Source organism: Neomonachus schauinslandi, chromosome 4 (genome assembly GCF_002201575.2).
Source record: "Neomonachus schauinslandi chromosome 4, ASM220157v2, whole genome shotgun sequence".
In the NCBI taxonomy this organism is placed as follows: Eukaryota; Metazoa; Chordata; class Mammalia; order Carnivora; family Phocidae; genus Neomonachus; species Neomonachus schauinslandi.
The window spans coordinates 146,831,399-146,975,577 of NC_058406.1; the positions used below are offsets into that span (position 1 = coordinate 146,831,399).

The following is a 144,179-nucleotide window of genomic DNA, read 5'->3' on the forward strand; positions in this document are numbered from 1 at the left end:
GGGGGAAAAAGACGTAAAGGAGAAACTTTATTTACTTATTTTTATTTTTATTTTTCTTAAAATTTTTTGAAGATTTTATTTATTTACTTGTCAGAGAGAGAGCACAAGCAGGGGGAGCGGCAGGCAGGGGGAGAAGCAGGCTCCCCGCTGAGCAAGGAGGCAGGGAGGGAGCTCCTCTACTGGGAGGGAGCAGGGAGCCCGATGCGGGGCTTGATCCCAGGACCCTGGGACCATGACCTGAGCTGAAGGCAGATGCTTAACCAACTGAGCCACCCAGGAGTTCCAAGGGGAAACTTTAAGTTTGAAAGAACTGAAAGACATATTATACAAAAAACAAAACCTATTGTGTTTAAGGATGTGTAGTTGGACAATAAAACTGCAAATAAAAAGAGGTAACAATGAACATAAAAGTCAGGACACTGGTTATTCTTTGTGGTGAGGGTCAGGATTTGTGTTTGAGAAGGGCCTAGGAATGGCGTCTGGAATGGCTGGCAAGGTACTGCCTGTTTTCATGGAGGGTGGTTACTGGGGTGTTTATCTTATAATCATGTATTAATCTGTATATTAGTTTTATGCTTTTTAAAAATATTTGTTATAATTAAAAAATATTGTAGGTTCCAGGTGGTGCAGTGAAGGTGCTCCATCCCCATCTCCTAGAACAAGAACATTAAGAGAAACACACCCATGTGATCTGAATTTTCCCAGCAGTGATCTATAGGGGGCACTAAAAACATCACTGGGATAAATTTTGAAATATTGTACCAGTTAACTTGGGATTTCACCCGACTCTTTACAGAACAGATGAAAAGCACATAGCATTTTTTTTGAGAAATAGAAAGTCATGCTTTGCTAGAACTGACCAATCTGGAGTGTCTAACTTTGTGAGTTGATTGTGCAACTTGTGCTTTACAACTAAAAGATGAGCCTCCAGCTCCAAGACCTTCCAGCTGACAGTTTCCTGGAGTCTGATGGTCCTAACCGATGAACTTCTCATACTGAGAAAAGTATAGTGTAGGACTAGTCACTGAGGGTGAGTTATTTCGTTATCTAAATTTTATAGGTTTATACGTCTCCTAAAATGTAAAGTGACACAACCACCTTGGAAAACGCAGTTTCTAGTAAACTCAAATATATGCCCTATGACTCAGCGAATTCTAAGTAATTTCCCAAGAAAAATTAAAACATACATCCATGAAAAGTTGTACACAAATAGTGGCTTTATTCACAACAGCCTGAAAAGATCTGGGAACAGTCTAAACATCCATCAGTAGGAGAATGGATAAACAAAGTATGCTATATCCATACAATGGAATTCTATTCAGCTATAAAAAGAACTATTATGTGCAGTAACATGGATAAATGTCGAAAACATGCTGAATGAGGGGCGCCTGGGTGGCTCAGTCTGTTAAGTGTTTGACTCTTGACTTTGGCTCAGGTCATGATCTCAGGGTTATGAGATTGAGCCCTACATGGGGCTCCAGGCTGGGTGTGGAGCCTGCTTAAGGATTCTCTTTCCCTCTCCCTCTGCCCCTCTCCCCCGCTCTCTCTCTCTTAAAAAACAACAACAGGGGCGCCTGGGTGGCTCAGTTGTTAAGCATCTGCCTTCAGCTCAGGTCATGATCCCAGGGTCCTGGGATCGAGCCCCGCATCAGGCTCCCTGCTCCGCGGGAAGCCTGCTTCTCTTTCTCCCACTCCTCCTGCTTGTGTTCCTGCTCTCGCTATCTCTCTCTCTGTGTCAAATAAATAAATAAAATCTTTAAAACAACAACAACAACAAAAACCCAAAACGTATGCTGAATGAGGGGCACTTGACTGGCTCAGTCGGTGCAGTGTGTGACTCTTGATCTCGGGGTTGTAGGTTCAAGCCCCACGTTGGGTGTAGAGATTACAAAAAAAAAAAAATGCTGAATGAAAGAAGCCAGACCCCACCCCCATACATATTGTATAATTCCATATATTTGAAGATCAACAACAGGCAAATCTAATCTATGGTAATAGTCAAAATTGTGGTTATTGCTGGAGCATGAAGAAAATTATCCTTCCCAGGATGTTTACTGGTTTAGGAAATTACATGTTATAAATCCCTTAGTTTGAGTAATTTTTATTAATAGAAAACTAGTTTCTCTCTACCCTAAATAAATGTTGAACACTTACAAAATACCCTTTAATTTGAAGGGTTACCAAATTCTCATGCCAGCCCTGAGACTTCCCTGTCGTGAACAAGGGACATGGAGGAAAAAAGGGAACGTACCATTGCTGGGGTGATGGGGAAAGTGTGACTTGAATTCAGAAATATCTTGACCATCCCCATGCTACAGAGAGAGCCAGTTTTCCTGAACCCCCTTTGAGTAGAGAGATTCTCCAGCACGTGGGTCCTTCTGGGAATGGAAGCTAGCTGCTCTAGAAAGAGCTCTGTGGTTTGGATCAGAGGTGTGGTTCCAGCGTCAGCTACTAGGGGGCAGGATTGCAGCAGCAGTAATGGTGGAATGTTTCCAGAAATGGAGAAGCTGGAGGCAAAATTAGGCATCTAGCCAGTAAAAAGGCAAGCAAAGGTATAGGCCAGAAAAGGCACAGGAAATATGGGCTCAGCAGAGCTGGTAGGCAAGAATGAGGGTGTGGACGGACCAGGAGCGGAACGCTGAGGTGGCAGTAGGCTACAGAAAACTGCTGAGATGCAGGGTGAACAAGGCTCACTCGACCCCGGAACCTGACAAGAGTAGCCAAGGTGTAGCTACTGCAAACAAGACTCTGTAAGCCCAGATGTTCAAACATTTATTAAGGTTGGGGGTGGGGGGTCGATTCAACTAGGGAAGAACAGATTTCTGAGGGAAGCTCCCAGGAAATTTGGAGGGGATCCAGAAGCAAGTACAGACAGAAAATGGAGGTGGCCTATAAAAATAGAGGTATGATTTTTCAGGGGAGTGGTGAAGAAATTCTCCTCGGTCAGTAAATTGATGATTAAAATCTTTCCAGCGTGCTTTTTCCTGATCTTAAAGCTTTGATCCCAGTTAAAATGTAATGCCCAAGAAAAATGCAATACTTGGAGTACCTGTCAGTCATTTACATTATGGTGTGAATAAGTGATTTACTAGGCAAATGTTAATTGAACATCTACTCTGTGGAACTAGAGCTTGCATTCCAATGCAGCTGGACCAGCAATAAACAAGCAAACAAACACAAATAAAAATTGCAGATAGTGAAAGGGCAATGGGAGAAAAGATGTCAGGTAACAACAAAGAGAAAGATGGGGCAGGTTGAGAATCCTCCGAAAAGTGTCTCTAAGGGTGATATTCAAGCCAAGACCTAAATGCTGAGGAGTCCCCATTGCAAAGATCTGTGGGAAGAACCTTCTCAGTAGAGGGGACAGCAGTACAAGGAGGGTTCAGGACTGTGTTGTTTAGACTTTGTAAGTTCCAAAATAAGGAGTTGGATTTTATTCTATTTGCAATGAAAAATCATTAGAGGGGCGCCTGAGTGGCTCAGATGGTTAAGCGTCTGCCTTCAAGTCCCGCATTGGGCTCCCTGCTAGGTGGGGAGCCTGCTTCTCCCTCTGCCTCTGCCTCTCTCTCTCTCTGACTCTCATGAATAAATAAATAAAACATTTAAAAAAAAAAAGAAAGAAAAGTCATTAGAGAGTTTTAAACAGGAGAATGGTCTGACCTCATTTACATTTTTTTTTTTTAAGATTGTATTTATTTGTCAGAGAGAGAGAGCACAAGCAGGGGGAGTGGCAGGCAGAGGGAGAAGTAGGGTCCCCGCTGAGCAAGGAGCCCCGACGACTCCATCCCAGGACCCTGGGATCACGACCTGAGCCTGAGCCGAAGGCAGACACTTACCCAACTGAGCCTGTCATTTACATTTGTAATAGTGTTCAGTGGCGCCTCAACTCGAGGGAGGCAAGAATGGAAGCAGACCAATTCGGGAGCCATTGCAATCATTTCTGATGAGAGAGATCATGGTGGCATGGTCAGAGAAGTAGCTGAGAGACAGTAAGAAGTGGAGAGATTCTGAAGGTGTTTTTTAGGTGAATGAGGAGGTGAGCGGAAGCACAGATGACTGCTAGATGTTTCGCTTGAGCAACTGCATGGATGGTGGGGCTGGAACATAAAATGAGGAAGGCTGCAGAACCAGCTGGTGGCATAGGGGGTGGTCAAGAGTTCTATTTTGGACACGTTAAGGTTCAGATGCCTAGTAAATATCCAGTGGAGGTGTTGAGTAGGCAGTTCTGGAAGAAAGTCAGATGTGGAGCTGTAAATGCCATTAGCATGTGGGTAGTATCTGTGCTGCAAAGTGAACACAACATATGAGTGGTAGGGACAGAATGTAGACCAGACAGAGAAGGGAGCCCAGCAGGAGCTCCAGGAAAGGGATCTTAAAGAGTGAGGCACGAGAGGTGGAGCCTACAAAGAAGCTGAGTTGGAAGAATGTGAGAGGTAGGACAGCCCAACATTGCAGAAATCAAGAGTTGAAAGTATTTCAAGCCAAGAGGGTGTGCCACCAAGACTAAAGCTGCTGAGTTGTTGAGTAAGAGAGATAAGTGACAATGACCTTGACGAAGGTAGTTCCAGTGAGTGAGGTTGAAAACCCACCAAAAACCAGCTTTTGATAAAAAGGAAAACTTTTGTGAGGACAGATCTTCCAGGAGAGAGGAATAGTCAGAGATGTCAGAAAAAGTCCATCAAGGGCTCTAGAAATAGAAGAAGTTCCCAACCTGGCTGAATGTCAGAATCACCTAGGAACTTAAAAAAATAGAACAAGTTTTTGGTCCCCTCCCAGATTTACTGAATTCGTAGATGTGGGAATTGGAATACATATATATGTAAACTATTATTTTTTAATTGTCATTAGTTTTGAATTTAGTTTTTACTAATGGAATCTACATATTTTATTTAAGGTATAATTGACAATGGAATCTATATTTTTAAAAAGCTCCTTCAGTAATTTGATTTAGCTAATTAGACTAGAAGCTGAGCTGGGCAGGAATAGTCCCACCAAAACAGAAGAAATACCTTCTCCTGGTTTTGGGGAGGGGGCCAGGGGGAGGTGGTTAATAGGCAAAACTTTCTCAAGTTTTACGTTTATCTCCCCTAAATGTTTTTGTCAGCCTTTAGAGCTTGCTACCACTTGTCTTCTGCTGAACTTCAGTAGAACACAAAATGAGTATTTTTTTTAAAGATTTTATTTATTCATTTGAGACAGAGAGAGGGAGTGCACAGAGGGAGAGTGAGAGGGAGAAGCCGACTCCCCACTGAGTGGAGAGCCCAATGTGGCACTCGATCCCAGGACCCCAAGACCATGACCCAAGCGGAAGGCAGACACTTAACCAACTGAGCCACCCAGGAGCCCCACAAAATGAATATTAACAGAAAAACTCAGAAACAGACTTCCAAGCTTAGACATCCTCTCTTCTTCACAGATAGGAGGGCTATGACTGTGATTAGAAGTATTTTTTTCTGACATTGAAATTGGGTTCTGTACCGGATAGTGGAGTTGTTTTTAGCAATGTTGACAGTGTTATGTAAATTGCAAGTAGACTTATAGGTACTTACTCTACCATCAGAACAAGTTTGAAAATGCTTGAGAAGAGCCCTGAAAGCTTCATGCACTTTTCCTGTCCCTCTTCCTCTCTCACTAAACCTCTCTCTCTGTCCTTCCTCTTCCCTCCTGTCTCTCTCTCCCCCTAGCTCTCTCCCCACCCCACCTCCCTCCCTCTCTGCTCAGGTTATTAATTTCAAGGGAGCCCTGAAAGTTAAACTTGAGTCCCCCTTGAGTTCAGCTGGCAGGAAGAAAATCCCAAAATGGGAGTAATCTGATATGTCTGGAAGCAGGAAAAACAAAATTTAATATAGAAGCTTCCTTCCAAGAGGCAATTATAATAATGTCTTCTGACTGTATACGTCACTTTACAGTTCATAATACGTTGTTATGTTTATTACTTCATTTGATCTTTATATCAGTCCTGGGAGAAACTATGCTCTTACCAACTTCCCACAATTAAGAAAAAACAAAACGGGGTGCCCAGGTGGCTCAGTCGGTTAAGCATCTGCCTTCAGCTCAGGTCATGATCCCAGGGTCCTGGGATCGAGCACTGCATCATCGGGCTCCCTGCTCCGCAGGAAGCCTGCTTCTCCCTCTCCCACTCCCCCTGCTTGTGTTCCCTCTCTCTTTGTGTCTCTCTCTGTCAAATAAATAAATAAAATCTAAAAAAAAAAAAAGAAAAAACAAAACAGATGAATAAATGAGGGCTTAGAAGGATTAAGACCATTTCCAAGGTCCTTCAGGTAGAAAAATACAAACTTCTAAGTGACTTGTTCACAATCACAGAGTAAAAAAGTCAATGAACTCAGCAATGAAAAGGAACAAGCTACTCATACTTGCAACAGTTGGGATGACTCCCCAGGGAAATATGCTGGGTGAAAAAAGCCAACCCCTAAAGTTTACATACCCTATGATTTCATTTATATAACATTTTTGAAATGACAAAGTTTTAGAAACACAATAGTCGTTGCCAGGGGTTAGGTATGGTGGAAGGAGGTAGGCTGGGTGTGGTTATAATAAAGCAACACAAGGGATCTTTATGGTGACAAAATTGTTCAATATCTACACTGTGGTGGTGGATATGGGAAACTTCATGTGTGAGAAAAGTGCATAGACCTAAATACACAAATGAGTACAAGTGAAGCAGGAGAAATCTAAATAAATGGACTCAATCACTGTCAACATCCTGGTTATGATGTTTTACTATACTTTTGCAAAATGTTACCACTGGGAGAAACTAGGTAAAGGGTAGACAGGATCTCTCTGTTTAATTTCTTACAACTGCATATGAATCTATAATTATCTCAGTAAAAACTTCCATTTAAAAACGTGAGTGAGTCGGGGTGTGTTCTGTTTTTGCCTGTGCATTATTTACCTCCCCAAAGCGTAATGGAATGACAGATGACCTTGTTTTTGGAATCCCCAGTTTGATTCAATACTCTCTGAGTGAGTGAGTTGGAGATGGGGGTATATCCAAATTTGACCCTGATTATTAAATCAGGCAAGGAAATCGTTTCCCCAGAATGATTAAACTCCCAGAGTGTTTCCTACATCGAGAACCAGGGCAAAATAAATTCTATACCAAGCACTGCAATGTTTTAATCTATCTGAGCCAGCTATTCCAATGCACACACTCTTGAGTTTTCCCTGACTTTTTGGGCTCAGCTGCTGATGGAGAACAGCGTTAAAGGTAGAAAAAGGAGGGACCGGTGACAGAGCCTCAGATCTGTGGGGTGGGGCAGTTGGGGTTGATGGTGGGGATGGTGATGTTCTCTCGGTGATTTCATGTACAACAGAACCAGAAGCTGAGGGTGGACCTCTGATGTCTACCCATTCCAAGCCTCAGATTTTATCTACCCTTTCTTTCTCCTGTTCTCTTCCTGTCACTTAATTTTAGCTGTTTCTCTCTATCCTACTGCCACCCCTGCTGTCTTTTATCTCTTTTCCTTGATTTTTTCTTTTTCTTCTTTTTTGCTATTTTTTTTTTTTATTCATGAGAGACAGTGAGAGAGAAAGGCAGAGGGAGAAGCAGTCTCCCAAGGATCAGGGAGCCCGATGTGGGACTCATCCCAGGACCCTGGGATCATGACCTGAGCCGAAGGCAGATGCTTAACCATCTGAGCCACCCAGGCGCCCACTATATTTTTCTATGACCACATTTTAATACACAGTTCTATTTTTTTAAGATTTTTTTTTTAAGATTTTATTTATTTATTTGAAGAGAGAAAGAACACAAGCAGGGGGAGTTGGAGAGAGAGAAGCAGGCTTCCCACGGAGCAGGGAGCCCGATGCGGGGCTGGATCCCAGGACCCTGGGATCATGACCCGAGCCGAAGGCAGACGCTTAACAGTTGAGCCACCCAGTGCCCCTATTTATTTATTTTAGAGAGAGAGTGTGTGCTCACAAGCAGGGGGAAGGGCAGAGGGAGAGAGAATCTTCACGCAGACTCCCCGCTGAGTGCGGATCCTGACGTGGGGCTTGATCTCATGACCCTGAGATCAGGACCTGAGCCGAAATCAAGAGTCGGAGGCTTAATCAACTGAGCCACCCAGGCGCCCCAATACACAATTTTAAAATATTAACCAAAAAATGGCAAGAAAGACCCTGACACCTAGTACACGTCTTGCTGTAAGGTCACATGAATTTAACTCTAGTCCGCAAGAGTCTCCACCATGAAATGGCTTCCCAGTGCAGGAGTGTTTTGTTGGGGGTAAGAAAACCCAGGTTGCAGTCTGGGCTCCACCACTGACTTACCACCTGACCTACAGCACTTTGTCTCCTAAGCTACAAAACAAAAGGGACCGACTCAGAATTCCCTCTCTAAATCCCTCAACGTTTTGTCTGAGTTTAGAGAAACAAGCCTTCCTGGCCAGGTGTGGTGGAACGCTGAAAAAAGACTGGTGAATCTAGATGGAGAGTGAGGCTTTAGAAGGTTGCTTCACTTGAAGCCCTTCCCAGAGGCTGGGTATTCCTATGGGGCGGGAAGTCATGACCCAACCATGTGCCACCAACCCCAACGCTGGGTAATTTCACTCAGCCTTAGCAGCAGGCAAGGCGTGTAAGCATTGGACCACAGAGAGGGGGCGGTTAATCAGGAGAAGAGGAGGGATCTGACATGAGCTGGATGACTGTCAAATGAGAAAGGGAGGTGATTTGTTTCATGCATCTGTCTGGGCAAAGGTTTGGGCAGGGTGATTCAAACAGTGGCAGGGAGAAGAAAGAATTGGCTCTCATTAAGGACAGAGGGAAGACTAGAAAATGTAAATAGTCAAGCAGTGGAAAATATTGAAGAAAGAGAAACTGCTGTTCCCAAGGCTGATTCCCATGGCAACCCCAGGATATACATTTATTGTGCTCTTAGTATGTGCCAGCCACTTTCATGGGTGCTACCTCGTTTAATCTTCACCGCAACTGGACAAAGTATTAATATCTCCATTTTATACCTGAGGAAACACACTCAGGGAGGTTAAGTCACAACGTGGGATCTTGGGCAGAGGCAGCATGAAAGCCGGGTTTGTCTGAGTCCTAAACCTAAACGCCCAGGATTGTTGAATGCTTCTTTTTTTTAAAGATTTTATTTATTCATTTGAGGCACAACGATAGAGAGAGAGAGAGCTCGTGAGCAGGGGGAGTGGCAGGCAGAGGGAGAGGGAGAAGCAGGATCCCCGCCGAGCCAGGAGCCCGACAAGGGGCTCGACTAAGCTGCTACCTATTCAGAAGTCCCTAATCTCCCCTTGCCAGCGGCCATACTTGCCCGTATGCTAACAAGAATGCTGTGTTATCAGGCTGGGGGCAGGGAGCTATGGCCGGGATTTTGAGTGTCAGAAAACCCTGGATGTGAATCCTGACTCCACTGACTTGGTGCCTGTGGGCAAGATGAAAACTTCACTAAGCTCAATATTCATTTCTTTAAAGCGGGAGTAATCATACTAACGTTCTAGAGTTGTGAGGATTATATGTAAATGTAAATAAATGAGAAGCGCAATGCTCGGCACATTATAGATGCTTCATAAATGCTAGCTATTAAATTATATTAGCGTGAGCCTACGCGGTGGCTCTCCAGCTTGGTTGCACATTGGAACCACCTGGGGAGCTCCAAAAACACTGAGCCCTGGGCTGGCTCCACCCACAGAGATTCTGGTTTAATAGGTGTGAGGTGCAGTCTGGGCATGGGAGTTTACAAACTCTCCAGGTGATCCTAATGTGGTTTGCAAGACTTTAGCACATGCCTCAGAATCACCTGAAGGGTGTGTTACAACAGTTTCCTGGGCCCCATCCCCACTGAAATCTTAAATCTTTCAGACAACCTTCAAACTTTCCAGCTGGGTTAATGAAAATGACATTTTTATTGAATACCTACCATGTCCTGGACATTAATATGAACTGCTTTACGGGTAGTGTGTCTCGTGGCCTCCCCACAACAACCCTATGATTATTTCTCATTTTACAGATGAAGAGTCTGAGGATCAGAGGTTAAGTGACTTGTTCCAAGTCCCACAGCTGCTAAGTGGACAGAGCCAGTTTGGGCTCCCAAGTGCATTCTTTTAATCAAGACCCTCCAGGGTCTCTTTTTCTCCTAAAGCAATTGTTCTTTGATTTTACAGAGACCTCCAGGCCTTAGCTTCTTTTTTCTCCCAGTCTCTCAGCTATCATCCTTCCTTCCTTCTCTATCTTCCAGCCATGCCAAGGTTACAGTCTGAGAATTTGCTTTTCTAACAAGTTCTAAAGGTAATGATGATGCTACTGAACTGGGGACCGCACTTTAAGACCCACTAGCCTAGAAGTGAGGAGGGGATTAAAGGTGAAAGACTACTTGTTTTAAAATCCCACACCCAGGGCGCCTGGGTGGCTCAGATGGTTAAGCGTCTGCCTTCGGCTCAGGTCATGATCTCAGGGTCCTGGGATCGAGTCCCGCATCGGGCTCCCTGCTCCTTGGGAGCCTGCTTCTCCCTCTGCCTTTCTCTCTCGCTCTCTCATGAATAAAAAATAAATAAATAAATAAATAAAATCCCACACCCAGAAATCACAGTAGGTCTTAAGTGACTCACAAGTCATTTGCTTCTAAGAGCAGAACAGGGTTCCAAGCTTGGGTTTCATCACCTGATAAATGTGTTGGTCATAGTTGTTGGGAGATGTGATTCAAGTGCCTAGGATCTGGTAGGTCCAATCAGGAAATACAAGGTTCTTACAAATTCTTCACACACTGCTAGACAAAAACTCCTGCCCTCGGCAGAGCTTTTCTTCAGTGGCCCCATTCAGGGAGTCCTACACAATGGCTTTTCTCTAACTCTGCACAACAGACATCGTGGGTTTGCTTCTCTTATCCCTTCCTGGAATGTCTGCAATTTAAAAGAGATTGATAGGGAGTATGAAGTTAATCAGAAAGAATTGAATTACTATTAGATGCAACTACCTAGAACTAATAAAAGTGCCTTTCGTTGAGAGCTGAGCAAGAAGTCTTCAGACTCTACCACCGGGGTAGGGCCTTCCCTTTGCTCAGTTTCCTTGTTAACTCAGAAGCACGGTGGGATTTATTTATTTATTTATTTATTTATTTATTTTTTTTAAATTTTTAAGATTTTATTTATTTATTTGAGAGAGAGAGTGAGAGAGAGAGCGAGAGAGAGAGCACATGAGAGGGGGGAGGGTCAGAGGGAGAAGCAGACCCCCCGCCGAGCAGGGAGCCCGACGCGGGACTCGATCCAGGGACTCCAGGATCACGACCTGAGCCGAAGGCAGTCGCCCAACCAACTGAGCCACCCAGGCGCCCGCACGGTGGGATTTAGAGACGAGCTGGCCCAGAGTGGTGTTTTAGGGAGGTCACTGGAGGGGAGTGGAAGAGGGATTTAAGAGGGCAAACATGGAGCCCCTGAGGTCAGCCCAGAGGCACCTGGAGTAGTTGAGATGAGCACCCAGAAGGCCTGAACGAGGCAAGAGGAAGCAGAGATAAAGAGGGGGGGCTGGACAGATTTTGAGGAACAAGAATCTGCAGGGCCCTGTGATACATTGAATGAGAGAGGTGACAGGGAAGGAGAAAAGGCTAGCATGGTGCAGGATTCTAACTAGCGGGGCCCAGCAGGGAGTTTAGAAAGATGAGTGGCTTTGTAGGTAGAGAAAATAATCAGTTTAGTTTGGAACATATGGAATTTTTGTTCATGTATTTGGAATAGCTGAATGGAGATGCCGAGTAGCTAACACGGATTGACCAAATATGCTAGATACCGTGTGAAGTGCTTTACAAACCTTATTTCTCAACTCTTTTGGAGAGGTGCTCTTGTTTTCAGATGAGACAAAGAATTAATAGATTAAATAAATGGTCTAAGGTAGGTGGTAGAGTTAGGACTGAAGCCCAGCCTCTGAACTACAGGATATTGCGAGGAGAGTTCTGCATGGAAGACCAGAGACTTGGCAGCCATCAACAAATATAGGGACGCCTGGGTGGCTCAGTCGGTTAAGCGTCTGCCTTCGGCTAAGGTCATGATCCCAGGGTTCTGGGATCGAGTCCCACATCTGGCTCCTTGCTCAGCAGGGAGCCTGCTTCTCCCTCTGCCTGCCGCTCCCCCTGCTTGTGCTCGCTCTCCCTTTCTCTCTGACAAATAAATAAACGAAATCTTTAAAACAAACAAACAAGGGCGCCTGGGTGGCTAGTTGGTTAAGCGACTGCCTTCGGCTCAGGTCATGATCCTGGAGTCCCGGGATCGAGTCCCGCATCGGGCTCCCTGCTCGGCGGGGAGTCTGCTTCTCCCTCTGACCCTCCCCCATCTCATGCTCTCTCTCTCTGTCTCATTCTCTCTCTCAAATAAATAAATAAATAAATAAATTCTTCACACACCCAGGGTTTGTTTAAAAAACAAACAAACAAACAAACAAATAGACTATAGCTAGAGCCATGGCAGTGGAGGGAAGTGGTGTTCAGAGGAGAAGAAATCCACACAGGCCATCGCGATGGCCTGGTCAGAGAGCCGGGAGGAAAATCAGCATCTGCTGTTTCCTGAGAAACCAAGCAGAAGGCAGTGATGCACGTGTGAGAGACGTGTAGGCAGGGACAAAACAGTGGCCCTGGAATTGAACAACTTCTCATTGGTGACCTTTGCCAGGGTAAGTTTCAGCAACGTGTGGGTACCTAAAGCTACAAGATGATTGCTAGGTTGAAAGAGGGAGTGGGGGGCGCCTGGGTGGCTCAGTCGGTTGAGCGACTGCCTTCGGCTCAGGCCATGATCCCAGGGTCCTGGGATCGAGCCCCGCATCGGGCTCCCTGCTCTGGGGGGAGCCTGCTTCTCCCTCTCCCACTCCCCCTGCTTGTGTTCCCTCTCTCGCTGTCTCTCTCTCTGTCAAATAAATAAAATCTTTAAAAAAAAAAAAAAAGAAAGAGGGAGTGGGAAAGGAGGAGGAAGATACTATTTTTTTTGAGGTAGTGGCTTAGAAGAGCGGGAAAATGCCAAGGCTTCACCTTGAGGAGAGCCCAAGAAGAGGTTTCCTTAATGAGAGGGAAGGTTTGAAAATACAATTAAAAAATATATATATATATATAATTTTAGTCATCTAATCTTTTGTATCTTGAAATCACTTAAGCATGCTGAGAAGTGTAATGATGTAATGAATGTCAGTTCATTCTCCACCCACCTTTGTCATATCTTAATATTTTGCCACACTTTATATACATATGTACTTTTTATGTTAAGAAAAAATAACCACATCATGCTTAAGTTTTCAAATGGTGAATACTGTTACCTGCCTTCTTAGAGTTCACTGAGAGGATGACCTGATTTACTTTTACTCCTTAAGTGCAGCGGCCCTTTGCATTCTGTGATGCCGGCGGTACAAAGCTGCTGAGCAAGGCTGGGGAGGGCTTGGTTATGTCCGTGTAGCCGAGTTGGGTTACGCCCACATTCAAAAACAGGATTAACCTGTAAATTTTTTCTTTCTGCTTATTCTTCTCAAGCTTTTATTAGCATTAAAACCACATAAGCCTCATACTGACCAAAGGGTACAGACTTTCAGTTATAAGATGAACAATTTATAGCATGGTAAGTGTAGTAATAATAATATACTATATACTTGAAATTTACTAAGAGTAGATCTCAAGTGTTTTCACGACACACATACACACACAATGGTAACCATGTGAGGTTGGGTTATTAACTTGATTGTGGTATCATTTCACAATGTATATGCATATCAAAACATCACATTGTATACCTTAAATATATATAGTTTTTATTTACCGGGCATACCTCACTATAACCAGAAAAAATAAACACATTAATCTCATAAAATAAGCAAAACTGTAAAACATATCCCTATCTCTTTTTTTTTTAAAAAAAGATAGTAATATAATCTAATGTAATATGGGGGTTGTACAGTTTTGAAAGTTTGCAAAAGTCTTCTAAGAATATTTCAAGTGACCACTTTTCCCCAAACAGAAATATCTCCATTGATTTTACCAATTTTAGTCACTGTAAAAAAAAATCAATTAGAAATGTTTTAAGTAAAAGGGAAGATTTCATTCTTACTTTATCCACTAGAGAGAAATACTGTTAAAGTTTCATATACATCTCCCCAGCCTTTTTTTTCTTTTTAAATTGGATTACACATACATACATTCCATAAGCTGCATTTTTCTTTTATCAATAGATTTTGGCCATCATTTATGTCATACATAGAAAATTATACTGTTTCTATGCCACATCAAATTTAGATAGTTTCTAAATTTTTATTCTTAAAAATATTCTGTGGTGAGGGGCACCTGCGTGGCTCAGGCAGTTGAGCGACCGACTCTTGGTTTCGGCTGGGGTCATGGTCTCTGAGTCGTGGGATGGAGCCTTGTGTCAGGCTGTGCACTGAGCAGGGAGTCTGCTTGAAATTCTCCCTCCCTCTGCCCCCCCCCCACCACCACATGCACTCTCTCTCTCTCTGTAATGAATAAATAAATCAAATCTTTAAAAAATATATTTTGTGGTGAGGGGCACCTGGCTGGCTCAGTCGATGGAGCATGTGAATCTTGATCTTGGAGTTGTGAGTTCGAGCCCCATGTTGGCTGTAGAGAGATTTTTAAAAACAAAATATTTTAAAAAATAAAAAATAAAAGTAATCTGTGGTGAACAATCTCTCACTTTTGGAACATTCATATTTAAGCACTTCTTTAGGGGCGCCTGGGTGCCTAAGTTGGTTAAGTGTTGGACTCTTGGTTTCAGCTCAGGTCATGATCTCAAGGTCGTGAGATTGAGCCCTGCATTGGGCTCCATGCTTAGCAGGGAGTCGGCTTGAGATTCTCTCTCCCTCTCCCTCTGCCCCTCCCTCCATTCATGAGCTCTTTTTCTCTCTCTCTAAAATAAATAAGTAATTTAAAAAATTAAACACCTCTTTAGTAAAAATATCTAAAGTACAATGCTGGGTCAAATGGTAGCCACAAAAAACCCTTGATATTTCTAAATGGCACTCCAGAAAATAATTCTACTACTTTACACTCCCAGCAATAGTGCATGAAATGGTCACTTTCTTTGTTGTTCTATTAATCATTTGTTAAGTACCTATTTATTTCTCTGCTGTATATATCTTCATGGTTTCTCTTTTTGGCTACCTTGAGTTTGGTATCCTTACACTATCATAAGCAGGTCTTCTCTTCTACTTCTTTAGCACAGTTTATAAGCTCGTGGCTTAATATAATATTCCTGTCATTAAAAAACATGTTCAAGGGGCGCCTGGGTGGCTCAGTTGGTTAAGCGACTGCCTTCGGCTCAGGTCATGATCCTGGAGTCCCGGGATCGAGTCCCGCATCGGGCTCCCTGCTTGGCAGGGAGTCTGCTTCTCCCTCTGACCCTCCTCCCTCTCATGCTCTCTGTCTCAAATAAATAAATAAAATCTTAAAAAAAAAAAAAAAACATGTTCAAGTTATGTTACCTTTCTTCTGTCTATGACTCTGTTAATTTGAATATTTCTTCCATTAACTAAGCTAGTGGCTTCTCAATTTTTTCCCAAGGCAAACTGTTGATTTGTCATCAGTTATAGATTTTATTTATTTATTTACTTATTTACTTACTTACTTAGAGAAGGAGTAGGGGGAGGGAGAGGGAATCTGAAGCAGACTCCTGGCTGAGCACAGAGCCCAATGTGGGGCTTGATCTAATAGCCAGGAAATCATGACCTGAGCTAAAACCAAGAGTCAGATGCTTAACCAACTGAGCCACCCAGGCACTTTGATATGTCATCAGTTATGAAATAAAGACAAGGGGCACCTGGCTGGCTCAGTTGCTGGGGCATGTAACTCTTGATTTCAGAGTTGTGAGTTCGAGCCCCACCTTGGGTGTAGAGATTACTTAAAAATAAAATCTTTAAAATAAAATAAAGACAAAAATAGAATTGATAAGAAAACCAATATAGTTGTTTAAAAACTAACAGAACTGATTTTTCAAATCTCTAATTTTATATAAAATATGGCAAAATAGGGCGCCTGGGTGGCTCAGTTGGTTAAGCGACTGCCTTCAGCTCAGGTCATGATCCTGGAGTCCCGGGATCGAGTCCCGCATCGGGCTCCCTGCTCGGCGGGGAGTCTGCTTCTCCCTCTGACGCTCCTCCCTCTCATGCTCTCTGTCTCTCATTCTCTCTCTCTCAAATAAATAAATAAAATCTTTAAAAAAATTTTTCTTTAAATAAAATATGGCAAAACATTAAGAATGACAGAACTAGGCTGTAAAAGAAATACTTTCTTTCTTTTCATAATCCTTAGACAGAGACTTAATTTAACATGCCACTTTCTTAAAATTTTTATACACTATAAGCATTTAAGAGCAAAGAGGTTTTCCTCTAAATACTGACTTAATAGCATCTGATATGTGTATTTTAATTTTTGTTGTTTAGAAAACCGATGATGGGGCGCCTGGGTGGCTCAGTTGGTTAAGCCTCCAACTTTTGATTTCTGCTCAGGTCATGATCTCAGGATTATGAAATTGAGCCCTGTCAAGCCTGCTTAAGATTCTCCCTCTCAGGGGCGCCTGGGTGGCTCAGTCGTTGGGCGTCTGCCTTCGGCTCGGGTCATGATCTCAGGGTCCTGGGATCGAGCCCCGCGTCGGGCTCCCTGCTCAGCGGGAAGCCTGCTTCTCCCTCTCCCACTCCCCGTGCTTGTGTTCCCTCTCTCGCTGTGCCTCTCTCTGTCAAATAAATAAATAAAATAAAAAAATAAAAAAAAAAAAAGATTCTCCCTCTCCCTCTCCCTCTGCCCCTCCCCCACACCATTCACACACACATGGGCTCTCTCTCTTTCCCTAAATAAAAAAATTTTTTAAAAAGAAAAAAGAAAACTGATGATATTGTGAGCTGGATTTGCTTTATTTTACAAAAAATTTTTAAAAGATTTTATTTACTTATATGAGAGAGAGAGTATGAGCAGGGGGAGGGGTAGAGGAAGAGGGAGAAGGTCAAGTGGACTCCCTGCTGAGTGGGAAGCCCAAAACAGGGCTCCATCCCAGGACCCTGAGATCATGACCTGAGCTGAAGGCAGATGCTTAACCGATTGAGACACCCAGGAACCCCATGGATTTGCTTTATTTATATTATTTATTATATATATACATATATTTTTAAAATATTTTATTTTTTATTTTGTTTTATTTTTTAAAGATTTTATTTATTTGACAGAGAGAGACACAGCAAGAAAGAGAACACAAGCAGGGGGAGTGGGAGAGGGAGAAGCAGGCTTCCCACCAAGCAGGGAGCCCGATGCGGGGCTCGATCCCAGGACCCTGAGACCATGACCTGAGCCGAAGGCAGACGCTTAACCAACTGAGCCACCCAGGTGCCCCTTAAAGATTTTATTTATTTGACAGAGAGAGACACAGTGAGAGAGGAACACAAGCAGGGGGAGGGGGAGAGGGAGAAGCAGGCTTCCTGCCGAGCAGGGAGCCCGATACTGGGCTCCATCCCAGGATTCTGGGATCATGACCTGAGCCAAAGGCAGACGCTTAACGACTGAGCCACTCAGGCGCCCCTATATATATATTTTTTAGAGAGCATGCACAAGTGGGGTGGGGGTGGAGGGGCAGGGGGAGAGGGAGAGAGAGAATCCCAAACAGGCTCCATGCTCAGTGGGGGGCTCCACACAGGGCTCCATCTCAGGACCCTGAGACCATGACCTGAGCTAAAATCAAGAGTTGGAGGCTTAACTGACTGAGCCACCCAGGCATCCCTGGATTTGCTTTATGATTTAGGTTTTATTTTATTTTATTTTTTTAAGATTTTATTTATTTATCTGATAGGGATAGAGAGAGGGAGAGCACAAGCAGGGGGAGTGGCAGGCAGAGGGTGAGGAAGGGGCAGGCTCCCCGCTGAGGAAGGAGCCCGATGCGGGGCTCGATCCCAGGACCCTGAGATCATGACCTGAGCCAAAGGCAGCCGTTCAACTGACTGAGCCACTCAGGCGCCCCTATGATTTAGGTTTTATTTAAGAGTATGTGTGGCATGCCTGGCTGGCTCAGTTAGTAGAGCATGTGACTCTTGATCTCTTGGTCATGGGGTCATGAGTTTGAGCCCCATTTTAGGGGTAGAGATTACTTAAAAAAAAAAAAAAAGGTTAAAAGAGTATATGTGGGGCGCCTGGGTGGCTCAGTCATTAAGTGTCTGCCTTCAGCTCAGGTCATGATCCCAGGTAATGATCCCAGGGTCCTGGGATCCAGCCCTGCATTGGGCTCCTGCTCCGCGGGAAGCCTGCTTCCCCCTCTCCCACTCCCCCTGCTTGTGTTCCCTCTCTCGCTGTGTCTCTCTCTGTCAAATAAATAAATAAAAATCTTTTAAAAAAATAAAATAAAAGAGTATATGTGTGGTACATATATATACACACATATGTTCATATATTTATTTTTAAAAATATTACATTAAGATTGTATTTAAAATTTTGTTTTGTCATTGTCAAAGAATGCCATATATAGAAATAATATCTTGAGGTATTAATTATGTGTATCTTTGTCCTATAATACAGGATCAATTAAGTGAATCTTACAACTACACTTGAACAGTGTGTTCCCCAAATTCTACCAGTAAGATCTTTTCATGTATAAAGTCTACCACGAATTTTCTAGTTTTATAATTTCCTTAATTCTCTTGGTATTATGGGAGTGATGTATTAACTTTTCAAATATACTTTACTGTTATGGTTCCTCTTCATCTTCCACTCTGTCATATTTCAAAATGGGTTTGGTGGCTCTGTGATTTGGCTCAGCCAGGCAATGGGAACAATGTGTACAAAGGAAAAGAAGTGCATGGCTGGAGGATAGGGAGTAAAGAAAGGAAAAGTGATAGCCAGGAAATGGGGAGAAAAAGGAAACCAAGGCTTCTGAGATCTCAGTAAGATCAAAGAACAGTCATTTTTGGAGGAAAAGAGGCTCTATAGGGTCTTGATTAAGAGGATGCACTTGGGAGCCCAAACTGGCTCTACCCACTTACCCGCTGTGGGACCTGGAATGAGTCACTTGACCTCTCTGAGTCTTAGATTCCCCATGTGTAAAATGAAAAATAATCACACGGTTCTTGTGAGGATTAAATGAGATATACTACCTATAAAGCAGCCCAGTGTTCACTACATAATAGCTAGTCAATAAAAATATTATTGTCATTAAGAGAGCTGGAAAGCTTGGAGGTTGTCAGAAAGATTTAAGATTTCAATGTAGAATTATTTTTAAGTAGAATTGTTTCCTAACTTTGTTTCTTAAGAAAACGTCCATATCATTACAGCACTTGCCCATTATGGCATGTATTTACATTGTGTTCTAATTATTTGTTTCCCTAACATAGACAAGGGGCTCTGAAAGCTGGGGTGGGGCCTCATTCCTGATTATATTCTCAGTGCACCAGGCACTTTGTCACTCCCGTAACATTTGTTGAATTGACTTTGGAAATTATTCCCAAAGAGGCTAACAGTTGGGGTAAATAGAAAGATCTTCAAGAGAGGATTTTGGGTCAGGAACTATACACTTAGCTAGGATTTGATTTCTGTTCTCATTAATTATGCACTTATAAGTCTTACAGAAACATATTTTCACAAGGTGTACATCTGCTTCTTGATGGCTTCCTGTTTATAAAATTGACAATAAGTACAGTGATAGTTTATTAAAAATTTAAAAAGAGGGGTGCCTGGCTGGCTCAGTCGGAATAGCATGCAGTTCTTGATCTTGGGGTCATGAGCTAAAGCCCCACACTGGGTATAGAGATTACTTAAATGAATAAACTTTAAAAAAAATTTGAAAAGCGCAAACAGAACAGTTCTCTGCTGCCTTATTTACACAGAGTGAGAGAGCTGCCTCCTAAGAAGTCAGACCTTCCTGTCTCGGCAAGGGGTAATAGAAAAAGCAACCAATCGGAAGGAAGAGTTGAGTTCCTAAGCCAATTTTGCTGCTTACTAGCTGTGTGAACTTGAAGGAATCGTCTAACCTACCCAAATCTCATTTATCTCATCTGCAAAATGAAGATAATATTTGCCCTACCCTTTTTTCTTTTTAATAGATTTGGGTATCAAATGGAATATTGCATGCGAAATCCTTGAATACCGTCTAGTTCTATTCAAATGCAAGATAGTATTATAGTATCCTCACATTCACTAGAACCTGGTTTTTAAGCTTTCTAAAAAGTTGCTACTAACAGTCCAATAGAAATGCTTCAACCCAACATTGGATGCTATGACATATATTAAGAGCATAGTTTACTTATTTGTTGCTATAACCATACCTGGCAAAAAGTAAGTGCTTGATTAATATTTGCTGAATGAAGGAATGAAAGAAGGAAGGAAGGAAAGGAAGGAAGTTGGGCAGATAGGTGTGAACAGTAGGTTTTTGGCTTTAGAACTGTGTGACAGTAGAGTGGAGTAACTGTGTGAATGAAACATGATGATCACCTTGGGCTTTCAAAGCAGGATTTCCAGAGTGGGCAGAGCTGGTTGTAGCAGCCAAAGATGAAAATGTTTTCCCCCTCTGTTTTGTTCCAATTGGAGCACCCTCCCTTGTAGCTTTTGCGTAAACTACTGGGGTAGAAAAAGACATAGGGAACAACTAAATGAGACCTAAGAACTGGCCTTTGGTTTTAAATATCTAACTTGTTTCTATAAACCTTGTTATTAAAAATAGTTAACCAAAAAGAAAGAAAGAAAGAAAAAAGGAAAGGAAGGAAAGAGAAAAGAAAGGAAAGGAAGGAAAAAGAAAAGGCATAAGGGAGAGAGGTTGAATCAGCATTTTGTCCAATAATACTTTCAGTTAGCAAAACACCATCAATTAACCAAAATATTTAATGACAATTAAAAATGGCACACATTTAGTAGGGAGTACCACCCTTACCTCCCATCTCTGGACTGCTTTCTCTTCTCTGTCTCCTAGCCAGATGGGAATTGCAGGTTGCTCAAACCCAGTGCTTTTCCTTGTCCATGCCTCTGCTCAGCCACCAATAATCTTTCATTCCAACTGCCTGTCAAGGTCTTTAACTTCTTTTTTTTTTTTTTTTAAAGATTTTATTTATTTATTTGAGAGAGAGAAGTGAGAGTATTCAAACTATTTTCTTCTTCTTCAAGATTGTTTTAACTATTATGGGTTCCTTGGCCTTCCAGATGAACTGTAGAATCAGCCTGTTATTTTCGGCAAAAAAAGGCCACTGGAATTCTGATAAGGATTGAATCCATAAATCAATTTGAGGAGTACTACCGACTGAGTCACCCAGGTACCCCAATTTGCTTTATTTTCTATATTCATCAGGGATATTGGTCTGTAGTTTTCTTGTGATGTCTTTGTCTGGTTTGGTACTGAGGTGATACTGGCCTCAGAGAATGAGTTGGGAAAGTGTTCCTTCCTCTGCTTTTTGGAAGTTTGTGAAGGATTAGTATCAATTCTCCTTTAAATATTTGGTAGAATCACTATGAAGCCATCTGGGCAGATAGGTTCTTTATTTTTTTTTTTTTTTAAAGATTTTATTTATTTAAGACAGAGAGAATGAGATACAGAGAGCATGAGAGGGAGGAGGGTCAGAGGGAGAAGCAGACTCCCTGCTGAGCAGGGAGCCCGATGTGGGACTCGATCCCGGGACTCCAGGATCATGACCTGAGCCGAAGGCAGTCGCTTAACCAACTGAGCCACCCAGGCGCCCAAGATAGGTTCTTTAAATACTGTATACGGGGTGGCTCAGTCGTTAAGTGTTGCTCAGTTGCTGCTATCATTTTGACAATAGGGAAGATAGGAAGGGCATTATGCCAAAGAAGAATAGAGCCACTGACCAAACCATGGGAGGAATTTTGCTAGCCAACTGTCAGTCAGTAAAGATGACACTTCATGGTGAAGAATGTAGCTGAAGCCCATGTGTCCAATAAGGAAGATGGAGAGCTGATGAAATAGGTACAACAAGTTTGAGGAGGTAACAAAGTAAGCATAGAAAATGGGCTAGCCATATTGATGACCCAGGGGTTTAGAAAAGCATCCTAAATGCTTTTAAATTAAATTCTAAAAGCTCCTGGGGGAGCGCCTGGGTGGCTCAGTCAGTTAAGCGTCCAACATTGATTTCGGTTCAAGTCATGATATCAGGGTCCTGAGATCGAGCTCCAAGTCAGGCTCCCTGGGGAGTCCGCTGGAGATTCTCTCCCTCTGACACTCCCCCCTGCTCTTTCTCTCTCTCTCTCTCTCTCAAAGTAATTAATTAATTATTTATTTTAAAAAAGGAAAGAAAAGCATTCCTGGGGTGCCTGGCTCGCTCAGTTGGAAGAGCATGCGGCTCTTGATCTTGGGGTTGTTAAGTTCGAGCCCCACGTTGGGGGTAGAGATTACTTAAAAATAAAATCTTTAAAAAGAAAAAGGAAAAGAAAAACGTTCCTGTGTAGACCATCTGCTGTATCATCCTTCTTATGTTTGCTCTGGGCAAAAGCCATGCTCTTAAGGGGTCCACACCATACCAGTCAGCTGAGCTGTTTGAGCTTTGCCTCTGTCATCACATTTCAAGCTCCTTTTTTGTTTTTTTTGTTTTTTTTTTTTTTAAGATTTTATTTATTTATTTGAGAGAGAAAGAATGAGAGATAAAGAGCATGAGAGGGAGGAGGAGGAGAGGGAGAAGCAGACTCCCTGCTGAGCAAGGAGCCCGATGTGGGACTCGATCCCGGGACTCCAGGATCGTGGCCTGAGCCGAAGGCAGACGCTTAACCATCTGAGCCACTCAGGCGCCCTTTTGTTTTTTTTTTTAAGATTTTATTTATTCATTTGCCAGAGAGAGAGCTCAGGAGAGAGAGAGGGTACAAGCAGGGAGAGCGGCAGGCTGAGGGAGAAGCAGGCTCCCCGCTGAGCAAGGAGCCCGACACGGGACTCGATCCCAGAACCCTGGGATCATGATCGAGCTGAAGGCAGACACTTAACCGACTGAGCCACCCAGGCGTCCCCCATTTCAAACTCCTTGACAGCAGAGATCATGTCCTGTATATCTGTATCTTCTACAGAGAGATTTACCAATATCAAAAGCATGCCTCCATTGAAATTTCTTTGGACAGTTTGAAGAACGGCTCATCCAAATTCCACCCCCCACCTGCTGCCTCTATAACAAAACTCTTCTAAATTCTCAATGTGTCAGGCAGTAGCTGTGGAGTCAGACTCCAGGATAGCAAGAAGAAATGGGTCGGCATCAGAGGCGGACACTCAAGTCCTCTTTCTGTTCTGAACGTTGCAGTGAGGATCTCTCAACCAGGATGTCTTTCCCCTACTGAAACCTTAACAAGAGAGGTCATTTTCAACAAAACCAGCTACCCAGACATCTGTGAGGCCCATCTAGAAAGCCTGTCATACTCTCCAAGGAAGCACACTTTCTGGGTAGTCATGGATGCGACAGGGAAAGAGCCCTGGGGCAGGAGCCAGGAGACTTGAGCTCTGAGAAAGCCCTGCTACTCATTAGCCAGGGCACCTTAGCTGGGCAAGTCACTTATGTCTTTGGCCTCTTGTGAAAAGAAGGAGCTGGAATAAAATGTACAAAAGTCTCTGCCAAATATGAAAGTCATAAGCTTTGATGACAGATTTAATGCTTATTTTGACTACCATGTTATTTATAACCGTTGTAGAATGTTATATCCTTCATGGGTCTCAAGTATACTTCATAATTCATGGTTATCTTGTAAGCAAGCTGCGGTATAAAATGCAGGTTACTTGATAAAATTTAAGGTGTGCTATTACTAAAACTTTTTTTTTTTTAAAGATTTTATTTATTTGACAGAGAGAGACAGCAAGAGAGGGAACAGTAGCAGAGGGAGTGGGAGAGGGAGAAGCAGGCTTCCCGCTGAGCAGGGAGCCCGACACGGAGCTCGATCCCAGGACCCTGGGATTATGACCTGAGCCAAAGGCAGACGCTTAACAACTGAGCCACCCAGGCGCCCCTACTAAAACTATTAAATCAGCTTACTGTAGCTTTGCTTTTGTGGCTTATTTTTGGCCACATGTATACGTTGCAACTCAGCTTTCACTGGGAGATAGGTTTTACTTTGTGACAGTCTGCCCTATTTTAGCTTATTAATAAGATTTCTAGAGTATAAATGTGGTTCATGTTAAGTACAGTGCAGTGCCCAAATGCAGTCTCTGGAGTCAGTCTCCCTAGGTATAAAGCCCAGCTCTGCCAGGGCCTCCCATGCTATTTTCGCCAAGTTATTCTTAGCCTCTGCTTTCATCAGTTGTAAAGTGGGGGTTAAAAAACAGTACTTTTAGGGGCACCTGGGTGGCTCAGTTGGTTAAGCATCTGCCTTAGGCTTGGGTCATGATCCCAGGGTCCTGGGATCAATCCCCACATCAGGCTCCTTGCTCAGCAGGGAGTGTTTCTCCCTTTCCCTCTGCCCCTCCTGCTTGTGCCCTCTCTCTCTCTCTGACAAATAAATAAATTTAAAAAGTCTTAAAAAAACCCACAATACTTTTGCCTTATTTGGTTGTTGTGAGAATCACATGAGATAATATATATAGTGTCGATTTAATAAATAAAAGCTATTTTACTGTAGTTATTTATGTTTATAAAGAAAGATCTCCCTTCTGCTCTCTTTCCCATCAACCTGATGGACCACCCCTTACAGTAAGTGCTAATGGTTTTTTGTGGTTGCCTTTCAGAGTGATTATCTGATTCAAAATATTGTTTGCAGAAATGGATGCCGATTCAAATAGAGTCTAAAGCAGGGATACAGATTTGAACAGGAAAGGTATGTCCTATTACTGGGAGCAATTCTTCTATTTTGGAAATGTTATTCTTCCTCTAAGGTCAGCATAATTGATGGATACCCTCACCAAACCTCTTTCCCAAGTTCTAAGCATGAGCTAGTACTACTGGTTGTTAAAGTTCATATAGGGGTGACTGACTGGCTCCGTTGGAAGATCATGTGATTCTTGATCTTGGGGTCATAAGTTTGAGTCCCACATTGGGTATAGAGATTACTGCAAGAAATAAACTTAAAAAAAAATAAAGTGCACATAAAGAGAAGAGTTTAATAAAAGCAGTGGCCATAAAGTGGCCATTAATTGAGAGTCTAGAATTTTAAGAAAGCTTTTGCCTACTTGAAATAAATAATACAGGGCAGGATTTTAAGTACATAGTCTATAGTGGTAATCACTGAGGGCTCTGGGAAGCATCATAGATGGATTTGAGATTTCAGCTAAAGAATATATAATTTATTCCATCCTTCCAATTCAATTTGAAAAAAGGAACAAGATTGAAGTAGGCTTGGACCTTTCTGAGTCATTGGCTGTGCGAGTTGGGGCAGCCTTAGCTGGTGGTGCTGCACTGAGATGCTTCAAAGCCTTATTAAAAATGTTTGGATCCCCACCAAGTTTAGCAGGAGATTTGGGTAGGAATGGGGTTGATGGGCTTCATGGTTTATAAAATCCGGAGTGCTGATAAAAAAGGTAAAGCTTTGGGGCGCCTGGGTGGCTCAGTCATTAAGCGTCTGTCATCGGCTCAGGTCATGATCCCAGGGTCCTGGGATCGAGCCCCGCATTGGGTCCCTGCTCGGCGGGAAGCCTGCTTCTACCTCTCCCACTCCCCCCGCTTGTGTTCCCTCTCTCGCTGTGTCTCTCTCTGTCAAATAAATAAATAAAATCTTAAAAAAAAAAAAAAAAGGTAAAGCTTTGAAAGCTTCGAGTCCTGCACCTGCGCATGGTTATCTTTAACCAGCTTTATTTGGAGTACACATCAGATGGAATGTCAGTCTGGCTGTAAATTTCAGCAAGCTCTGTTGGATGGGAACATGGAGCATCGCTGTAGCCTTGTAGAAGTGTTGTTTCCTTTGTGGCATGAATATATGTACCTGTGAGATGCACTGTCACAGAAGAAAAAAGACTGAGGTAGGCAATATTAGTAAATGCGTGTTAGTGGAAAATGAGGAGGTTACAAGAACAGAAAATAGCTGAAAGTGGGTAGGTGCCTCTGGGAAGCAGGAGTCAGAATTCAGGGGAGAGACAGGTAACTGCAGTTTTTTATTATAAACCATGTAGCATGATTAGACTTATGACACGCTTGGGGGCGCCTGGGTGGCTCAGTCGTTAAGCGTCTGCCTTCGGCTCGGGTCATGGTCCCAGGGTCCTGGGATTGAGCCCCGCATCGGGCTCCCTGCTCAGCGGGAAGCCTGCTTCTCCCTCTCCCACTCCCCCTGAGCAGACTCATCTGCTTGTGTTCCTGCTCTCACTGTGTCTCTCTCTGTCAAATAAATAAATAAAATCTTAAAAAAAAAAAAAAAAGATGACACGCTTGTACTACTTTTATTTTTTAATTTTCATTTTTTAAAGATTTATTTATTTGAGAGAGCATGCACAGAGCATGAGCGAGGAGAGCAGCAGAGGGAGAGAATCTCAGGCAGACTCCCTGCTGAGAGCAGAGCCCAGTCCCATGACCCATGAGATCATGACCTAAGCTGAAATCCTGAGTCAGTGGCCCAACCGATGGAGCGACCCATGCACCCCAATATATATTAATTTTAAAAACACAAGTGAGTCTTTTTTTTTTTTTTAAGATTTTTTATTTATTTATTTGAGAGAGAGAATGAGAGAGAGCATGAGAGGGGTGAGGGTCAGAGGGAGAAGCAGACTCCCTGCTGAGCAGGGAGCCCGATGCGGGACTCGATCCCGGGACTCCAGGATCATGACCTGAGCCGAAGGCAGTCACTTAACCAACTGAGCCACCCAGGCGCCCCAAAACACAAGTGAGTCTTAAAAAAATAAAAGGGGTGCCTGGGTGGCTCAGTCGTTAAAAACACAAGTGAGTCTTAGGAAAATCAATTTGTTGATAATTTTTGGAAGGGATCAAGGCAGTGGCTTCAAAATTCTGACATAGTAATTTTTTCCAATGGGAGACTGAATGAGACAAAAAAGGACAATGTGGAGGGGTGCCTGGCTGGCTCAGTTGGTGGATGTGTGACTCTTGAATCTCAGGGTTTTAAGTTCAAGCCCCATGTTGGGTGTAGAGATTACCAAAAAATAAAATCTTTAAACACCCACTCCTGTCAACCCACCTTGACTTAAAAGATAAGGTTTGCTGCTGTGCTTCCCTAACTAGATTTTGGGAGAGGCAGGGTTGTACCCCTGGGCAAAGGGCATGAGGCCAGGAATAAGGAGGGAGGAATTCTCTGAGTGGAATCATTTCCCTGTATGCCAAGTGAAGTACATCTGTGGTTCCCAAGGAGAAAGTGCATTTTGTACAGATTCATGGAGCATTTCCCTATATGTAATTTTTCTGTGTATCTCCCTATGACATGACAGTCAGTAAAGTCTTGTTTAAATGTTTCAGCCTGCCTTGATGGTGTCTTTAGTCTAAGCTAACAAAGGTCAGGGGGTTAAGGCCTTTGTGGTTGTCTGAAGAGACCCCCCTCCCCACCTGGAGATTGCTCTTGAATAGTAAACTTACTAGTTCTCAGGTTTGTTTTCTTTAAGGAAGATACTTCTTTATACATTTCTTCTCCCCTGAAAACCTATGACATATACATTGTCATCATCCCCATTTTTACAGGTGAAAAACTGAATCCTTGTGAAGCTAAGGGACACATTCAAGGCCATGAGGGAGAAAATGGCAGGGCCAATTAATAAACCCATACTTTTTCCATACAGACCATCCATAATAATTGCTATAATAAAGGTTCAGACCAGTAATTTGTTTAAATATGTGATGCACAGAGTAATCCACAGAAAATTATAATGTATTTAGTTATCCTGACCATCACTTCCCCTTACCTTCAGAGAGGTTGGATTTGTCCAGGGAGTATAAAATGCGATCTCTTTGACAACTGCATCTAAAACAAATAACTAAGAAATATCAGTGGCTTGTGGTAGCCTCAGAACACAGGCTTTTACATTGATTTGCCTTTTTTTTTTTTTTTAAGATTTTATTTATTTATTTGACAGAGAGAGACATAGCGAGAGAGGGAACACAAGCAGGGGGAGTGGGAGAGGGAGAAGCAGGCTTCCCACCAAGCAGGGAGCCTGATGCAGGGCTCGATCCCAGGACCCTGGGATCATGACCTGAGCCGAAGGCAGACGCTTAACGACTAAGCCACCCAGGCGCCCCTACATTGATTTGCTTTTTAAAAACCTGAGATATAGGGCGCCTGGGTGGCTCAGTTGGTTAAGCGACTGCCTTCGGCTCAGGTCATGATCCTGGAGTCCCTGGATCGAGTCCCGCATCGGGCTCCCTGCTCGGCGAGGAGCCTGCTTCTCCCTCTGACCCTCCCCCCTCTCATGTGCTCTCTCTCTCAGATAAATAAATAAAATCTTTAAAAATAAATAAAAATAAAAAATAAAAAACTGAGATATAATTCACATTCACCCTTTTCAAGTATACAATTCAGTGGTTTTTAGCATATTCACCACCAACCATCACTACTCTACTTCAAGAACATTCGATTCACTTTTATTATTACAGAAGTTGATTTAACAAAAAAGTTCAATATAAAAATGTACATGACCCGATTTTTATTTTGTAGGAAAACAGATGCTATGGAGAGGGGACATGTGGCAGCAGTTGATTTCTTCCGGTGAATACACCCCTCGTTTATACTTGTTCCAAGGCTTCTAATACGATGATATCATTTCTTTGTTATTACCACCATTCCAATATTCTTGTTTCCCATGAGTTGCCATCTCCACACATTAATCTATCACAAGATTTATAAAGGGATTGAACCCCTACAATATTCCCTGGACATGTCTGCCACCATTTAATCTCAATGACAATTTCTTGTCCATAAATTTTTTCAACTCAGGAGGGTGAGCTTTGCTCATGGTGTCTATTCAGAGAGTTCAAAGATCCATAGTTTGATTTACTTTTGAAGGCTCTTTTAAAAAAAAAAATTTTTTTTTTTAAGATTTTATTTATTATTTGTCAAAGAGAGAGAGAGCACAAGCAGAGGTTGGGGGGGACAGCAGGCAGAGGGAGAAGCAGGCTCCCTGCTGAGCAGGGAGCTTGACATGGGGCTTGATCCCAGGACCTTGGGATCATGACCTGAGCCAAAGGCAGACGCTTAGTCAACTGAGCCACCCAGGTGTCCCCTGAAGACTGTTTCCTTACAGGTACAAGAGAATAGCTAGGTATGTGCAATCGAGAACTCCAAGAAAGATCTAGAGATCTCAAACAAAACTGGAGCCAGCAAATGTATTGCTATCACTATAGTCTTTAGGGAGAAATGGGAGGGGGAGATGAACCATGAGAGACGATGGGACTCTGAGAAACAAACTGAGGGTACTAGACGGGAGAGGGGTGGGGGGATGGGTTAGCCCAGTGATGGGTATTAAAGAGGGCACGTATTGAACGGAGCACTGGGTGTTATACACAAACAATGAATCATGGAACACTACATCAAAAACTAATGATGTAATGTATGGTAATTAACATAACATAATAAGATAAAATTTAAAAAAATAAAGGCACATACTGTGACAAAAAAAATGGGGAACTGCATTACAAGTTATAAGAAAATGACAGAGCAGTGCCTGGGTGCTCTGTTGGTTAGGCGTCTGAATCTTGGTTTCAGCTGAGGTCATGATCTCATCGTTGTGAGATCAAGCCCCACTTTGGGCTCCACACTTGGCACGGAGTCTGCTTCAGATTCTCTCTCCCTCTCCCTCTGCTTCTCTCCCCACTTGTGCACGATCTCTCTCTAAAACAAATAAACAAACAAATATCTTAAAAAAAAAAAAGAATGACATAGAGATACCACTGTGTTAATGGTCACTGACCATGGTAGAGACATTTGAATTTTGTCCAGTTCAAGAGCTGCTCTCTAAAAGTGATAAAAAGGGTCCAAGGAGTGTAATGAAGATAATTAAAAGTAGAAAAGATTCACAACGAAAGCTTCAAAAGCTTGTAGTAATTTAGTCTAGGAAAGTTATTTAAGAACAACCTTAAAGGATTTAAGAGGATTGTTATACAAAAAAATGTGATGACCTTTATTTCCTTCTTCTTTCACCAAGGAAAAGACAAAGAAAATGGATTCATTCTATAGGAAGAAGGATTAGGTTAGCATAGAAAGTCATCATCAGACAGAGCCTTGTTAAACACCAAATGGTGGTGGTAGCAAAAACATCCTCTAAAATTTTTTTAAAAAGCTTTTAAAAGTTGCAAAGAATAGAATAAAAAATTCCTTCACTCAGATTCACCAATGTTAATATTTTGCCACATTTGGTTTATCATTTTCTCTCTCCTATATATATACATCTGGAATCGTTTGAGAGTAAAATTATATACATTATTCCCTTTATCCCTAAATAGTGGGTATTTCCTTTTTTGTTTTTAAGATTTTATTTATTTATTTGACAGAGAGAGACACAGCGAGAGAGGGAACACAAGCAGGGGGAGAGCGAGGGAGAAGCAGGCTTCCTGCCAAGCAGGGAGACCGATGTCAGGCTTGATCCCAGGACCCTGGGATCATGACCTGCGCTGAAGGCAGACACTTAACAACTGAGCCACCCAGGCGCCCCAATAGTGGGTATTTCCTAACACAAAGGATATTCTCCTGCCAAACCACAGTAAGATAAAAATCAGGAAATTAACACTGATACAATGCTATTATTTAATCTACAGACCCTACTCAAAATTTTCCTATTATCTCAATTATATCCATTATTATTATTTTTAACATTTTATTTATTTGAGGGAGACAGAGCACTAGGGACGTGAGGGACAGAGGGAGAAGCAGACTCCCCACTGAGCAGGGAGTCCGATTATAGGCTCCATCCCGGCGCTCTGCGATCATGACCTGAGCCAAAGGCAGAGGTTTAACCTACTGAGCCACCCAGGCACCCCTCAATAATGTCCATTAAAGTGGGGGGGGGGGGAAGAAGGTTCCGGGTCCATGATCCATGCTGCATTTAGTGGTCATGTTTCCTGAAGTCCTTTCATATAGAACAGTTCTTCAGTCTTTGTCCTTCATAACTTTAATATTTTCATGAATACAGGCAAGATGTTGTGTAGCCTGTCTCACAATTGGGTCTCTGCTGCTAAACACACACACACACACACACCACAAAAACAGATTCTCATTTGTTTTGGGAGTTTTAAGTGTGGTCTTGAGTGAAGACCACCGGGAGAGTGATCCACCCTTCAAGGTCCCTCCCAGCCACCTCCTACTGATTATTCTTAGTATATTAGAATTATTCTAGATGGTGGGATAGACATTTTTGTATTCAGAACTGCAGTGTTGCACAGATTTCTTTTTTCTCGGCATTCCTGCATTTTACAAGAGTTTAACTTATTTAACAAAAGTAGGTTTGTCCGTCCAAGAATTAGCACATACTCTTTTTAAACACTTGAGACTTAAATTACCTGTAGACTCCCATTTTCAGAATTTCTCCTTCTCAGTGATGAACTATGCCCTCGCTAGGAAACAAGAGCTGCAAAAATGGGTGGGTGTTACTCATTAAAATCTTTCAACAAATATTTGTTGAGTGCCTAGTGTACATCCGGCTCTGTTCCAACCCTCGGAATACATTAGAGGAAAAACAAAACAAAATCCCTGTCCTTGTAACCTAGTTGTACAAATTCGAATTTAAATTAAAAACAGGAGAACCCAGGGATCGGACTTCCTTAAACAGGAAGAAGACAAGTCTCTGAAAAGGAGCAGCTCTGAGATTCGATTCTAATATGGATAGCGCCGCGGAATCCCTGACAAAGGCGCCGATAATAAAGTTCTCGGTTTATCCAAACGCGCTACACAAATGATTAATCCGAATACCAGAGGCCCCAGACGACCGGCGGGGCAGGACTTCCTGAGCGGTCGTAACCACTTTCTCGGCCACTGTCGGCCGCCCGGCGTTGACCCTCCTCGAGGTGGTCGCACGCACTCGGGTCCGTCCGGCGTGGGCCAGCACGCACCGAGTCCCGCGTCCCCGCCAGACAGGGCCAAGCACCTGGGAACCGCGCACCGCGCGGGGCGGCGGCTCAGGGGAACCGGCTCCTCCGGGCGGCCTCGCCCACTGCAATGCAATCTGGGTGGTTTTTCCAGGTCCCTCCCTGCCTCGCTCCGCACCCAGTCCCAGCCCCCGCGGCGCCCGCGGGCCGGGGGCTCTGCACCGGGACCGGGGGTGGGGGGCGAGGCGGCCGCCGCACGCCAGCGGAAGACTGCGGGGGCCCAGTTTCCACCCCGCATCCTGAAGTCCAGGCGCGGAAAGCACGCGTCGCTGGAACTCGAGCCGCGGACGAGGACGGTACCGAGCACCCTCGTGGTACCTTGAAGCGCTGCCTGGCCCCGGCGGAGCCCAGCCTCCGCCCGCTCTCCCCCGACGCGAGCTGCTACTTGGGCCACCGGCGGCAGCGCCTCCGCCCGCACGGACCTGCCAGGAAGCGCGGCGGCTCGGCCCTGGGCTCCTCAAACTCCACCCCCCCTCCCGCCACTGGAATCCTCAGCCGCCCCCCAACGTTGTCCGCGCTTCCTCCCGGTGGAGGACGCGCGATCTTCAGCCTCCCCAGACACGCATCCTGACAGGTTCTCAGATTTGTACCCGGAGTGGGTTACTGCGGTGCGTGTATGCTTGCCTGATTTCACACCATGAATATAATACCTGGGGCCCAACTAGTAATGCTTCAGACGGATTTCGGTTTACAAGAGTAGATTAAGTTTGAAATAAAAAACTCGAGGAAACGTCACCTCTGGCGCTTTTCTCTCACGTGTCAAAAGGCCCCGACCTGGAGGCCAGGTGGTAATGGTGGGCGCCTAAGCCTCTGTGCAGAGCTAGCCTAGCTAGAGGTGGGAGATTGCTCGCAAGGTTGGCCAAATCGACACCTAAGTACAAAGGCAAAGGTATGAGTAGGGGGCGGGGGCTCAGAGGGGGGAACTGAGGAAAAAATTTGCTTTGGCCTGATTTAGGAAAACATTAGTGTATGTTTTCTTTAGAGCCCAGGGCAAACCAAAGAAAGTGGGCCCAGCCATGGAGAAGGTTCTAGTCTCCAACTAGCAGCCAGGACCGAACAAGACCTAGCAATTAAGGGAGTAGTTAAGAGACAAGGAAGTAGGGTCCATTGTGCCTAAATTTCCTCGAGGGGGCCTGCGGCTGCGTAGCGCGCTGCATCTGCGTCTTTGGGCGAAGCTTGGTGGCTGAGTGTGCTCCCCCGGCGTCTGGCTGTCTCCAGAAGGTGGGCAGCGTCCCGGGTTCAGAGCAGCTTGTGCCTGGGCTCCGGCTCGGAGCGGGGGAAGGCCCACGGGGTTTCGCCTACAGTTTGCACTTAAAGGTGTGTTGGGCTCGGGAGGGGTTTTTCCGGTGTTTGGCAGCTGCCCCCGCCACCTCCCGGCTACCGTTGGCCGGCACCTCCCTCCGCGGGTCGCCCTCTTCGGGCGCCGCGCCCTGAGTAGCTCCGCACCCAGGGCTTCACCTCTGGCCTCCTTTCGCTTCCCGGCGCCAGGCCTTTTCTCTTGACCCTTTAAAAGAACCTCCGGCGTCGCTCCCCACAGTCGGCATTTTTCCATGCCCCCCATCCCTCTCCGTTACCTTCAAAGAAGGGGTGACCTCCCCCCACAAGTGACTCCGGCACTCCCCTCCGCGCCTTTCACCCCTCACCCCTTTCCCGTCTGGCCTGGGCTACCCTTTAGGTGGCAACCGCCTCTTCCCCGCCCCTCACGTCTCCCCCTCCTTCTTTCTCGCCCTCTCCTCTCCATTCATCCAGCCATTGTCTCCCGCCCCCTCCTTCCCTTTCCCCAGGCGGCCTCCTCCCCCACCGCTGCCACGTCGTGGTTTGAAGGAGCCAATGGGCCGGCGCCGCCAGGTGTCTCTTACCTGCACCACGTGGGGGAGGGGGAAGGGGCGGGCAGGTAGAGCCACATCCCAAAACAGAAAAGCTTTCAGCCATTGCGCGCTCCACCCGGGGTGCAGCCCTGCTCCTAGCTTTTTGCATAGACGCACGGGCAATTGAATACAAAAAGGGCAGGCCTCCTGCGCCTTCCTTCCCACCCCCCTTCCTGCCCAGGGTGTGGAGCACCGGCCAGGTGTGGGCTTGGGTGGTTGGTTACCGCCTTTTGCACCAGCGGCGGAGAGGAGGGGGGGTGGGCGCTCTTTCTTTTTCTCTTAGAAGAGGTTTCAGCACAGGTTTTCTCGTTCTCACTTCCACCCCACTTCACCGCCTCCCAACCCCCCTCTCCCCCTCCCCACCTATCGTCATGACGGCGTCTCCGGATTACTTGGTGGTGCTTTTTGGGATCACTGCTGGGGCCACGGGGGCCAAGCTGGGCTCGGATGAGAAGGAGCTGATCCTGCTGTTATGGAAAGTCGTGGATCTGGCCAACAAGAAGGTATTTCTCCAGGTTTCTGTCCAAATGATAGGAATGGGGCAAGAAGTTTGTTGTAGAAGTTTGGGGAGTCGGTAAACAAGTGTTCTTGTTTGGCCACTTATGAGGCTGGACCCGAGGCCTACAGAATCCGGAGTAAAACCGAACGCTTTGGAACCGTTTCACTAATCCGAAATCTGGCTCAGGTGGGGAGGCCGGGCGCAGCCGAGCCGGGTTCTCTGCCCGTCGGGGGACGCCCCGCGGAGCCGGGGTGGGATCCCTGGGGCCCGGGTTCCCACTTCCAGGGCCTTTCCGACCTGATCCGGGTGGGGGTGGGGCCGGAGGCAGGGCCGTGCCGACCTCGCTGCCACTGGAGCCGCTCGCGACAAGTGAGCTTTGATTCTGCGGCCAGACCCCACGAGAGGCGCCGGCCGCCCGGGCAGGGGAGCGAGGGAGGAGGGTGAATATGGAGGCTTCCAAATTGAGGAAGGGGAAAACTGACCCCAGCTTCTTTCCCCTCTGGAGGTGGGACAGTTGCATGAAGTACTAGTTAGACCGGATCAGTTGGAGCTGACGGAGGATTGTAAAGAAGAAACTAAGATCGACGCGGAAAGTCTGTCCTCCGCGCCGCAGCTGGACCAAGCCCTCCGACAGGTGACAGCCCTGGGCCGCGCCGCCCACCCTTATCCAAGCCGCGCAGGCGTCCCCCCTCCCCAAGGCAGCCATACCAGGTCCCACGCCCTCGCCCGCGGGTCCACTCGCATCCCCGGGCAGGGTGGCGAGACGCCCGGCCGCGTGGGTGGAAGCCCGGCCTGGAGGCCCGGGTGGACTTTTTGGGAGGAGGTCGCTACTCCTCCAAGCCTCCCAGCCCCTAGGCTCATGGGCCAAAAGTCGCTAGTTTTCGAGATACTCCTGGGGCTTCGGAATCAGTCGGGCTTTACCAATTGAATGATGAGCGGAGTTTGAATCCTAGCGCCCCAATCCCCAGGTCCAGACCCCAGACGCGCCTGTTCTCTGCGGGGGTTTGGGTCTGTGGCTCAGCCCTAGGACAGAGGGCGCTGTGGCTGTGGGTAGAGGAGCGGGTGGCCCCCACGCGGCGTGCTAGAGGTGGCCCCGGTGTTGTGGGAACCTGAGGGTGCCTGCTCGGTTTCAGGCTTCTGGACTCCGACAGGTTCGGTTCTGGTTGCCTTATCACTTCTTCAGTGGCCTTAGTCCTAGCGCCGGGGAGGGTTTGCAGGCCGGAGCATGTAGGGCTGCTCGTTGGGTCACTGAGACTGGTGGAATCCCCTTAATGGAATTGAGGTGACACCGGCTGCTTCGTGGTTCTGTTGGGTACTGGATCAGGGATAGGGCGGGGCGCTACACACCTGTGCACAGGTGAGGGTCAGATCTCTCACGGCCCCTGCCCTAGCACACAGGTGTGAATTAATAGGGGTAAGTTATCATCTTGGGGTTCTGTTCCAGGAAACGTGTGGCCAGACCTTCCAGAGGTCCTTATACCCATTAACCACATTTGTTTATCACAAACGGCATCTTTCTTAATCTCGGAACATCCAAACGTAAAACAAAGTAACACCAGGGAATGATGTAATCTGAAGGCAACCTGCTGATGAAATGAGACCCGGCTTAAAAGTCTTGAATGTGGATTTATTGCAAAAATAGGAGGGAATGGAAGGAAGAATGTATATACTAAATTGACCTGTCTCTGAAATGTGGGTTGATTGGAAAGCTTTCCTATCTAAAGGAATCTAGATAGTTTGTGGGAATGAAGCCTTTCTAACGTTGCCCCAGCACTGGTGTCCCCTCATATGGCAGTGTGGTTTTCCTTGGTTATGAACACGTGGGGCCACTTTGCCTAGAGTTTGGAAATCCTGCATCAGTTGCATCCCTGTGTCTTGTTTTCAGTTTAACCAGTCAGTAAGCAATGAACTGAATATTGGGGTTGGAACCTCCTTCTGCCTCTGTACTGATGGGCAGCTGCATGTCAGGCAAATCCTGCATCCTGAGGCTTCCAAGAAGGTAAGTGCGCTGGCTTCTCAGAGAATGATTAGACCTTTGGGGGGTCACTGGAAGCTGCTTTTTTTTTTTATGGTTTATCCAAGTTTCTCCGTTTAAAAAAAAAAATGCATGTTGGGAGTTACTGTTTGATGGCAGAATTTCAGCTTCAGAAGATGACAAAGGAATGGTGGTGATGGTTTCACAACAATGTGAATGTATTTAATGCACTGAACTGTACACTTACATGTTAAAATGGTAAATACTGGGTTATGTGTGTTTTACCACAAAAAATTCATGACCCTTCAATAGAGCTATTTGAGATGGCAGTAATTTTATAGATATTCTCTGGTGACTTAATGAAAGTTTCTCTTTTTGTTTATGTTAAGTTTTTGAGATGGTTGACATTCTCCCTTTTCCAGAGTATATGAGCTGAATTTTTGACTTTTAACAGCAAGTAGGCAAGAGAAAACATTTACTTTTAAATTTTAAGACACTGTAACATTCTCATCTGTGTGGAAAATGCTTTATCTTAGAAAGGAAGGAGCAAAGAAAAAGGTTGAATTAAACCTTTTTAATTGTAACTAATTTCATTTAAGAGCTTTGTACTGTGTAAAGACAGCCATATAACTAGTGAAACATTAATTATAGCATACTGCACTTTGACTTAAATGTTCAAAACTGATCAAACACTGTGTCAAAACAGTAGGTCCAGCCTCATCTTTTACCTTTGCTGGTCTTTCTGATATGGAAAAGAAAATAGTGAGAAAAATACAACCTGACTGTAGATAATGTGATTTCTCTCCCTGGGAAGAATACTGAGGGGCTGAGAGAAAATGGAGAGTGTAGAGGGCAGACCCAATGTAGCCAATCATTGCTAATATAGTTGATCTTATCAACTTAATTAGTTTGAGCTGTAACTTTTTATTGTGGTAGGCAAATACTGAACTTGAAAAGATGAAGGAAAATATTTTTAAGGAAACTGGATGACGCAAGTCTTCAAGGAAAGATTTAGACTGACATTTGATGTCGTTAGTGGCTAGTCAGTGCAGATTTTTCTTTTTACCTCACTAGGGAAGAAATGGAAAGATACAAGTTATATAATGACAGTTTCAAAAGTCTGAAAGAGAAATTCAAGTCCCTATATCTTAAGAGTTGAGAAAACCACTCCTTTTATAGCAACCTTAGTAATTATTCGATTAAAGGGGGGGTGTTTTTCATTAATTAGATGCTAGACCAATTGCTATACCCTCGATCCAGAAATAGATATATGAGGATATTTTTCTTCCCCTCAAACTCCTATGGAGAGGGATGAAACAATCCTTTCCCTGTTGGATTGAAGGAAAACAGCTGTTTTTATTTTAGATGGACTGCTTTAAATGTGGGAAAACCTCCAGAGAATAATTGAGACATTTTCCTGAGTCATTTCTATTAGGATTTTGATAAAGAAACCTGAAACAATTAATTCAGTATCCTAAAACAAGAAACTAACTTAGTATCGTAAGGTAGTTCTATTCATTTAAAAAAAAAAAGAGAAAATCATAAAACAAAATAATCTTGCCATTCAGAAAACCATATTAAAGTGTTTTTCTCTAATATGAACATATTTGAAAATATTCTTCCAGGTGTTTATAGAAAAATATTTTTACAAGGAGCATTCATATTATACACTTTTTAGCCTACTTTATAATTTAGTATAACATCTTTTAAGAATTAAATGTTCAGTATTTTAAGTGGATACAGCTATTTAAACTAATCTTTTATTGTTGAACATGCAAGTTATTCTCATTATCAACAGCTTTTAAATGAGCATTCTAGTAGGTAGTCTTGAAGAGTCACCATTTTCTTAGTAACTGTTTTGAAAACGGACCATGGTACAATGATATCTGTTTTATTTTTTTAAAAGATTTTTTTTTTTTTTTTTTTTTAGTAATCCCTACACCCAATATGGGGCTGGAACTCACAACCCTGAGATCAAGAGTCACATGCTTTAATGACTGAGCCAGCCAGGTGCCACGATATCTATTTTAAATATAGCAGGAGCAGGTCTACATCTAATAGAATCCAGTTAGGAAATCTGGATAGAAAGACACATCATTGCATAAATGTTATAGGTTGCAAACATTAAAAAGTCTTTATTTCCTTGACTTTCTAATGTGTAAATGGGTAGAAATTCCCAGTGAGTAAAGAGAAACTATTTTGAGATTGTAAGAAAAATGTAAATTCAGTTTTAAAAAATTCATCTTTGCAAGTTATTCAATGTGGGTTCTTCCCCCCCACACACACACTAGGGGAAACAAAAAGATAATAGTATAATATTTGCCCAGACAGTTGAACTAGCTTAATAACCACAAGAGTGGTGCTAGTAGCTAAGAACAGCAGGTAACTGTTTCTCCTTTGCTCTTGAGATTTTTGGTATCTTTTTCTTTCTTTCTGTCTCTTTCTTTCTTTCCTTCTTTCCTTCCTTCCATCCATCCACCCATCCATCCATCCAATTCGAGTTCTCAGGTATAGCCAGATCTTGGTCAGGAAAACTAATGTGGGACTATAACTTGGCACAAAAATCATCCTTTTTAGGTAATCATGAATTTACTATCTTACTCTGAATTCAGTACAGAAAATATGTATTATACGAAACCAGTATTTAAAAATACTGTTTTGTAACTGAATCCTATGTCTAGGTAGACACTGTAAACATAGGCCTCTTTATGAGAACTAAAAGAGCTAATATTGCTGCCTGAAAATACAGATGGTCTGAAATGATTATGACTGAAAAGAGTGTAGTTTTATCAATCAGAAAATACATGACAGCCCAAATGTATTATAGCTTCAAAAGTGTTTTGAATGGAATGTATGATGGAACACAAATGTAATCTGTTACCTTAAAATAAGGTATTTTTTCCATGACACTTGTGTATAGGATGTAATACTGTACTAGATAATAAAGTCACTCTTATATTTGATTAAAAAATTTAATTGTGGTAAAATATATTTCTGTTCAATTCTTAGGTTTCTAATTATTAGAGAAGCGTTGAACTAAGTTCATCTAGTTAACAGTGTCTACTTTTGTCATTCCTCAGAATGTATTATTGCCTGAATGCTTCTATTCCTTTTTTGACCTTCGAAAAGAATTCAAGAAGTGTTGCCCTGGTTCACCTGATATTGATAAACTGGATGTTGCAGCAATGACAGAGTGTATCCTTTAAGTGATTACCCAAGAATCATTTGAAAAGGTAGCTCCAGATAAAATGGCAACTCAAGAAAGTTTAAAATATTTTTTAAAAGATTTATTTATTTGAGGGGTACCTGGGTGGCTCAGATGGTTAAGTGTCTGCCTTCGGCTCAGGTCATGATCCTCAGGGTCCTGGGATCGAGTTCCACATCTCTCCCTCTGCCTGCCACTCCCCCTGCTTGTACTCTCCCTCTCTCTCTCTCTCTCTCTCTCTGGCAAATAAATAAAATCTTTAAAAAAAAAAAATTTATTTGAGAGAGCATGCGAGCATGAGAGTGGGGGGAGGGGCAGAGGGAGGGAATCTTCAAGCAGACTTCCTACTGAGCAGGGAGCCTACACAAGGCTTGATCCCATGACCCATGAGCTCATGAACTGAACCAAAACCAAGAGTTGGAGGCTCAACCAATTGAGCCACGCAGGCAGGCCTAAATTTTTTTTAAAAAATATTTATTTTAATAAAAAGACATTTATTTATTTTAGAGAGAAAGCGTGAGCTGGGGAAGGGGCAGAGAAAACGGGCAAGAGAGGATCTCAAGCAGACTCCTCACTGAGTGCAGAGCCAGGTGTAGGGCTCAGTCTAACGACCCTGAGATCATGACCTAAGCGGAGTTCAAGAGTCAGTCTATTAACTGACTGAACCAGCCAGGCACCCCACCCCTAAAATATTTTTAACTTTGTTAGTGTATGAATGAAATTGCCCTGTCCAAAATAAATAAAATCTTAAAAAAAAAAAAATTGCCCTGTCCAAAATTTGTCTATTGTATTAGGAAGAACTAACAGTACAATTACAGGCATCTTTAAAAGTAGTTACATGATTTACTGAATTTGAATACTGATTTAGTTAGATGGATTTAGAGTTGGACTTTTTGAGCACGTCTAAAATAGAATTCAAGTTCACATTATGGGACTGTCTGGATTTTTTTGATAAAGAATGTGAAGTCTACCTTCTTTGATACTGATTCTGTTCTTGATTATCTTGGTTTTAGGACTTTGACATCTTTTGAATGGATAAGAATTTTTTTTTAAGTAGTGGGTATTTCCTCTTTACAAACATTCCATTCTTTTTCTTTTTTTAAAGATTTTATTTATTTATTTGACAAAGAGTGTGTTTAAGAGAGAGCACAAGCAGGGGGGAGGGATAGAGGAAAAAGCCGACTCCATGCTGAGCAGGGACCCCGATGCGGGCAGCACTCAATCCCAGGACCCTGAGATCATGACCTGAGCCAAAGGCAGATGCTTAACTGACCGAGCCACCCAGGTACCCCTTTTAATGGTGATTATAATAAGTCATCTTTTGAGATGATAAAATGAGGTTGGGACTTTACCCCCAAATTCTTTCATTACCAAGATCGTATATTTGATGCACTATGTATTGTAAAAGTAAATTTTATCATCACAAGTCTTGTAGTCATGACTGACCCATCTTTCATCCAGTAAGTCTTTAAAGTGCTAGCTAATAAGTAGTCATGTGCTAACACCAGATGTGAAATTGAGTAATAGAAGAGTTGGGCAACTCACCTAAAGCCACTGAGAACCAGCCTGAAGTCGGATTTAAATTACTTTCAGGAACTTGTGGGTTATAGATGTTTATTCTTAAACTTTCTCATTCTTTTCAGGAGCTAAAGCCTGATTCTTGTTTTATTTCAAAACTTCTTTTCCTGATTGGAAAATGTTTGCACGTTTTTCCTAACCCCTTGTACCCACTGTATCTGCCTTCTTTCTGGAAGTAGTTAGCTGGAAATTTGCTTTAGCATCACCACTAGTGCTGGGGGTGGCGGGTGCAGTAAGCTCATTTTGAGGGAATTCTTATAAGAATTAAAAGGTTGGGACAGCAGAAAAATTCTCACTAATTGTTTTGTTGGTTTGAATGCAGTATTGGTCTGCTAGGGCTACCATAACAAATACTATTAGACTATGTGGCTTAAACAACAGAAATATTATTTGCTCACAGACCTGGAGTCTGGGAAGTCTAGACAAAATAGAGAAACAAATCCAGAAAAAAAAATAGATGGAGGTAGTCTAATAAGTTATCTAATTTAGAAAAAGACAATTTTAGAACTATCTGATTTAGAAAAAGACAATATTAAGAACTGTTTATCTTTGACTATTCAGTATCCTCTTTTGGCAAAGACAATCTTCCCCTAGTGATTGTAGGTCACATGCTAGTAAAAATTTCCTAGCTACAAGCAAGAGGTTGTTATATTTGGGTTTTTCAGTTTTCTCAATGTTTTGACAGTTCAGGGAAAACTTACTAGAAGTTAATCTGTTTTTTTTTCTCCTTGGTTTCTTCTTGAGACCTTCATGTATATAAAATTTGGGCTTATTAGTAAACATTTTCAGTGTGGTAATCTGGACTTTTTACCTCCTCTGTGCTTCATTATCTACACACCAGTATATAGTACTTTTTAAAATAGAAAACTGAACTATCTGACATTTAAGTGAAGAGATAACAGTGCTTTGCCGATTATTTTTTGTCATTCACTTTAATCCTAGCTCTAAAATTATTTGTTGGTGGTTCTTTTTTCAAGCACCATGAAGATGAACATCAGAAATATTTGACTATAGTAAATAAATGAATTGTGAATAATGCTAACTTGGGCTCCATTTTAGACACATGACACTTGAAATATGAAGGAGCTCATGGCCATTTAGTAATGCATTCATTGGAAAAACTAGGGTATTTTCTATTTCTTAAATATCTTTATTCTACTTTCTTTAGGCTTACATTGGAAGAGTCTTAGATTTATAGTTTTATTCCCAATTAGAAAATAGAATTTTAATCTTAACTGTTCTTATTAATGTTCTATCTGCATATTTCTTTCCCATTTAATAGGTAAGAAATCTTAAGCTTTCCTGACAGTGGTTTTTTACATTGCAGCTGTGATTAATTATTTTATGACTCCTATTCAAAAGAAACATTATTGCCTTGACCGGGCCACCAAAGTCCCCAGGTCAAAAACAATCATACCAAATTGACTATGCACGGGTCCTTATCTATGCAGAGGATTTCCACAATGTCTGGACTGAAGAGTTGTATTCTTTCAGATCACTAACTATTTACCTTTCTCATATGGAAATGACACTGAATTTGGAAACCTAAAGATGGTCATTACACATCCTTGATGGTTTTGCAAAGTAGATGGGGAGTCAGTTGCTCCTGAGGGATTACCTGGCCAACCAGGTAAACCAGGGGAGGGAGAGGCTCTTGCCAGCCCTCGGAAAGGAACAAGTAAAGTATACAGCTTCCCTTTCCTGGGAAAGTTACTTGTCTTCTCCAAGCCTCACTTTTATCTCAGGTATTCCCAAACAAAAGCTTTGTAAACTACCAGGAACTGTGTAAATGAAAAAGTAGGACTACTTTGATAAAATAAAGGGTTTAAGAATTTCTTGAATGCAGTGCTGGTCCTTATTTTAGCACTTATTTCCTTGTGTTGGTTCTGAGACCACTTCTGGTATTAGTGTTGGACCTCTCTGAGTTCTTCAAGTTGCAGTTTTGTCACCTGCCTTTTAAAGTATGCGGTCTCAGGAGAGAGGACCTCATTTAGCAGGTAAAATGTGGGTAGCATTTTGTAAGCTTTTTATTGAATCAGGTGAGGTGGTAAAGGTGTGAAAATAGGAATTGAGGCCTCTGATTTTTTGGGGGGGGATTATCTTAGATAATTTGAGGATTTAATACTAGTTTTCTCCTGTGAAAAAAACATTTCAATTATGGGATTGTTTGTATGACTTTTATCCATTTTAAAAAAAGAGCAACCCTATTTTTTCCCCAGTGGTGGATGGAATTACTTCCTCCTGGTTTCTTGACCTATGTTTTCTTAGTTTTGTTATTCATGAACTAATTTATTCTCATTAATCAAGACCTCTTCCATTGTGTTTATTTTACTTTGCCAAGCCTTTAATAAGAACTTTTTAATAAAGTCTGGCCTTGTAAGGAGAGCAGGTAAAAGAAAGCTTGTGAGTTAAGTGCTTACCATGTATACCACTAGCAGCCTCCCCACAACCAGTGGAGTGTCACCCCCTTTTTACAGCTGGCGAAACTGAGACTTAGCGGTTTTAGCTAGAAGTGCTAGCCCTTGAGCCAGAGGCACTCTGATGTAAAAATCGTGCTCCTTAACTAGGAGGTAATATTCTAGAATTTATAAAGCTCATTTGAGGGTGGGGTTGGCTATTTAAATAGATGATGTCCCTTCTAGGTTTATGTTCTGTGTTTCCTGAGCACATACTGAACTGTTGAGCAAGAAAGAGAAGTTCATTTTGTAAAACTTCTATCCAGTTGCATCCATATGTGCTGTTTATTATTAGCAAATACCATTTCACTAGCACAGTTTTCCACTGTCAGGATGGGGGAAAAAAAAAAATCACTGAACCATTCTTGTCTGCCCATCCAAGGGTTAGTAGGGGTGTATGTGTGTCTGTCTCACCTCTTCTTGATGGGGTGAGGGATTTGTGTGTGTGCGTGTGCTAATACAGTGACATTGGCCTATTTTTCCCATATATTAAAGATGGAGATGGGCACCTGGGTGGCTCAGTCAGTTAAGCATCTGCCTCAGGCTCAGGTCATGATCCCAGGGTCCTGGGATCGAGCCCTGCCTCTGCAGGGAGCCTGCTTCTCCCTCTGCCTCTCTCTGTCTCTCTGTCTCTGCCTCTCATGAATAAATAAAATCTTAAGGCTTTTCTCTCCATCTTTTTTTTTTTTTTTTAACAGCAGAATGCTTAAGAACACGAGCTTTGGAGTCAGATTTATTGGGGGTGAATTTAGTGTACCCCTCAGCTTCAGTTTCCCCATCTTAAAATGGGCATGCCTATTGTAAGGAATAATAAGATACTATATACAACCACTTAGTCAGTGCCTGGCCTGCCACACACTTTACAATGTTGACTATGATCCTTTGAACCTCACCAGGTTGTTGGGGGATCTCAGATGAAGAAAAACATCTTCCAAGGACTTAAAAAAGGACTTGCTTACTGATTTAAGGCCTTATTTAAACTATTTTACAGTTAGGGGCGCCTGGGTGGCTCAGTCATTAAGCGTCTGCCTTCGGCTCAGGTCATGATCCCAGGGTCCTGGGATCGAGCCCCTCATCCGGCTCCCTGCTCAGCAGGAGGCCTGCTTCTCCCTCTCCCGCTCCCCTTGCTTGTGTTCCCTCTCTCGCTGTGTGTGTCTGTCAAATAAATAAAATCTTAAAAAAAAAAAACCAAACTATTTTACACTTAAAAAATTTTTTTTTGACTTTGTGTGAGATTGGATATAGACCTTTTTAAAACATCAAGTATGTGTTAGTACAGCTAATCTTCAAGGTTAATTTTATTTCTCCATTTGTAAAATTGTTTGTGTGGTTAATGCTGCACTTCTGTGCTTATTCTGATAAACTGAACTGGGCCTTTACAATTGCATAAACCTTCATTGCCCTGCTTAAAAAGGGGAGGGACATGCTGAATCCTCCTTGGTACCTTTCTGCGTATGAAAAGGATTTTAAGTATCTTCAAGTGTACAGTTAAGCTAGGTTAGTAGTTGACCTTGTTAGATAGAGGGGGGAAGAAATCTTTGGCATCACGTCGGCATGATATAAGCCAAATCCGCAAATACTCTGGTTTGTGGTCTATAATAAGTGACTAGAAATACTTTTTTTCTTGGCCAGCACTCAGAGTTATGTTAATTTTGTGTGGTTTATTTTAATTATAAAATAATTTACTTTTAAAATGTGAGTTTGGGAATTTCAGGATAATTTTTTGGTTTGTTTTAGAAGGCCTTAGAAGACTTGTTTTCATAGTCTCCCTTTCCTAATTTGTTTATCCCACATAAGTGTCTTTTTCTAAAGTAAAAATGTTCACTCTTTTGTTTCTTTTCTATCTTATTTCTTTGAGGGTGTAATTGAGTTGTCAGTTCTGTGTTTTGTTACAATAATATCTCCTGAAGTAATACTTGTTAGGATGGGTCTTACAGTTTTCCCTCTGGGAAGGAGTAAGCCCTCTTGGAATAGAGTTAAAACTATGGTTTTAGATTTTTTTTTTCCCCAGCATTTTATGAAAAGGTTTTTATTGCCTTGATTCCTAGTTATATTTTATAGTAGCATTCTTGATTTGCTTCTTTCAGAGCTCACTTTAAAATATAGAAGGTTATTTATAGAACCTTCTATTTTTTAAATTACACAACTCATTTAAGGGTAATTTATCACTCCTTTCCTTCACATAATTGTAGGAAATTCAGTTCTTCCACGGGTACTAATTCGACTTTTCTCTTTCCATATTCTGTTGGCTATTCCTTTGTTCATTAGCATAGGTATTTTATTGTAATATGTCTGGCCATTAAGCCATTGTGTTTTAAATAAAAGAGCAGAGTAGAAGGGGAGGAAACAGACTTGTCTTCTGAAGGGTCTATGGCAGGGAAAAACGGCTTGGTTAGAATTTTTAATTGGGATGCTGTTATAATGTAGCTTAAACTTAATCATTCCACAATGTATTTGTTTTATATATGTGATTCTCCTAGTATAAACTGAAAATTTAGTTTGAAAAAGATGTTACTTAACAAGCGAAAATTTATAACCAAATGTGTCCATTTTTAGGCAGTCAGAAAAGGTAACTTTTTTGAGTGGATGACCTGGGAGTGGCGAGCTTTGTTTAAAGGTGGTTTTTGATTTTGCTTTTTGAGATGGTGAGGTAATATTGATGGACTTTGTAAATTCTTGCTCTCTGAATTTCACCTTCAGCTAGTGTAAGTTTGGGTTGAATCCTGAAATTCGTTTCACTGAAGGTAGCACTAAGGAAAACGTTCCTCCTATTCAAATAAAGGCAAAGTCTGGACTTCTGTGAGCTTGGTATAAATGTTGCACTCTGCTCAATTGTAACCTGAAATGTTAGTGTTGTTCCCACCATGTCTGGCTTTACCCTTTCTCATTTCCTCATGGCATTTCTCATTGTAAAGCTGGCTAAGCCTGTTCTTGCTGTCGTGGCCGCCTCGAGGGCAGAATGAGTAAGTTGCATGATGAGCCATAAATCAGGAGGCATAGGCTCATCTTTCCTTTCCTCAAGATCAGACGTGCAGCAAGTCATTCAATATATAATTATAAATTGATACGGGAAAGAATTGGTACTAAAACTTTTTTTTTAACTCTCCTTTATTTGTTATTTATGTTAAATTCTGGTAAGGATTAAGAATTGAACGAGCCTTCTGAAGAGAGGGTGTGTGTGTGTAAGTTTTGGTTTTGGTTTGGGCATGCAGGAGGTTGGGTGACTTTTAAAAGTTGTCAGGAGCTTAGAACTGCTGATCCTTGGTGTGTGATGTCTTGAAGGGAAACATGTTGAAACATATCATGTGGAACCAAGTTAGCCAAATGTCTAGAACATATTCCTACTTTAAAAGCAGAATTCAGTAAATAATTCCTCATCTACTAATCTATGTCTACCCAGACAGGATACTTTACATTTTTACTTTCGATCTTTATCACTCAGCTTTTATATATACATTTAGAAATCTTCTCATAAAGTATTCTCAAAATGAATTAAGCAAAGCTTCTTATCTTGGTGCAGTGAATTATGTACACATAGTCAAATCAGAGCTGTATTGTAATTCCGGCTGTCTTTCCTACCAGCCAGGAGACTGGGTGAGTTACAGAACTTCTCTAAATCCTAGTTTCTTCATCCATTTGGTTTTACCATTATCCACCTGATACGGCTACTGTGAAAATTGGAGGAAACAGATGGTGTTTGGCATGAAATGGTGTTTAATGCCACCATTTATGTCAATAGATTCTGGGAAATGATAGGTGCTGGTAGATGGATAGAGATCAGAGGAAGGTAGGGACCTGTGCTCAGGAAATGTATAGTACAGTTGAGGAGAGAGTAATGTTTTATAGGAATAGTAATATCTAATCAACTCTTAAATTGATGGTTGCAGCCTAGAGCAGGAGAGAAGGTATTAGTGCTGGGCCTATAGGAGTTACCTATGGTCTCATTTGGTGAGGGGATTAGGAAGATAAGAAGGCTTCATAGAGGAATTACCTGAGCAAAGGAGAGAAGGCTCAATACCTCTTATATAGAGAGAAGAGAAAACAATGGTTTGGATGGAATATGCTCTCCCACTCCTATTCCTCCAAAGCTTAATTTCCCCCCCAATATTCTGTTTGGGGACAGAATGTTGTGACGTGGTAAACATTCCTGTGGCATTCTGGTTTTGGCCATCTTCAGGCAATCTCTATTCCTTTAGGCCAGAGGTCAGCAAACTTTCAGTAAAGGGCCAGGTGGTCAATAGTTTAGATTTTTGTAGACCACATATGGTCTCTGCTCATATTCTTTTTTTAATCCTTTAAAAATGTAAAATTCATTCTTTTTCTGGGCCACACAAAAACAGGCTAAGGATCAAGTGTTGACTTCAGTGTTTTCCTGTCATCTCCGAAGGTAGGGGTTATGTGTGTGTATGTATGTGTGTCTCTTGTTAGGGGTTTTGACACAGCACCATTCTGGATTCCTAGGTGGTGTTTCTTTGACCAATTTTCTTTTTTATTTTCTTTCTTTCTTTTTAAGATTTTATTTATTTATTTGACGGACACAGCCAGAGAGGGAACACAAGCAAGGGGAGTGGGAGAGGGAGAAGCAGGCTTCCCGCCGAGCCAGGGAGCCCAATGTGGGGCTGACCTGAGCCGAAGGCAGACGCTTAATGACTGAGCCACCCAGGCACCCCACCCCGTCTTTGGCCAATTTTCTTGAAAATCTGTTAGTGATGGTCTCATAAATAAGAGCTTTCTCTGATGGTTCAGTAGATGGTAAGGGGTGAAGTTGGAACAATTGGGAACTGTTACCCTATACTAGTGATTCTCAAGCTGGGTTGATTTTTGCCCATTTGGAGACATTTGGCATTGCCCAGAGATACTGTTTAGTCAAAACTGGGGTGGGTAGAGGCCAGCATGCTAGTAAAAATCCTATAGTACACAGGACCTCCCCACAACCCCAGCAAAGAATTATCTGGCCTGTGTGCCAATACTGCCAAGGTTGAAAACCGTGATTTATACAATGGGATTGGTCTCCATTTCTTGAATGCCTTTCTCTTGACTCCATTGTAGCCCCTGACAAGGGTAATTGTAGCGTTCCAGAGGACTGTTTAGTGGCTGAGTTTGTGTGATAAACTATGGCTAGGCATAGCTAATCCTTCTTAGTTCTGTAAGGATTCTTAAGTGCTCCCACCCCCACCCCTGCCTCCCCAGAAAATTTAGGGCAGTTGTCTCCCCAAAGTATTTTCATCATTTGGCTCTTGCTTTTCTGTCCTGTCATCATATTCCTTGAAAACAGCACTAGATTAATACTTTATTGTGTACCTTCCATGGATAATCATTTTATTTATTTATTTTTAAGACTTTATTTTTTTTTTAAAGATTTTATTTATTTATTTGAGAGAGAGAGAGAGAGAGAGCATGAGAGGGGGAAGAGTCGGGAGGGTCAGAGGGAGAAGTAGACTCCCTCTGAGCAGTGAGCCCGATGCGGGGCTCAGTCCTAGGACCCTGGGGCCATGACCTGAGCCTAAGGCAGATGCTTAACCGACTGAGCCACCCAGGCACCCCTAAGACTTTATTTTTGAGTAATCTCTACACCCACTGTGGGACTTGAACTTAATGAGATCAAGAGTCACATGTTCTACTGAATGAGCCAGCAATGCCCCCCAATAATCATTTTAATGACCCAATCCATGGTCATTGCTCTGTTGCTTGAGCATCTCCTGGGATTGTTTTTCTAATCCCTCAGTGGGCAGCACATTTATTTCATCACTAGGTGATTTGAGGGGTGGGGAGTGCAGAAATTACCTACCATTTCAGCTTGATTAATGTCCTGTGAACTATACAAATAGGCATCTGGTGAATGACCCTCAAAGTGTGATTATCATGGGTTATGAAAGTTGGCCACCCCAGGGCTCTAGGAAGAGGGGGCGGACACCACTTTTTATAATGCCTGCTTTGTGCCCTGGACTTGTTTTATCTCCTTTAATCTTGACAAAAATGCCCAGGGAGGTAAAGATTATCACAGCTTTGGCTTTTCAGATAAGCTGAAGTTTAGTGGGGTTAAGTAATTTGCCAGGAGACATATGGCTGCATTTCTACATGTGGTATATTTAATGGCAGAGAAATGTAGCTGAATGAGGAACAACACGAAGTGAATGAAGTAAATTTGCCCAGCACAGTGGGAAAACAATGTCTCTTTAGTGGAGAAGGAAAGGTTGGGGAGGTGGGGGTGGAGGGTGTGTAGGAATGAAATGGAAAGGGATTTTGGATTGAATGGAAAAGGATATTGCTCATTGAATTAACTCTTCAGATGCTTGGTTATGATGTTTGGTGGAAGGGAGCTCTCTGAACTGTTTTAACATTGTATCCTCCTTGATTGCATTGAAGTAATACTTTGAACTTAGTGTCTGTCTTCATTTCTTTACCCTTATTATAAAATACCAGTTAGAAAACTAAAAGCAAACATTCTAATAGCCGCCACCCAGATGGCTGTTTTCATTTTAAACTCGAGAAAAGACAAAGTTCCATAGTGTTATCTGTTATATGCATTGTACTACATTCTGAAATTTATGCAAATTTATACATAATACAAAGTGTGACTATAGTATTGAAACTTAAAAATAACAAAATTAAGTATTTAAATAACAGCTTCTTGGGGCACCTGGGTGGCTCAGTCGTTAAGCATCTGCCTTCGGCTCAGGTCATGGTCCCAGGGTCCTGGGATCGAGCCCCGCATTGGGCTCCCTGCTCAGCGGGAAGCCTGCTTCTCCCTCTCCCACTCTGCCTGCTTGTGTTCCCTCTCTCACTGTCTCTCTCTGTCAAATAAATAAATAAAATCTTTAAAAAAATAAATAAATAACAGCTTCTTGAGAAAGATACAAGCTTTTTTTTTTTTTTAAAGATTTTATTTATTTATTTGATAGAGAGGGAGAAGCAGGTTCCCTGCCAAGCAGGGAGCCCGATGCGGGGCTCGATCCCAGGACCCTGGGATCATGACCTGAGCCGAAGGCAGACGCTTAACCATCTGAGCCACCCAGGCGCCCAAGCTTATTTTAGAGAGATTGTAAATTTGTAAAACTTGATGGAAATCTCTTCTGGTCTCACCCTCCATCACAATTTAAGCCATGCATTTCTTTTTTTTTTTTTTTTAATTTTAAAGATTTTGTTTGACAGAGAGCGAGAGAGGGAACACAGCAGGGGGAGTGGGAGAGGGAGAAGCAGGCTTCCCGCTGAGCAGGGAGCCCGAAATCGGGCTCGATCCCAGGACCCTGAGACCATGACCTGAGCTGAAGGCAAACGTTTAACGACTGAGCCACCCAGGCGCCCCTAAGCCATGCATTTCTTAAAAGCCATGTGTCCTGGCTTACCCAAAGCATGTATTCACTTGATCAAGAGCCATATTGGTCATTGATAGCTCTGAGCATTTGAATTGTTTCTACAAATTCACTCTCAAAGGACAAGCATTTGCTGCCATCTAGATGGCTATACTATTCAGCTCTAAAAATCTTCTAGTAGGGAGGTTCTCAGGAAAAGTGGCATAGAAATAGTGTCATCAGTAATCTGAAAAGTCTTTTTTCAAATAGCCTAAAAAAGCCATTTGATAGCTCATGGTCTTGACTATATGTCTTTTAAGTCCACATGTTCATTGCCTTGCATATGCTGTAAAGTTAATAGGATGAAGGAATTTACTAACTTTGGTGTATACTTCGTGGTTTGACACTAAATGAAAGTGCTTGGTATTCATGCATTTGCTACTACTCAATAAATTTTATTACTGGTAGGGCCTCAGGACAGGATTGTTTGGGCCATTTTACTATACATTTACCCAAGAGGGTAATTGGAGACTCCAGGAAGTATGGGTGAAGTCCAAACTGACAGGAAGCAGCTGTTCTGTGATTTCAAATCATTCTCAACCTTAGATGCATTTTACTTGGCTTCTTTTTCTTCTTCTTTTTTTTTTTTAAATTTTATTTATTTATTTTGACAGAGACAGAGACAGTGAGAGAGGGAACACAAGCAATGGGAGCGGGAGTGGCAGAGGGAGAAGCAGGCTTCCTACAGAGCAGAGAGCTGGATGCAGGGCTCGATCCCAGGACCCTGGGACCATGACCTGAGCCGAAGGCAGACGCTTAACAACTGAGCCACCCAGGCTCCCCTTTACTTGGCTTCTTGACTCTGTGTGAGTTTAATCTTGGGTTAGAAGCACATCATTTTACTTCCTCAAAATGTTTCCTTAACTTAATATCCCAGGTTTAAACTTTGAGAAGAATAGTTCAGTCTCCCGGTATGGAGCCTCTCAAGTTGAAGATATGGGGAATATAATTTTAGCAATGATTTCAGAGCCCTATAGTAAGTATTGCTGTTGTAACAGTTGTGGACCTAAAATTTGGTCCTGCCATGTTTACCTCGTATATACTTTTGAATGTCCTCCCACAGTTTTATCTCCCTAATAGCTAAAATGATGACTTCTATGTTCTCATTTTTAGATCACAGGTTTTCAGATCCAGAGAGAGTAAATTACAAATTTGAAAGTGGCACTTGGTAAGTAGTAGGGTGGTATTCCATTTGAGCCTTTTGATTTGTTTTATTCATATTGTGATATTTAACTCCCTTTGTATTTCAGTAACTTCACTAAACCTTTTGACTATCCATTTTTTTAAATTAGGTTATTTATAAAAGAAGGTTGTATCTTAAAGTGAGCTTGGATGTTGGGGGTTAAACTTAATGAAATATTTGCATCCTTAGTCACTATGACCCTTAGGTATTGTCTGTGCTTCTTTTAGCCTCTCTGAACTATTCATCCTCTCACCAGAAAACTTACAAAGGAAAAATCATAGGCTTTAAGAGTTCACAAGATTTTTACTGAGATAATTTAAAGTATGTCCTATCAGCTTCTACTTTAAAGCAAAGGAAATAATTGGCAAGGAGTATGAAATGGTGGTATCTCTGTGATCATAGGTAGACCTGTTTGCTTGTAATTCACTGCAGTGAATTCCTGAGATTGCTTGGTGCCTGAAGTGAGCAAAAACTTGTGACGTCATTGCCCATAGAGAGACTTTGGGGTCTATTTAGTTGGGGAGAAAGTGACTCATTTGGAAAGTGTCCTAGGACTTCTGGAAATATGAATATGGGAGGAACAGAACATCAAAAGGTGTCAAAATATATAATAGGTGATTTGCAAGTGACTCATTAAGGTGTGGGAACTCCCATGCATTTCCATAAACACTCTGTGATGGCTCTCCTCTTTAATAGGGGAGATATTTTAATGGCAGAGTTCTGATTGCATGCACACATTCCTGATGGGGGTTAATTGCCAGCTTTATGCAGATCTTAAGTTTTGCTGTCACAGTGGATTTAAACCCCACTGGTATACTGGCTGGATCTGAGAATAAATGTAAACCTATCCTTCTTGGTTCAAGGTATTGGGAGAACTTTGCTTCCTATGAGTTGATCCTGGATCCTTTTGAGTTTATGCCCAACAAGCAGCAACTCAGCTGCTAGATGGTTTGCTGAGTCAACTAGCTGTGTTGGACCTGCATAGGCATTTGGCTCTCTATAGTGAACTACCTAAGGAATACTTTGAACTGTACCCAGGTAATCTTTGAGGTTATGAAATAAATCAGGCAGTATTACAAGTCTGTCTGAGTACCAAATAATACCTGAGTACCAAATAATACCTTATGTGTAACTAGGAAAATGGTAGCATGGAATAGGTCAGACTCTCTAGCACTAATTAGGCAACGTGAAGTTTTGCTTCACCCACAGCAGCAAGATGGAACTTATTGATGACAATACCATAGTCCGCGCACGAGGTTTACCATGGCAGTCTTCAGATCAAGATATTGCAAGATTCTTCAAAGGACTCAATATTGCCAAGTTGGTTTTCTTTAATCTCTATTTTACTTAGTAATCTCAACGGGATATCGGGTGTCCTATCATTTTTCCTCACTGTGCTTTTTCCCCCCCCCACCGCTATCTGTCCTTTTCAAAGGGGAGGTGCAGCACTTTGTCTGAATGCCCAGGGTCGAAGGAATGGAGAAGCTCTGGTTAGGTTTGTAAGCGAGGAACACAGGGATCTAGCATTACAGAGGCACAAACATCACATGGGGACCCGGTACATTGAGGTATGTCCTCACAACCTGAGATCCTTGACGTCTTGAATGAGTATTGATATTGGAAGCCTCAGAAACTGTATTTAATTTCCCTTTCTTTTTTTAGGTTTACAAAGCAACAGGTGAAGATTTTCTTAAAATTGCTGGTGGTGAGTGCTTTTTATATAATGCAGCGATAAGAAGAATCTAAAATTTATTTATATACCACAGTAGATAAATAGGGCCATGAATAGTTTTTATTTCCTAAAGAAACATAGGAACTGACTTTTTTTTTTTTTTGAAGTTGGAAGAAATGACCCATAATATGAGTGAGTACAGTGTATACCCTTGCCCTAAGGCTTCAGTCAACCAACTGTAGTTAAATAGCACTTAAAAATAGTACCATACAGGGATGCCGATCTGGCTCAGTCAACCTGTAGAGTGTGCAACTACTGATCTCTGGGTCGAGAGTTCAAGCCCCAGGTTGGGTTAGACATTACTTTAAAAAATAATAATAATAATAGTACCATATAGGGGTGCCTGGCTGGCTCAGTCAGTAGAGTATCTGTCTGACTCTTGATCCCAGGGTTGTGAGTTTGAGACCCACATTGGGTGTAGAGATTACTTAAAAATCAAATCTTAAAAAAAAAAAAGTACCATACAAAGGTGAAAGGGTCCTGTAAAGTCATGTACAAAAGGAGAGAGTAGCTCTTGAAAGAAATTAAGTAGTCTGAAAACTACTTTCAAACAGCCACACCAGAAAACCTGGAATTCTTGGATATGTGCTTGTAGGTTTTCTCTCAAGCTTCCGTAACTCATCAGTCAATGGCCAGGAACACAGTAGTTTTCTGGCTCTAATATGTTTGAGTACATAGTGTTTGCAGTAATAAGGTCAGAAAAAAATGGGAACAGATAATGTCTATCTCATTATTGAGTGATTCGTTACTTTAAAATCTGTAAGTAACAGATGCATAAAAAATGTTGATTATGGTTTGAAAGATTTTTTTTTTTGTAAATTCCTGTTGCTCTGTTCATACAGTTTTATAACTTTCTCCTTTTAGTGTATTAGGAATATTTTCCCATGTAACTAAATTTTCGTAAATGTTAATTAATATACAGTATTATGTACCATACACTTTTTTTTAACACCCTGTTGCACATATATAGCTCATTTCCAATTTTTCACCCTAAGTATGTTGCAGTGAATATTTTGTATTTTGTATCTCTGTGCCACTCATTAGGATAACTCTAAATCTAAGAATGTAGGTAGACCTTTTAAGAGGCTTTTGAAAATATACTTTTTTTTTTTTTTTAAAGATTTTATTTATTTATTTGACAGAGAGAGAGATAGCGAGAGCAGGAACACAAGCAGGGGGAGCGGGAGAGCGAGAAGCAGGTTTCCTGCCGAGCAGGGAGCCCGATGTGGGACTCGATCCCAGGACCCTGGGATCATGACCTGAGCCGAAGGCAGACGCTTAACGACTGAGCCACCCAGGCGCCCTTGAAAATATACTCTTGCCAAATATATAGTGACTTTCACCTTAAATATAGAAAACATTTGTATCTCGGTAATATATAGCCCTGGTTAAAATCCTTGGAACTGTTGAACTTGTAGCAAAAACATCTTGTTTGCACAATTTGCTGGTATATTTCCATTCTGACACTTAAGTCTTTAGATATACTAAGGCTTCCAAATTCAGAGCAACAAGTTTGTGTTTCGAAAATCCCGAAGTGATTTTTGATATTGGTTGGGGATAAAATATTTTTGGAGTTGCTATGGTTCTGAGGTTCCATGATAGATGGCAAGGTTAGCTCATACATTAATCCTGGGATTTCATGGTATGTGGGTAGTATGAGAGTTTGCTCTTAAAGGAAAATGTTATTGGGACATCTGGCTGGCTCAGTAGGTAGAACATGCAACTCTTGATCTAGGGGTTGTGAGTTTAAGCCCCACGTTAGTGATAGAGACTTAAAAAATAATAATAAAGGAAAATGTTATGAGTATGTGAGCTCGAAGGATGTGTATCTGAATATTTGCTATATGGTAATACTGTACAAGAGGCTTTATGACAGGCAGAATGTTGATAAATCTCAAAACTGGCTGCCGTGCATGTTCATTATACTCCCCTTATGTTTGAACCTTTCTCAATAAAAAGTAATCAGGAAAATAATAACAGTGCTTTATGTGTAGTAACTTACTTAATTATCATAAATCTGTGACGTAGGTAACTTTACCCCCATTTTACAGATGAGGACACTAAAATATAGAGGTTAAACTTGACTAAAGTCATAGCCTAGTAAATGGCAAAGTCAAGATTGGACCCAGGCACTCTAGCTCCTTGACCTGTGTTCTTACCTAGCATGATGACTTACTGCCTGTCCATGAGAAGAATATAGTGATTGGTCCATGATTTAATTGTCTGGCCACCTTCCCAAGTTAGATGTAGGGGGGAAAGGTTTCAAATTTGTGGGGAGAGAATTCTGATTCCTGGGGTGTTTCATGAATTCCGTGGAGTATGAGTTTTAATGATAAACTCAAGACATTGCCAAGAATTTTACCGTGTTAAGTTTGGTAAAGTTGATGTCTTAACCATTTCTCTCCATGCTTCCTGGTATTTGTGTTCCCTAGGTACATCCAATGAGGTAGCCCAATTTCTCTCCAAGGAAAATCAAGTCATTGTCCGCATGCGGGGGCTCCCTTTCACAGCCACAGCGGATGAAGTGGTGGCCTTCTTTGGACAGCATTGCCCCATCACGGGGGGGAAGGAAGGCATCCTCTTTGTTACCTATCCAGATGGTAGGCCAACAGGGGATGCTTTTGTCCTCTTCGCCTGTGAAGAATATGCACAGAATGCATTGAGGAAGCATAAGGACTTGTTGGGTAAAAGATACATTGAACTCTTCAGGAGCACAGCAGCTGAAGTCCAGCAGGTTGGTTTTTAAGAGCATTCTAGTGGCTTTGCGTGATTTTCTATTTATTTCCAAGAACAATCCTACATTATTGTGTTAAAACTTGAAAAATACAGAAAATATAGGTCCATTAAAAAAAATTTCATTCCGTAATTAAAAGATAGCCACTGTTATTTTCTATGCACAAAGAAAATGCATTTGTTTGATGTAATTAGAATATTGCTATAGATACACTATGTTCTTTTTAAAAACTATGTATTTTGCAAGTTTACCTATGTCTAAAAAATTTCATTTTTAATGTTATGTACATAATTTATTTAGAAATTCTATTGTACATTTAGGTTGGCATTTTTTCATCTATAAGAAATTTCCAGATAAACATGCTTATGAGACTCTCAATTTCTGATTGATTCTTTAGAACTGGATGGGGTGAGCTTTTAAGGTTTTTAATATCTTGCCAAATTTATTTCCGAAAAGGCTTGATCAGTTGCATACTGCTGGTGATGGTATAAAGTGTCCTTTTGTCCTGTTATTCTTTCAGAATTCAGAAACGTTTTTGAGGCACAGATGGGACAATTCAGTTGTGCAAAATGATCCAGACATGAAGCCATCTGTAGGGTTTCAAGCCTTTTGGCTATTCTTCTTGACTCCCCAGCTGAAAGGTCTTTAAGGGTCTTTGTTTTTCTTTTGTAATTCTGAGATCATGCAGACTGCTTCACATGTGGCTCTTCCAACTTAATCTACTTGGGTCCCCTAGTAGAATAGAGCAACTTTAATGATACATTTCATCTTTTTTACAAGCAATTAGGACACTGACTCTACTATCATTCCTATGAGTTCATAAAATGATTTTGCCTTGCTTCTTTCTGCAAAGCTCATTGTGTATTGTGATTTGAAACAATTGCCCAAAGTTGAAAAGAACCTCTCATCTGTTAGGATACTGACATGATTTTTATACCTGGAATAAACATAGGTGACATTTTAAGCTAGTTCTGCATCCTGATGTACTAGTGCTCTTGAACCCTAAACTGTGAACATACTTATAATTTAAACAATTTTGTGCCTTGTTGAAAAGGAGTATCAAATTCTGAATTTCTAAAATATGCTAAACATGCTTGAGGCTTCAAACATATTAAACATATCAGTGCCAAACCAGAGGAGGGGAAAATAAGATTTTAGATCTTTAATTGGACGGACAGTTTTATGGAAATCTTGGCCTAGAATAGACTACTCCAGGGCCTCAGCTACTGTATATTGATTTGGTTTAGGTATATAGAGAGTATGCTGTCTCAATATGACTTCACCATAATGAGGTTTGGATGATAGATGAGCTTCCTCTCCAGCGCCCATCCTACTGATTTATTTCAGAAATGCTTAAGTAATCCTATGCTCTGCACTGTCATCTTTTCATTCCTAATAATTATTTCATTCAATAACTACTTGCTCACCACCTATTTGGCAGGTATCGGAAGGTGCTTGACCATTTCCTGTGCTGAGTTTGTCTACAACCACACTTATTTTCTATTCATGTTCGTCCCATAATGTTTGTGCTGTGTCTGAATTACTTGTATAGTTTCTTAAAAATCTTGCTGGCTCTGAAGTTTCTTTGGCTGTGTTGTATTAGTTCTTTGATTTCTGTCACCTCTTAGCATCTGGACAGGGTGGGAGTGAGGAAATTAGGGTAATTTTGGGGGAGGGTTTTGATTCTATACTTTCAGTTTACAGGATGATTAAGGCTACAGTAGTAAGTTCAGAAAACCTAGGGATGTCACACATACTGTTTGCACAAGGAACTTCCTAGTATTATAAACTAGCAGGCATGTTCTAAACTAAGGCAAAGATAGACCAGAACTTAATTTTTTTTTAAGATTTTATTTATTTGAGAGAGAGAAAGAAAGAGTGAATATGAACAGGGCATGGGGGGGTGCAGAGGGAGAGGGAGAAGCAGGTTCCCTGCTGAGCAGGGAGCCCCATGCAGGACTCGATCCCAGGACCCTGGGATCATGACCTGAGCCGAAGGCAGACACTTAACCGACTGAGCCACCCAGGTACCCCTTTTTAATCTTTTCAATTTTTAATTTTTTTTAGAGCTAGACCAGAACCTTATAATAGAGTTTTGCCTGGGAGTAATCCTTTCTCCTAAATATACCTAACCTCTTATTCATTTTCAAGCTAGCCGAATTCCATGACTTTAAGATAGTCAAGATGCTCTCTCTTGCTACTATCTCAAATTCACTTCAAAACTGATTATTTTGTGGTCATCAAATAATTGTTTTCATTTTTACATTACCATCCATTCTGTCTTGGGCTTATACATTGTTAGAAATGTGGCATTACATTATAACATAATCCAGAGTCATTGCTGGACCTGTGGTTCCTTTACTATGTCATTCTCTTGCTTGGGTTTGGAGATAGAATGTGACAACAGTATTAAGGGGAACACCGTGCTTCGTGAAACGAAATCTAATAGATTGCTACCAAAGTTCACATTTAGCAGTATGTCTGGATTGTTATATAAGCAGCATACTTTTCAGGATATTTGTCCTGAGACCGTGGGGTACTTGTCCAGTATACCAGTCCTTAATTGAAGCACATCGTATTGGGTGTGGCATGTGCCTCAGCATGCATTTGACAGAAGTGGGGGTCTCGTGCTTTCCCCGCTGAACAGTATGAATCCCTATCTTCATAGGTGCTTCTCAAACTTGAATATGCTTATGAATTACTGGGGGCTCTTGTTAAAGTGCAGGTTATGTTTCCTAGCGGGGTAGGACTGAGATGCTGAGCTGCTGCATTTCTGACACGCTCCCCGGCGTGTTCCACAGCACAATGCTGCTATGCTGGTTTGCAGACCCCCATCGGAGGAGCAAGGCTCTAAATCACTTCTCTTTTGCTTCGAGTACAGGTGCTGAATCGATTCTCTTCGGCCCCTCTTATTCCACTTCCAACCCCTCCCATTATTCCAGTGCTACCTCAGCAATTTGTACCCCCTACAAATGTTAGAGACTGTATACGCCTTCGAGGTCTTCCCTATGCGGCCACAATTGAGGACATCCTGGACTTTCTGGGGGAGTTTTCCACAGATATTCGAACTCATGGGGTTCACATGGTATTGAATCACCAGGTAAGGAGTAATTTATTGGAAAACTGATTTGCTTATTCTTAGGATCAAAGGCTCTCCTCCAGTTTAAAAAAAAAAAAATGTACAGGTGTTCATCAGCGGTATCGTGAATTTCAAAGAAATTTTCAGAATTTCAAGGAAAGCTTTAACTGTAGATGCAGGAGGTCTTTCAGATGAACTCCAGAGAGAATTTTATCATTAGCACGGTAATTTAAATTCAGCTCTGATTCCATCATCACTTATATGCACCAAATTATCAGTAGTCTCAGGAAGGATACACACACACTATCCGTCTAGTACAACATTTTACTGTTGCAGCTACTGAGCTTTGCTGTTGTAGTATGAAAGTGATTGTAGACCATATATAAACCAAAGAACATGTCTGTTTTCCAAAGTATTTTTTACCTATAGACCATTTAGAACTCGCTTATTTTATATATATATATATATATATATATATATATGACATCAAATGACATTTAGTAGAGTGCAAACTTAGTAAGGATTTGTGTCTGTGCCACCTGGAATACTGTGTGATCATAACAGGTGCTCGAATGTGTTCATGAATGTTGAGAAGCCTCCATCAGAGGATAACCAAATTCTAATGGTATAGAAGTATATATTCTAAGCGTATTAAAAGTAGTTCCTGTCTTGGTGTCCCTTGATTTTTGGTTAAACAAAATTAATCCATTAGTTGCTGAATTATTTACCAGCATTGTGTGCTATGACAAGCGGGACAGAATTTTTAAAAACCTGTAAACCAAGTGATTTTAATTAAAATTTGGAACTCTTAAAAGCAAGGTTGCATTAATTTTTTAAAATGTTTTCTGAGCATTATGGGTTGAATATAGGTTTGTATTGGAAATACCAACATTTTTCTAAATTGCTAGTCAGTATGAGGAATCAGAAAACCTCCTGAGCCCCTGGCTTGGTTTTCCACACCAGCACATGCTCATTCTAACTCTTATGTCAATATTAAGCTATGCAACTTTTAATCTATATATCCTCTCAGCATGCTTCACTGGTGGGAGTCCTTTTGAATAAAGCTTCCCTACAATTCAACATCGCCGGGAAATTGTTTGGTTTCTCTTTGAACACCATTTCTAATAACCTAGGGGCTATTGTTCTTTGATTAACCACAATGAACATATTTGCCTCTTATTGACCCACGTGACCTATTGTGATTGTATTTGGGAGAAATGCTTCTTTAATGATGGACAAGCTTTTAGCTGCCTCGAAGATGTTAGGTTTCCATCTTGGACTGGGTTTCCCTGGTATCCCTAATTTCCCTGGTATGGTAACTCTTATGGTAACTTGCATGGTTATAATTTGCACTAAATAGTCCCTTAGAGACTTTTAAAGAAATCCATAAAAAAGGAAAGGAGTCTTAAAAGCTGATTGTGTTTTTTCTCCCCCATAAATTGTCCATGTTAAAGAAAACTGACATGTTCTGGTTCTGTGAAACAGAAGTCTACCAGCTTGGTTTTAAACAAGATTTTTAGCAAGCTGTTAGTAATTGAGGAAATGTCTATAAACACCTGTCTGACCAAGGTTTCAGGTGGAGGTGCCAGGGAAGAGGTAAGACAAGGACTCCTAAGCAAGGCTGATGATACAGCTTTCACCCACCTTCACTGTGCTTTGCAGCTCCCATTTCCTTATCCCCCTTCTTTGTTCCCAAGCCCACATCCCAGCCTAGGCTTCAGGGAGAAGGGAAAGGGATGTTGCAGGCCAGTGACGGACAACACAGAGCCAACACAGAACACTGGTTTATTCAGCTTCATGTAGGAGTATACATAAAGCCCTTATACTGGTTGTGTTCCTAGTTCTTCTCAGTCAAATAAGATTTAATCGGATTTCTCAGAAAGGCAGACCCAATATACCATCCTATACCTTGAAACCCCAGTTATAAGGAGACCCTTTCAAAATCCTGTAAATCTGATACTAATTAGCAGAAATGAGAAAGGATCATTTTCAGCTATGAGCTCTCAAAACTTTCTCGGAGGTTTTGTGGGCCATTCTGGTGATTAGGTGATAAAAATGCCAGTTAGATTTCAGTAGACAACACTTGTCACCCAGATTTTGTGGCTAAAATGTACTATGGGTGATTGTCACTTTTGCATGTTTTGTAAGCAACCATTTCCTTGTTGAAGGAGACAGTCTCCTTTTGTTTTTATTCTCCCCCCATACGCTCAGGGCCGCCCGTCAGGAGATGCCTTTATCCAGATGAAGTCTGCGGACAGAGCATTTATGGCTGCACAGAAGTGTCATAAAAAAACCATGAAGGACAGATATGTTGAAGTCTTTCAGTGTTCAGCTGAGGAGATGAACTTTGTGTTAATGGGGGGCACTTTAAATCGAAATGGCTTATCCCCACCGCCATGTAAGTTACCATGTAAGTTTTTCTTGGGTCTTGGCGCTCTTCTAAGCTACATGCTGGTAGGTGCTTAAGCTGCTTTCGTAACTTTCTGTGCCCCTGGTTCTTTCTAAGGCAGGTGAGGGGGTTACATAAGGCTTTCCCGTCTGAAATCAGGAGTATCTGGTAATCATGTAAGACCTTGGTTGTGGACACCCATAATTAGAGATGGCACAAGTACCTCTTTTCAAATTATATTCTTGCTTTTCCAGTGATAAGCACTTGATTTCTGAAGCTTAGTGTGCTCAAGATAAGCACTGACTCTGGGAGGCAACCTGGCTATGTAGATATTTTAATACGCATTTACAGGTAAAATAAGTATGGTTGGATCCTTTTTCCTTTTTTTTTTTGGTAACACATTAAACTTTTTTTTTTTAAGGGTAATTTAATGCCCATTTTGCATTTTTAATTTTTTTGAGCATTAAGTTTCTTTGGAAAGGACAATCTGAAGAGCACTTCTCTTGCTCTCCAGGATATCTGGAATGAGCAAGTTAGTAAAAAACACAAATGCGTAAATAAATTAGCCAAAGTTTCCATTGGATCGCAGGATCAGTGCTTAATTTCAAGCCATGCTCTTGCTCATTGGCATCTGGGTGCAAGCCATCTGGAATCCTGTGTGAGAGGAATAAGCCCTTTAGTCTGAAGACCATGTTGTTGTTCGTGACTAAGGAACATTTGGGGATCTGATGTTAAAACTTGAATCTTTTTGACACAGTTTTCACTTCTGAATAAGACATACCTTGTTAGGAGCCATGCAGGGTATGTTTAAAGAATGTAGCACTTGGAATATAGTCCAAAAATAATGGAGAAAGCTAACTGGATTATATACTTGATCCTAATAAAATGGAGTGTGTTAGGAGATCACTTTCTGTGAAGAGGGATTTATACCAATAAAACTATTTGATAAAGTATTTCTCATAGAACATTCAGTGGGGCTTAATCCTTTTTTTCCCCTTGGACTTCCTAAATGCTAATAATTCCATTCATCTGCTGCTTGCTGTTGGTGAATATCTTAAGAGTTGATGACTAATGAGTGTCAAGTTCTGGAAACTTATGATTGTGTTTAACTGGTGTCTTAAAGTAATCTTAGTCCTATGTATTCTGTCCATAAACCACTGGTAATGTCAGTAACTTTTGCAATTTCCTTGTGATAATCTTATCAAACATTGTGAGATAAGGGAATTTCTTCATGCTGTGTAACCCAAATTATTCTGCTATGGTATCCTTTTACTTCTCTCTCTTCCTGGTGGAAAACTGGTCATTACAGACTTTCTTCATAAGACTTTCATTTTTTTCCTCTTTCCTCTCAGAAGCCCTAAGGTAATAGAAAAAATTTAAAATGCCTTTTTCCACATAAAAATAGATTTCCATGTATTTTAATACTCCCCAAAAATTTTAAAATTGACTAATTGCTATTTTAGTGGAAGAGTTCACTCATTAAAAAAAAAAAGTCAATTCCAATTGATACATGCTAATATTCCTATTCAACTGGACTTTTTTTTTTCCTACCAACTCACTTGAGGTGATTTCCTATTTTCTACAGCAACCAAAAAGAGAAATTGCATTTTTTTACCTACTCTCAACAACTAAAGAAGTTAAAGTAGTGATTGCTTAATCCCCCATGAAGAGTTTCTTTTTAAATCTGGGGAAGAAATGCTGCTACAGTCTCAGTGTTTTAAAGTTTTAAACTTTGTTTATTGATATTTTAACTTTTTCAAAAAGTTGAACATTTGAAGGTAAACTCCACTTTTCTAATCTATGAATATACACATCTGATTCTCTTTTAGGAGTATAAGAATAGCTGTCCTTTCATTTAAGGAATATCCAAACCTGAGCAGCCTAATCTGTTATCAAATATTTCACCCTTTCTTTATATTGTCCTATAACAAATTACTTAATAGTTTTGAAAGCAAGATATGGGCATAGGCATTACAGTTTTCTATATGACTTAGGTGCCTCAGTTTGTTCTGTTTGCCCTTTTGTGGAGTCTTTAAGGTCAGGAATCAATTTTAAAATTTATCTACATTAAGTATCGAACATGCAGCACAAGTTTTGGTGAATTATGAAGCAGAGACCTAAAAGTTGAATATGAAATCAATATGACGATCTTTGGTTTATGTAGCCCTGTGCAGCAGACTCTTACTCATCTCCAAACACATATAGAAACTCCTAAGAAACACAAAAGACAATAGAGATTTTCCTGTGAAAAGGTATCCCTTGGGCCTCTGCTATTTGCAAAATATATTAGATGCTTCTAGGTGTAAAAATTAAAGTCAAGAATTCCAAATTCAGGCAACCATGCAGTTAGCTCTTTTGTTGAATGCAGATGGCCTGGATAGTTGTATTCATCCCACATGTTAAAGCTACTGAGGAGTAACTAGTGTGACTTGAAAGAGTTATGGGGCCTGGATTGAATAACTAGAAGATAATAGAATTTCATCCTTTCTGTTTTCTCTTTAACCTGAGTCAGCATTTTGTCAGCTGACTCTCAGGAAGACTTGAGCATGTTTTTCTTGAGTTATTTTGCAGGCTGGGTAGTGGGGGTTTTTTGTTGTTGGTGGTTATTGTTTGTTTTTTTAAAACAGGTCCAAACATGTAGATAAGCTTCAAACCCCATCTTCTGGGGCTCATTTAGGTAGAAATAATGCAGAGTTAATCTGTTCTTAGGTCAGTTCACTCTGGCACCATCTATGCTTTGGCATAATGCATGGAACTCGTGAAATCATTTTTATCATAACCATTTTCATCTTACACTGTACTACAGAGTAGATAACAAGATGAAAGAGAAGCATAGCTCTCAAAAAAGCAACAACAACCCAGCTTTTAGTGTGAAGTTATACTAAATGTCAGTCCTGTTTCTTTCCTCAAAGGGTTAGTGTGTGGTAACTGGCGCTCAGGAGTAGAAAACAAAAAATCACATGTGATGAAATGGTTTTTCCCAATTTCTAGGTCTTCAGGGTTTGAGATTATTTTAAGCTGTTATCTATGTAATCAAAAGGAGGTTGCTTGGAAATTTTAATCAGATTTTGTATGGAAGATGAGGATTCAATGATTGATGAGTTAAAGATTCACCAAAAAATTACCCACCATTAAAAAAAAATTTTTTTCAAACTTTTAGAAGATTACACATTTGAGGAATTTCACATTGTTACAAAAATTTCAGAAAATATTAAATAATATACAATGAAAAAAGTTGCTTGGGATGATAAAGAACTGGTCCCTTTAAAATGTATGTATGTGTGAAACAAAATGTATGTACGTGTGGAACAGTGGAACAGTCAGCAATGACTTTAAAGCAAGGACAAGTGTCCGTTGTGACAAATGTGTCTCAAAGTCTCTCTCTTTGCTTATTTAGGCCTGTCTCCTCCCTCCTACACATTTCCAGCTCCTGCAGCAGTTATTCCTACTGAGGCTGCCATTTATCAGCCCTCTGTGCTTTTGAATCCACGGGCACTGCAGCCCTCCACAGCCTACTACCCAGCGGGCACTCAGCTCTTCATGAACTACACTGCGTACTATCCCAGGTAAGGTTCTGATGGAAGTGGAAATGAGGGACAGAAACAAAGGACTCCTTTGATAGGCAGTGCCTGAGTTCACAAAAGAATATTGTCTGCCACTGAAGATTAGGATGGCAGGCACCAGCCTCTGTCCTGTCTCTGACCAAGAAGGCTGTTTCGAGACCAAAATAAGTTTATTTTATTTTTTTTTAAAGATTTTATTTATTTGTTTGAGAGAGAGAGAGAATGAGAGACAGAGAGCATGAGAGGGAGGAGGGTCAGAGGGAGAAGCAGACCCCCCGCTGAGCAGGGAGCCCAATGTGGGACTCCATCCCGGGACTCCAGGATCATGACCTGAGCTGAAGGCAGTCGCTTAACCAACTGAGCCACCCAGGCGCCCAATAAGTTTATTTTTTAACCATATATTGACAGCAGGATCTTTTAGGTTACCTATGTATACAACTTTCCTTTTTTCTTTCTCCTGTCTTCGGGCCATAAGAAAGTAGCACTGTAAGCGTTGCCACAGCATGGCAATATCATGTGCAAAATGAGATTTTTCAGTGCTTTCTTAGAATCAACATATTTTTAATCTGATTCGTTCTTTTTAGTTTCTGGAAGGCAACAGGTATAATGGAGAGAAAGCTATTGGTCTGAAAGTTGGGAGACCTGAGATTTAGTCTCAGCTCTTAGTCTAACTGGGGCAAGTCACTTAACCTTTCTGGTTCTTATAAAATGATGAGATTGGCCAAGTTTTTGGAAGTCCCTTCTAGGTCTGATAGCCTATGAGTCTTTTTTTTTTTTTTTTTTTAAAGATTTTATTTATTTATTTGAGAGAATGAGAGAGAGAGAATATGAGAGGGGGGAGGGTCAGAGGGAGAAGCAGACTCCCCGCTGAGCAGGGAGTCCGATGCGGGACTTGATCCTGAGACTCCAGGATCATGACCTGAGCCGAAGGCAGTCGCTTAACCAACTGAGCCACCCAGGCGCCCCTAGCCTGTGATTCTAACTTGGATGTATAATGACCTCCTTCTCAAATTTTCTTTTCAAAAAGATCTGTTTAGCCAGTCACTGGTTCATTATTAAAATAAAATTTTATTTTATTAAAATTAAATTACAACTTTATTAAGATATATTTTTATTAAAATACAGTTTTACTTTGGCACAAGCAATATTGCTCCAAATTTTAAAAATTACACCAGGCCTTATTTTTCCTTCCCCAGATATTTTGACTACATGTTTTGAGTATATCCACCAATATGTAAGTGAGGTTTTTTGATAAGTGAACTGGAAGTAACCTATCTGATCCCCATAGTTGCTATATCACATTGTAGTTTTTTTCCCCTCTCCATCTAGTTTTCTAGAAGGAGGCAGAAACTGTAGAATCTCGGTAGCAGTGAAGCTTGTGGCCTCTGTTACTTACATTTGTGACTTTGTTAGGTATTTTTAAAACATTCATAAATGCTTTTGCACATACATATTCTTTATTCTGCTGGGGAAGAATAGGGGGAAAGCCATAATAATTGTCAGTTGGCCATATTTTGAAGGTTTGAAAAGGCTCAGAAGCATGAATGATTGTTCGTGGTTGAGCACTGTGTCAGGCGTCTGGCCCACTCCGAATCTGTCACCTACTCTGGACCCTGTGACAATCACTTGCTAATTGTGGGCTCTGGTTATAAGAAAGATCTTTGTCTACCTTTCTTACACCATCAGGATGTCAGGAGTGAAATGCATTGTTCCTCTGGGTGCCTGGTGCTGTTTTTCCACTCTAGAATACATTTGCAGAGTATCCAATTCCACCACTGACTTGTAATCTGGGCCCTATGAAAAGAAGGAATCCCTTAGAAATAGCTGGCTGACATGGTAAAATGGGAATTCGAGTCTTGAATGGAAGCCCCAAAGTCAAGAGGAACTGACATTTATGGCTTATAGTTCCTGTCATTTTGGTCCCATGACTATAGGTTAATTTTTTGTTGTTGTTGTTAAAGATTTTATTTATTTATTTGAGACAGAGAGAATGAGAGAGAGAGAGAGAGAGCACATGAGAGGGGGGAGGGTCAGAGGGAGAAGCAGACTCCCTGCTGAGTAGGGAGCCCGATGTGGGACTCCATCCCGGGACTCCAGGATCATGACCTGAGCCGAAGGCAGTCGCTTAACCAACTGAGCCACCCAGGCGCCCTAGGTTAATTTTTTTCTAGTAGTTTTAAAGTTTGTAAGGTCCTCATTGTTACATATAAGAGTATAGAAGTATAGCGAGTAAAAGTAGACTCCCATTTTATACACCTCTAAGTCTAGAAGCAGTCCCTATTACTGGTTTGGTAATAAAGACGTGAGTACTTTTAAATAATGTGGCATACTTAACATGTACTGCTCACTTGTCCCTTTTGTTTTTTTTAACTTGCCACTAGGTCATCGACATCTTCCCTAAGGAATATATATATATTTACCTCATTCTTGTAACTTCCACATGATGTCACAAGGGTGAAAATACATCAGAATTTAATAATTCCTTTATTTTTAGACCTCTAATTTAAAAGAATTTTTCTCTATTAAACAAAGCTCATATTGATCTTTAAATACTTATATTTCTGTAGGACAATTTCACAGAAATGGAGTTTTTAAAAAATACTCATTTTGAGACGGTGCAAGAGGGGAGAGGGACAGAGGGATAGGGAGAAGCAGAGTCCCTGCTGAGTACGGAGCCCAACTTGGCACTCAATGTCACGACCTGAGCCGAAATCAAGAGTCGGATGCTTAACCGACTGAGCCACCCAGGCGCCCCAGAAATGAAATTTTTAATTGAAGGTCATGGGTATTAAGTTAAAATTAATACTTTCAAATAACCCCTAACATATTACATTACTTTAATTGACATTTCCCTAATTGTGAAATTACCCACCCAAAGTGTTTAAACATGTCCTGTTATTTATACTGCAAAATCTAGAATAATTAAAGAAAACAAATTCCAAACTATAAAATAGTTTACAGTTTTGGCAGGATATTATTAATTTCTAACTTGACATGATTAGAAGGCATTTGAGGTTATTGAAAAATTGCTGTGTAAGTTTTCAAGTATATTTTGGCCATATTCCCTCATAAATGGGGAAGGCTTAAGAGAGTGTCTGTGAGGCTAAAAAACGATATTAATCAGACACTCTGGAGTTTTTCTCTCTCTAAAGTTGTGTTTTTTGTTTTTTTTTTTTTTTAAAGATTTTATTTTTTAGAGAGCGAGCGAGAGAGAAACAGCATGAGAGGGGAGAGGGTCAGAGCGAGAAGCAGGCTCCCCGCTGAGCCGGGAGCCCGATGGTGGGACTCGATCCCAGGACCCTGGGATCATGACCTGAGCCAAAGGCAGACGCTTAACCATCTGAGCCACCCAGGCGCCCTCTCTCTAAAGTTTTTTAAATTTCCTCCTTTTTTATGAAATATATCAGTTTGACTTAATTCAATGTGTTCATTACTTTAAGAGGTTAAGATCCTAATTGTATTTTGCAGATTTTTTTTTTAAAGATTTTGAGAGAGTGAGAGAATGTGCACACAAGTTGGGAGGAGGGGCAGATGGAAAGGGAGACTCAGACTCCCTGCTGAGTGCAGAGCCCTACCATGCAGGGCTCCATCCCAGGACCCCAAGATCATAAGCTGATCATGAGCTGAAGGCTGCCACTTAACCGACTGAGCCACCCAGGCACCACTATTTTGCAGTTTTCCTTTTTTTTTTAAGCATGTCCCTTGAAAAGAAGTGGGTGGCTTTAACTTTTTTTTTTTTTTTTAAGTAATCTCCATTCCCAACATGGGGCTCAAACCCACGACCCTGAAATCAAGGATCACATGCTCTACTGACTGAGCCAGCCAGGCGCCCCAGTTTTAACTGTTTTTAACTTTCAGTTTAACTGAGCAAACTATTATTTAGTACCTCTGTGAGATCTATTGGGAATGCAAGGGTTAATAAAACATAGACTCTAGTATAGAGTGGCTGACAGAATGTGTATGTGACCCTGTGCTAAGTCAGTGACATCAGAGGTCTTCTTCAGATAGAGGGCATTTGTCCTTATTTTATCTCTAATTTGGTCTTATTTAAAAATTTGAAGATAAACTGTCCAGTGGCTACTGCTCTGAGATATGGCATCTTTCATCATAAGGATTTGGGTTACTTGAGGAACATTTAAGGAGAAAACAGCCATTTATTATTAAAGTTTTTAGCAGTCTAAATGTGTGGCTGTGACAATAACATTTTGAAGAGTAAGTGAAATAAAAGCATATGTGGTTTTATTTTCTGCTTATGGACTTTCCCCTCCCTTTTGGAAGACAGTTTCAGTTACCCAGTATCCTGGAGCTTAGCCAAGGATGCAAAGGAATTAGAAGGGTGGATACATTTATGCCCATCCTGCTTATCACTCAAAACTCTATTTATATCACACCTTTTCTCTCCAAAAGAAGAGTCCTACCTTTTATCCTCACCTTTCATATTTTTCTTAGAAAAGTATATTCTCCTTTTCACCAAAGCTGTAGCACAGATGAGAAACATGCTGGTTATCCAATTCTATGCCGTCTAATTTAAGGAAAACCAGATTAACATAAATGTCTTTATATGCATCACCTTACCTTTTGTAGGACACTAAATAAGTAACATCACTTTGAATCAAGAAAGAGGGCAAGGGATATTTTATTCATGAGTGTACTTCATTTGTGTGCCCATGTGAAAGATTTTTTCTTTCTTGGGATAGCCATTTGTTACTCAATCACCTTATTTCTACCTAAGCAATGAATATGTATATTTAGTAGTATTAAGGCATTCTGCACTATTTGGTTTGTTGTATAGCATTACTGTATTCTATTCTGAAATTCTTTGCATTTGAACCAAAAAAATACCAACCCTCTGAGAGATGTCTATATTTTGTATTTTCAATGCCTAGCTTTCAAGAGAAATAATCTTTCATTCACATGCAATTGTAACAAATAGTGGGAGAGATTTCCTATACACTTTACCAAGTTTCTCCCAATAGTAACATTTGGCAGCCAGTTTACTTTCTTTTTCTTTCTTTTAAGATTTTATTTATTTATTTGACAGACACAGCGAGAGAGGGAACACAAGCAGGGGGAGTGGGAGAGGGAGAAGCAGGTTTCCCGCGGAGCAGGGAGCCCGATGCTGGGCTCGATCCCAGGACCCTGGGATCATGACCTGAGCCGAAGGCAGACGCTTAACGACTGAGCCACCCAGGCGCCCCAGCCAGTTTACTTTCTAATTTATTTGGTAAAAGTTTTCCGATAGGACTAGGAAAAAAGGTAAAATATATCTTAATATGGGGTTATAGTTTTCTTGGTTATGAATGTAATTTTTTTTATAACTTAAATATTTAGTGCTACAATTGCAAACTGGAGTTCAACATACAATGAAGTGATACCAGAATATTGTAGTAATACAATATCAAACAATATTGTAATAATGGAGAAGCGTCAGATAATTTTTGTTGGTGGGAATGATTATAACTAAGGTTTTTCAGTTTGAGTGACAGTTCTAAATCATATAAGCAAGAACTGCTGTGGGCAGTTGACTCTACTGTCGGTGAGGATTTAGTATAGCTTTAATGGAAGAAGTAGTCATCTGCTAGGCTGAAGACTATTCATGTAATGAACAGTTCAGGGATTTAAAATGCAAATATGCTTAACATTCTTTTTAGCATGGCAGAAAATTATAGTGCAGTGAACATTAAGGAAAAATAACCATTCAAAACACCTGATACAATTTGTTCTGATTTATAAATTTGTTTTTCTAAGAATTTTTTCTTAAATTTGAATCATGTTACTTTCGAGCATTTTAAGAAAACTATTATAGAAATTTTCAAACTCAAGAGATTATATTTTCCCTACTTGTGACAGTATCAATGTTTTGCCAATCTTGTTTCATCTATTTCAGTTTACCCCCCTATATTCCTCTCCTGGAATTATTTTTTATATATTTTATTTTTTCTTTAAGTAGGCTGCACATTCTACCCACTGGGCCAGATAGGTGCACGCGAACCGCCTCCTCCCGAACATTTTGAAGTAGAAAACCTAGAGGTCATTTCTTCTTTACTTTTCCTTTTTTTTTTTTTTGTTAAGATTTTATTTATTTGACAGCACAAGCAGGGGGAGAAGCAGGTTCCCCGCAGAACAGGGAGCCCCATGTGGGACTCCTGGGATCATGACCTGCGTCAAAGGTGGAGGCTTAAACGACCCCCCCCCAGTCGCCCCCTAGAGGTCATTTCTTTCACCTACTATTTGTGTGCCAAGTATATCTTTAAGCACCTTATTCTTTTTTTTTTTTTTAAGATTTTATTTATTTATTTGACAGAGAGAGACACAGCGAGAGAGAGAACACAAGCAGGGGGAGTGGGAGAGGGAGAAGCAGGCCTCCCGCTGAGCAGGGAGCCCGATGCGGGGCTCGATCCCAGGACTCTGGGATCGTGACCTGAGCCGAAGGCAGACGCTTAACGACTGAGCCACCCAGGCGCCCCTAAGCACCTTATTCTCAAAGCACTAGTGACTTTAAAGCAGGCAATTTAGTTAAAACACATGTGTCAATGTTGATAAAATAATCCTTTTTTACCTTTATTGCCTTAAACATTTCATTGGTATATCTTTAAGAGATTACACTGAAGGAGGCCTAAGGAAAGAATTGACATTCGTCTATGAATTTTATTTAACATTTTAGATTAATGACTTTTGATTTTGATTTTCCTTAGGTCTTTTATTATTTATTTTAAACATTTTTATTTTTAAGTAATCTCTACACCCACCATGGTGCTCAAACTGAAAACCCTGAGATCGAGAGTCACGTGCTCCACCAACTGAGCCAGCCAGGCTCCCCAAGTTAATGAGGTCTTTTAAACTATCTTCTTGTTTTTCCCAGCAAAAGCAAAATGCCTTTAATATGAAGCATTTTCCATTTAAATTCAAAATAACTAATAAACTGGAACTCAGGATCATGAGTTCAAGCCCCATGTTGTGCCCCATGAGCTTGGAAAAAAAATTTTTTTAAGAAAAAAAAATGTCCAGGGGCGCCTGGGTGGCTCAGTCGTTAAGCATATGCCTTCGGCTCAGGTCATGATCCCAGGGTTCTGGGATCGAGCCCTACATCGGGCTCCCTGCTCAGCGGGAAGCCTGTTTCTCCCTCTCTCACTCCCCCTGCTTGTGTTCCCTCTCTCACTGTGTCTCTTTCTGTCAAATAAAAAAAAAAAAAGAAAGAAAAAAAGGAAAAAAAATGTCCTACATGAAAATTGACTCCAGCCTTTACACTTACTGGGATTCCAAGTATTTCTCCACTTTCCAAATACATGGTCTTTATAATGCAGTGGTGTTATAAATGTTAATACAAAGGCTCTGCAATAATTTTGCAAGGTGGTGTGTTTCCTGTGTTAATGTGTTGTGACTCATCAGAGGGGAGAATGTAGTTCTCTAATCTTCTCACTTAATCTATTTCTCTAACAGCTTAGATAATACTTTGATCCTCTCTTTTCCAAAGAAATATGGCAAGTCTTCAGATTATGAATATTGTCACACTACGACTACCTCTATTTTGAATGTCATATTAATTAGTATTACCAATGTTTAGTAGTTTGTAATTAATACATGAAGTATATTATAAGGCTTGTTTTCAATAGTGTGTATTATGAGTGTTCTGATGTGGTAGGCACCTTGGCCCCCAGTATTTTCATATATCTTTCCCTATTCTGCAAAGAAAAAAAAAATTTTTTTTTTTTTTTTTTTTTTTGAGAAGAGAGAGAGAGGAGTGGGGGCAGAGGGAGAATCGCAAGCAGGCTCTCCACCCAGCATGGAGCTGAGGTCCTCTTGACCCTGAGATCATGACCTCAGCTGAAACCAAGAGTCAGACACAACTGACTGAGCCACCAGGTGCCCTTTTAAGATTTTATTTTAATTTTTTTTAGTTATTTATTTGACAGAGACAAAGTGAGAGAAGGAACACAAGCAGGGGGAGTGGGAGAGGGAGAAGCAGGCTTCCCAGCGAGCAGGGAGCCCGATGTGGGGCTCTATCCTAGGACCTTGGGACTATGACCTGAGCCGAAGGCACATGCTTAACAATTGAGCCACCCAGGTGCCCCGTTAAGATTTTATTTTTAAGCAATCTCTACACCTGACATGGGGCTGGAACCCACAACCAGGAGACCAAGAGTCGCACGTTCCACTGACTGGACCAACTAGGCACCCCTCCATTTTACATTTCTAACCAGGAATGTATGAGAGTTCAATTTGTCCACAGCCTTTTAAACTCTTATTTTCTTTTACCCATTTTCTTGGGTATGGATTTGATTCCTCATTATGGTTTTGATTTACATTTCCTTAATGACTATTGATTTTGAGCATCTTAATATGTGCTTTTTAGCCATTTGTACATTTTCTTTGGAGAAATGTTAATCCTTTGTATGTTTTAAAACTGGATTAGTTTTCTTTTTTCTTTTTCTTTTTTTGAAGATTTTCTTTCTTTATTTGACAGAGATAGAGAGCCAGAGAGCATAAGCTAGGGGAATGCTAGAGGGAGAAGCAGGCTCCCTTTAGCAGGGAGCCTGATGTGGGGCTCGATTCCAAGACCCGGGATCATGACCTGAGCTGAAGGCAGATGCTTCACCAACTGAGCTACCCAGGCGCCAGTTTTCTTTTCTTTCTTTCTTTCTTTTTTTTTAAGATTTTATTTATGTTTTGGAGAGAGCGAGCACTAGCGGGGAGAGGGGGTGCAGAGGGAGAAGCAGGCTTCCCACTGAGCAGGGAGCCCAACACAGGCTCCATCCTAGGACCCTGGGACCATGACCCGAGCCGAAGGTAGACACTTAATGACTGAACCACCCAGGTGCCCCTAGTTTTATTTTTTCAGTTGTAAAATTTCTTTATATATTCTAGATGAGAGACCTTATGAGATGATTTATAGATACCTTTTCCCAGTCTGTGGGTTATCTTCATTTTCTTGATGGTGTTCTTTTTTTTTTTTTTTTTTCAAGATTTATTTATTTGACAGAGATAGACACAGCGAGAGAGAGAACACAAGCAGGGGGAGCGGGAGAGGGAAAGCAGGCTTTCCGTGGAGCAGGGAGCCCGTCGCGGGGCTCGATCCCAGGACCCTGAGCCGAAGGCAGACACTTAACGACTGAGCCACCCAGGCGCCCCTTAATGGTGTTCTTTAAAGCGCAAAGTTTGAAATTGTGATGAAGTCCAGTTTATCAGTGTCTCATTTTCTCATTTATAGTTCTGTTGTAATATATAACCCAAGGTTGTGGAAATTAACTACATATTCTTGTAAGAGTTTTGTAATTTTAGGGGCACCTGGGTGGCTCAGTCGTTAAGCGTCTGCCTTCGGCTCAGGTCATGATCCCAGGGTCCTGGGATCGAGTCCCACATCGGGCTCCCTGCTCAGCGGGAAGCCTGCTTCTCCCTCTCCCACTCCCGCTGCTTGTGTTCCTGCTCTCGCTATCTCTGTCTCTGTCAAATAAATAAATAAAATCTTTAAAAAAAAAAAAAATCTTAAAAAAAAAAAGAGTTTTGTAATTTTAGCTCTTATATTTAGGTAATCTTCAACTTGGATTAATTTTTTTATGTCGTGTGAGATAGAGGTCTCAATTCATTCTTTTGCATGTGGATATTACATTATTCCAGCACTATTTTTGGAAAGACAACAGGCATACCTTGTTTTATTGTGCTTTGCTTTACTGCACTTTGTAGATACTGGGTTTTTTTGCAAATTGAAGGTTTATGGCAATCCTGCACCATCTTTTTCACAGCATTTACTCCATTTCTCTGTTGCATTTTGGGAATTTTTGAAATATTTCATAGTATTTATGATCTGTGATCAGTAATTATAACTAGCTGAAACTTCAAGTGGTACTTTGCATTTTTTAGCAATAAAGTATTTTTAAGATATTTCCACTGTTTTTTAGGCCTAAAGCTGTTGCACACTTAAGACATTACAGTATAGCCTAGACAAAATGTTGTATGTGCACTGGGAAACCAGAAACTTCATTTGACTCGCTGTATTGTGATACTCACTTTATTGTAGTGGTCTGGAAATCCACAACATCTCCCAGGGTTTGCTTTTCTATTCTTTCCTCACTGAATTGTCTAGAACTCTTGTCAAAACTCACATGAACCATAAATATAAGGGTTTATTTCTGGCTTCTCAGTTGTATTCCGTTGATCATTACCTACCTTTATGGAAGCAACACACTGCCTTGATTACTGTAATTTTATAGTAAGTTTTGAATTTAGCAAATGTAACTCCTGCTTTGTTCATTTTCTTTTTTTTTAAAGATTTTATTTATTTATTTTAGAGAGAGAGAATGAGAGACAGAGAGCATGAGAGGGAGGAGGGTCAGAGGGAGAAGTAGACTCCCTGCCAAGCAGGGAGCCCGATGCGGGACTCGATTCCGGGACTCCAGGATCATGACCTGAGCCGAAGGCAGTCACTTAACCAACTGAGCCACCCAGGCGCCCTGCTTTGTTCATTTTCAAGAGAGTGTGGCTCTTCTGAGTCCTTTGCATTTCCTTGTACATTTTAGGTTCAGTTATTTTTTTATTCTTGTTAACAAAAGAAAACAGTTGGAATTTTGATAGCTATTGAATTGAATCTTTAGGTGCATTTAGACAGTATTGTCATTTTAACAATATAAAGTCTTCTGTTTATGAACATGGGCTGTCTTTCCTTGTATGTAGATTATCTTTTATTTTTAAGCAATGTCTTTTAGTTTTCAGTATACAAGTCTAGCTATTCCTATGTTAATTTTTTCCCTAGGTGTTTTTTTTTATACTATGGTGAATGGAATTACTTTCTAATGTCATATTTGTGTTTTCACTATAGGGTATAGAAATGAAATGGGTCTTTTTTAGGTATTGATCTTGTATATTAACTTTACTGAACTGGTTTTTTGATTTTAGCTTTTTTAAAAACTTTATTTTCTACATAGGGGTTTACCTTGTCTACATCTTGTCATTTTTTATAAATTATTTTTGTTGATTCTTACTTCAATAATCTGAAAGACTTTAGTATTTAGGTTGTTAGAAAATTCTTACTCTTGTGTCCTGTCAGGTAGATACACAGTTGTTTAATTTTCCTTAGTATGCCTTGTGTATAGCAGGAATCCTAGTGCAAAACACAAGGATAGGATTCCAAGTTTAGGCTTCATGAGAAAGGATGCTTCCTTATAGATGCTGAACATAGTTGTCACTAAAGCCTTACATTTCCAGTGGGATAACTTTTTTCTGTTTTGTCTTGTTTGTATTTTGAATGTATTCGACACCTAGATTTAATTTATAGGAGATCTTTAGCCAAAGGACTAGACTGTGTCAGGACAGAGCATGGAAGTAAGTTGTATACTATGGAAACAATCTGAGTCTCATCGTCAGTGTGGAAAACTTAATAACAATTAAATACACAGAGAAGGCTTGGTGGTCCTTGTGAATTAGAGTTAGTATCTATCAGGCATTTGACATGAGCAAAATATGGTCTTTGAATGAGTGAATGGTGGTTGAAAAATCTGGGTGGTTCTTCTGGTTTGTTTGAAGAGCTAACTGGTTGGTGACCTTTGGGAAATTATTTAACTCTTAGTTTCTGTTTCTACCTTTGTAAAAATAGGAGGGGTGTCTGAGTGATGGCTAAATTTCTGCTCAGGTGTAAAGTTCAGCATTCCCTGTCTCTGCTCTCCTAGTTGCACATAGATTGACTGTTAGCTTCTAAACAGGCTCTCCTCATACAAAGTTGTAAACATCTCGCAAATGACTGTAATATGCAAACAAGTTGAGGATCACTGCTTTATAAACTTAAAAGGTTAAGGGCAGCTTGATGTCAAGTAATATCTTCAGGCTCTAATATTTAAAAAATGATGAAATGGAATGATGGTTATGGAAATAACATAAATTCATTTTATGATTTATGGAGTAATTTGGTATGTTATATCATTGAATCTGAAGAACAGTTCTGTGAAACTAAGAAGGTGCTATTATCCCCGTTTTGCAAATGATGAAATTGAAGTTCAGAGAAATTAAGTGACTTGCTCAAAGTTACTGTGCTAATATAAAAAAAAATGGAATCTGGAACTATATGCACATCTGGCACTATTCCTATTAGCCCATCAGTTAGGATTATGTAGGAGGAATAATCTCGAAGATTTTTAGTCCCTTCCATTATGTGTTTACTTGTCTTTGAAATTGGATAATTACCTAGATTTATAAGATTTAATAATCTAAAGCTGTGGGTCTTTATTGCTCTTTAAGGTAATAAGGTCCTTAAAAAAATTTCCCCTATATATTTTCAGTTACAGGTATCTGGCCACTAATTGTGATGGAAAACAGATTGGGTGGGGGACAGGATGAAACTAATTTCATAATATGGTAATCACTTGAGTTGCCACATGAATGATTATGTATTCACTTGGCTTGTTCTCCTTGGAGGTAATTGCTGCAGATACGCAAGAGTTCACAAGCATCAATTTTCCCCTTGTGTTAATGGTGATTGATTTAATTTGTTATGTGTCCCTTCCAATTTACTCACTTCACTACCTTTTTTTCCAGTCAGGTTGGAAGAACTAACTCATGAGTGCTGTAGTACTTTGTGTTTTGTGCTGTACAATTGCTTGTACATACGGGTAGAACAGTCTATTCTTTGGAGCAATAACTTTGGATACTTTTGGTCTCTGTGGCTATGGTTCCTAGGAGTCCTTTGAATTCATGCCTTTTCATGCCTTACTATTCTGGGTAACTAGCCAGTTAATCATCAATGAACTGGGCTTTGGAAGTGGTGCTTTGTGGTTGAGTGACTGTGAAGGTTTAATTCTCTCCTTCCTGTCCCTTTAAGAATCTCAGAACTGGATTTCTGGGGAAGCCTTGCACTTAACTCTATATTGACTGTTCTACTTTTCAACTTTTGATTTTTGTGGAAATGTGGGACAGATCAGCTATGGTGTTCTTACCTGTCTTGGGAGAGAGAACCGAGAATTCTAAGAAAGATCATCTTGAGAATATGTTTCCTTAAATAACCAATGTTTTTAGAGTAAATATTGGACGTTGTCTATTCCTATTGGTTCACTGTGCTTTCTCTCCCTTTAGCCCCCCAGGTTCGCCCAATAGTCTTGGCTACTTCCCTACAGCTGCTAATCTTAGCGGTGTCCCTCCACAGCCTGGCACGGTGGTCAGAATGCAGGGCCTGGCCTACAATACTGGAGTTAAGGAAATTCTTAACTTCTTCCAAGGTTACCAGGTCAGTAGCTTGAAGAAGAAAAATACACAGTGCCCTTATTACTTACGTTGATTTGCCTGAAGAGTGCAGCCAGGAAAGAAGCAGATTCTCTGAACCTCATGTGTACATGTGCGGATAGATTTGCTTACAGAGGCAAAAAGAACCAGAGACAATGTCAGAGGGACTAGTCGTGTGAATGCTAACTTCAAACTCACCCCTTTGACAAGATGAGGGCTTTTCTGTGCTGTTCTACTTGTGTCAACATAATCTGTTGGTGCTCTTTTTGAAAATCGGGCTACTTTGGGAAAGATCTTCAGAGCACACAGCAGTGTGGGTCTTTTCATCCAGAATAGGGTTGGCTGCTAAGGAGTTTTCATCAAAGTCACATTCTTGACTAACAACAACAACAACAAAAATGTACTTAAACATGAAGCTTGAGTATTTAAAAAGTGGTTAGAGGCCTCTCTGCCTAACTTGGAAAAAAACAAAGGAGACTCAATGAATCTTTAGATGCTAACTTATTAAAATGAGCTATAGGATAATTAGCCTTTTATGAAATGATCTGCTGTAATTCTTGTAAAACGAATATTCAGTCTTACCGGGTTTTTCTACAACTGCCTGTGTCCATCAGTTGTTTTCTGGCTCAAGCTAAAAAATGAGATGTTTCTTGGTAAGAGCTCTTTAACAGGAAGCAAAATCTCCTCAATGCCATCACATCTGAGCAATCTTTCTTTCCACAAATGACATAATTACCTAGAACCTGAATTCCTTTCCTGCAATGTCTAAAAATCAGTATCCTGAAGCTTTTTTATTGCATCAATAGCAAAAATTATCTTTCTTCTTGGAGCTGAACTTTGCTTGAGTCTCTAGAGTTGAAAAGTGTTTATAGCCATAAATGTCAAATCCTAAAATAAGCCTGAGCGTTTACAGTACAGCGTTGTAGAGGTCGTGCTTGCAGAGGCTGTTTTCGCTGTTAGAATGGGTTTACAAGCTTAATAGCCATGAATCATGGAGGACTGTGGAGCTCAGCCAAAATGATCTCAGTGGAAATGCCACAAACCCACCAAGTTACTGTAATGGTCTTATGGGCTTTTAACATAGAGTATTCTCTGGCAAATGAAGAAAATCCAATGAAGGTTGGACAAAAGTTACTTTTTGTTACTGCCTGGCTTAATGCCTGTGTGGTGAGAGGAATTGAGGTGAATGACTTAGGCATCGTGATGTCGCATTAGGATCCTCTGCTTCTTGTGGAGGGTAACTGAAACTGCTGATAAGGGGGACTATTGGAGAGACTTTCCTTCTTCCTTAATCCAATATGCTGCCTACTGGGAGCTCTTGCAGGACTAAACAAAGTTACTTTCTAAACTTCATATGAGATTCATGAGATTATGAAAGGAATAGAATTTTACTGAAGGCTATTGAAGAAATTGCTTAATGTGACCAAGATAAACATTTGAGTTTCAATATTTTCTTCCAATGTTTTCCAATTCTGGAAAGTTACAAGCAAAGTTTCAAGTTTTAGGGGTCAGCTGAATTAATTTTCTTTTTTGTTTTGACTAATCAACTTTTCACCTTCAACTGAATAGAGAAGTAAGTGATCATATACATAAATTGGTTATGACATTAAGCAAAATTGCTCTTATTGTGAAGAGTTCTATGGCTGGCTTTTATGGGTATTTACTCTACCAGAAACAAATAAAAGCAGTTATTTCTAGATTTATAGCTAAAAGATTGACATGCTTCAGAGTTGAGATCAAATAAGTTTGTAGCAGTTTATTTTCTAGTAGCTTCTTGGGAATCATTGAAGGTTAGAGTTATCTGGTATAATCAGAAGTAAGAAGATTGTGCAAAATTATTTCATCTCAAGTCATTTGGCCTTCATTGCTGAAGTGCTTGAGTTTATGAACTGGATCAACAAATTAGGATTATGTAGGAACCTGGGGTGCTTGGTTGGCTCAGTTGGTAGACCATGCAACTCTTGATCTCATGGTGGTGAGTTCAAGCCCCAGGTTGGGCCTAAAGCTTATACTTAAAGATTACATAGGAACCTCACCTAATAAGTATATCAAATTATTCCAGTGTCTTTAGTAATTTCAGCTTTAAGGCAGTAACTGTGCATGCCTCTGAAATCTTTTGTATCACTCTTACATAAAGGCTCATATTTTCTGTCTTTGAGAGTCCATGTTGCCTTTTTTTTTTCCCTGTACTCCATTATTTTGGTAATAGCCACTCGCTATAGGATTTCAGATTGTTTAGGTATAGCTTTACTGTAAGACAGAATCAGTGGAGGATGACTTAAAACTGTGTTCTCTTAAGTGTATTTTGTGTTTGTCTTTATTTATGGTGTATTTCTTGCTGTTTTTGATTTAATGAGAGGTTTTCATTTGATTTCTGGTTACGATTATCATGGTTATGTAATATATAATTTAAACAAATAGGTGGTAATAATCGGTTGAGTGAATGAAGTCTCTTGATAGTTTCTGATTCTGCCTTTAAAAAATATCTTGAGGTAGGGGCTCCTGGGTGACTCAGTTGTAAGAGCATGTGACTCTTGATCTTGGGGCCGTGAGTTTGAACCCCACATTGGGTGTAGAGATTTAAAAAAATATATATATATATAATGAAAAAGTCTATAATTTTATAAAGTTAAAGTGCCTGGGTTGGGTCCATTTTGATAAATGAGATTTATAGAATAAGAACTGACTATATCAAGACAAGCTACCATGAAAATATTCGGTCAGGAGAATGTCATTCTGGTTGTGAAAATAAACCCGTATCTGTATTTTAGTTAATGGGCCTCTTATTCTGGACTGTCTGGTATCCTTTCATAATTCCTTTCACTTTATTTGCTCTTTGCTTTACCGTTTACTGTTAATGGCTTTGCATTTTCAATAGTGCTAGTTTTTGTTTCTTCTCAAAATACTGACTTTAATCAGTATTTCTTTGAGCCTGTCACTGCTCATATTTTTACTTGCTATCCTCCTGGGAGAATTAGGCTGATATTCCCAGTAACATCTAATATTTAAAGTTCACAGAGTTGTTTGCAGAGGCTGGGCGTATTGTACGATACCTTGCAAATAGTTGGTACTCAACTCTTTTGCATCTAGTCACACCTGTGGTATCATGGAAACTGTACCGTTAGCAAGATCTGAAAGGTTTGGTGTTTATTGTGTTAGGGTATTCTTTTCTTATCCCTGTGTTCAATCGAACGAACTTCCTAAAAGGAAGTTTTATGGTATTTAGACATGTTAAGTAGGATGTGGTGACTTGGGATTTGTGGTTATGTATGTGGTTTATACCAGAGTTTTAACTTGTTTCCCACAGTCTAAATAGAGTATAATACTGTTGGTAGATCTATTCAGTTGAAATACTAATCATCCGTAGTGGCAGTTTGTCCATCTTTTGATCCTGTTTGTTCTAACTTGCATTTTAGTATGCAGCCGATGATGGATTTGTACACACAAATGACCAGGCCAGGACTCTACCCAAAGAATGGGTTTGTATTTAAGGGCCCCAGCAGTTAGACCATCCTCAGAAAAGAAGGTAAGGCACTATGATGTGAAAGCTAAATCGTAAAGGGTCAGACAAAAAGAGGTAGAGAATCTGAAAGTATTTTTTATGAGTTGGGTGAGAAGTTTCCCCTTTTCTTTAGTGTGATGTAGGAGGGTCAGAAATCCTGGAAGAAATGGGAGACTGGAATTCAGTGTGTCACCCAAGGAGACCGTATCTAAGTAACATTTATGGATAATAGTTGTATGTTATTTTGAGCTCAAGGGAAAACTTTTCCATTTGGAAATCCATTTGCTGTATTTCATGTGGAATGCAGGTTGGGTATGCTTTTTGTTTTTGTTTTAACTGAGGTAAAAATCACATAACAAAATCCATAATTTTTAAGTCTACAATTCATTGACATTTAGTGTATTCACAACATGTGTAAATACCATCTCTATCTAGTTCCAAAACCTCTTAATCACCCAAAAGGAAACCCCATGCTCATTAAGCAGTATCTCTCCTATTTTCTTTCCCCATCGACCCTGGCAACCACTATGCTTCCTGTCTGCGTGGATTTGCCTATAGTAGATATTGCATATAAATGGAATCCTACAATATGTGACTCTTGTGACTGGCTGCTTCTCACTTCACGTGTTTTTGAGGTTCATCCTTGTTGTGGCATGTATCAGTACTTCATTCCGTTTTATGGCCAAATAATATTCCATTGTATGGATATGCCACATTTTGTTCATTTCTCCACTGATAGACACTTGGGTTGTTTCCACCTTCTTGCTACTGTAAACAGCGCTGAGATGAATATTTATGTACAAATCTTCAAGTACCTGTTTTTAATTCTCTTGGGCATGTATCTAGGAGTGGAATCACTGAGTCCTATGGTAATTCTATTGAGTTGGGTGTACTTTTTCCCATTTCTTTTTTTTTTTTTGATAGTTGTAAGTATAGATAACATAAAATTAACCATTTTTAAGCGTACAGTTCAGTGGCATTAAGTACATTCACATTATTATGTAACCATCACCACCATCTGGCTGCTTCTTCTCAAACTGAATCTCCCCATTTCCCTCTTCCCTCAGCCCCTGGCAACCTTTCTACTTCTGTTTCTATGCATTTGACTATTCTCGGTACCTCATAAATAACACAATATTTGTCTTTTCATGATTAGCTTATTTCTGTTAGCATAGTGTTTTTAAGGTTCATTGTCTAAATCTAGAGGGAAGGAACCCTGATAGTTTTTGAAAATAGTTTAATTGGTAAACTTTTCTTAAAGGATACTGGCTTTCTGTGTGAGACTGCTTGAGAGAATGTATTGTGGGGACATGGTCAGGAATTGGTGTGGCTTAATTTCTTCATTTTTTATTATTGAGTTTGCTGAAATTGGTTTCCTGGCATACCATCTTCAAATTTTGTTACCATTTTTATGGTTGAGGATCCTATGGGCCTTAACCATATGGATTCTAAATTGGAAAACATGGTTACTAGTAGTAGAATGTTGTCCTTGAAAAATGACAATTGGGGTCTTAGACTCTCCTTCTGAAGTTTTAGAAACCTCAGTTTGGGGGTGGAGGTGATGATTCTCTGCCATTTTCTGTGAGGTTTCAAGATCTCTTGGGTCCTAGAGAGCACCATGCCCAGATACTTTGCAGTGGGAAGTGGGTATTTTCTAGTCTAGTATACAGTGATGGGAGCACATTAATCTAGACTTCTGATACTCTTTTTGGTCCATACTTTGTCATTTGAAATGTTCTTTATTCAGCCTCTAAATGTTGTTTATGAATTTGATAAGCATACTATCTATATAGTAAAATGAACATATTGAATTAGAAATGGAACTTTTTGCCATTACATTAGAAATACCCTGAATTGACTATAACCATTACTCACCTTTGATTCTATCTTATGCTTGGGGTCATGATAGAATAGCAAATCAGGTGCTCTGTTAAAACCCAGATTTTTGGGACGCCTGGGTGGCTCAGTCGGTTAAGCATCTGCCTTTGGCTTAGGTCATGATCCTGGGGTCCTCGGATCAAGTCCCACATCCGGCTTCTTGCTCAGCAAGGAGCTTGCTTCTCCCTCTGCCTGCAACTCCCCCTGCTTGTACTTGCGCTCTCTCTCTCTCTCTGTCAAATAAATAAAATAAAAGATTTTATTTATTTATTTGACAGAGAGAGACACAGCGAGAGAGGGAACACAAGCAGGGGAAGTGGGAGAGGGAGAAGCAGGCTTCCCGCTGAGCAGGGAGCCCAATGCGGGGCTCGATCCCAGGACCCTGAGATCATGACCTGAGCTGAAGGCAGACGCTTAACCACTGAACCACCCAGGCACCCCTAAATAAAATCTTTAAAAAAAAAAAAAATTTGCACTTTATTCTAACATCAGATTAATCTGCTTTTATATTGAGAATTATAAAAAATTTACGTGGGGTATTTTGTGAAACACTTGGCATAAGTTATAAGTTATCTCTTTTAATGATCTCAGCAACCCTGGGAGGTAAGGATCACAAAAGTATTGTGTGTTCATTTTAAAGAATTTGGAACATATAGACATGTACAAAGAAGTCTAATAATTCCATCCTCCAGAAATAACCACAATGAATATTTCCTTTCAGCTTTTTTGTATGCCCTCATGCAATTTGGACCTAGTTTCTTTTCCTCTTAACCTTATAGTGTGACTATATATTGTTTTCAACTCATCTATATTAATAATCAGATTTATCATCACCAGTAGATGATACTTACACCAATAGAGGGCCTTATGCTCTTAAACATTTTATATCTCCAGTGCCTCTTGAGTCTTAGCACTGTGAGGCATCGGGGCGGGTGCCCTATGGCTCTATATGACAGATGAGGAAATGAAACCCAGGAGGCTGGATAACTTTCAGAGTCATACATCTTATGACCAAGCTGACCAAAAGATCCATCACTTCTAGTTTCAGTCTTGGTACTCTTTTTCATTGAGCAAATAAGAGCATGGCAGAGTAAGTACTTGTAGTCAGCTGAACGGTGGTCCCAAATATATATCCATGTCCCAATCCCTGGAACCTGTGACTATTACCTTATCTGGCCAAAAATGTAAATTAAGGATCTTCAGAAAAGGAATTTATCCTGCATTATCTGGGTGGGCCCTTAATGCAAGAGGCTGAAGGAGAATGGGCAGATACAGGAGAAGAGGGGGCAGTACAACCATGGAGGCAGAGACTGGGATGATGCAGGCATAAGCCAAGGAGCACCTGCAGCCATCAGAAGCTGGAAGAAGCAAAGAATGTTCCCAAGAGTCTCTGGAGGGTATGCATCCTGGCTGATAACCTTGATTTCTGACTTTTGGCTGTCAGAATTGTGAGAGAATAAGTTTCTGTTGTTTTAAGTCACCAAATTGTAGTAATTTTTTCTAAGGTGTGTGTTGTTTTTTTTTTTAAGATTTTATTTATTTATTTGACAGAGACACAGCGAGAGAGGGAACACAAGTGGAGGGAGTGGGAGAGGGAGAAGCAGGCTTCCCGCTGAGCAGGGAGCCCGATGTGGGGCTCGATCCCAGGACCCTGGGATCATGACCTGAGCCGAAGGCAGACACTTAACGACTGAGCCACCCAGGCGTCCCCAAATTGTAGTAATTTTTTTAAAAAGATTTTGTTTGTTAGAGAACACAAGCAGGGGGCGGTGGGGGAGGAGTGGCAGACAGTGGGAGAAGCAGGCTCCCTGCTGAGCAAGGAGCCCAATGCGGAGCCCTGGACCCTGGGATCATGACCTGAGCCAAAGGCAGATATTTAACCAACTGCCACCCGGGCATCCCACAGTAATTTTTTTTAAAGATTTATTTATTTGTTTGTTTCTTTGAGAGAGAGAAAGCGCTCTTGCGGGCATGAGCAGGGGAAGCGGGACAGGGAGAGAGAATCTCAAGCAGACTCCCTGCTGAGCATGGAGCCCAAGTGTGTTGTATAAGTGAAATAGCATAGTGGAACCAATCTGTGTTCAAATTCTGGACCTGCTAACTACTGGTTTAATTGCTCTATGCCTCCATTTCTCCATCTGCATAATGGGGATAACATGGTAATCTTATAGGATGGTTGTGTGGATAAATGAATTAATCCACATAAAGGTTGTTAATCAGCTACTCACATGTAGAGTTCATGTTTCCTATAATGTTATGCCTCATTGCCTTTTTTTTTTTTTTAAGATTTTATTTATTTATTTATTTGACAGAGAGGGGGGCAGTGAGAGAGGGAACACAAGCAAGGGGGCAGTGGGAGAGGGAGAAGCAGGCTTCCCGCTGAGCAGGGAGCCCAATGAGGGGCTCGAACCCAGGACCCTGGGATCATGACCTGAGCCAAAGGCAGATGCTCAATGGACTGAGTCACCCAGGTGCCCCGCCTCATTGCTTCTTACTCAGATATTTTTGTTTCACATTATTTGAAATTTCTTATACTACAATTTAATTTTTAAAAATTGTCTTAATGGTTTTAATAGTAGTATTGAGCCTCTAATATCAGAAGAATGCTGTGGTAACTTGGGAACCCAGACTGAGGAATGTCTGTGTTCGTATAGACATTGTAAAATGGTCTCTCCACAAAGGAGCTGAGTGAAGTATAGAGGTGAAAACATACACATTATCATGCATGGTAATACACAAGGTAGGGAGTTGTGGAAATTCCAGTTATCACAAACTTCACTTACCAGCACTGTACTCTCTGAGAACTTGCCTTGTAAATGCCAGCTATGTATAAAATAAAAATTTGGACTACCTAAGGCTTTTTTTTTTTTTTAAACCTTGTGTCATTCAAAATAATTTTTTATAGCTCCCAATAATTGAGAAATTTGGAGACTATAATATTTTATTGTTGTGTTTGTTTTTTTTTTTCCAGTGTTTGAAAGATGTTTGGTGATCCTGAAACCGTCAGATATGACAACTTCTAGCAACTTCATGGGAAGTTTGTCTATACTCAGGCTGCAGTATTCTCAGCAAACATGATTGGACAGTGGGCTTTTGCCCTACCTTTTGGGAGAGTAAAAAATTTGAGCCAGTGAAGCCAAATCCTGTAGCAAGCAGCATGCCTGGCTCCTTGCTGATTGCAAATAGGCATTTAAAATGTGAATTTGAAATCGGGTGACTCCATTACTTCCAGCTAACATGGCATCATTGGTGTTTCCTAAGTTTTAAGTCTTGGACAAAAAAAATACTAGTGTCTACCATCTCCATCAATAACTCTGTTGTGGAAGCTTCATTTGTGTGTTTCCATTTTTCGTTCTCCATCTCCCTGTCTTCTGCACAAGTGTGCCCTCACTAAGTAATTCAAGAATAAGGTCTTAGAATCCTTAAGTCACAAACTTAAATAAAAATCATATTTTCCCACTATCTTGGCCCTCATGATGTCTTACAGTTAAACCAATGAAACTGCCTTTTAAAACACCTTGGGATAAATCAGAAGACCTCGCGCACCTACTACCAAACACTCCTAGCTTCAAAGTTCCATCTTTTTTTCTCAGCAGGTACCATTGTAAATAAGAATGAACTAGGGGCCAAAATGCAAAACCAAAAATGAAGCAGCTATGCGTAGTTAGTAATTTCTAGTTTAAACTGTAACTGAACATTGTGGCTTCGTATGTATTATTTTATATTGTACTTTTCCCATTACTGATGGTTTGGACTTTAATAAGAGAAATTCCATAGTTTTTAATATCGTAAATGAGAATATTTGAACAGTGTATTCTAGAAAGCGATATACTAACTGAAGTGAATGCTGGTATATATTAAGATAGAGCCTTAAACCTTTCTCTCTAATGCCTTAACTGTCAAATAATTAAAACTTTTAAAAGCCTAGGATTGTAGTCAGCATGCTGGACTGAGCAGTAAACACTGAAGCCGTTAAAGCAGGTACTGATACTGTCAGTGTTTAGCACTCTGTGTTTAGCTGTGTTTATGCTAAAAAGTGCAATATTAGACACTAGCTAGCTAGTACTGCTGCCTCCTACAACTCCAGAGAGGAAAACAGGATTTGATAAAGTGCACACGTGTCTTTAAGTTACCCCTATTGTCCTTGGTTTGGATGCAATGCTCTGCAGATTCCTGTGGCTGCTATTTTTATTTCCGTTGCATTACTTTGATTAACACCTTGAACGGAGAGCGAAACATTCCCTCTTCACCTGACCAGCCACGGCCCTCTAACTGCAGTAGGAAAAAAACCAAATACCATTTGGTGTGAAAATTGGTGACAACTGGCACTTAAGATCAGAAAAAGAGTTGTTTATACTTGATGCCTTAAGATGCTGTCTGCCCAAAGCTCTGAAAGACTTTAAGAAAGTAATACCACAATACTACTGAGTTTTCGTAGAATTGTTACGTTTGATAATAAAACTTGCCTGTTTAATCTCAAAGCGTGTGTGCTCTTTTATTCCTGGAAGAGTTAGGGTCATGGTGGGAGGGCATGGGTAAGCCATCTTTTTCCAAGGTGGTAAGTTTTTTTCTGTTTGCCATGAGGATTTGTAAAAGCCACCAAGGATAAATGCACTCCAGATATAGTTCAAACAACCACCCTTTTTTTTCTTTTTAAGATTGATTTGACAGCACAAGCAGAAGGAGTGGCAGGCAGAGGGGGAAGCAGACTCACTGCTGAGCAGGGAGCCCGATGTGGGGCTCAATCCCAGGACCCTGAGATCATGACCTGAGCCAAAGACAGACGCTTACCTGACTGAGCCACCCAAGCGCCCCCAAACAACCATCCTTTAAAACCTAAATCACTGAAACTTTGATTTTGAAATGTTTAACTGTTAGAGCAGTCAGATCATTTTATCCTTGCATTTTTACTGGTGCTCTACTTGACAATTTAAAAACCTAACGTAAGCCACAGAAAACTAAGAAGATGTAGCACTTTGTTTCTGAATCCCACACAGTCCTTTATTCCAATTACTCTTTCTTTGCCCATATGGAGTTCTGCAATATTCTCAAATCCAAATTCTTTCCATTCTTCAGGCTACAGTCAAGTCTTGGCTGAGGTCTGCTATTTCAGAACTGTTATATATTGTCAGGATCACTTGACATACATAATCTTGTTACAGAGCTCAAGTGTATCAATTCTGAATTTAGATTACAACCTCACGGCAGGAAGTATACCTGTATTTCCCCCTGTCTAGCACATTTCCGTTCACTCAGCCCTTGTGAAGCATTCACAGGATAGGAAGTTTAGTTCACCTGGAAAGTTTTTCAGTCCCGGTGCTTGCCAATGTCCTTTAAAAAAATGGAGTCCTTGCTTTCAGGTTTGTACTTCACCTTTGGGTGTCTCTGCCATCATCCGCAAGGAGGTGGCAGAGTTCTCTAGGCAAGCTGAGATTCTGATCCACATTCTCTGTCTCTGGCAGGCTTTTAACATTGCCCAGTCTATTCCCTGCCTTAACCAAAAAGTTAAGTGCTAAACTTGTTTTTCTATTTACCTCCCTGAGATAGCACACATGTAGCTGATACTCTCACGGCAGAAAAAAAGTAGGATGTGGAGTAAGGGAAGGAAGAAAAAATGAGCACAAAGAGGACCAGAATATGTAAAAGACCTTAAAGGTCCATCTCTTAGGTTTATAGCTGATTGCACAATTTCTCTTCATCTCCCTACTTTCCCCAGCTATTGGGGACATAAAAAAGTAGAATGTTGAACACTTTGCACCCTTTACCCAGCTTCAACAATGATGAACTCCAGGCCCATCTTGCTTTATATCCCTTTCCATTTTCCCCATTGAATTATTTTGAAGCAAATCCTTTGGGTCAAGTTTAAAATGGATCCTCCAGGGTGCTTGGCTGGCTCAGTAGGAAAAGCGTGGGACTCTTGATCTTGGGGTCATGAGTTCGAGCCTCATGTTGGGTAGACATTACTAAATAAAAAAATAAATGGGGGGCACCTGGGTGGCTCGGTTGTTAAGCGTCTGCCTTCGGCTCAGGTCATGATCCTAGGGTCCTGGGATCGAGCCCCGCATCAGATTCCCTGCTCCTCAGGAAGGCTGCTTCTCCCTCTCCCACTCCCCCTGCTTGTGTTCCCTCTCTTGCTGTGTCACTCTCTGTCAAATAAATAAATAAAATCTTTAAAAAATATATTGATCTCCAAATTTAAAATTAAGCCACTGTAGGAGGTGATGTTCTTGAGAAGAGTAGAAGAATAGAACTGAACTGGTGGGGGGGCTCCTGTGTGGCTCAGTTGGTTAAGCGACTGCCTTAGGTTCAGGTCATGATCCTGGAGTCCCGGGATCGAGTCCCACATTGGGCTCCCTGCTCAGCAGGGAGTCTGCTTCTCCCTCTGACCCTCCCCCCTCTCATGCTCCCTCTCTCTCTCATTCTCTCTCTCAAATAAATAAATAAAATCTTAAAAAAAAATAAAAAAGAACTGAATTGGTGGGGACGCCTGGGTGGCACAGTTGGTTAAGTGTCTGACTTAGGCTCAGGTCATGATCTTGGGGTCTGGGATCAAGCCTCGTGTGGAGCCCCATGTAGAGTCCTGTTTCAGGCTCTGTGCTCAGTGGAGTCGGCTTCCCCCTCTCCCTCTGCCCCTGCCCCTGCTCATGCATGCACTCTCTCTCAAAGAGATAAATAAAATCTTAAACAAAAACAAAAAACAAAATAAAACTGGGGACACTCGAGTGGCTCAGTTGGTTAAGCCTCTGCCTTCTGCTCAGGTCATGATTCCAGGACCCTGGGATCGAGCCCCGCATTGGACTTCTTGCTCAGTGGGGAGCCTGCTTCTCCTCTGCCTGCTGCTTCCCTTGCTTGTGCTCTCTTTCTCTCTCTCTCCCTCCGTCTCTGACAAATAAATAAACTTTGAAGACCAGAAGGCCACCAGGATGAAATTCGGGAATAAGAGCACTAAGTGGGTGCCTTAAGGAGAATACTGTTTTTCTACATTTTTACTGCTTCCTTTGTGTTGAGTGAGATAGTAAAAGCCGAGATACCAAAGTGTAGGCCTAGGGAAAAAAGGTGCAGAAGCAAATTACTTGACTTGCCCCTATCTTAGACCTAAATTTTGTCCTTATTTCATTGTAGTTCAACACAATTCCATTATATGGAATGTGGAGGGATATTTGGGGCCAAAAACCAAGCTGGAACTCATTACATGGGAAGAATATACTGTAAACTACAACAAAACAAGCACTGAGAACGTGTATGTCCAACAATAATAAGCATTATATTGGTTAAATGACTTTTCATAACAACCTATTATAGTAGGTACTACTATGATGATAGACTAGGAAATGGTCAAGTAAAACTTCAGAGTTGCACAGAAAGTAAAAGGAAGGGATGTGGAAAATTAGATTTGGAGACTGGATGATGTGGTTAATACTCTCATAGCTGCTCCTTTTTCCGCTTTGGCTCTTTTTCCGAGCCCAGCACAAATACCTTTCGTTGTTTATAGTGTCACAAAGTTGGGCTCCAGAGTGTTCCTTGGGTCTGCCTTTTTACTTTATTGCCAGCATGCCACTGATTCAGCACCTGAATTATTCAGTAGCTGCATATTGTTGCTGTTCTAAAAGTGAATGTAGATAAATGGGTAACAAAGCTTCTGGTTACACACTTGAATTTGAGGCAGTGTTTTATAACCGAAACCTGTATGATAGTAGAATTAAACACCAAAACAGGGGTGCCTGGGTGGCTCAGTTGGTTAAGTGTCTGCCTTCCATTCAGGTCATGATCCCAGGGTTCGATGCTCAGCGGGAAACCTGCTTCTCCCCCTCCCACTGCTGCTCCCCCTGCTTGTACTCTCTCTCTGTCAAATAAATAAATTAATTAAATATTTAAACACCAAAAACAGGGGCGCCTGGATGGCTCAGTCATTAAGTGTCTGCCTTCAGCTCAGGTCATGATCCTGGGGTCCTGGGATCATGACCTGAGCCGAAGGCAGAAGCTTAACGACTGAGCCACCCAGGCACCCCAAAAACACATTTTAAAAAATTAATGGAGGGGCTCCTGGCTGGCTCAGTCAGTGGAGTGTGCAACTCTTGATCCCAGGGTCATGAGTTTGAGCCTCACATTGGTTGCAGAGATTATTAAATAAATAAACTTAAAAAAAATCAATGTGGGGGCACCTGGGTGGCTCAGGTGGTTAAATGTCCAACTCTTGATTTTGGCTCAGGTCATGATCTCATGGATTGTGAGATTGAGCCCCAAGATGGGCTCTGCGCTGAGCATGGAGTCTGCTTGAGATTCTCTCTCCCTCGCCCTCTCTCTCTCTCTAAAATAAATAAAAATTTTTTAGGGCGCCTGGGTGGCTCAGTTGGTTAAGCGACTGCCTTCAGCTCAGGTCATGATCCCAGGGTCCTGGGATCGAGTCCCGCGTCGGGCTCCCTGCTCTGCGGGGAGCCTGCTTCTCCCTCTCCCACTCCCCCTGCTTGTGTTCCCTCTCTCACTGTCTCTGTCTGTCAAATAAATAAATAAAATCCTTTTTAAAAAGTCAATGTGAATCGCTTCTCAGCCTTTTGCCTAAGATCAGGAGTAGTATCTGTTCCTATCAGTTTAATATCTGATATGTCTTCTATCCAAGGACAATATATTAAGTGGACTTTTGGAGTAGGGAGATTGAATAGGAGTTTGCTCTGTCCACTCCACACATCAACCTGGTATTGCAGTACTTCCAGGAACGGTGCACCCGCCTCCAGGGCAACAGTAGGAAAAAAAAAAATCAATGTGAAATTCTCAGCTTATTCTGCTTCTAGCCTCCCTGGTGATTCATCTGTCCCTATCTGATGGTATTTCTAACAGTTCCTTCCTCAGCTACCTTTTCCTTCTATTCATTCTCTGGGCAAACTCATTTTCTTCCACACTCTTCTGTGGAGCCATAATGGACATTTCCATCTGGACATCTCCCCTGGCAATTCAAATTCAACATGCTTAAAAGAGAACTTCTCTCTCTATGATCTCTATGATCTGCTACTCCTTGTATTCTTTGTACTTCAGGAAGCAGTGCTGCATACCACTGGATGCCAAAGTTAAGAAAGTCATTCTTTAACTTCCTCTTTCACGGCTTTTTGCCTCAATACTGGACTCCTTGTATCAAATTCTGCTTTCCTCTATTGCCAAAATGCTTTTTAAAAAACCTTTTTAAATGACCACAGATCTGATTATATGTTCTTTAAAGATTTTATTTATTTATTTGAGAAAGAGAGTGCGAGTGGTGGTGGGGGGGAATGGCAGGGAGGGATAGAGGGAGAGACAGAGGATTTCAAGCAGATTCTGCACTGAGCACGGAGCCCGACCTGAACCAAAATAGAGTCAGACACCTACCAAGTGAGCCACCCAATGAGCCCCAGATTACACGTTCTTTAAAAAAAGAAAAAGAAGCAGTAATTGAGGTATGACTGAGACACAAAAAGCTGCCCATATTTAACATATACAACTTGATGAGCTTGGAGTTAAGTATACACAGGTGAAACCATAACCACAATCGATGCCACAAATATCCATCCCCTCCAAAAGTTTCCTCCCGGCCTCTTTATTTTTCGATGTGTGTGATAATAACACTCATAATGATTACATGTTCTTAAAAACCTTTTGATTGAAGGTTCCCATTTGCTGTAGGAAAAAACCCACACACGTATGGTTGAGTGATATTGCATGGGCTGCCTCCTGCTATTTGTTGAGCATTTTTCAAGGCCCTCGTCTCATGTGCTACATTTTGTTGTACTTTTTCTTTTTTTTTTTTTAAAGATTTTATTTATTTATTTGACAGAGGGAGACACAGCGAGAGAGGGAACACAAGCAGGGGGAGTGGGAGAGGGAGAAGCAGGCTTCCCGCCAAGCAGGGAGCCCGATGCGGGGCTCGATCCCAGGACCCTGGGATCATGACCTGAGCCGAAGGCAGACGCTTAACGACTGAGCCACCCAGGCGCCCCTGTTGTACTTTTTCTAATTCTTTGCCATCTTTGTCCGAAACAACTTTTTTCCCCTCTTACCTCTCTCTTCAGTAACTGCTACTCAGAAGTAGTTTTCTGAGGAAGGTCTTTCCTGATTCACTGAGATCTCCCTGTAGTCAGCTCCCATACATCGTAACTTCCGTCAGAGCAGTGTATACCTTCTTCCCCACTGTATCCTTCGTGACTAGCCTGTGCTTGGGATATATATACAATAACTGTTTGTTGAATGACCAAGTTTATGTTCATTCCTGAAGGTGAAAACTAAAGTGATTCTAAAAAAAAAAGTAATTACATACAACTTTAAGAATTTTTATAAATTTAAATGTTGCTAAACAGCAAAAATTGTTTTTCTTTAGTACCATTAAAAATCTTAAAATGAGGGGCGCCTGGGTGGCTCAATCTGTTAGGCAGCTGCCTTCGGCTGGGGTCATGATCTCACGGTCCTGGGATCCAGCCCCACATGGAGCTCCCTGCTTAGCGGGGAGTCTGCTTCTCCCTCTGCACCCCCCACCCCCGTTCATGCTCTCTCTCTCTCTCTCTCTCTCAAATAAATAAATAAATAAATCTTTTTTAAAATGTTAAAATGTAGGGGCGCTTAGGTGGCTCAGTCGTTAAGCGTTTGCCTTCGGCTCGGGTCATGATCCCAGAGTCCTGGAATCGAGCCCCGCATCGGGCTCCTTGCTCCGCGGGAAGCCTGCTTCTCCCTCTCCCGCTCCCCCTGCTTGTCTTCCCTCTCTCACTGTGTGTCTCTCTCTCTCTGTCAAATAAAAAAAAAATCTTAAAAAAATGTTAAAATGTGTTAATCCAGTTATTAATGGTATGCTTTTTATATTGAAGTACATATCCAAAGAGAGTTTGGTATCAAATTTACCTACGCTTGACGATTTCGGCTGCTTCTGCCCTCTACTGGACATGTAGTGCTACTGACTCAGCAGAATCCTATTCTCAGCCAGAGGGTTTATCTAAGATTGCAATAGGATTTTAAAAATTTATCTATATTTAAGTCATGTCATAATTGATGCTTTTTTACTGTATTTAGAGAATAAATGTCATTCCAATTCCCTCTATTACATGTTACATAAATTGTTATATTGCTAAGTCATAATTTTGGTGGGAAACAATCTTCCGCCCAAAATCGTTATGCTCTTTTGGTTTTAAGATCCCTATAATTTGGAAGTGTGATTAGTTCTCCACACGGCAGGTCTAGGTATGCCTGATAAATCATCTGCACTAGCTGTTTGAGAAGTAGTTCAGTGGTAGCTCCAAGGCTGCGCTAGGCCAATCCAGGTCTGGCCTGAGCCCTTGATAGCCTGGCAAAACAGCAGAAACAACTTCATGGGTTAGGGCTTTAGAAGTGACAGATTTTGTTTCTAAATTAGTGCAATTGAAGTACTCAGAGTCCACCTACTATCTAACTGCCTTCCTTCATCATAAGAAAGAATTTAATCTGTTAATTACATGTTCCCAGAAGGCCTGAAAGCAATCAATGCTAGGTGGCTTTGAATGGGGTAGTCTCAATCCATATAGAGCTGCCAGAGTTAGCAAAAACAAAACACCAAGCCAAACTGAAGAAAAAACCAAATACTCAATTAAATGGGAATTTCAGACAAACAACAGGTAACTTTTAGTATTAAATATGGCTCAATATTACATGGGACATAGTTATATTAAGGTGTCCTGTATTTTATCTGGCAACTCTAATAAAATCCATTTTCACAAATATTTAGAGGGCTTACTATCTGAAAGAAGAGAGGAAAGAATCTTGGTACAAGTCAGCAACCTGTGTCTACTAAAATAGAAGTTTTGGGTTTTTTTTTTAAGATTTTATTTATTTATTTGAGAGAGAGAGAATGAGATAGCGTATGAGAGGGGGGAGGGTCAGAGGGAGAAGCAGACTCCCTGCTGAGCAGGGAGCCCGATGTGGGACTCCATCCCGGGACTCCAGGATCATGACCTGAGCCGAAGGCAGTTGCTTCACCAACTAAGGCACCCAGGCACCCCTAAAATAGAAGTTTTGCTGGGAAAATCTCAATAATAGACCACTAAGTTCCAATAATGTTTTGCTTTTTTTTTTTTAAGATCTTATTTATTTGAGAGAGAGAGTGAGCGAGAGAGAAAGAGAGCAGGAGTGGGAAGAGGTAGAGGGAGAAGAAGAAGCAGACTCTCCGCTGAGCAGGGAACCCCATGCCGGGCTCGATCCTAGGACCCTCAGGATCATGACCTGAACCGAAGGCAGCCACTCAACCGACGAGCCACCCAGACACCCCTGTTTTGCTTTTATTTATTTATTTATTTTTAAAAAGATTTTATTTATTTGTCAGAGAGAGAGAGAGAGAAAGCACAAGCAAGGAGAGCAGCAGGCAGAGGGAGAAGCAGGCTTCCCGCTGAGCAAGGAGCCCGATGTGGGACTCAATCCCAGGACACTGAGATCATGACCTGAGCTGAAGGCAGATGCTTAACCAACTGAGCCAGCCAGGCGTCCCCCTGTTTTGCTTTTATTAATGAGCATTGTTTCATACGACCAATTTGGTCAAAAATCTCTTCCTAGAGGAGTTTTAACTCTAGAAAAAACCGAACTTTAGAAAATCTAAGATGTCTAAAATGTCCAATTAAAAAATATTTAAATAGAACACACATTTTTTAAAAAGATTGTACCTATTTGGGAGAGAGGGAGAGAGAGCACAAGCAGGGGGAAGAGGGCCCCAACATGGGGCTCAATATTGGGGCTTGATCCCAGGACCCTGGGATCACGACCTGAGCCAAAGGCAGATGCTTGACTGAGCCACCCAGATGCCCCTAAATAGAACATACATTGTTTAATGTATCCCACGTGGGAGGATTATACATTTCACAGTTTGACCCTGTTAGTTTGTATGATTGTCACCCTCCCAGTCAATGGAAAAGGACAGCAAGTCCTTATGATGAGTGATGATAGGGAAAATGTATTCAGGAGGCATGGAAGCTCAGTTTCAAACAATAAGGAACAAGTGAGGCCGGCTTGAGAAGCAACTCCAGGAGCAACTGACAGTATAAACCTTGATCCCCCTTCTAAAGAAAAGGTACAGGGAAAAAAATCTCACATTAATCCAAAATCACAATCAGAATTAGTGAACAAAATAGCTTCAAATCAAGGGATAGGGGCACCTGGGTGGCTCAGTCGTTAAGCGTCTGCCTTCGGCTCAGGTCATGATCTCAGGGTCCTGGGATCGAGGATCGAGCCCCGCATCAGGCTCCCTGTTCAGCCGGAAGCCTGCTTCTCCTCTCCTACTCTCCCTGCTTGTGTTCCCTCTTTCATTGTGTCTCTCTCTGTCAAATAAATAAATAAAAAATCTTTTTTTTTTTAAAAGATTTTATTTATTTATTTGAAAGAGAGAAACACAGCGATAGAGGGAACACAAGCAGGGGGAGTGTGGGAGAGGGAGAAGCAGGCTTCCCACCGAGCAGGGAACCCGATGAGGGGCTCGATCCCAGGACCCTGAGATCATGACCTGAGCCAAAGGCAGACGCTTAACGACTGAGCCACCCAGGTGCCCCAATAAATAAAAAATCTTAAAAAAAAAATCAAGGGATGGTTCTCATGGATAGTGCAGAATACACGATTTATGTTGGTCTTCTAAGTCCCACTTACAGCTGATACTTGCTATTATCATCAACTTTTAGTCAATTCTCAAAATATTTGTCTATAATGTGTTTTCAAAGACTTGAAAGTATGAGGATCAAACATGACCAAAATACAAGCCAGAATATAATGGCAGTAAGGGTGTTACATGTTTTCAAAAACAAATTGATGGCATTTGGTTCGGACTTCACAAAAGAGATGGTGTCTGAGAATAATATAAATATGTTGTTAACCAATGGATAACTAAGGCTTTATTACATAATAAAGATAAAATAAAATTCCATGTCTTTAACAGGAGAAAAGCTGAATTGATGCAAAGATTTACTAATTCTGTTCTGTTACTAATAAGATGAAACATTGGATAGAAGGATGTTTTTGAAATAGACTTTGCCTGTATTTTTTTTTTTGGTTTCAAGTAGGTAAGTCCTCAGGGGCTTTTATTTTATATTCTTCTCATATCTTGGCAGCACACTATACTTGGCATACAAAAAGCACATGATTAATTTCAAGATAGGAACCTCAGGAATCATCTTCAACTCATCATGTATCACATCACAATTTGTCATCAGGTGCTGTAGATTTTATCTCCAGCATCCTTTGAGTCCATTCTCCTTGAACATTTTTATTTCCATGACCTTATTCCAAGTCTTTATTCCTTACCCAGTTTACTACAATAGCCTCCTAAGCTCCATTTCCATGACTTAACTTCTTAAATCAAAGAACATTTTATATCACTCCCTAAAAATATCCATTGCATAGAGAAGGGATCCTCAAACTTCCAGAGGTGGCAGAAAATCATACTGTTTCTTTGAGAGCATATTGTAAATGAAAGACCATTTGAGAAAATGAGAGGTCTTTAGGTCAAGGTGAGGCAAAAGGCAATGAAAGGACCCTTCAAATTTTGGTCTGGAAACTAGCAGTCCATGATTGCAGTGGTAAAATAATCAAGTTATCATCAGAAGTGATCTTTGGACCATGCATCCACGACTTATGCCCACCGCCATCTGGAAGCAGCTGGTATTAGAGGATTATGGATTGACCTACTGAAAACTCAGGTATAATGCCTGCTGCAAGGCAACATCTTGAGCACTTAGGGTTCTATCTTTTGGGATTATGTATATATTTTGGGAAAAATGGCCTATTTCTCTCAGAGCAAAATGAGAGATTGGGGGGGAAACAGATTGTTCCACTCTCATTATCCTTTGTGGAAGTTTCAGGATTCAAGGGAAGAACAATGTTTCTACTACAGAACACAATCATGAGTCCACTGATTTCTATCTAAAGGTTGAATAATGATCTTTCTTCTTTCATAATTCCGTTTCAGTTTAAGAGGCTATTTTTCCTCTCTACCCACTACTGTTTAGAGCAGGCACATTTGCAATTAAGCCCATCGTCACCTTGAGGTGATTACGAAGGAACTATAAGAAAATGGGCATCACTTTAAGACTCTTGACTTGGAAAACAGTGGCCCTCGGTGGCCACTATATTGTTCCCCATGAGGTGGAGCTCTTACAGTTAAGGTCATCTGATAAGGAGGAACTCTGCTATCTACTGCCCATTACCCTGGGTCCTAACATATCTTACGATTTTCAAGGTCCATACAGTCTGTTCTCTGCGTTGATCCGGGTCTTTTCTGGTCTACTGGCAACCTCCACCGTGTTTCTAACTCCTGGCCCAGTGTTAAGGGCAAGACATATTTACAGGCAGCCAAAGGCATAAAAAGAGTTCCTGGAACTGTTTTTGCACAGCACTGAAAAGCGATAGCCTCTCTCCAAATATCCTAACGTGACAAAGGTGCTATTAGGAGAATCTTGCTGCCTGTTAAGAATGGGACATCCATAATTACCCCGTGACTTCAGTGACTTCAGTGATTTCTTGCGCTTTTTTCTCTCACTCCAAAATGAGCATTTTGGGGGCGCTTGGGTGGCTCAGTCGTTTAAAAGGCTGCCTTCGGCTGGGGTCATGATCCTGGGGTCCTGGGATCAAGCCCCGCATTGGGCTCCTTGCTCAGCGGGGAGCCTGCTTCTCCCTCTCCCTCTGCCTGCCGCTCCCCCTGCCTGTGCTCTCTCTCTCTCTTACTCTCTCCGTAAAATAAATAATCTTTAAAAAAAAAAATGTAATGAGCATTTTGTCTGTTCCTAAATCTGCTTCTGAATATTGTTGGAGAGAAGTTCCTGGTATTTGTTGGAGAATGCCCGAGGTAATACAAGCTAGGGTATAAAAAGTGCAACAAGTTAAAACCATGTTCCACTGCTGTGGAAAATCTAAATGCATCCCGCTCCCCGCATTGACCATAGTATTACTGTTTCTTTAAATAATATCATGAAATGCAAATGTATGTGTTTAACCAGTTTGGGTAGTTCTGAAATCTTAAGTTCCAAGTAGAAGCTTCTTTCTTGTAATGATCTTGCAATCTAAAGTGGCCTACGAAACCAGAGTGCCCACCCAGAGCATTTTGCGGCTCTCCTGAAATCACCAAGCCCGCAGGCACCGAGAGGAGTTCGGAGCCGCGGGCTCCAGCTCAGGCTTGCGCCCGCTTCGTGACCAACACCTCGCTGGACCTCAGCTTTCTCTCCGTCACATGGGGCGCGGTTGGGGTTTGGATCTGGAAGATGACACGGATGCTATTCTCTGACTGAGTCGAACGACAACAGCCGCGGAGGGCCCGCTGGACTCCCAGCTTTCGGAAGGGCCGGCGAAAGGGAGAGGCTGCCGGGAGCCCGGCGCAGGAGGCCGGGAGCGCCGGCCGTGGGCGGTGCCACCCGCGTCGTCGAGTCTCCTTCCTGCCCGCGCAGGCCGAGGCGCGCCAGCAAAACGCTCCGGCCGCCCTCCGCTGCCGGCTCTCTGGTTCCTGGGCCGCCGGGCGGGACGCGGTTGGCGGCGACACCGGAGAAGGGCGGGTCAGGAAGTGGGGGCGCGGCGGCCGGGAGCGGTCTTGGGGCTGCCGAGGGGTTCGCGACGCGGAGGGCCGGAGACTCCGGGCCGCGCGGGACCCGGAGGGGCGCCCGGGCCTCCGCGGAGACGATGGCGGAGGAAGAAGGTGAGGGCCCCGGGGTCCAGCGCGCCAACTGTCGCCCGTGATCTCGGGAAAGAGGGGCGGGGGCGCGAGGGGCCCAGAGGCCTGGGCTGCGGGCGGTCAGTGGCCGCGGCTGCGCGCGGGTGGCTGCGTGGGGGCCGGGAAGGAGCGGGGCGGCGGCGGCACGGGGACGTTTAGGAGCGGAGTGAATGGCCCGAAGTTTTGTCTGCCTCAGTGGGAAGCAAAGGTGGAGCTTAAAGTTGGGAATGAGGTAGGGAGAGAAAAGGCTCTGTGTGTGTGTGTGTGTTGCGGGGGGAGGGGGTACTGTTTGAGGGGGAGGGCTACTAGCAGACAATTAATGGGGTGGGGGGTTGGAAGATGGAGGCTTAGTTACTGAGTGCATATTTGAAAATGATAGTGTTTAACCAAATGCCCCTCATTCTGAGTGCCTTCTTCAGAGGTCTGTGGACCGACAAATAAAAAGTCACGGGGGCGGGGCGCGGGGGGGGGCGGAGAAGCCTCACGCCGCGGGTATAGAAAGAGGCAGGAATTTGGGGTAAACAAGGTAAGGTGAATTGGGAGGGGAAACTGAAGAAGGCCAGCTCATTTATAGGTTAGGGGGAGATGGCAAAGGGCTGAGGGATGTAAGTAGTTTGGGAGGATTAGGAAGCCAGGAGTGCTTTGAGCGTGAAAGTGGGTGGTCTAGACAAATCTTCCCATGCCCCCACAGGGCCAAGGCGAAGAAAATTAATCCCTTCAGTAATATTTATTCATAGAAAATGATAGGTATGGGAGAAAAATGGGGAGTTAGAGGAACTTATCAGCTAGCGATAGATATTACAGGAAACATTCATGGCATGCATAATAACTTCATGATACCCGTGCTAGTTTCAGGAACAGGTATATATGATGGTGTCGCTTGACAGAGCAGTTAGATTTTGCATTCTGGTGGGAAATACAACTTTTTACCTTCTTGAGTGCAGTTGTGAATGTGATCTCATTTAGATTTAAACCTTATTGAACCAGGAATGCAAGGAGGGAATTTCAAGAATTCAGTGGAAAGCAATTTATTTTTATTTATTTATTTTAAGATTTTATTTATTTGACAGAGACACAGTGAGAGAGGGGACACAAGCAGGGCGAGTGGGAGAGGGAGAAGCAGGCTTCCCGCGGAGCGAGGAGCCGGATGTGGGGCTCGATCCCAGGAACCTGGGATCATGACCTGAGCCGAAGGCAGACGCTTAACGACTGAGCCACCCAGTCGCCCGGAAAGCAATTTTTAAACAATTGTTTTCTGCTCTTTGGCTTGCTGCTTGTCCCTATGCTCACACTGGCCTCATATTTGCCTTCTCTTTCTTGAGTTTTCAGAGTGTTAAAGCTGATCTAAATTTAAGACACTCTACCTAAAAACAGCGTCAAAAACAACGTCAAAACCAATGGCTATTTGTAGTTGGTGAGGAAGAATGTAATTCCATTTATTACCTTGGTTTTATCTTTGGTTGCAGTAGTTTAAAACATTTCTTGATATTTTTTCCTTTTCTGAATAGTTGCAAATCTGTGGAGTAGGTTGATAAGCTAGCTTGTATGTTTCCATTAACACTTTCATGCTTAAGCTAAAGCATGAAAAAAAATACTGCAATACTAAAAGTCTTTAATATGCATCATACAAAATGAGTAATTGTTTTAGGAGATTATAGTTACACTTAATTAAAGCAATGTGATGTGGAACTAATTAAAAAGACCATACCATTTTGTGAAATTTATTTATGGGATATAAAATGAAAAGTGGTGGGCGCCTGGGTGGCTCAGTTGTTAAGCGTCTGCCTTCGGCTCAGGTCATGATCCCAGGTTCCTGGGATCGAGTCCCACATCAGGCTCCCTGCTCTGTGGGAAGCCTGCTTCTCCCTCTCCTATTCCCCCTGCTTGTGTTCCAGCTCTCACTATGTCTCTCTCTGTCAAATAAATAAATAAAATCTTAAAAAAAAAAATTAAAGTGGTTTTGGTTGTAGAATTACTGATAATCCAAAAGCAAAAGCAAATACATTTTATATAGAACAACTAATGTATTGAAGTTTTGTTAAAATATAGTTTCATTCAGCAATTTTTTAATTCCATAAACATTTGGGTGCCTACTGTGTTAGGTGCTGGGATATAATAATAGTCAACAATGAATGAGTAATTACAGTCTTACTTATTATAATAATGCTAGTAATGATAATATTTATAGCAAACATGTCTATGTGCTAGGCATTATTCTGAGTGCTTTACGTTTGTTTTATTTGGCACTTTTCCAAATACATATTATCTTAAAATTAGACTAAATGGTCTATTTTACCCCTATATCCCTTTTTGCTTATCATTCACATTCATTTGGGTCCTCTTCATTGTCCCACTGTTACTCCAGGTAAGTAATTTTTTGAGAATGTCGTCTTACAAAAAATGTCTTCCTTGTTGCAGTAGAGGGTCAGATTGTTCATACTTACCCTTTCTGAAAGAAATGTTAGAGCAAAGAAAGAAGTGACCACCTTGAGTATAGCAGTATTAACACTACATTTGGAAATTGCTGTGTGTTGTCTGGATGGACATTTGCAGGCCTATTTGTAGCTCTGCTAATGATCTCATGTGAAGATCATTGGACCAGACCTGGAAATGGCAGGTTATTTTTGTGGTTATGTTATCATTTTCATTTAGTTTGACTTTTTCTTTACAATGCTAAAGATACAAGAAGGAAAAGGAAACTTAAAATCTGTCCTAGAACTTTCCTATCAGTTAATCGGCATCATTCATGGCTTTGGCCTTTGCTGCTTCTCCACCTGGGGATTCCTGGTTTTGTCTTCCAATTATGAAGCTATGAGATCAGTATAAAGGAAAGGAGGTGAAATTTGGATCTAGTCAGTTTTGTTTCTTGGTGACAGGTAAAAAATTAAAAAAAAAAAAATTTTTTTTTTTTTAAAACCCAACGCTGGGCTTGAACTCATGACCTTGAGATCAAGACCTGAGTTGAGATCAAGAGTCAGAGGCTTAACTGACTGAGCCACCCAGAGGCCTCCCCCACACCCCCCCAACCTCAGTTTTTTGTGAGGGACAAGGTTGAAGAGATTGGCTAAAATGAATACTGTATTTCCTAGGTTGTACTTTTTGCTCCCCCAATTTAATGTCACTGAAACCAACATGTCTTAAAATCAGTTCATACATTTAATATGGTAGTGTTCCCCCCCCACTTTGAAAAACTGCTTAGGGGCACCTGGGTGGCTCAGTTGGTTAAGCATCTGACTCTTGATTTCAGCTCCAGTCTCGATCTCATGGTCATGAGTTCAAGTTCTGCGTTGGGTTCCATGCTGGGCAGGGAGTGTACTTAAAAAAACAAAACAAAACAAGGGGCGCCTGGGTGGCTCAGTCGTTAAGCGTCTGCCTTCGGCTCAGGTCATGATCCCAGGGTCCTGGGATCGAGCCCTGCGTCGTGCTCCCTGCTCCACGGGAAGCCTGCTTCTCCCTCTCCCACTCCCCCTGCTTGTGTTCCCTCTCTCACTGTGTTTCTCTCTGTCAAATAAATAAAATCTTAAAAAAAAACAAAAACAAACAAACTGGGCTCCTGGGTGGCTTAGTTGGTTAAACATCTGCCTTCTGCTCAGGTCATGATCTCAGGGTCCTGGGATCAAGCCCTGAGTTGGGTTCCCGGCTCGGCAGGGAGTCTGCTTCTCCCTCTCCCGTTGCCCCTCGTTCCTGCTTGTTCTCTCTCTCTCTCAAATAAATAAATAAAATCTTTAAAAACAAACAAACCCAAAACCCCCAAAATACCTGCTCAATATCTTAAAATGTATAGCATCTTAGAACCAAAAAGATATAGTGTTATAGATCCTTTATAGATAATTTATTTGTATGGCCCTTGATTGTTGCTAATATAGATTCTGGAAAGATGGCTTTATGAATTATTTGGGAATCTGTGCAAAATTTTTGTATAAGCTCTACTTCTATAAATAAAATCCATTTATATGTACTAAGAGAACACTTTAATGTCTCTGTAAAGTGATTGATTTTATGAGGAAATTTTTTTTTTTAGATTTTATTTATTTATTTGACAGACAGAGAGACAGCCAGAGAGGGAACACAAGCAGTGGGAGTGGGAGAGGGAGAAGCAGGCTTCCCGCTGAGCAGGGAGCCTGATGCGGGGCTTGATCCCAGGACCCTGGGATCGTGCCCTGAGCCGAAGGCAGACGCTTAACAACTGAGCCACCCAGGCGCCCCTAAGGAAATTTTTTAAAAAGGAAAATGATAGCTTTTTATAAAGAATACTTTCTATGTGATATCCCCTTTCCAGTCTATCTTTATCTTAAATGTGTGCTTTTAACCTGTAATAAAAAAGACCTACTTAACCCATTTGTAAACTGCCTTAACAGATTTGTTAGCTTGCTTTCTGAAATTATCCAGTTAAATTTTCAAAAAAAATTTCAATACTATCAATGTGTGTGATCTTGTAAGTGTAATGACTGAGTAAACTTCTTGGGGTTATATCACCCAGTTACTGCATCCACTCAGCCACCTCCCCTCCAGCAACCCTGTTTGTTTCCTGTAGTTAAGAGTCTCTTATGGTTTGTCTCCCTCTCTGATTTCACCTTATCTTTTCCTTCCCTTCCCCTATGTTCATCTGTTTTGTTTCTTAAATTCCACAAAAGAGTGAAATCATATATTTGTCTTTCTCTGACTGACTTATTTCGGTCAGCATAATACCCTCTAGTTCTAGCCACGTCATTGCAAATGGCAAGATTTCATTCTTTTTGGTAGTTGAGTAATATTCCTCTGTGTGTGTGTGTGTGTGTGTGTATACACCACATCTTCTTTATCCATTCACCTGTCGATGGACATCTGGGCTCTTTCCTTTTTTTGGTTATTGTGGACATTGCTACTGTAATCATTGGGGTGCATGTGCCCCTAAATCCTCATTTTTGTTGGGTGTTTTTAACTTTTGCTTTATCCCAGAGCAATTAAAAAGGCATCATGAAAAAGAAATATAGTAGTATTTATTAATTGACCCAGATTTGTATGCAAAAATACTGAAAATCTGGGGTGTTGGTGGCATAGTCAGTTGGGCGTCCATCTCCTGGTTTCGGCTGGGGTTGTGATCTCAGGGTCATGGAATTGAGCCCTGCGTTGGGCTCCATGCTCAGCATGGAGTCTGCTTGAGATTCTCTGCCCCTCCCCCACTGTGCACACACATGCTCTCTCTCTCTCTTTTTCTCTAAAATTAAAAAATAAGAACTCAAAATCTGAGGCATGGCTTTTCTAATAATAATGTTATTTTCTAATCTGTTCACTGGCTTCAGTACTTAAAACAATTACAAAATAAATGATAGCTTAGAAATGGTTAAAAATTAGACGAGACTGAATCCACTAAATATACAGTTATTATTTTTTAATCACAATGCCAATGTTTAAAGATATTTTAGCAAACTTGAGTTTGCTTTGAAGCTATTTTAAAAAATATCCTTTTTAGGGAGGGCCTGGCTGGCTCAGTTGGAAGAGCATGTGACTCTTGATCTTGACAGTCATGAGTTCAAGCCCCACATTGGGTATAGACATTACTAAAAAAAAATTAAATTGGGGCGCCTGGGTGGCTCAGTTGGTTAAGCAACTGCCTTCGGCTCAGGTCATGATCCTGGAGTCCCAGGATCGAGTCCCGCATCGGGCTCCCTGCTCAGCGAGGAGCCTGCTTCTCCCTCTGACCCTCCCCCCTCTCATGTACTCTCTCTCATTCTCGCTCTCTCAAATAAATAAATAAATCTTAAAAAAAAAAATTATATTAAAAAAATACAGGGTTGTTTTTTCATTTTCCATAGTAAAGCTAGAATCCTTCATCTGATCAGCAGCAGCGGATTCATTCTCCTTTTTTGACTTCTCTTTTTAGGCTCACATTTCATAGCTTAAGGTCATCCCTAAAAGAAAAGAGAAAACTGTCCTCTGCTCCAGTAAGGAGGAAATAAATTCTTGAACCACCTTATAAGCTTGGCAGGACAGTTTGTACCAACATGACAGTCATAGTCTACCCTTATAAGATAATTAATTCTGGGGGCACCTGTGTGGCTCAATTGGTTAAGCATCTAACTCTTGATCTCAGCTCAGGTCTTGATCTCAGGGTCATGAATTCAAACCCTGCATTGGGCTCCATGCTGGGTGTGGAGCCTGCTTAAAAGAAAAGAAAAAGAGGGGGCGCCTGGGTGGTTCAGTTGGTTAAGCGTCTGCCTTCGGCTCGGGTCATTATCCCAGGGTCCTGGGATTGAGCCCCGCATCAGGCTCTCTGCTCAGTGGGGAGCCTGCTTCTCCCTCTGCTGCTCCCCCTGCTTGTGCTCGCTCTCTCTGTCAAATAAATAAATAAAATCTTAAAAAAAAGAGAGAGATAATTAACTCTAGGAAGGAAAAGTAGTTAGGTTTGAATATAGTAAATTTTTGTTTCATTTGGAATTCAGCTTACTGGTTTGGAGGTACTTTTTTTTTTTTTAAGATTTTATTTATTTATTTGACAGAGCAGGAGAGCACAGGCAGGGGGAGCAGCAGAGGGAGGGGGAGAAGCAGGCAGGGAGCCCAATGTGGGGCTCGATCTCAGGACCCTGGCATCATGACCCGAGCTGAAGGCAGTTGCTTAATTGACTGAGCCACCCAGGCGCCCCTTGGAGGTACTTTCTGCTTTACATTTTTTATTAGACATAAAAGGGTAGTCTAACATTGGGAAATTTTCTGACAGTTTTCCACATATAGGGGTATGCCTATTTCACATATCTAAATTATAAGACTGTACAATGATAATAACACAGCACTGTGAAATTCTGCAGAACTTGCAGGATTGTTTTAAAAATGAAGTATAATTTTATGATCAATAATATTTTATTATATTCAGATTTTTAAAAAATTGTTAATCGTTGAATCATGAGTGTGATATTCTCAGGTAACTAGAATAATGCGCTAATGTATTAAATAACACCTGGTTCCCCAGTCATTCTGGAAAGGGGTTTACTTATTTTGGGATATTTTGAAAATAACATTATCTCAGGAGAAGAGCTTGTTTGTTTATCAATAGGACTCTGAAAGCACAGGTGGAAGGGAGAACCTAAATATTTTTTTTTTGTATGAAAGACAGTCTTTCTGTCTAAATGAATTATTTATTTATTTAATTGTGAAAAAAGGTATCTTTGATACTGAAAGTTCTCTATGTGACTTTTGCCTTAGTATAATAAAAGTTTGGGTTATAGATTAGAACAACTTGATACACGTGTTGCAATAATGTCTTAAATATTTGAAGGACCAACAGTAGAACTGCGCCAAAGAAAAAAGCTGAAGTCTTCAGAAAATAAGGAATCTGTCAAAGAAGAGAAAATCAGTGACACTCCAATTCCTGAAAGAGCTCCAAAACGTAAGTTAGATAAATTTGGAGTTTTTGTGCTACTACAAAAATGGCTTTTTATATGCTAGGTATTATATTTTGTATTAATATTTTATCAACTTTTTTTTTAAGATTTTATTTATTTGACAGAGAGAGACACAGTGCGAGGGGGAACACAAACGGAGAGTGGGAGAGGGAGAAGCAGGCTTCCCACCGAGCAGGGAGCCTGATGCGGGGCTCGATCCCAGGACCCTGAGATCATGACCTGAGCCGAAGGCAGACGCTTAACGACTGAGCCACCCAGGCGCCCCTTGTATTAATATTTTAAATGTGTATACCTGTTCTGAGATTAATTACATGGTATTATCAGTCAACTTTGGTTTTGCTGTAGAACAAACCCTAAATCTCACTGGCTTACAAAAAACACTTATTTCTGACTAATGTTCTATGTTGTGGCTTCAGGTTGGCTGGTGTAGCTTGATGTGTCATGAAGGAACAGCCCCTACTTGCGACATCTTTTTTAAGACCGAGGTAAAGAGCAGGAGAACAGGCAGAGTCATGCCGTGTCTCTTAAATTTTCTGCTGAGCTGGCACTTTGTCACTTGTACTCATATTCTGTTGACCCAAGGAAGTCATATAATCAATCCAGACAGTGAGATGGAGAAATATACCCTGACTACAGGGAAGAGATGGAGAAGTATACCTTGACTACAGGGAAGCGTTGCAAGTCACATGGTAGTGGGCAGAGATGAATAATCTTTTTATAGGAAAGGATAAAATAAGTGGGAATAATATTGTAACATTCTACCACATTCTTTCCTTTTGATCATAAATATTTACTTTTCTCCCTCAAACAAAATACACTCACTATCTCTCTGGCCCCAAGGAAGATACTCAGTCTTACCCAGTCCTGGCAGCAGTCTTGAGGCCCAAGGTCTTCTTATCTACATCAGGGCCAGGTATGATTCATTCTAGTCCAGATATCTATAAATTAAAAAGGTAAGTTTTGTGCTCTGTGTCAGGGGCCCCCAAGACCACCCCCATGTTTGGTGATTAGCTAGAAGGACTCACAGGTCTCAGAATATTTACAGCAATGACTTATTATAGTGAACAGTACAAAACAAAATCAGCAAAAGGAAAAGACCTAGGGCTAAAATCTGTAAGAAACTAGGCATAAGCTTCGCTGATTCTTTTCCTAATGGAGTCACACAGGATGTGCTTAACTCCTTCAGCATCAAATTGTGACATTTGTTAAGTTTTATCTACCACAGAAGCTCATTAATGACTGCGCAGAGTTGGTTTGTTTTTTTTTTTCTTTCTCTCTCTCTTTTTTTTTCTTTTAAAGATTTTGTTTATTTATTTGACAGAGAGAGACACAGCAAGAGAGGGAACACAAGCAGAGGGAGTGGGAGAGGGAGAAGCAGGCTTCCTGCAGAGCAGGGAGCCCGATGCGGGGCTCGATCCCAGGATCCTGGGATCATGACCTGGGCCGAAGGCAGACACTTAACGACTGAGCCGCCCAGGCGCCCCTCTTTTTCTCCCTTTTTAAAAGATTTTATTCATTTGAAACAGAGAGATATATATAGAGAGAACATGAGCAGGGGGAGAAGCAGAGGGAGAGGGAGAAGTAGACTCCCCACTGAGCTGAGAGCCCGACGCAGGGCTTGATCCCAGGACCCGGAGACCATGACCTAAGCCGAGGGCAGACGCTTAACCATCTGAGCCACCCAGGCACCCCTTGTGGTTTTTTTTCCTTAAGATTGTATTTATTTATTGGGGCGCCTGGGTGGCTCAGTCGTTAAGCGTCTGCCTTCGGCTCAGGTCATGATCCCAGGGTCCTGGGATTAAGCCCCACATCGGGCTCCCTGCTCAGCGGGAAGCCTGCTTCTCCCTCTCCCACTCCCGCTGCTTGTGTTCCCTTTCTCTGTGTCTCTCTCAAATAAAAAATAAATAAAATCTTTAAAAAAAAAATAAGATTTTATTTATTTATTTGAGAGAGAGAGGGAGAGAGCGTGCACGCATGAGCTGGGGGGTGGGGCAGAGGGAGAGGAAGAAGCAGACACGATGCTGAGCAGGGTGCCTGACATCACCAAGACCCTGAGATCATGACCCGAGCTGAAGGCAGATGCTTAACGACTGAGCCACCCAGGCGCCCCGGTCCTTCTTTTTCTATTATCCTACTGAACTATATATGAAGATGGCTTTGGAGAACATGCTATCCTTAGGGGCTGAACAGCCTTCTCATTGCTTCCCGCTGAGAGTTGAAGAGAGTTGAAGGCCCATTTATTTTTTTATATATATTTTTTATTTTTTAAAGATTTTATTTGTCAGAGAGAAAGAGAGAGAGAGCACAAGCAGGGGGAGCGGCAGGAGGAGGGAGAAGCAGGCTCCCCTCTGAGCAAGGAGCCCAATGCAGAACTCGATCCCAGGATCCTGGGATTATAACCTGAGCCAAAGGCAGACGCTTAACCGACTGAGCTACCCAAGGGTCCCTGAGGGCCCATTTACATATTTTTTCTCAAATAAGATAAAGGCAGTGGGTTATCTACAGAGCTAGTTCTTGGGGGTAGCAGCAAGAAAATTTTTTGGAAACTGGAAAAATAGTAATCCATATTATGCAGTGATAAATCCTGTGAATAGTTGCAATTTTAGTACTACTTTTTTATTTTTTTTTTATTTTTTTTTTTTTTTATTTTTTTTTTTTAAAGATTTTATTTATTTATTCATGAGAGACAGAGAGAGAGACAGAGGCAGAGCGAGAAGCAGGCTCCCCGCGGAGCAGGGAGCCGGATGCGGGACTCGATCCCGGACACTGGGATCATGACCTGAGCCGAAGGCAGATGCTTAACCGACTGAGCCACCCAGGCGTCCCAGTACTACTTTTTTATTACTTTAGGTAACAGGATTGTAAAACAGGATGTTACTACAGTGCCTTGGTTATCAGCTGCATTTGATTACAGGAAAGAGATGAATTTAGAACAGAATTAGCCTATTTGCAAGCAGGAATGAAGAGGAAAAGAGGGAATCCAAAATTTCTGGGACTTGTAGTATTGAGTTAGAACTATCTATTTTAGCTAATAAAATCAAGAAAAATGAGAAATACTTTGAGCAACAAAGACGATGACTAAGATGAATCCTCAAGGCAATGACTAAATCAGGGGCAAGGCTCTCCCACAGAGTTTGTTAAAAATATATGGATGGATGAAGGTATTTCCTAGAAAATAACACAGGGGTGGTTCCACAGAAGCCTAATAAGATCAAAATACATGTAGTTAAGCCTTTTCAGAGACTCATCTAGAAAAAAAATTGTCAGTACAGTAGTCCCCCCATGCAGTAGTTTCACTTTCCATCATTTCAGTTATCTGTGTTCACCACAGTTCGGAAGCAGATAATCCGCTTTCTGATGTGTTGTCAGAAAGTTAATAGTAGTGTAACATACTTCATGGTACCTCTGTCATTCTCCTTACTTTATCTCATCACTACCATTTCACATCATTACAAGGAATAGGGTGAGTACAGTACAGTAAGATATTTTGAGAGAGAGAGACTGTGTTCCCATAACTTTTATTACAACATATTGTTATAGTTGTTGTATTTTATTATTAGTTCTTGTTAATCTCTCACTGTGTCTATAAATTAAACTTTATGACAGGTATGTATGTATCGGAAAAAGCATAGTGTATCTAGGGTTCAGTACTATCCACAGTTTCAGGCATCCACTAAGCATCTCGGAACACATCCCCCGCACACAAGGCAGGAGAGGACTTCTGTATAGTTGTTGGAACATGGATGGAGCTGACTAGAATCAAGTAGGTAAAAAGCTGACAAAATTGTTCGTTTCTTTGCAGGAATAAGTAATTTAATTTTTAAAAATTAAGGTAGAGGCATGCCTCCTTTTATTATGTTTTGCAGATATCTTTTTTTTTTTTTTTTAGTGAACTGAACATTAGTGGCAACCCTGTGTCGAGCAAGGCTAACAGCACCATTTTCCAACCACATTTGCTCATTTCCTATCTCTGTGTTATATTTTGGTAATTCTCGCAGTAGTTCAAACTTTATCATTATAGTATGTTGTGGTGATCTGTGGTCAATGATTATGATTCACTGACAGCTCAGGTGATGGTTAGCATACTTTAGCAATAAACTCTTTTTAAAATAAGATATGTATGGTTTTTTTTTTTTTTTTTGGACATAATGCTACAGTGTAGTATAAACAACTTTTATATAACCAGTAAACCAAAAAATTCACTTAATTCGCTTATGGTAATATCTGCTTTATTGCAGTGGTGTGGAACTGAACCTGTAACATCTCTGAGGTATACCTGTATAATTAGCTTACAGTAAAATGCACAGAATCTTAGGCATTTAATTAAATGAGTTTTGACACTGGAATGCAGCTGAAACCAGATACAGAACATTTCTATTATCCCCGAAAGTTTCTTTATATCCTCTTGAAGATTTTCCCTGTACCCCCCCCCCCAAGACAACCACTCTTCTTTTTTTAAAAGATTTTATTTATTTATTTGTCAGAGAGAGAGAGAGAGCACAAGCAGAGGGAACAGCAGGCAGAGGGAGAAGCAGGCTCCCCGTTGAGCAGGGAGCCCGATGCGGGGCTCCATCCCAGACCCTGGGATCATGACCCGAGCCGAAGGCAGACACTTAACCAACTGAGCCACCCAGGCGTCCCAACATCCACTCTTCTTATTCGTTTTGCATGTCGTAGAATTTCGTATAAATGGAATCATACAACATGTATGCTTTTGTGTCTGGATTTTTTCACTTAGCTCGGCATGTTTTCCTTTAAAAATATAATCATTCTGAGATTCATTCATGTTGCTGTAATTTTTTATCTATTCTCTTCTTGTTGGACATTTGAGTAATTTTCAGTATTTATTTATTTATTTATTTTTTTTTAAAGATTTTATTTATTTATTTGACAGAGAGAGACACAGCGAGAGAGGGAACACAAGCAGGGGGAGTGGGAGAGGGAGAAGCAGGCCTCCTGCGGAGCAGGGAGCCCGATGCGGGGCTCGATCCCAGGACCCTGGGATCATGACCTGAGCCGAAGGCAGACGCTTAACGACTGAGCCACCCAGGCGCCCAATTTTCAGTATTTAGCTATAAGGCTTCTATGAACATAGTTCTACAGATCTTTTTGTGGACGTTTGTTTTTATTTCTTTTAAGTAAATAAGAGAATTGCCTGCTAAGTTTTTGAGAGAGATGTACTGTTAAAAGAACTGTCAACCTAGATTAAAAAGGATATAACTATTCAGGTCTTAAAATGATATATACATGCAGGAAACAAGCTGAATAAGCTGCTCTTAGGGTGTCTTTCTTGAGAAGCAGTGAGTGTGTTTTGCCTTTGGGAGGGAAGTGAGTATTTGTGAGGAATGGGGAAGACCCTGGTAGACTCTTTTATTGTTTGCAAATGTTTGCTCTCTTCCCTAAAGTGTTATCCATTTCTTCCCATTGCCATGTGATTTGGAGTGTGTCTCTGAAGCAGTGTGTACTTTGCTCCCTCATTGTCAGGCTTGTTGATGTGACTTGCCTAGACCAATGGAATGTCTGTGGAAGCAGCACTGTACTAGTTTTTTTTTTTTTTTTTTTTTTTTTAAGATTATTTATTTATTTATTCGACAGAGAGAGATAGAGAGAGCAGGAACACAAGCAGGGGGAGTTGGAGAGGGAGAAGCAGGCTTCCTGCCGAGCAGGGAGCCCGATGCGGGACTCGATCCCAGGACCCTGGGATCATGACCTGAGCCGAAGGCAGACGCTTAACGACTGAGCCACCCAGGCGCCCCGCACTGTACTAGTTTTGACCAGAAACTATAAGAGGCATTGTTTGCTCTGCCTGTTCTGCTTTTTTTTTTTTTTTAAGATTTTATTTATTCATTTGACTGAGAAAGAGAGAGAGCACAAGCAAGGGGAGTGGCAGGCAGAGGGAGAGGGAGAAGCAAGCTCCCTGTGGGGAGCCTGACTCGGGGCTCCATCCCAGGACCCTGAGATCATAACCTGAGCCAAAGGCAGGTGCTTAACAGACTGGGCCACCCAGGTGTCCTGTTCTCCTGCTCTTATCCTCTGTCATGAGAATAGCTACTGGCCCCAATCTGGGACTCTGAAGAAGATAGAAGAGCCACAGCTAATCTGAAGTCTGAAATTGGGTGGAGAGTCACTGCAGACCCAAAACCCACAAGTAGCATAAGTGAGAAATAAACCTGTATTTTGTAAGCCACTAATAGTTTGGGATAACTTTTTTTTTTTATCATAGTAAAGCTTACTAATAGAGTGGTCATTTAAAACATTTTGGAAAATACAAGAAAGATAATTAAACAATCTAGAGCTAACTACTGTAAAATAGTATTTTCCCCCTGAATACAAAAATATTTTTAGGGTAGAAAATGTGGAAAATAGAGAAAAGTATAATAAAAATAAAATGTATAAATAATTCCAATAGAACTACTCTTAAAAGTTTTGGCAGGTATTGCTTATATTTTTTTCAGTGCACTTTACTTTTTTTTTTTACTTTTTTTGTGAAATTGAATCCTACGTTTCTTTTCCTAACATGTCCTTAGCTTCTTCCTTTGCTTTAAATATTACTTAACTATTCCCTGTATTATTGGTATTGATATTTATGTAGTGCTCTTTTTTTTTCTTATTCCATCTTTGACTCTTCACAAAAAACTTTGAAAACAACATATTTAGTATTAAGGTAAGGCATTTATATGTAGGATTTGGTTTACATACTTTTTATAATAGCCACTGATAATTAGGATTAATTTACCATTATCTAAGACTTAATGAAAAAAAAAACAAATCAGGAAAACATACACTTTCAGAAACTTTGAAGCACTTTTGCCAGACTGCCACCATTGATAAGTTTTTTTTACCAGTTTTTTTTAGTTCATATTGTGTCAACATTGCTTTAGTTAACTATCTTATATATTTTTGCATGTATGCTTCTGTATTTCAACAATAATAGCTAGTATTTACTGAGCTCTTACTATGTGCCAGGCCAAATGCTTTACACATGCTATTGAAAACAGTAATTTTAAAACAATTTTATCCTACTGATAATAATATTTGATTTTTGGGTACTGTTTTTCAAGCATTTTGAATGTAATTCTTACTGCCTTAGTGATATCTAACTACTTAGTCTATTTAATGTCTCTAGTGTTCCATGAAAACTAATATTTATTAAATAATATTTTGAAAATGGCTAAGATTTTAGTTTAGCTAAGCTCATAAATCAGCAAGTTGAGTTTTACGGACCTGTCAGTCATTCGGTAATAGAACATTGGGCTTTGGGCCCTTAGGCCTGTGCTTATTATACCTAATAGCTAGAGTAGAGCAGGACTAAATCACCCTGTGTGTAGAAAATTCACATGTATTTTATATTATTTCATCAAGAAGTAGTTACATATATATAACAGTTGCATATGATGTTTTAAATACATAATCATAAAAAATCATTGAATTATATATACTTTAAGTGGCTGTAATCTATAGTATGTAAATTATTCTTCAATAAAGAAAAAAATTCCTTGATAAGGAAAAGCTGTTGATAGTAATTCTGAATGAACCTGTATTTTTTCTTTAGATGTTTGTTAGTACATTCCTTTTATTCTTTCTTTTGATTAATAGACTTTAATTTTTGAAATCTTTTTTGATTTACAGAAGAATTGGACAGATAGTGCAGAGTTACCTTCTTACACCCTCCCTCTGCCCACACACAGAGTTTTTCCTATTGTTAACATTTTATATTAGTATGGTATTTTTGTTATAGTTAATGAACCATATTATTGGTATATTAATACATTATTTTTAAATAAGATCCATACTTTATTCAGATTTGCTTAGTTATTACCTAATGTCCTTTTTCTATTCCAGGATCCTACGTGACATTTAGTTGGCATGTCTCCTTAGACTCCTCTTGGGTGTGGCAGTTTTTTAGGTTTTTCTTGTTTTTAGTGACCTTGACAGTTTTGAGGAATACTGGTCAGGTATATTTAGGATGTCCTTCTATTAGAATTTGTCTGCTGTTTTTCTCATTAGCCTGGGGTTATAGGTTTTGGGGAGGAAGAACACAGAGTTAGAATGTCATTTTCCTCACATCTTATCAAGGGTACATACTACCTTTTGATTACTTTTTAAAAATAGAAGTGCATTAATATAAATATCATCTACATCTGATTACTTTTAATATGCTTTTTCAGATGTATTATTTCAGCGCTTTGCAAAGATTTTCATTGGCTGTCTTGCAGCAGTTACTAGTGGTATGATGTATGCTCTCTATTTATCAGCATACCATGAACGGAAATTCTGGTTTTCCAACAGGCAGGTAAGAAGAAAGAATTTTGAGCATATGGAAGTTGTTTTAGTATTTAATTTTAATCTAAGTAATGTGTTTTTCCCAGGGAGCCAAAATATATGTGTGATAAGTATGACAAGTGCTTTCTTATTTACAGGCATTAGAAACAAAATGGTGCAGGAGCTATTTTGAGAACACAGTCACAGCATCAACCTTGAAAAATTTAATACAATGTATTTCCAGGCCATGGAATAGAAACTATGAGGGTGCTTTCCTTCATGCAACTAATTTATCAGGGGCTTTTGATGACAGTGAAATGTTACGGAGTTTAGTCACACTTTGAGTAGTTTTGGTAGTTTACGTAGTTTACATTTCAGAAACAATCTGTTGAAATTTCAGCAGTAAAATATTTTAATTTTTAGATTACATGATTAGAATGTTTTGGGGGCATGGAAATGATTAACATGCATGACAGTATTTATTAAGATGTCTCTTCATATTAGTATGTTTAATGTCTGGTTTTATATCATGTGTATTCCACAGACCCTTTAGTCACCATAGTTACTTACATAATTCATAATTTAGCCTTTGAGTAAATTTGTTCTCAGACTTCCCTTCACAATCAAATACATCTTTCATGCATTGATAAGGTTCACAGTGTTATCACTTGACTCTAAAGAGTTTTGTTTTCTTTTTTAGTCCAAACTGTTTTGTTGTTGTTCTTATTTTTGAGCAGTAGTCAAGCCAACTGACTGTTTTTAAGCCATTGATTGACCTAATCCCACCAAAACATTTAGCTGAATAATTACCTGTATTGATTTGACAAAAGCTATTACTATAGCATATCCTATTTCCTTGAAAATTTTATGCATATTAATAACTATTAGTAGTTCTCAATACTGGATGTACAATAGAATCATCTGATGAGCTTTTAAAAAGCTCACAGATTCTTAGGTGAGGTAGCAGGGAATGTCTAGGATCAGTGTTTCAAAATATGTCCAAGCAATTCTGTTGTGTAGGCAGAATTGAGAACAACCAAAGGTTTAAAAATAATAGAAGGCATGCATCAAAAAACACTGTGTTTTTTAAAACACTGTATGATTCAGGAACATTGACTTTACCTGGGAGCTTTTTCAGAATTGCAGATTCTCAGGCCCCACTTTAGAATCAGAATCTAATCAGAGATCTTTTCTAGGAGTTTCATATGCACATTAAATTTGAGAAGCATTGATCAAAAGTTCACATCTTTGAAATCTTAGAAAGAAACGAATGTTTCCATTCATAAAGAATCATTTTAAGGAAATTTATTTATCAGATTTTTGTTGTTAAGGAAACTTATTTCGATTAATAAGCTCTAAATGAGGAAAAAAAATTCACTGGTCGAATAGATCTAGGAAAGATTTCCTCTTGGAGATTCACAGTTGCATAAGGTATACTGAAACTCTGAGAAGTCTTACAATAAAGAAACCCATTAATTTTCTTTAATGCTGTCTTTGCATAACTTATTTAACTATAGAACTCTTTAGGTAATTCCCATTTATGTCTTAGGAAATTCTGTTGACCAAACTTAAGAAAAACTGCTCTGATATCTATTGTTTTGTATTAATTGATAAATATGCATGAAAATAAAGGAGTTTCATTTTCAGAGACTGTAGATTTATAAAAGCTTGATTTGTCATGAAATGTACAAGGTTTTTCAGTGTTTTTGAGTTACGTATATTCTTGGTTCTGTATAGCCCAATTTTTTTATAATAAAATTTTTTAAAAGATTTATTTATTTTTAAAGAGTGAGAGAAAGAGAGAGCATGAGTGTGGGGGGAGGAGCCAAGGGAGAGAATCTCATACAGACTCCCTGCTGAGTGTGGAGCCTGATGTGGGAGGCTCTCAGGAGCCACGACCCTGAGATCATGACCTGAGCTGAAATCAAGAGTTGGATGCTCAACTGATTAAGCCATGCAAGCATCCTGTATAGCCCAATTTTAGGAACTTAAGATTTAGTTATATTTCTGAAAGTTCTTTTGAAAAGCACTGATTAGGTATCTGTTGCTCTGGAAAAGAGTTAAGGGCTTACAGTTCTGGATATATAAGGAAGTGGATAAGCAATAGAAAATACTGATTTCTTCTTAAACTTCTTTTTTTATTATGGACTTTAACACCTCAACCATCATTTTTTATTCTTGCTATCCTTAGGGCATTTTTTCTGGTTTTACTTCTAGATTTTCCTTATATATAATAGGTAAATGACTTATGAGCTACAATCCATTTTTTTTTTAAGATTTTATTTATTTATTTGACAGAGAGAGACACAGCGAGAGAGGGAACACAAGCAGGGGGAGTGGCTTTCCGAGGAGCAGGGAGCGTGACCCGGGGCTCGATCCCAGGACCCTGGGATCATGACTTGAGCCGAAGGCAGACGCTTAACGACTGAGCCACCCAGGCGCCCCTACAATCCATTTTAAACCTTAGGTGTTTCTTTCTTTTTTTTTTTAGATTGATTTATTTGAGAGAGAGAGAGTGCACATATGAGCAGGGGGAGGGGCAAAGGGAGAGGGAGAGAATCTCAAGCAGACTCCGCTGAGCACAGAGCCTGATGCAGAGCTTAGTCTTAGGATCCTCAGATCATGACCCAAGCCAAAATCAAGAGTTGGACACTTAACTGACTGAGCCACCAAGGTGCCCCAAACCTTAGGTGTTTCATTAAAATATTGCCCGATTATTGAAAAGTTTAACCTCCTTAATGTGACCACTAGTGATTAAAGGAAAATTCAAACATGTCTTTGAATAAAAGGATAAGTAAATAGCATTAATTTAGAAGATGAGGAGAAAGAAGATTGCATTTGAAATTTAGTATACTGGTATTTGAATAATCATTTCATTTTCTTTTAGGAGCTTGAACGAGAAATCACATTTCAAGGTGACAGTGCCATTTATTACTCTTATTATAAAGATATGTTAAAAGCGCCCTCATTTGAAAGAGGTATGATAACCACATTTGTATTTTTTATTTTTTTTAAATTAAACTCTACCCCCAACATAGGGCTCAAACTCAGGACCCTGAGATCAAGAGTTGCATGTTCTACCAACTGAGCCAGCTAGGTGCCCCCCACATTTGTATTTTTTTGAGAGAGAGAGAGAGCACGAGAGGGGGGAGGGTCAGAGGGAGAAGCAGACTCCCCGCTGAGCAGGGAGCCCAGTGTGGGACTGGATCCTGGGATTCAAGGATCATGACCTGAGCTGCAGGCAGTTGCTTAACCAACTGAGTCACCCAGGCGCCCCTATACATTTGTATTTTTAATAACAACATTTTTCTAAAATAAAACATTGTTCTACTATCTGGGAGCCCTTTAATGTGGAGAGTTGTCTTAGAATATAAATATTATTCTTTCTTATACTTAATAAAAACATAGGAAAAATGAGGCACAGTGTACTATACTTTGAGATTTTTAATAATTTAAAATATTTAATGACCTCTGAGTGACATGTTTAATTATTGTAAAAGCAGAATAAATAATCTGGAGAAAAATTTTTCTGTCTTTAGGTGTTTATGAATTGACACACAATAACAAAACTGTATCTCTGAAGACTATAAATGCAGTGCAGCAAATGTCTCTATATCCAGAACTCATCGCCAGTGTTTTATATCAAGCAACTGGTAGCAATGTATGTTTTCTTTTGACTTTAATATTTATTTTCTTACATTTTGCAAATAATTAAAATTATTTAATGTCCTATTATCTCCTCTTCCTTTTTTTTTTTTTTACAATTAGGAGATTATTGAGCCAGTATATTTCTATATTGGCATTGTTTTTGGATTGCAAGGAATATACGTTACTGCTTTATTTGTTACAAGTTGGCTTATGAGTGGAACATGGCTAGCAGGAATGCTTACTGTTGCATGGTTCATTATTAACAGGTAAGAAGTGTTTTTTGAATTAAATTTTACAGTTTTGTTTTATGGCTGTGGTATTTGGTTCTAAAAATGCCACCCCCCAAATATTCCAAACCCCATCCCCTCTGTGAATCTGATGAGATATCATTCCTGTGATTGTTATGTTAGATGGTACCATTGACCTTAAGGTAGGAAGATTACCTGGTGGACCTGATCTAATGAACCGTATGAGCCCTTAAAGGTGGAAATCTTTCTACACCTGGTGCACAAGGGGAGGTCAGAGATAGTTGAAGCATGAGATGGATTGCTGTGCTGTTGCTGGTGTGAAGTGAGGAGGAAATGAATTTTGGCAGCAACCAGCGAGCCGGTGAGAGGACTGCAAGCCCTGATGAGAAGAGCAGCCCTGGCTGAAGTTTTGATTTTAGCTTAGTGAGACCCTGAGCAGAATATTCACACATACTGGGGTAGGTTTGTGAGCTAATAAATTTATGTTGTTTTAAGCCTATACATGTGTGGGGCGCCTGGGTGGCTCAGATGGTTGAGCGTCTGCCTTCGGCTCAGGTCATGATCCCAGGGTCCTGGGATCGAGTCCCGCATCGGGCTCTCTGCTCCTTGGGAGCCTGCTTCTCCCTCTGCTTCTCTCTCTCTCTCTTTCTCATGAATAAATAAATAAAAATCTTAAAAAAAAAAAAAAGCCTATTCATGTGTGGTCATTTGTCATGCAATTGAAGAATAATACACCTACCGGGCGCCTGGGTGGCTCAGTCGGTTAAGCGACTGCCTTCGGCTCAGGTCATGATCCTGGAGTCCCGGGATCGAGTCCCCCATCGGGCTCCCTGCTCGGCGGGGAGCCTGCTTCTCCCTCTGCCCCTCCCCCCTCTCATGTGCTCTCTCTCATTCTCGCTCTCTCAAATGAATAAATAAATCTTTAAAAAAAAAAAGAATAATACACCTACCTTATATCTCTCTTTTTTCAGACATAGTAACATTGGCATACATGGATGTGCCTTTTCTTTCCTCTTTTATTTAAAACTGATGACACGATTTCATGAAAAGAAGGAAGAGGCATCAGATATATCACTATTAAGTTAATCACCACAGATAAGGATTCTGTATTAATCTATCACAGAGTGCTTTGAGTTAATAAACCCATTCCTTTTGGTAATCAAAGCAGCCTCAGTTCTTTAATTGTGAGTAAAAAGAGTAGGCAGTGGGTCTTCTTCGAAATGGAGGGCTGATTTGAGACATAAAAATTTTCTTGGCATTGGTCAGTGTCAAAAGTTTAGTTTTGAAGGGTGGATATTCTTTCTTTCCATAACACTTTTCTCCCCTAACACTTACCATGACTAAATTTTAAAGATGAAACATTCTCTTACAACATTTTCTTTGGCAATTACCAAATAAAAAACATGCTACTTTCAAACTATTGAGACTCAGCATTAAGGGCTATAATCTCTTACTGGGCTTTGTTTATATTTAGAGTCACATGCTGCCAGTAATTTGATATAAAGGATATTTTATTTTTTTTAAAGATTTTATTTATTTATTTGAGAGAGACACAGTGAGAGAGGGAACACAAGCAAGGGGAGTGGGAGAGGGAGAGGGAGAAGCAGGCTTCCCGCTGAGCAGGGAGCCCGATGCGGGGCTCGATCCCAGGATCCTGGGACCATGACCTGAGCCGAAGGCAGACGCTTAACGACTGAGACACCCAGGTGCCCCATAAATATAAAGGATATTTAAAAAATCTTCCTTAAGGGCACCTGGGTGGCTCAGTCGGTTAAGCGTCTGACTCTTGATTTCAGCTCAGGTCATGATCTCAGGGTCATGAGATTGAGCCCTGCTTTGGCCTCCGTGCTTGGTGTGGAGCCTGCTTAAGATTCTCTCTCTCCCTCTGCCCCTCCCCATCCCAGTTGCACACTTTCTCTCCAAAAAAAAAAAAAAGCTTCCTTAGAAGTTTTCAAATACAGTTGTTCAGCTTTACGGATTAAACATATTTAATCTTTTTCTTTAAAAAAAATATTTTTATTATTTTTTTTTAAATGTTTTAAAAGATTTTATTTATCCATTTGAGAGAGAGAGAGAAAGAGCACAAGTGGAGGTGAGGGAGAGCAGCAGAGGCAGAGGGAGAAGCAGGCTCCCCGCTGAGCAAGGAGCCCGATGTGGGGCTCGATTCCAGGACCCCAAGATCATGACACGAGCCAAAGGCAAACGCCCAACCAACTGAGCCACCCAGGCACCCCCCCCCCAATTTTTTTTAAGTAAGCTCTATGGCCAATATGAGGCTTGAACTCAAGACTGAGATCAAGAGTCCAGTGCTCTATTGACTGAGTCAGCCAGGTGCTCCTCCTTAATTCTCTTTAAATCCTCTATAATTGCTTTTTTTGTGGTTGAAGAGACGGAGTTAGTTGTCCTACGGAATGTCCCACCTTGCGGATTTCTCTTGTTGTTTCCTTGTGGTGTCATCTAGCTTTTCCCTCTATTCTTTGTGTTTCTATAACCTGGAAGTTATATCAAAGGCTTGATGAACTCAAGATAGCAATTCTAGTTTGAATATATCATAGATGATGTGTTTTTCATGTTCCATGATACTAAAAGTTACATGGTATTTATGTGGCCTACCCCTAGTGAGTCTGAGATTGACTGCTGGTTTGGGGGATGACAGATTTCTTCATTGAATAGTATGACTAGAAAATAATTTGTGTGGTGTTTTAGGGTACCAAATGAATGTCCTTTTCAACATTAACCATTTACCTAAGGGTTGTAATTCCAGTTGCTAATCTTGGCTGAAATTAGTGATTACATTAGGGTTTATTAAATTATATTTTTCTTTTTTTAAAGATTTATTTATTTATTTTAGAGAGAGTGTGTGCACATGAGTGGAGGAGGGGCAGAGAAAGAGAGAAAGGGGAAGCTGACTCCCCACCGAGCAGGGAGCCCAACTTAGGGCTCAGTTCTAGGACCCCAAGATTATGACCTGAGCCAAAACCAAGAGTTGGACACTTAACCAACTGAGCCAAACAGGCGCCCCTTAAATTACATTTTTCTATTTTCAGTAGCTACATTCTTCATTCTTCAAAGGTAGAATTTTTCTTTATTTTCTTTATTTTTTTTAAGTAGGCTCCATCCCCAGCACAGGGCTTGAACTCACAACCCTGAGATCAAGAATTGGGTGCTCTACCAACTGAGCCACCTAGGTATCCCTAGAGTATTCATCCCTAGACTATTTCTTTATTAACCAGTGTTCTTTGGTTACCTTTAAATTCAGTTACTATTAGAAAGAACAGGGCGCCTGGGTGGCTCAGTCATTAAGCGTCTGCCTTCGGCTCAGGTCATGATCCCAGGGTCCTGGGATCGAGTCCCACGTCGGGTTCCCTCCTCGGTGGGAAGCCTGCTCTCCCTCTCCCACTCCCGCTGCTTGTGTTCCTGCTCTCGCTATCTCTGTCTCTGTCAAATAAATAAGTAAAATCTTTAAAAAAAAAAAAAAAAAGTCAGAACAAATGCTTAATTTCACTTTACCCATTTCTAAGAAATTGTTTAATAGCTGTCTCAGATAGTGATAAAACAAACTTTCTGGTGTTCTCTTTTTTTTAAAAATATACTTTTAATATATTTATATATATAATACATTTTATGTTACATTTGTGTGTTTGTGTGTGTATATATAATTTTTTTTATTTATTTATTTTTAAAGTAGGCTTCTACGCTCAACATGTGGCTTGAACTCACAACCTTGAGATTTAGAGTTGTGTGCTTTGCTGACTGAGCCAGTCAGGTGCCTCACTGGTATTCTCTTTTTTAAGCATGTTTTTCTCCTTTGGGATTTTCATTGATTCAGTAGGGCTAAATCCATTACCATCATTTTTGTTGCTCAAATTGTCACAACTTTGGTTAATACAAGTCCTTTCAGGATAACTGCTGAGTTCTTTTAACACATCTTCATTAACCTTTGAAAGCTTTCTTGTTTTCTGGCTCAACAAGGTAAGCAGGCTCACCTTATACATTCCCTGTGAAAGATTTGGAATTAGCCACTTCTCTATGGAGCTTTAGTTCCTTTTAGTATATTATTAGAGAATCTGGTGTAGATGCTAGGGGGATAAGATGATTTCTTGTTACATCAGAAAAGTGCTTGCTAGAGAATATTTTAAGTTGCCATGTACTTTCTAAAATTTTATTAGGATTCATTGTTAGAAATTTAATAGCCCACTCAAAGTATTTCAGAACTCATAGACTAAGTCTAGGAGGTCTTGCTTTTTAGAATGAAATCTATTTAGTACAAAACTGGCATTATTTACAATAATAAAAGGATGACTTTCTTGATTATGTGATGTGTTAGTTATTGCTGCATACCAAATCAGCCTAAAACTTAACAGCTTAAAACAATAAACATGTCAGTTTCTGATGGTAAAGAATCCACAGTGGCTTAACTGGGTGGTTCTGGTTCAGGGCCTGTTATTGAGGGTGCAGTCAAGAGTCGTTTAGGGCAGGGTACCTGGGTGGCTCAGATGGTTGAGCATCTGCCTTCGGCTCAGAGATCAAGACCCGCATCGGGCTCCCTGCTAAGCGGGGAGCCTGCTTCTCCCTCTTCCTCTGCTGTTCCCCCTGTTTGTGCTCTCTCGCTCTCTCTGTCAAATAAATAAATAAAATCTTTAAAAAAGTTGTTTAGGGCTCTAATCACCTGAAGGCTTGACTGGCATGAACCATCTACTTCCAAGCTCATTCGTGTGACTTTTTCCAAGAAGCCTCAGTTATTTGCTGGTTGTTGGCCTGGAAGGCCTTAGTTTCTCATCACATGAACCTCACCATAGAGCTGCTCACAATTTGGCTGCTGGTTTTCTTTAGAGTGAGTGATCAAAAAGAGTGTGGAGTGAGTGTGCCATAGTGGAAGTGAGATCTCTTTTATAACCTAATACCAGAAATGTTATGACCTTACTCTGCCATATTCTATTGATCATGCACTGACTTCGGTGCATTGTGGGAAGTAACTATACAGGGTGTTAATACATTGCAGACCATCTTGGAGACTGGCTCCTACAGGCAGTGAACTTTTTCTTTAAGTGGGCTTCATGCCCTCCACATGGGGCTCAAACTGAGGACCCTGAGATCAAGAGTTGCATGCTCTTCCAACTGAGCCAGCCAGTTGCCCCAGTAGTGAATTTTTAATATTCATATTGTTTAATTTCTAGACTTTATCAGAAATTTGAGGAGGAAGCCCAGGCAACTTTTCCATGTAAGAATAACAGCATTAAAGAATAATATGACTCCTTGCCAAATAGAGTATTTTAGAGATCTTAGAATTGTAAGGTAATTGGGGTGCCTGGCTGGCACAGTCAGTTAAGCCTCTTATACTTGGTTTCAGCTCAGTTCATGGTCTCAGAGTTGTGAGATCGAGCCCCATGTCCAGCTCTGAGCTCAGTGCTGAGTCTGCTTGAGATTCTCTCCCTCTCCCTCCGCCCCTCCCCGTTTGCTCCTGATCTCTGATCTCTTTCTCTCAAATTAAAAAAAAACAACAACAAAAAACTGTAAGGAAATTGCCTTATTTCATGGTACAATGTATCATGGGTAGCTGGAGCAGGAGTTAGGTAGAAAAATTAACCTGATATATTCTGCTAAAATGTATCTTTTGGCAATTAAAACATTCTTAGCAAGTAGTTTTTGTTTTGCTCTTTGTTTGTTTTTTATTGGTATATATTTTATGCTGTAAAATATATTTTAATGCTGTGAAAGAGAATGTGCTTTTTCTATTCACCAGCTCTTGTTTAAGATTTATTTGAGAGAGAGAGAGAGAGCATGAGCGGTGTGGGGGGGGGCGGGGGGGACAGAAGGAGAGGGAGAGAGTCCCAAGCAGACTCCACACTAAGCATGGAGCCTGACATAGGGCTCGATCTCACCCTGAGATCACGACCTGAGCCAAAACCAACCAACTGAGCCACCCAGGCACAACTATTCACCAGCTTTAGAGTTTATATATGAATGCTTAGAAAAGTATAAAAAGATACTAGTCCGTTCCATTATATTATGATTATTAGTGTTGTTAACTGTATTTTTTGTTACATATTCCTTAATACCAGAAGGGGAAAGCAGGATTGTAAAACCAAAAGACATAGGCATAGTAGAAAATTCAAGGAAATTTTAGGAAACAGCACTGTATAGACAGTAGTGGGTGAAAAAATCAGGGGCGAATGACTCTCTTATAACAGATGTATCACCAAAATGGGCTGACCTGAGACCAGGCTTCACATATAAACAATATGGAATAGTCCCTACTGATCTTCTCATCTACAAATATATACCTGGCTATCACTTCAGTGGAAACATCTTTGTATTTGAAGGGCAAAGAAAGAAGTGTGTGTGATTAAAAGTGTATATTAAAGTTAGTCTTTGGGGACGCCTGGGTGGCTCAGTCAGTTAAGTGTCTGCTTCTGCTCAGGTTATGATCTCAGAGTCCTGGGGTCGAGCCCCCCATTGGGCTCCCTGCTCAGTGGGGAGCCTGCTTCTCCCTCTGCCTCTGGCCCTCCCCCCCCGCTCCTGCTCTCGCTTTCTCACCGATGCACTCTCTCTCTCAAATAAATAAAATCTTTAAAAAAAATAAAGTTAGTCTTTGCCCCCCCCCAAATAATTGTACATTGGTAATAATAAAGAGGTAAGATGCAAGGAAATGCACATGTCCTAGAGTAGTATAGCTAACAAAATAATGGTGACACACCATGCTGGTTCTGGTGTGATGCTACTGATATACTCAGAATGCTCATGCAGGTGTAAGCTTTTTCAATTTTAGGTGGAATTCCTTTCGTAGGAATTCCATTTTATTGCAAGGCAGTAATCCAGAAAAGGACAATAATACAAAAAATTAGAAAACCATCTAAATATAAGAGAATGGTTAGGTAAATTGTAATACATCAGTGCAAGGCAATATGCTGCCATCAGAAGTTGTACTGATACTGGGTAAATGTTTTTCAACTTTCACACATTATACATTCATATGCCAAAGTGTTTTATATGTTACCCAGCTCAACATTTCTCAAACTTCAGTTCTGTATTTTCATGGGTTCCATGTATTGACTTAAATAATTTGAATTATAATGCTGTTTACATATAAAATGAAACTAGGTAATGCTCTGAATGCTTACGCTACTATAAAACCGAAACCAATTTACTAATGAAATAAGCAACCAGGAAAATACTAACTGAAAAGATGAATTTAGGGCACCTGTGTGGCTCAGACGGTTAAGCGTCTGCCTTCGGCTCAGGTCATGATTAAAAAAAAAAAAGATGAATTTAATGTGAAAATGGTATTTTGCTAAAGCCAGATTTCTGCTCTCAGCATAAATAAAGTACCCTTCCAGCAGGTTCTTTTTTGAGTGTGGCGCACCTGCACAGGTGGGTATTGTGAGATGACTCACTTTTCATCTTGTTGCTCTCCTCAGTGCACTCTGAAATCTCTTTATACCACGGTGATCAGGATATCATTTTGTTTTTATTTGGCAGTACATCATTTGGTATTAGAATCATCTATTTTTCCTGATTAACTCAAGCCGATTGAACTAGTCCTATGTTGCCAACTAGATTGTTAACACAAACATGGAAGTGAGCACTGAAATCTTTTGGCAACAGTGAATTACAAGGTGGTCATCCAGATGATCCAGATTATGCTTATGTTATGATGTGTCTAAAATGAAAACTCAGGGGGCTCCTGGCTGGCTCAGTCAGTAGAGCCTGTGACTCTTGATCTTGGGGTCGTGAGTTCAAGCCCCACATTGGGTGTAGAGAATACTTTAAAAAAAAATGAAAACTCAGAGCTTGCTAATCTCTGTGAATATATCTATAGGCCTATGAACCCTAGGTGATTTAACTAGTTATTTTGAACTGCTGGTTTGTGCTGCTGCTAGACTCTGCCACTGGGGAGAAAAAGTGGGTCTCATTTGATTTTGTCCCTTCCTACCGTTAGCCTTCTGTTCCTCACAACCACCAAGCGTGATGAAGGCAAGAGAGAGTAGCTCAGGTGTTCAGGAAGGTAGCAATGGGAAGGCCTGACCAGGTGAAGAGAATAACTGACAGAGATCTTACTCAGTTTGTGTTGCAATGACTTCCTTTCTCCAGTGCAGAGTTGTAAAGATTTCCCTGCACTGATCTGTGACTTGGGCAGGGTTAGTGAGTCAACCTTCAGAAAGGTGAGTGCCGGGTCCAGCTTCCCAATTCTGGGCTGATGGAGTGGCTGGTGGAGTCCTGAATTGAGAATAGATATTCTCTTTCCTCCCCACTTCCTGCCTCATGACACTTGAATCTCTTATTTGTCTTTATTAACTTTCATAATTTTTCAGGGATATTATATGAAAATACATGGTCTTTAGAATACTTGATGTTCAGTTGATGGTATTGGGACAGTAATCTGGAAAAGAAACCTTATTGCTCAAATACTAAAATAAACTCCAAACGGATTAGCATTGAAAGTAAACAGTGAGGGGCATCTGGGTGGCTCAGTCAGTTGGGCATCTGCCTTCGGCCCAGGTCATGATCCCAGGGTCCTGGGATCGAGTTCCGCATTGGGCTCCCTGCACAGCGGGAAGTCTGTGTCTCCCTCTGCCCCTCCCCCCCTCATATTCTCTCTCTCTCTCAAATAAATAAAATCTTAAAAAAAATCTTAACTGTAAAATAAAAAAAAAAGTAAACTGAAACCAGTAATTACTATACAGAAACATTGGTTCATGTTTTTTGTTGTTGTTTTTGGTGCAAAAAGGTGATTTTATTAAAGCACGGGGACAGGACCTGTGGGCAGAATGAGCTGCCAACATTGGTTCATGTTTTAAAAATCTTTGCAAAAGGTAGTATCAGAAACACTTTAAGTGTATAACAATAGAAATTAGTTAGAGTATGATAAATCTCTACCATGATGTGCCGTGACCATTAAATATTCTTTTTTTTTTTTTTTTAAAGATTTTATTTATTTATTTGACAGAGAGAGACAGCGAGAGAGGGAACACAAGCAGGGAGAGTGGGAGAGGGAGAAGCAGGCTTCCCGCGGAGCAGGGAGCTCGATGCGGGGCTCGATCCCAGGACCCTGGGACCATGACCTGAGCCGAAGGCAGACGCTTAACGACTGAGCCACCCAGGCGCCCCGGACCATTAAATATTCTTGAAGTGTATTTATGGATACATATGTTATGGAAAGATGCTCATAATATATCATTAAGTGAAAAGTAGTTCATTACAGAATTATAAAAGAGCCAAGATCTAATATCGTACACTAGGTTGTAGACACACTACTAAGTTCTTTACAGCTTTTATTTCATTTGCTCTTCATGTATGATCCTGTTTTTTTGTATATATATATTCAATCACATATACATTCGTAGAAGACAGGTTTTCTTATAATACTTTTTAACAGTTTTATTGAGGTATAACTGACATAAAATGTGTATATTTAAAGTGTACAATTTGATCAGTTCAGGCATTTAGATACACTCATGAAACCATCAACGAAATCCATATAATAAACATCTGTCACCCCCCAAAGTTTCTTTGCTCCCGCCTGGTAATGCTTCCTTCTTTCCTCTTTTCCCCCCACCTCTACTAACTGTCCCATTGTCCCCAGGAAGCCAATGATCTACTTTCTGTCATTATAAGTTAGTTTGCATTTTCTAGAATTTTATCTTGTTTTATTTTTTAAAGATTTTATTTATTCATTTGACAGAGAGAGACACAGCGAGAGAGGGAACACAGCAGGGGGAGTGGGAGAGGGAGAGGCAGGCTTCCCGCCGAGCAGGGAGCCCGATGCGGGGCTCGATCCCAGGACCCTGGGATCATGACCTGAGCCGAAGGCAGACGCTAAACGACTGAGCCACCCAGGCGCCCCTAGAATTTTATATAATGGAGTCCTACAGCATATACTTTTTTGGTCTTTCTTTTCACTCAGCATAATTATTTTGAGATTCATGTATGTTGGGCATATCAATAGTTCATTCCTTGTCATTGCTAAGTAATATCCTGTACCATAATTCAATTGAACTAAATTACATGCAAATATATTCCTCTCCATGATTTAGGAGAGTTATACAGCAATTTTCATAAAATTTGTAAGGCAGTAGTACCTTTGTTTCTGTGTGGAAAAGAGCTATTGAGTGTATGAATTCCAAATGTAATGATTGTAGGAAAGGTGGTCTTCTTGAGGTGTGAGGATATGTACAGAAGACAACCTGCTGTCAGTGCAAATTGAGGAGAAACTTAGGAAGAGCCTGGAAAGACATTCTGTATTTGTGATTGTGGGAATTTTTAAAGGTTTCTGGATATATCACATGAAGGTCTACTGTAACGGTAATTCCAGGTAACCTGCTGATTGAAAAGATTATTAAACTAGATATCAGAAGATATGCATTGTAATCCCAGTTGCACCACCTATTAGCTGTATGACCTTGATTAAGTCGTATCACCTCTCTGAGATTCATATTCTTTAAATAAGGGAGGATAAGAACTTTGGGTCTCTGTCAGTCCTGCTAATTATGTAATGCAGATTGTACTCTAGAGAAGGGTAGCCATCTCATTGAGGGAAGAGAGAGTGGGAGCTGAAATCCAGTGTCCTCTGCCACAAGCTATGTGCCCTAACATCAGGTGTATCTGCTCAGAGCAGGGGTGCCTTTTTCAAATTTTCGTAGAGGCCTGCTAATTCACCAAGCAGTACACAGCAGCGCTGAGTCTTCCTGGAATGGAGGGACTGGGGGCTGCATGAGATGCTTAATTTGCTCAAAGATGCTGTATAGACAGTGGCGGCTGTCTATTCTTACCTCACAGGATTGGTATAGAGAACAATGAGATTGTGTGAAAGTGCTTTGAAAAGTTTTGTATTACACAAATATCATGTCTTGCTATTTTGCTGTTCGTCTGTGGTTTACTTTAGGGTAGATACAACAAGAATTGAATACTCCATTCCTTTAAGAGAAAACTGGGCACTACCATATTTCGCATGCCAAATTGCTGCACTTACAGGCTATTTAAAAAGCAACTTAAATACTTATGGAGAGGTAAGATACAAATTTATTTGTCACAGTTAATTTTGATGTGTTGCAAATGTGGTATAAAATTTTAAAGTTAATCATATTAAACAGTTAAGTTATAATCGGTGAAGCCTAATTACTACATCTATAAAGAATATATTTAGGTAGTCCTATTATATAACACTGTTAGTCGAGTCTGATAGATGGTAAATTATTTTAAGGAAAAAGATGTTATATTGTTTCAGTGCAATTACTTGACAAAAATATATGAAGAATATATTATTTTGAAAATTAGTCTCATTAATTTACCATTTTCTGTAATATTGATGGCTTTTAGTCATTGCAAATAAGGAAATATTAATGAAGATACAAAGAGTGACTACAAATGGCAGTAATGTTAACTTTTATGGTAGCACTGCCTATTTTCTCTTTTCTGTTTTTCTGGCAACCACTGCTCTGTTCTCTATCACTATGATTTTGTCATTTTGAAAGGTTATACAAATCGAATTATATAGTATGTTATCCTTCAAGACTGGCTTTTTTCATTTAGCCTAATACCCTTGACATCCATCTGAATTGTTGCTTTCTATCAATAATTTGCTTGTTTTCATTGCTGAGTAGTATTACAGCAATATGTGTATTTTATTTTATTTTATTATTATTTTTAAAGATTTTATTTATTTATTTGACAGAGAGAAAGATAGCGAGAGCAGGAACACAAGCAGGGGGAGTGGAAGAGGGAGAAGCAGGCTTCCTGCCAAGCAGGGAACCCGATACAGGGCTCGATCCCAGAACCCTGGGATCATGACCTGAGCCAAAGGCAGACGCTTAATGACTGAGCCACCCAGGCACCCCAGCAATATGTGTATTTCAGTCACATATTTTTTAGTTTGCTTCCCATTCTTGAGGCTAGATCTTGTGGTCCCAGTTGCATAAAGATATTGAAGCTCAGATATTTTGTGCAGTTATCTGGAACCATCTAGGGACATCTGTGGTTGATTACTGAAACACATTTAATGTGTCAAGTAATATGTATAAAATAGTTCACAATAAAGACAGTTGAAAATGAAGTGAGCAAGGTAAGGGGTAGATAAGAGTGCACAGATTTTTGAAAATGTTCAAAGGAACAAAGCTAGAAAGGAAAAACATAGCTAATTGTTCAGATTATGTTTGACATATATTTCTGTCTTATCTCACTGCATGTTCTTTAGAGTAGTTGAGAATAAACCCTTGGAATTAGCAATTTGCTTCATTATACTGTAGTTTTTTCCCTAGTATCCTTGAAGTAATATCCACATGTCTAGTAGATTAATTAGGCTGGATCTAGATCTGAGCCTTCATTGATTTCTGGAACTGGTTTCTCTGAGGATGATGGTTTCAGGCCTTGTTATTACAGTTCTGGTTGTTCCACATTAGAAGTTTCCAGAACACTTTCTCTTATAGCTGTGGTGATATGAAGAGCAGAAGCTATGTGTTCTGTCAGTGCTAAGCTCTTCTGGGCCTGGCAGTTGGTATTTATTCTTTGACCAACTGGTAGAATTTTTCCATCTCTTACATTTTGTTCTCTGGTCTTAATCTTATTCAGGGTGCTGGAAAATCCTTATATCTGCTGATGGCCTGAGGTATTTCTGACTCCGAAATTTATCATTGAGTATAGTCAGCTGAGTCTGAAAGATTAAGTTTTAGAGAGTATGGTTGTTATCTCAGGTTTGACTAGACCCTTATTGCCTTTCTCCTTTGCTATTCTTGTCAGAGCAAAGTCATTTGACATCATGGCTGGTGGAAAAATTGGGAATAAAAATGCAGATCCCTGGAGGAAGTAGAGGTTGTGAGAAATATACTAAGGAACAGTGGATTTGTCAGACTTGGTTTCTCACTAAGGGATCACTTGAGAGATGACATTTGGAAGGACAGAAATTATTTCAGCCAAGTACTTTCCAGGCAAGGGCAAGAAGTCCTTGTGTTTAGTACCTTAGCAAAGGAAAAGAGAGTTTTACATGGTTGACAGTGTAAGCACTGGGGAAAGGTAAGGCACGCTTTCGCTGAGAAGCAATAAAAAAAGCCATGGGCTTTTTTCCATGGACTGTGTAATAGGCTGAGATGTAAACAGACTATTTAAATGGAAACTCTTAGGGAAATATGAAGCATCACAGAAGTGAAAATATTTTCTAGGGTGAATGGAGTTACTTTCACAATAACAAAAGCCCATCAGCCAAGTCTAGAAAAAGCCACCATTTTCTTATGCTTATTACTTTACCTCTTTTGAGATGAAAGTGTACTGAATTTTTTCCCTTTGTCATCCTGAAATTCTCAATATGATGTTGAACTTTAAAGGACAAGTGGTTGATTTCTGTCTTTGTGCTTTATTGAAGATCTTATTGTTTACGTAAGGGTTTAGCAATAATTATGTAACTTAAAAAAGACGTTTCTAGAATTATATAGCTTAAAGTAAAACCAGTAACAGAGCTTCAACTTTGAGGTAACAACCTCATAGATTTCTATAGTAATAAAGCTACTGATACTTAGTTTCTTTCTTTTGTTTTCCCTAGAGGTTTTGCTGCTTGTTGATGAGCGCTTCAACTTACACGTTTATGATGATGTGGGAGTACAGCCACTATCTCTTATTTCTTCAGGCGGCATCTCTGTTCTTGCTAGATAGCTTTTCACTGGAGCAAAGTGACAAGGTATTTTGAATTTTGAAGTTGTGATTTTAAATCCAGAGAATAAATGTTTTTATAGTGTTGTATCTTAAGATCATTTAGCTTCTAAGCTTTATTTTGAAATATTTTAATAGGCCCTGACTTATAATTCTACGCAAAAGATTGCTAAACTCATTCTCCCTGCCCTTTTAGAAACACTTTGAAATTCCCTTAAAGAAGGTCTGCTTAACCAGTCAACCATGTGCTTCTTCTCCATTTCTAGCCCTTGCGCCTTCCCTTTCTATTTCTTTAAAAAAGAAAAAGAGTGAAATATAAAACATGCACAAAAAAGTATATGTATGCTGTGTATATATACCGTGCAGAATAAAATATGAGTATTTGACCATCCAGGCCAAGAAATGGGACATTGGAATACCCAGAAGTCCCTCTCTTAATATTCCCAGTCACATCCTGCTCCCTCCCCAACAGAGGCTTGCTGTCCTGAATTTTGTTACTCCTTTCCCCTGTTTCTTTATGGGTTTTACCACTTATCTAGATAGTGCTTAAAAAATATGCTGTAAACAACGTATTGTTTACTTTTATCTGATTTGCTTTTGAGATTCACTCATGATGATGTACAGAGCTAATTTCATTCACTTTTATTTATTTATACATTTTATTGTTAATGGACACTTCATTTTTTCCAGCTTATTGTCCATATAACCAGTGCTGCCGTAAACATTCTTACCTGGCACTAAGTGCAAGATTTCTCTAGAGTATATATCTCATAGTGGAATTACAAGTCAAAGGATATGTGCATATTCAACCTAACTAAATACTAAGCCTTTGTCCAGAATGGTTGTAGCAGTTTATATAAGTGCCATCAGCATTTGGTTCCTTTCTTTATCTTTTTCTTTTTCACCCCTCTCTCATCTTTCTTTCATTTATAAACATTTATTAAGTATTTAATATGTTGTCCAAGCCAGAAATTTGGGGATCTTCTTTTTTTTTTTTTTTTAAGATTTTATTTATTTTAGAGAGAGAGAGAAAGCATGAGCAGGGGGGGGGGGCAGAGGGAGAAGCAGGCTTCCCGCTGAGCAGGGAGCCCGACGCGGGGTCAGGTCCTGGGATCAGGACCTGAGCCAAAGGCAGACGCTTAGCCGACTGAGCCACCCAGGCGCCCCAGAAATTTGGGGATCTTCTTGCTCCTTCTTTTCTTTATCCTGTATATTTAGATGATCCAGAATCCTGATGAATACAAACATTTAGGTTAATTGAATAGAGAGAATTGAACATAAAGAATCATTAATCAAATATAATGTCATTATCTCGTTAATTGAAAGGGTAGTAAGAACCCAAAAGTATCATAGAGGTAGCAGTTTGCAGGAAGCAGCTACCACCACCAGAGCTGAGGGAGCAAAGGGGAGAATTTGGAATTATTAAAACTTCAAAACTTGGGGGCGCCTGGGTGGCTCAGTTGTTAAGCGTCTGCCTTCGGCTCAGGTCATGATCCTAGGGTCCTGGGATCGAGCCCCGCATCGGGCTCCCTGCTTGGCGGGAAGCCTGCTTCTCCCTCTCCCACTCCCCCTGCTTGTGTTCCCTCTCTTGCTGTGTCTCTCTCTGTCAAATAAGTAAATAAAATCTTTAAAAAACCCCAAAAAACCCTTCAAAACTTAGAGGAGGGACCCCTGTGGAGCTGAAACTCAAACTTCTAATGCAGGGCCGCTGCCCAGCTTTGCTGGTGTGTCTGAACTGGAAAGAAGGGCCCCATGGAAATGGAGCCCAGACCTCTGTGAATGGGGCTCTGGCTAACTGGCCCTGGGGTCTCCGGGGCAAGAGAATGTGATAAAGCTGGTTCTTCAAGTGTTGGACAAACTGCACCTGCATTCAGCTGCTTCAACTAGAAGGACTTGCTCTGTCGGAGTGAAGAAGTACTCCCGACAGGATACTCACAGGAACTGCAAAGCAGACAGGAGGCCACCAGCTCCTCCTTTCTCCCCCAACCTTGTAATCTCTCTCTAGCATTTCATATTGGCAGAGTTTAATAGTGAGCCAACTGGAAAAGCAGAAACATAGATTGCAAAATCTCCAGCCCCAGCGTTACAAGGCAGGGAGTAGAGGGACAGGTTGGGACTAAGAGACAGTCACTCAGTAACTGGCCCACATCTGCAGAACCGGTATCCAAAATCAGGAAATAGAAAATTTGCAGCACCTGGAAGATCCCATTGTGCCCTCTCCCAGTCCTTGTTTCAGCCTCCCAACAGTAAGGTATTTCTTTTCTTAATGGCTCTGGCCTCTTGGGGATATTTTTCATTGTTTTTCTTTTCTTTCTTTCTTTTTTTTTCTTACCTTTACCACTCTGCCTTTGATTTTCCCCTCTAACTAATGCCTGTATTTTGTCTTAGTTTTCCCTTTCCAAAAGGAATTAATCTTATGATAGATTAAATTATATCACTGAATTTTAGAAAAGAAATCTTCTAAGACATGTGACTTTCCTGGGAGATCATCTATTAGGACATTGAATTTAACTTTCTTATGCTCACTGTTAAATGGACCAAATCTAAAAATACTTGTCTCTGGTGCTACATTTCATGGCAGTATGTTTTCACTAGGTAGGTTTTCGGAACTGCTGCTAAAGATTAATTTTTGATTTATGCAGTTTGATGTTGTATGGATGGATTTTAGTAACAGGGCAAGCAAAGTAAAATTAAATCAGGGTGAAAGCAGGTACATTCAGGCTGATTTAGATGTCCATGGTTTTAAAACTTTCTACTTTGTTTATCAAAGTTATTTCTAAGAAAGTAATAAATTCATTATATACCATAACAATAAAAATACAGATTGAACATTTGTAGGATACTATCCTAAATTATAATTGGGTATTTATTTTATAATTGGAGTCAAATCTGTTCTAAATAAAACTAATGAAAAGATGTACAAATAAAATTCATTTTATTCTCATTTATCTTATTTTGTCCCAACAGGTTCATGAAGTTTATAAAATCTATATATTTTCTCTCTTTCTGGGATATTTACTGCAGTTTGAGAATTCAGCTTTATTGGTATCTCCTTTATTAAGTTTAGTAGTGGCCTTAATACTTGCTAAGTGCCTTCAGGTAAAGAGAATTGCCTTTTTATCATTCTTGCAGTGAATTTTTTAATTGTTAATTTTTTATACCTCACTTCTTTGTTCATGATTTTTCCCCCCACAGCTGAATGTGAAGAAAGGAACTTGTATAGCTAAAATAATGAAAGTGATTAATTTTTACTTGGTGTGTACTCTGACAGTGACACTGAATATTATAATGAAGGTAAATAACTCTGCTGGTGAGATTCATGTAGTAGAGTGAGTTGGATAATGAAATATACTGGCCTAAATTTTAATGAGAATAATGAGATAGCAAAATAATAGAGTTTGTACAGTAAAATTTTGAGTTGAACAATGATCATACTTACAGGAAAAATAGGATTCTAATTCTTTTCTAGATATACTTAAAAGATACACTTTATTTTCCATTTATTTTAAAATGTCATCATTACCCAATTAATTAACATTAAGTAATTTAGTAAATTGAGATGAGTAAAAGTTTTGAAAAGAGTGGGTAAGTTACTCAGAGTGCCTGGGTGGCTCAGTCATTAAGCGTCTGCCTTCGGCTCAGGTCATGGTCCTGGGATCGAGCCCCGCATTGGGCTCCCTGCTCTGCGGGAAGCCTGCTTTTCCCTCTCCCACTCCCCCAGCTTGTGTTCCCTCTCTCGCTGTGTCTCTCTCTGTCAAATAAATAAATAAAATCTAAAAAAAAAAGAGTGGGTAAGTTACTTAAGTCATGCAGGGTACGTGGAAATCTTACTACCCCATTATAGTTTTATGATTAACTATAAGGTAATGTGATTGGCTTAGGTCAGTAGATCTTCTTGCTTCGTAGTTATACCAAGTATTATTTAATTCATTTTTAATTTGTATTTTTTATTTAATAGTCCTGCTGTGTTTTCTATTTCTAGACAGAAACATATTGCTGTGAGCATAGCTAATAGTTCTTTGTTGTAACTAGTGCTTTTTTCTTCCAGATGTTTGTCCCACACAAAGAAAATGGGCACATGCTGAAATTCCTTGAAGTAAAATTTGGACTAAATATGACTAAGTAAGTTTTAGATTATATATAAATTTACCTAACTCCATACCACTTAGAAGATAAAGAGCAAAAATAATCCAAGGAGTAGTAGACACATAATTACATACCACTTAGAAAATAAATAATTTGGAATATTATAATATCTAGAAGAAATGTAACATTAATATTTTTTCTCATTTAAAAAAATTTCATTTAGGGGCACCTGGATGGCTCAGTCAGTTAAGCGTCTGCCTTCATTCAGCTCAGGTCATGATCTCAGGGTCCTGGGATTGAGCCCGGCATCGGGCTCTCTGCTCAGCAGGGAGTCTGCTTCTCACTCTCCCTCTGTACACTCTTTCTCTCTCAAATAAATAAATAAAATCTTTAATAAATAAATAAAATCTCATTTAGGTGTTTTATAAATTAGATGTACTTAAGCCTTAATAGCATCACAGTGTTTTGAGGCTACTTTCTCCCTTGATGTGGAACAATGATATAATGTAAAGTCAGAATAAGTTAAAGATTTAAAATGAATAAAAAAAACCAATGTAATTTTTTTTTTTAAAGATTTTATTTATTTATTTGAGAGAGCATGAGAGGGGAGACAGTCAGAGGGTGAAGCAGACTCCCCGCCGAGCAGGGAGCCCAATGTGGGACTCGATCCCAGGACTCTAGGACCATGACCTGAGCCAAAGGCAGTCGCTTAACCAACTGAGCCACCCAGGTGCCCCCAATGTAATTTTTTTTTTTTTTTTTTTTTAAAGATTTTATTTATTTGAGAGAGAGAGAATGAGAGACAGAGAGCACGAGCGGGAAGAGGGTCAGAGGGAGAAGCAGACCCCCCGCTGAGCAGGGAGCCCGATGCGGGACTCGATCCAGGGACTCCAGGATCATGACCTGAGCCGAAGGCAGTCGCTCAACCAACTGAGCCACCCAGGCGCCCCCCAATGTAATTTTTTAAAAAAAGATTTTATTTATTTATTTGAGAGAGAGCGAAAGTGAAGGAGTTCACAGGGGGAGAGGAAGAAGCAAACTCGCCCCTGAGCAGAGAGCCTGATGTGGGGCTTAATCCCAGGACCCTGAGATCATGACCTGAGCTGAAGACATATGCTTAGCTGACTGAGCCACCCAGGCGCCCCCAAACCAATGTAATTTTAACCAGTACATCAGCAAAATGCTTGCATTATAAAGGGGTGGGCAGTAAGATATCTATTTCATAGCAAAGAATCTCATTTTGGGTCATAATAGTGGATTAGATCAGAAGCCGACTAATTTTTAACCGACTGAGTCACCCAGGCAACCCTAGAAGCTGACTTTTTAAATTCAAGAGTAATGTTGTACCTTGTCTTTGTTAGTTAAATTCATTTTTTAAATCCAAAGTGAAATAAATGACTTATGTATGATAATGTCCACTTGCATAACAGAAAAAAAAAATATATATATATATATTTAAATATTTTATTTTATTTTGACAGTGAGAGAGGGAACACAAGCTGGGGGAGTGGGAGAGGGAGAAGCAGTCTTCTCGTGGAGCAGGGAGCCCGATGCGGGGCTCGATTCCAGGACCCTGGGATCATGACCTGAGCTGAAGGCAGATGCTTAACGACTGAGCCACCCAGGTGCCCCCAGAAAATATATATTTAAATACACATTTTTCTAGTTCATATAATATACCTTAGAACCTTATTATCATTTGCTATGATTACATGGGATTTTAGATGCTGTGCATGGAATTTCATGTTGTAGTATATCACAGTTAACAAAGTGTTGAAACACTGGAGAAATCTGAAGTGTAAGTCATATATGGATATCTACTAAGGTAGAAGGATCCTTTAAGAGGCCATGTGCTCCATAGGGGCAGGGACCTTATCTTTTTCAGGTATATATATAGGCCTGACATTTAGCAGGCAATTAGGAAAAATTGGTTATAGACTTCCATAATTGACTGGCCTTTTCCCCTTTCTCTTTAACCTTGGAAGACTTGAGAATACATGTAGGATTAAGGGCTGCTTTTGTCTAGCGTTTCTTAGTTGATGCTGTGTAGTGCCGCTTTGCTCAGCATGTCAGGTACTAGATTTGCCTCACAGGGTAATACACTAGGTGTTTTAAGAATAAGACATGATGTCTGTCCTTAAGAATATTGACATCTCATTAGCTAGTTTTTATACAGTTAATGACATGAGAAGTATAAACAGTAAATGCCTTGGGGCACCTGGGTGGCTCAGTCGTTAAGCTTCTGCCTTCGGCTCAGGTCCTGATCCCAGGGTCCTGGGATCACTGGGCTTCCCTGCTCAGCAGGAAGCCTGCTTCTCCCTTTCCCACTCCCCCTGCTTGTGTTCCCTCTCTCACTGTCTCTCTCTCTGTCAAATAAATAGATAAAATCTTTAAAAAAGAAAAAGCAGTAAATGCCTTATGCTCAAATGTGCCAACTGGATATTAGGATTTGTAGTTCACCAGAATTTCAGGAAACATTTCTGTTGAGACAGACTTTCAAGAACCACTAAAGAAATGTTAATAAGTATTTATTGGATGTGCAGGATACTAGGCCAGGTATTCTGGGAGATACAAAAATGACTATAATCTTAAAGTAGCAAGTTGGTTTAAGCACTATAATAGAGGGATAAATAAAGTGCCATGGGGATATGGGGAAGGAAAGATTGAGACTGGGGAACATGGGAAGAATATTCATTAAATTGAGATTTGAATTGGATCTTATAGAATTAGTAACTTTAATAGGTAGACAAAAAAGACGTGATTCATCATATGATCATATGTACAAAACATTTTGATGGCAGCCTCTTTGATACAGCTGTATTACTGCTTGACACATTGTGAAACTTCAACCTTTTTCTAAACCCAGTGATTTGGGATGCAGGCATTCTTCGTCCATCCAAGAGCTCTTCTGAAGATCATTCCATCTCTTTATCTCTCTTCCCAGGCTAGGGATTAAGGATAAAATGGATGTTGGAGATGGATCAGGTGTGAGAATGCAGATAAAATCACATATAACTAGGAATCTTGTTGATCATATTTAGCTTAAGGTCAAAAAAAGTGTATCCTGGGGGTGCCTGGGTGGCTCAGTCGTTAAGCGTCTGCCTTTGGCTCAGGTCATGATCCCAGGGTCCTGGGATCGAGCCCCGCATCAGATTCCCTGCTCCGTGGGAAGCCTGCTTCTCTCTCTCCCACTCCCCCTGCTTGTGTTCCCTCTCTCACTGTGTCTCTCTGTCAAATAAATAAAATCTTTAAAAAAAAAGTGTATCCTGATTCTTATAGCTCAAAATGTTTATGTTTCAAATTTTATGATTTCTGTCTTAATTAGATTACTCTTTTTAAAATGGGTCCTAGTTGAATTACTTTCATCCATATAAAACAGAACTGTCCAGTAATAATATGAGTCATGCGTATAATTTTCTAGTAGACACATTTAAAAAAGTGAAAAGAAACAAGGGAATTTAATTTTAATAATACATTTTATTTAATCCAATATATTAAAATATTATTCTAATGTATAAACAGTATAAAAATTATGAATGAGCTGTTTTGTATTCTTTAGTCCTTTTCATTCTTTTTTATGTTTGAAATCCAAGGTGTATTTTGTATTTAAAGTATATCCATTTGCACTGGCCACATTTCACGTGCTAATAGCCACATCGTACCTAGTAGCTACCATATTGGACACTGCAGATATGGAGGTCGGACAGCTGAAATTTTTGTTGTCTTCCAGATAAAAATAGAAAGTGAAACTTCCTTGAAACCATTTTGGGTTCTAGATATGGTCTTATAAAGGGTAGGACCTTGCTGTTACAAGTGAATAGATTTAGAAATGTGTTTTTTGTTTTGTCTTAGTTTTTATGGAGATAAAAAATACTTTTATGTACAGTAGGTTATACCATCTATGATTTTAATATCATGCTTTTTGTTTTCTGTAGGAATTTTACAATGAATTGGCTCCTATGTCAAGAATCCCTGCAGGCACCATCTCAAGATTTTTTTTTGCGATTGACACAGTCTTCTTTATTACCCTTCTATATTTTAGTGTTAATTATTTGTTTTCTTTCTATGATGCAAGTTATTTTTAGGAGAATTAAGTAAGTACCTATGAGAATCAATCACATTGCTAACTAATACATTATGAAAATAAACTATTTTTAATATCCTTCCAATATTTGTGTATTTGTTTTAGAATTTCTAGATCCATTCTCTTGTTATCAACATGTAAAATATCATAAGTTAACCAGATAAATTTCAAATTTTTTATACATCTAAGTATATAATGTCTAAATTTAATGTAGGATTAATACTGAGTTAAATTGTTACACTTATTTACTAATTTAGTCATACTTTTACTTAATGTTTTTTCTATATAACTTAAATGAAGCTAGTAGTGTTAAGTGATTTTAAATTATGAAGACTTCCAAAATATTTTTGTCATGTTTAAAAGTAGGTTGTGTGTAGTATTTTAATTTTAAGAACTTAGTTATTCAAATTATGATTTAACTATATTGATTTAGTAACCACTAGTTGAGTGATAATTGATCTTGGAAAAGGAACCTAAAAATATATTTTTTAAATTTTTTAAGATTTATTTATTTATTTGAGAGCAAGAGCGCACAAATGAGTGGGGGCAGGGGCAGAGGGAGAGAGAGTCCTAAAGCAGATTCCCCACTGAGCATGGAGCCCCATGCAGGGCTCGATCCCAAGACCCTGAAATCGTGACCTGAGTTGAAATCAAGTCGGCTGGTTAATTGACAGAGCCACCCAGGCACGCCCTAAAAATTGTTTTTATCATATTTCCTGAACTTTCATATTTAGTCTTCACAGAGTCCATTGTCTTCAGGTTTTAAAAACCATTTCAAAGATTTGGAGATGTGTAAGTTAGATATTTGACTAACAATATACTTTCAAATTTCAAGGACCACCTATATATTTTTTTTTATGAAGAAAGTTAAGATCTTTGGTTTTTCAAATACATATTTTCAAAATAGTAAAAAACATATTTCCTTTGTGTAGAGGCAAGTCCTTGAAAGAAACTATTACTCTTGAAGATGGACGAATTGGAGGAAGGCCAGAAATAATTTATCATGTGATTCACACTATTTTATTGGGCTCTCTTGCAATGGTTATAGAAGGGTAAGTGTACTTCATTGGATCTATTTGTTTTTACAAAGAATTATCCTTTCTAATGCTAATAAGTGGATACTTTCAAGAATATATTTATGAAACTATAAAAACTCAAAATCTACAAACTTTCTTAACCTAACTGGAGTTTATGGAGGTTGTTATAGTACAATGAGCTGACATTTACTTATTCACTCATTTGTTCTAAAACTATTGAATTTCTTCCAAGGGCCAGGCATTGTACTAGGTGCTGGAGGTACTGTGGTGAACAAAAGTGGACACACAGTCTCTAAACTTATGTGACTTATGACTTATGTTAATGGAGGTAACAAATATTAATCACACAAAAATAAAATGACAACTTTGATAAGTAAAATAGAGGTAAATGAGCTCTGAGGCTAAGGGTTCAATAAATGATACCCTTTTCTTTGAAGTCTGGACTCAGATGAAAAATAAGACATAGGAGTATAGAATGATTTTGAACACCCAGTTTCAGTTTGAGGAGGGGCTTTCCCCACACCAACAATAAGCCATTGTTCAGGCACCAGCTGAGTGTCCTACAATTATAGTTTGACTTAATTCTGGCACTATCCACCTGGAGATAGCATCAGATTCCACAGTTCAAGGGTTCAGTCCTACAAGATTCCACCTCCCCTTCAGGTGCCAGTTGCAAATCCAGGTTATCACCTGTGCTTCTGACCAAGGCTATAAATCAGAAGTTCCCAAGACCCTCTCCTTGGGTGCAATTAATTTGTTAGAGTGGCTCACAGAACTCAAAGAAATATTTTACTTACTAGATTATCAGTTTATTATAAAAAGATAGAACTCAGGAACAGCCAGATGGAAGATAGGCATAGGGCAAGGTTTGTAGGAAGGGGTACAGAGCTCCCTTTACCTCTCTAGGCATGCCACTCTCTCCCAGTCTCCATGTGGTCACCAACCCAGAAGTTCTCCAAACCCTGTCCTTTTGGGTTTTTATGGAGGCCTCATTACATAGGTATGTTGATTAAATCATTGACCATTGGTGATTGAACTCAACCTTCAG

The 144,179-nt window shown here is 40.5% G+C and overlaps 3 protein-coding genes and 1 non-coding gene across 11 annotated transcripts in view; all 4 read left to right on the forward strand.

The window, feature by feature from the left end:
• Positions 1 to 25,292: 25,292 nt before the first annotated feature.
• Positions 25,293 to 25,673, forward strand: LOC110578879 (ATP synthase subunit ATP5MJ, mitochondrial-like). The gene is given in 3 exon segments (XM_044914356.1): positions 25,293 to 25,326; positions 25,329 to 25,409; positions 25,624 to 25,673. Coding segments are annotated over 3 exon segments (165 nt in total).
• Positions 25,674 to 33,771: 8,098 nt separating this feature from the next.
• Positions 33,772 to 88,567, forward strand: ESRP1 (epithelial splicing regulatory protein 1). 8 transcript variants are annotated; one of them, XM_021688669.1, is made up of 16 exons: positions 33,772 to 34,267; positions 34,769 to 34,897; positions 36,149 to 36,262; positions 39,319 to 39,433; positions 51,707 to 51,805; positions 51,943 to 51,997; positions 53,222 to 53,332; positions 53,448 to 53,580; positions 53,675 to 53,717; positions 56,177 to 56,478; positions 59,360 to 59,578; positions 61,769 to 61,967; positions 65,344 to 65,512; positions 78,566 to 78,716; positions 82,129 to 82,238; positions 87,064 to 88,567. In XM_021688669.1, exons 1-15 carry the CDS (start codon positions 34,136 to 34,138, stop codon positions 82,201 to 82,203), a joined length of 2,046 nt encoding a protein of 681 aa, XP_021544344.1. In that variant the 5' UTR covers positions 33,772 to 34,135; the 3' UTR covers positions 82,204 to 82,238; positions 87,064 to 88,567. The 8 variants fall into 8 exon arrangements, with proteins under 8 accessions (XP_021544344.1, XP_021544345.1, XP_044770585.1 ...); XM_021688670.2 differs by having other exon boundaries at positions 34,025 to 34,267; positions 61,769 to 61,955; XM_044914650.1 differs by having other exon boundaries at positions 34,025 to 34,267; positions 53,225 to 53,332.
• Positions 88,568 to 92,628: 4,061 nt separating this feature from the next.
• On the forward strand, positions 92,629 to 92,819 carry LOC123324800. The gene has a single exon (XR_006540064.1). It is a non-coding gene; the product is annotated as a U2 spliceosomal RNA (small nuclear RNA).
• A 7,812-nt stretch (positions 92,820 to 100,631) lies between these two features.
• DPY19L4 (dpy-19 like 4) overlaps positions 100,632 to 144,179 on the forward strand; it is a 65,836-nt gene continuing 22,288 nt past the window's right edge. The window contains exons 1-13 of the mRNA XM_021688242.1: positions 100,632 to 100,737; positions 108,005 to 108,115; positions 116,300 to 116,424; positions 119,281 to 119,371; positions 119,933 to 120,054; positions 120,162 to 120,307; positions 131,172 to 131,295; positions 133,818 to 133,952; positions 136,892 to 137,023; positions 137,120 to 137,218; positions 137,973 to 138,046; positions 141,946 to 142,104; positions 143,027 to 143,146. Coding sequence (XP_021543917.1) covers positions 100,722 to 100,737; positions 108,005 to 108,115; positions 116,300 to 116,424; positions 119,281 to 119,371; positions 119,933 to 120,054; positions 120,162 to 120,307; positions 131,172 to 131,295; positions 133,818 to 133,952; positions 136,892 to 137,023; positions 137,120 to 137,218; positions 137,973 to 138,046; positions 141,946 to 142,104; positions 143,027 to 143,146 — 1,454 coding nt within the window. The 5' untranslated portion in view covers positions 100,632 to 100,721. The remainder of the gene's footprint in view (positions 100,738 to 108,004; positions 108,116 to 116,299; positions 116,425 to 119,280; positions 119,372 to 119,932; positions 120,055 to 120,161; positions 120,308 to 131,171; positions 131,296 to 133,817; positions 133,953 to 136,891; positions 137,024 to 137,119; positions 137,219 to 137,972; positions 138,047 to 141,945; positions 142,105 to 143,026; positions 143,147 to 144,179) is intronic.

Excerpts from the sequence above, each read along its gene's own strand:
- ESRP1 (XM_021688669.1), top strand. The coding sequence starts at position 34,136 with ATGACGGCGTCTCCGGATTACTTGGTGGTGCTTTTTGGGATCACTGCT. Across the intron at positions 56,479-59,359 it reads CAGCAGCTGAAGTCCAGCAG|GTGCTGAATCGATTCTCTTC; the intron begins GTTGGTTTTTAA and ends CTTCGAGTACAG. Across the intron at positions 78,717-82,128 it reads ACTTCTTCCAAGGTTACCAG|TATGCAGCCGATGATGGATT; the intron begins GTCAGTAGCTTG and ends CTTGCATTTTAG.